The sequence below is a fragment of the Bidens hawaiensis genome, unplaced genomic scaffold, assembly GCF_021521415.1.
Source record: "Bidens hawaiensis isolate Kalapana, Puna unplaced genomic scaffold, B.hawaiensis_p1.1 tig00028273_1, whole genome shotgun sequence".
NCBI classification, from domain to species: domain Eukaryota; kingdom Viridiplantae; phylum Streptophyta; class Magnoliopsida; order Asterales; family Asteraceae; genus Bidens; species Bidens hawaiensis.
The window spans coordinates 35042-179220 of NW_027494609.1; the positions used below are offsets into that span (position 1 = coordinate 35042).

At 35.2% G+C, this 144179-nt stretch overlaps 9 protein-coding genes, 3 non-coding genes and 1 pseudogene across 13 annotated transcripts; 6 read left to right on the plus strand and 7 right to left on the minus strand.

The window, feature by feature from the left end:
* The first annotated feature begins 11327 nt into the window (after positions 1-11327).
* On the plus strand, positions 11328-12155 carry LOC143576706 (autophagy-related protein 8C-like). Its single transcript, XM_077060741.1, has 4 exons — positions 11328-11444; positions 11526-11578; positions 11671-11789; positions 11880-12155. The coding sequence occupies exons 1-4, from the start codon at positions 11328-11330 to the stop codon at positions 11972-11974; spliced, it is 384 nt and encodes a 127-aa protein (XP_076916856.1). The 3' UTR covers positions 11975-12155.
* A 1636-nt stretch (positions 12156-13791) lies between these two features.
* On the plus strand, positions 13792-16090 carry LOC143576716 (GDSL esterase/lipase At5g55050-like). Its single transcript, XM_077060749.1, has 5 exons — positions 13792-14400; positions 14793-14920; positions 15116-15352; positions 15432-15681; positions 15850-16090. Exons 1-5 carry the CDS (start codon positions 14109-14111, stop codon positions 16068-16070), a joined length of 1128 nt encoding a protein of 375 aa, XP_076916864.1. The 5' UTR covers positions 13792-14108; the 3' UTR covers positions 16071-16090.
* Positions 14993-15065, minus strand: TRNAF-GAA (transfer RNA phenylalanine (anticodon GAA)). Its single transcript has one exon. It is a non-coding gene; the product is annotated as a tRNA-Phe (tRNA).
* Positions 16091-21270: 5180 nt separating the features above from the next.
* On the minus strand, positions 21271-21343 carry TRNAF-GAA (transfer RNA phenylalanine (anticodon GAA)). The gene has a single exon. It is a non-coding gene; the product is annotated as a tRNA-Phe (tRNA).
* A 23056-nt stretch (positions 21344-44399) lies between these two features.
* LOC143576707 (protein FAR1-RELATED SEQUENCE 5-like) lies at positions 44400-46872 on the minus strand. Its single transcript, XM_077060742.1, has 6 exons — positions 46511-46872; positions 45971-46229; positions 45487-45694; positions 45333-45408; positions 45131-45224; positions 44400-44999 (listed from the first exon to the last, which is right to left on the minus strand). The coding sequence occupies exons 1-6, from the start codon at positions 46870-46872 to the stop codon at positions 44400-44402; spliced, it is 1599 nt and encodes a 532-aa protein (XP_076916857.1).
* Positions 46873-49836: 2964 nt separating this feature from the next.
* Positions 49837-51144, minus strand: LOC143576708 (mitogen-activated protein kinase kinase kinase 18 pseudogene; annotated as a pseudogene).
* Positions 51145-60095: 8951 nt separating this feature from the next.
* LOC143576717 (WRKY transcription factor 6-like) lies at positions 60096-63487 on the minus strand. The gene is made up of 6 exons (XM_077060750.1): positions 63182-63487; positions 62964-63044; positions 62661-62810; positions 62372-62569; positions 61537-61650; positions 60096-60718 (listed from the first exon to the last, which is right to left on the minus strand). Exons 1-6 carry the CDS (start codon positions 63371-63373, stop codon positions 60146-60148), a joined length of 1308 nt encoding a protein of 435 aa, XP_076916865.1. The 5' UTR covers positions 63374-63487; the 3' UTR covers positions 60096-60145.
* Positions 63488-72784: 9297 nt separating this feature from the next.
* On the minus strand, positions 72785-81165 carry LOC143576709 (uncharacterized). The gene is made up of 3 exons (XM_077060743.1): positions 81127-81165; positions 74191-74511; positions 72785-73339 (listed from the first exon to the last, which is right to left on the minus strand). The coding sequence occupies exons 1-3, from the start codon at positions 81163-81165 to the stop codon at positions 72833-72835; spliced, it is 867 nt and encodes a 288-aa protein (XP_076916858.1). The 3' UTR covers positions 72785-72832.
* Positions 81166-82274: 1109 nt separating this feature from the next.
* On the plus strand, positions 82275-84827 carry LOC143576711 (uncharacterized). Its single transcript, XM_077060745.1, has 2 exons — positions 82275-82381; positions 82489-84827. The coding sequence occupies exon 2, from the start codon at positions 83220-83222 to the stop codon at positions 84825-84827; it is 1608 nt and encodes a 535-aa protein (XP_076916860.1). The 5' UTR covers positions 82275-82381; positions 82489-83219.
* LOC143576710 (uncharacterized) lies at positions 82494-83030 on the plus strand. Its single transcript, XM_077060744.1, has one exon. The coding sequence runs from the start codon at positions 82494-82496 to the stop codon at positions 83028-83030; it is 537 nt and encodes a 178-aa protein (XP_076916859.1).
* Positions 84828-85428: 601 nt separating the features above from the next.
* Positions 85429-91571, minus strand: LOC143576701 (uncharacterized). 2 transcript variants are annotated; one of them, XM_077060736.1, is made up of 24 exons: positions 91522-91571; positions 91288-91422; positions 90113-90310; positions 89991-90021; positions 89714-89898; positions 89483-89642; positions 89287-89383; positions 89018-89187; positions 88762-88928; positions 88497-88679; positions 88331-88420; positions 88147-88227; positions 87871-88014; positions 87694-87776; positions 87447-87588; positions 87234-87317; positions 86980-87141; positions 86803-86890; positions 86614-86694; positions 86451-86517; positions 86262-86361; positions 85849-85965; positions 85718-85774; positions 85429-85622 (listed from the first exon to the last, which is right to left on the minus strand). In XM_077060736.1, the coding sequence occupies exons 2-24, from the start codon at positions 91396-91398 to the stop codon at positions 85485-85487; spliced, it is 2736 nt and encodes a 911-aa protein (XP_076916851.1). In that variant the 5' UTR covers positions 91399-91422; positions 91522-91571; the 3' UTR covers positions 85429-85484. The 2 variants fall into 2 exon arrangements, with proteins under 2 accessions (XP_076916851.1, XP_076916852.1); XM_077060737.1 differs by lacking the exon at positions 91522-91571 and having other exon boundaries at positions 89714-89895; positions 91288-91499.
* Positions 91572-97860: 6289 nt separating this feature from the next.
* LOC143576712 (zinc finger CCCH domain-containing protein 37-like) lies at positions 97861-105033 on the plus strand. Its single transcript, XM_077060746.1, has 12 exons — positions 97861-98122; positions 100428-100660; positions 101798-101857; positions 101958-102035; positions 102138-102197; positions 102280-102477; positions 103106-103143; positions 103240-103286; positions 103443-103525; positions 103727-103780; positions 104469-104612; positions 104724-105033. The coding sequence occupies exons 1-12, from the start codon at positions 97948-97950 to the stop codon at positions 104880-104882; spliced, it is 1329 nt and encodes a 442-aa protein (XP_076916861.1). The 5' UTR covers positions 97861-97947; the 3' UTR covers positions 104883-105033.
* A 3023-nt stretch (positions 105034-108056) lies between these two features.
* On the plus strand, positions 108057-108266 carry LOC143576718 (small nucleolar RNA U3). Its single transcript, XR_013142990.1, has one exon. It is a non-coding gene; the product is annotated as a small nucleolar RNA U3 (small nucleolar RNA).
* Positions 108267-144179: the final 35913 nt, after the last annotated feature.

The window sequence follows — 144179 nt, forward strand, 5'->3', positions numbered from 1 at the left end:
AGTTGTGTTTAACTATTTACCTTACCTTGTGTATTCTAAACTGATGTGCTTAAAACAGTCAATTAAATATTAACTAAATTAACAAGTAATAAAAACTAGATTTAAGACTCAACTACACAAAACACCGGCAAGTGAACCGGTCAATTGTACTAAAGCTATGTAAGTCCGGAATATCGAACCCACATGACTCTATAAATTACGTTAATTAACTAATTAGACTCGACTTACGACACGACTATTTATTATTAATGTTTAAAGGGGGTTTTTAAACTAAGAAAGCAAATAAACAAGTAAACGAGAGACAAGCAATTAAACACAAAATCGAAACCAATCAGAGAAGGAATCTACCTAGGTAAGAATCGCATGTATCAACAATCATCAAGCAATGGACAAATAACATGATTATGGCAACTGATTTCTAAACATATTCATCTAACAATACCCTAAGGACCCTTGACTGAATCAAGTGAAATCCAAAAGAACAATTATTAGATTATTAAGCAATCAGTATTATTGATTTCCGCAAAGTCATCAATTAGGGTTAATTAATAGTATCTATAGCAAGCAATCTTACGAAACACTAAACCTTAGATAACTTGATAAACTAACATGACATCATGAACATGGATCAACACAATAAGCAAGAATATTGTCACTACTATCCTAGCATGCAATTGACCAAGACACATGAACAACTCCTCACCTAACAGCTATTGGAATTTAGCAAAACATTTAAAACCTTAACCAACTATCAACAAGCTTCTATGATCTAATGGGCCCATTTAATCACAATAATCAAAACACCAAGTAATGATTTAAACATAAACCCTAAATCTAAAGAACACAATCGAAAGATAAAAGATCTATGTGAAGCTATAATTAACAATCAATCAAGATAATAAACATTCATATGCATCATGAAAGCAAAATCAAGTCTTTTACTATTAAATCAACAAACCATAATCAAAACATAAGTCCAAAGCAAGAATAAAGTCTCAAACATGTTCATCAAACCTAGATAGACATGAAGTCTAGCCTAGAATCATTATTAAAAACAATCCTAAACAAGTCTTAAAAACAAAGAGGAAAGACATCAAGAATAATGAACAAGGAACGAAAGTTAGAGCGATAAAACCCTTAGCGATTGATCCTCGAACACCCGGATGAAAGCTCTCTCGATCCTCCTTGGTTCCTAGCTTCAAATCACCTTAAAACCCTTAGAAAAACTCTTGAAATCGGCTGCCAAAAAGCTTAGGATCGGCTAGGGAATGAAGATGTTTATATAAGCGAGAATGGGCTTGGGCTTGCAACTTTTGGCTGACCAGAAGGCCTAGGCATCCTGGGCATTTGCCTAGGCGCGGCGCGGCGCCCTTTTTAGGGAATTTTCGTTTTTTTCTTTTTATTTATTATTTAATCATGTTAGATCCCTTTCTTGAACTCCAAGTAACTTTTAGAACCTTCTAGACCTTCTTTTCTTTCAAATCACCATCTACATGAAAACAAATCGAAACGCTAAGTGGAACAATCATGTAATCATTAACGAGCAAAACGTACTTAAACTTCGCATGAAAAGATAGAAAGAATTAAGTAAAACATGCAAGACACCAAAAGAGTTAAAACACGATAAATATATAAAACTTGACTCAAAACCTAAATTAATAAAAGATAAACAAAACTCGAACTTAAACGAACTTAAAACATTACGGAAACACAGCTTTACACGGGATTCGAGATGTATAAATAGACGTATATCATAAACATTTACTGATGTTAACTCAATTGTATCTTGAATTTAGTCCATCGACAACTTTCAAGATATCCATTCTTGAATCATGTAATCCTTTACTTCATAATTTTGACAGTTTCCTTCCGTTTATCAATTGTACATTTGGACTTTCAAAGTTCGAATGTTCCTATATCTTGGGTTAACTCATTCTTTTTATTTCATCTCTTTATAGATGATGATTAAATAACAAATTTTCTTGTATTTCGAGAACTTTCGAAATTTTAACTATCTTTTTTCCCAATGTACAGACAGTATATGTATGCTAATATTTTTCTTTTTATTACATTAGGGATTTTTAAATACCCTTTTTCCATTACAAAATTTCTCGTTTAAACACGAATTTACAAACAGTTACAAAAGTTGACTATCTATTTCTTATTCTTTCATTTGCATTCATACTTAGTTATCAGATGATCATTGTTCTTTCTCCTTTCATTTGTTGCTGTTGCTGATCTTTTGATTGTTTATTGCGTTTTTGAACATTTGCTTTTAAAATGTCATTTTTCTCCACATCTGAAGCATTCAATTTTTTTCTTTCTACAGTCTTCTTCAAAATGACCGATTATGTTACAAAAAGTACATGTGATTATTACTTTGTTCTTGTTTTGTTTTTGACATTTTCCATAATGTCGTTTACCACAGTTTTCACAAATTGGTCTGCTGTATTCAAATGGTTTCTCATGGTTGATCTTCTTCATTTGTTTGATTGTTGCTTTTTCTTTCTTTCTATTCTTCTTTTTAACCTCCCTTTGTCTTTCCATTTTGTTGATCAAATACCTGGCCAATTCTATAGCCGAGGAGGTAGTTTGTGGCATATGGGTTCTTACTATATCTCCTATCTCTTTGGGTAATCTTGATATGTATTGAATAACTTTGTCATATTCTGAGTTGTCTAGAAGCGAAGTTGATTGGTAATCTCCAAGGAACTTAGTGTTGTACTCTATGAGATTTGTTATATCCATCTTAGTTTGAATAAGACTGGCTTCTGATATGGGGCAAAACTGCTGTAATAGGAGTTCTTTGAATGTTTCCCATTTCATTTAATACAAGGTTTCTCTGCCCTTTCTTACGATTAGAGTGTTCCACCATTTAAAAGCTTCACCTTTGAATTTCATAGATGCGTACTGAATCTTTTGAATCTCAGTACATTGACTAATGATGACGATGGACTCGATCTCTTCAATCCATCATAAAGTTGGTATAACACCTTGGTTCCCATAAAATTCTTTTGGTTCAAAGGTTTTGAAATCCTCAAAACTACAACCTTGAGTTACTATAGGTTTCCTGAGCTTATTGTTGAATCGACTATCAGTCTTGCGATTTTGAATGCTTTTATCATGATGTGAAGGTTTTTGATAAGGATGGTTTCTAACGACCTTATTTGAATGTTTAAATTTATGTATCTCTTCTTTTATCGCATCAGAGAGAGGAGTTAATGTGTCTTGAATTATCTCTCGTATTGTGACTAAATATTGTTCATGGGTCTCACGATCAGGTTCTGTCACGTTCTTGTCGTTTCTTTGATTGGAGATTTCATCATTATTTGCTTGGCTGTTTAAGTTCGACATTCTGTAAATAGGATTGCATCAGTATGAAAGAAATTTATATACCGATGATATACTACATGGAACGTGAATCTTAATGCTATAAGTACTAGGAATCTTTTAATTATGAAATGTCTTATAAATTTGTCGTCTTTTTAGAGGAATTCATTTCTAAATTTCCTCTGACCTTTACTAACTTTTCCTTGAGGTTTATCTGTCTCGTGCTATGCACAATTCATATGTGTTCCTTTTGATTAAGGAAATTGTATTTTACCATAGCAAATTTCCGAATCTTGATGATGATTGATAAGGTTCTATTGAGGTATAATTACTTTGTCCTATTTTGTATGCTCTTGAAATGACTAGTACATACCTTGTGTACAGACAACCCATGAGAATTTCTAATTCTCCTCCTCGGTTTATTTACGTCTCTTAAATATTCCCTTAGCATTGACTTGAGGTCACTTAGCCTTGGGATTCTGTCCACATGGACTTTTCCTTATGCTGACATTCTCTTTCTTCCAGACCTTGCTAGGAGAGTTATTTTAAGAATTTCATGCTCTTGTTGTATTGCTATACTGATTATATCTATTAAGATTGTCTACTTTTTCCAATGAATGATTGATTTCTTGACCTTGTTTTTCCTTCTTGATGCTTTTGCTTATCTCCTTTTCTTTTGTCTTTCCTTGTTTTCCAATTTTTTTCTTAAGCATTGCTTTTGCTAATTTGGTGACATTGATTTCGTAATGATGAGACTTATTTTCAATGTCATACATTCCTTCTAAGGAAATTCTGAATCATATTCAAGCGTTTTTCCTTGAGTGTGAGTGATGTAAGGATTTTAAATATATTGTTTGTTCTTGATAATTGTCTCCATTACTCTTTTTCCCTTTTTACGATATTGGTTTTGATTTACTTGATCCTGCTCCTTGCATATTCTGATTTGCACTTTATCAGAACTAATGGAGTCTTAGTATTGAGTGAGTCTAAATTTCCTTCCATTGTAGTTTGATATGGGTCTTCGTCACTAGACGCATGATTTGGAAGTATAGATGTTCCAATGTATCCCTTTCCTTTACTGAATCGAGGTCGACTGATCTACGTGAGGTTTGAAAGTAGGAATACTGCCTATCTTATCCGTAATATTCGTGATTGATATTTAGATATTTTTCAGTCAAATATCTAATTTATTGTGACTGTTGGTTATGTAATAAGATTGATATTCCTATAGGTTGCCAGAAAGATACTTCGCTTAACCTTCATATGACAGATTAGAAATTTATTGATTGTTCTTGACTAATAATGTTTGTAGAATAACTGATACTACTAGCCATGTCTGATGGCCTAGATTGAAATGATTGAATATCTAATTACTTGGCATATATGCCCAAAGTAGTTTGTGTTAGAAATTTGAACAGATTATGTTTTCAATCTTTGCTTATCCCTACTTATTCACCAAGTAGTTACAGCTTAGGTACTAATATATTAATACCTAATTCGTTGTAACTGATGGCTCTATAACATGATTATATTTATCTATGATCAAAGCCTAGGTATAATTTATGCCTAATTCGCTAAGATCGATGGCTCTGATACCAACCTGTCACACCCCGGCTTAGGGCCTAGGCGTATGACCAACAGTTGGTACCTGTTTTGTAAATACATCAGAGTTGCGGTTTTTATTTTAGCGGAAGACTTTGGTTTGAATATAATATTAATTTATTTGAAAACTTCTCGGATAATAAATACCCGAGTGTTTGATTTATAAATCGTATTTTGAATCTTATTTGTAATATTTTAATGATTTAAAATTGAGCCATCATTACCTTGCGAGCATCTAACTCCATGAATGTCTTGCTACCTGTGCTAATTTGTATTTCCTGAAATGTGGGGAAAAATACGTCAGCTATATGCTGGTGAACACGTATGACTCTATAAAATATTTTGACTAACAATTACAATACAATGATAGTTTTCTTTACACTCAGCAGATGCATGGAAACATCTGGGATTTTGTACCACTCCCCCACACACACACAATTGTTCCCCCGAGCTATATGTGTATAGCCCCTTCAAGGAGAACTTCGTTATGACCGTTAGCCCGCGGCTTCCTGGCCATTGATTGATGGACTGAACAGTTATGTTTAGATCCAGACACATGTGTACTCGGTCTGAGTTGCTTTTATTGTCTATATTGTATTATAACATTTTAGAGAACATTTAATCTCATGCAAACATTGATTGACTCGTTAAACAAAGACCCATTTATCTTACTGAGTATAAAATATGTTTTGACTGATTGAAAAGGTTAACGTATTCACCTGTGATTGTCTGTTCTGAATGATTGGTGATCTCGTTTGAAAACTTGACTGTGATTGATTGATTGACCTAAAAATAGGTTCATATAAATATCCAGATCGTTACTTGATCTGGCTACAGACCCTTAGTCTGGTTTTGATAGCTTTTAAACCTTGATTAATCATTTGTTTGAATAAAATATTGAGACATATAGTCTTTTATTTATTTACCAAATTATATGCTGAGTTTCTTCTTCATGAAGAAACATCTATAATCTATTTCTTCTTCAAGAAGAAACATTCATTGACTGCTAGTATTGAATGTAAAATCTTATGTTTATTAATCATAAAGAAACAATGTTTTTATTATATTCCTTGTGTATGAAATGCTGTGTTTCTTAATCGTTAAGAAACATTACTATAATCCTTTGTATATTAAAAGCTTATGATCAAGGTTTGGGCTATACCCTCGACTATGGTCTAAGCCATATAATATAACAATATATTGACTTAGGCAGAACCCCTACCTTATACCCATATTCGGAGTTTAATTACTAAGATTGATTGAGTAGCACTCTTACTTCTTATCGCATACTAGAGCTTGGCACGAACTTCAAGGTTGGCACGCAAAACGAGGCGACATATGGTGTTCGTCGTGTCGTGCACGTACTTCGAGATAGATTGTAGGGTTATTCTTGTGTGGAACGCACTACGAGGTATCGTTGGTGTATGGCACGGATTACGAGGTAACGATTGTCGGGTCGGCACGGAAACCGAGGTAGTGAAAGAGTAAATCTAGAGAGAGAAAGTTTTGGTGTGAGAATGAAGGGGCCGTGAGCCCCCCTTTTATAGGCTGAATTGGACCCCATCGCGGTACGCGATGGGTCCTCTTCCTTGGCCGTCGCGTACCGCGACGCCGCCATTTCTGCATGAACGCCACGTGGCATGCCACGTGTTCTTCCCTGCTTCCACGTGTCACCAGAGTGTGACACGTGTCCCTGAGTCATCACGAACCATCGCGGTACGCGATGGCCGTGTTCTTGGACTTATCGCGTAGCGCGATGGGTCACTATATACCGTTTTTCATTTTCAGCCCCTTGTCTTTGATAGCTTGTCATTTCTAGGTCTAAATCTTGTTATCCAAAAATACTAAGGCGGCTCTTGGCGATGCGAGCGTGCAATTTTTCTGTCGTCGATCATTTGAACGTCTGACTGACTTCTCGGGCTTTCTGGTGGTGAACTTTGTGGTGACGATTTTTGTGACGAACTAGCTTCGGTCTTCAACGGGGACAAATTCAGATTATCCAACGGTGGTCCTTGCGAACGAAGATGTGGCGTAAACCTGAAAAACGCAAAAGACCAAGCGAAGTGCAAAGTGCGCCATCAAAGCGCCACATTGCGCCCATCGCCCAAGCCCGTGCGCGTCGGGTGCTTCGCACCCTCCGCTAGGACCACTGGTTGCATGCTATGCATATAAGAATATTACTATGGAAAATCTCTTCCTTATAAAGAACTTCCATTTCTTTACCACTTTCCATGTGGGATGGGTTTTAACTTTCTTATTTATACCCATGTGGAATGCTTCCACTTTCTTGTACCTTTCAATGTGGGATGGAATTTCCTCATTCCATATCCTTACATAAGATAACTTTATTTATGGAATATTTTCATTTCCTTATAGAATGATCTTTGTTTTCTTTAGCTAAATTTTCCCAACACTTATTTTAGGGAATAATTTTGATCCTCTAACTTTACTTAGTTGTCAAATTTGGATCGAAATTTTAAGGATGTTACATAATAGCATGTAGCCATCTAACGTGTGTATTGCCATATAACCTATGTAATATTATCAACATGAAACACATAAGCCAACATCATGAACAAACATTCATGTTGCCATACGGAAAAAATAAATTGACCCTTTTATGTATATGATTTCCGCCTTAACAATACAAATCACCAAATTTTTGTCTATGTTATTCATATCCAATAAATAATAATAAATTTAGACCTTTTAATTTATTAGCATCATGTGAAACAAATGTCTCCACACCATGTTCATATGCAAACAATAATGCAATAGAATAAGCGCACTGACGTTAAGATGCTTTAGTTAAAAGAACCACAAAACCTATGCACAACAATCCCTATTAACATATATGAAATTATGAATCCTTTATTTTTAATTCCCACAGTTTGTCAAGTACAAGTCAAACAATGAAACAAATACATATTAACTTTTGAATGCATAAAGATAGAAATAACAGAATTCTAAACATGCAAATTCGACTTTTAGCTCAAAAAATGCACATGACTTTTCATTACTACAGCTACATTCTATGATCATTTGCAGTTAAGGTTGTAAACATGCAACTCTAATATCACTAATCATTAAATTGTAAAATTGGTATATCACAAAAGTTAATCCATACGTCCAATTCTTTTACTTAACTTTTTTCTAAAAACAAAATTCAAAAGAACATCTAAACACATTAAACAATCTGCAGCAAAAAACACATCACATAACCTATAACGGGAGGATTTGTACCAAAACACAAAATCAATCTTTATAACTAAACAAATGTATCAATCTGAACCGGTAAAACCTACGTTTATAACTAAACAAAATAAATCTACATGCCAAAAACAATTCTACTAAACAACATTTGAGGGCACTGACATCTACAATGAAGAAAGAAAACTACATAGAAAGTCAGCCTAGAAAGCAATTAGAGTTCTAATTTGTAACACCCCGGCTAAAGTGGAAACGCCTGAATGTGACGTACAGATTGCTCAAAACACATGTGACACTATTTAATGACAATAATACCATTAATTGATTTAACAACAAGTACACAAGTTTGAAAGTAAGAGAAATACCAAGGACAATACAAGAACAATTAACAACTTGTCCATTTATTAATATAACCTAAGTTTCTAATGTCTTCTCCGTTTCATCCTCTAATAATTGTACATGTAACATATATATAAAATAAAGTCAAATAAATGAATAGTTGGTGAGTTCACACAAGTTTTTATATACGTACATAAAAATCATACAATTCCATGAACAAGTGTAAATGAGCAAGTAAGGTCCTTTCCAACTGTGATTGTGCACCAGCGTACTCAGATAAGCGCAAGTAAGGTCCTTTTCCAGTTGGGATTGTGCACCAACGTACTCGGATAATGAGGCCCTTTTCCACTCATAACAACAAATGTATTGAGCGCAAAGGGGGGCGTATGATCATACTATATTGAAGTAATCCATGTGCAAGTAGTTTTGAGCAAGTAACAAGTAAACACATAAGTCCATGTAACGAATTGTAGTTTGTAAATAACAAATAAATGAAATTGTAATTTGGATAGGATATATATGTTATCCCCAAAAGGAGTAAAAGAGTAAAAAGAGGGTGTGAGAAACTCACCTTGATGTTGAAGACAAACTTGAAATAAAACCGAAAGTACGTAAATGAAAGTGTGACTAGGGACAATGGGTTTGTAGCAGGCCAAACAATATTGAAGGCAGCATCGGGCAAGGTTGCTAAACACGAGAGAGCTTGTTTGGAGAATCAACACGTGTTTATCCCCTTTGCCTTTGACACATTTGGTTTCTTAGCTCCGGATGCCGTGGACCTTTTGAATAGGGTTCAGAAAGTTGTGCATAGTAACGTATCGGCCCATAAGAATCGAAACTTTGTTTTTAGTAGGATTGGGTTTGCTATCCAAAAGGGGGTTGCGGCGCAGCTTGTTGCCCGCTTACCTGCCACTTCATTGTAAATCGTTTGGATGTTTCTATGAAATGACTATAATTTAAAAAAAAATAAGTTAGACTAACCACTTAGTCAAATAGTTCTATGTTGACCCATTAAGTCAAAATTCAATTTACCACAATCAATCTATTACAAATTACAATTATTTTCACTAACCAATATGTTGATCATCCTTAACAAGTTTTAAATCATCAAAACTGATTTTTCCAACCAACCAAAACTTGTGATTAAATTACCAAATAATTCACACATAGTCTTTCAAGTATTATGTATAACATATATTTTTCTTATAATTTTCCAATTCACACAAATATACAAAATATTCACACTCTACAACAACCTAATTTCAGTCTCTATTTTAACACAGCATTACACAAATATTTGCCAAAAATTATATATTTGTCCAATTGATGCAAGACCAAATGGATTATATTCCTACTTCAATGTATAACATTTTATAAGTAGAATAACACCCATATCTATTTTCAATCTCAAGTTATACAATTTACAACACAGCTCAGAAAATTTCTCTTTCAATCAGGATTGCAACCCGATTTTATAAATTAATAAAAACTAGTAAAAAAAAGTCCAAAAATTATGATTATTGACTTTTTGAAACTAGATTCAAAGTACTTAATCATAGTATCACAAATCAATTATAAACACCAACTTATCATCAAGTTATACAATCTACAATATAAAACACGGAATCTGTCAGCAAGAAGATTCAAACCAAAAGTCACAAAAATCATGATTCTTATATCCTTATGATCTTTAATCATCAAGGAACCATTTTCTATAACCAAATCTCATGTATTTCATTATTTTATTGATTTATAAAATAATATTTATGTACAAAAGGTTTTCATATTTTCTGTTATGACAAGACACACAATTTCTTTTAAAACCATGAACTTGATCATCTTTTTATTTCTTATGACTACATGTGTTTGGATACTCAATCCCACAATCCCAAATCAAAGAAACATAAACAAAATATATATTAACCATGCTTACTTACTTGCTTGATCAATGCTATATCACTATTTGTTTCAAGAATCACCCAACTTGATTATGATATTTTGAGAGTGTTTTAGAAAAATAAATTGTATGTGTGTGTGATGTGATATGGACGGCCAAAAGGAAGAAAAAGAAAAGTTATAACCTTAATTGTTATTTACTCATCATTAACACAATCATTAAGACATAATTAATTTTATTAAACTTTGGGTTATGTCAGTTTTTATTACATGTGACATGTTACATTCTATTATAAACATTTCCTGGTTATATGTTGTGTACTAGTCTTTTTGTTACTTATCATGTAATATATCATAGGTTATGTTATTTTAATTATTCACTTCTTATACAACATATAAGTGTAAAACAACCAATCATGTAGCATGTAACACAATTTCACCCACCACATATAATACATGTAACATATTATGTGTGACAAATTTATTATAACCTATCATATATTATAACATGTGTGACAAGTTTATTATTCTAGTTATCAATAACTAGTTACTCTCACTTAGGTCATCAACGACACCACTGACTCAATGTATGCATACATCACACTATATGCATGGGAGTTCATTAACTTAGTTAACAGAACTAACTGGGTTTACTGACACAGTATACATGATTTAACTGAAAATGCCGAGGGTCACAACGGGGATTAGAAATGTTGAATGTATATTTTGTTATGGAGTTGGATATTATAATATGTTTTTATACATATATTTATAAATAAAAACCAAAAATTTAAAACGGGTCGGATTTTCGGGTTTGAAAAGTAACGAATGTTACATAATTGAAGTCGAAGCATCTGGTGTCCAGTGGCGCACAACCAACGCCACGGCGGCACAAATCGCAGCACTACCAATCACCACCACTCGGAAGAGAAGAGATTAGCATGTAATTGATGCGTGCTCAAAGCAAGTTGAAGATCGATGAGACCCAAACAATGGAAGTCGTAAATCCTATTGATGAGATAGCTGAGGCTGCTCGGATCAGGGAAAAATATCCTGACAGAATCCCGGTATTGAATGTTTTCGGTTATGGGATAAACTACATTATCTTTTAGCTTTGTGTTTGTTGTTTATGTTTTGCTTTTTTACAGGTTATTGTTGAGAAGGCTGAAAGAAGCGACGTTCCCGACATAGACAAAAAGAAGTTAGTTAAATATTTTTCTTCGTGTTCATTTTTAATATTATGAGTTCGGTTATTTTTGTTGAATTTTGAATTTTGCTGTGTGATGGATGCAGATATCTGGTACCTGCTGATCTGACTGTCGGACAGTTTGTTTATGTGGTGAGGAAGAGGATTAAACTGAGTGCCGAGAAAGCTATCTTTAACTTTGTGAAGAACATTCTGCCACCTACTGGTATTTATATATTTCAGACCGGTTTAATATTAAAGTTTGCATTTTGTTGTTTGAATTTGTATTTATGTGTTGTTGTTGGTTATTATGCAGCTGCCATGATGTCTGCTATTTATGAAGAAAACAAAGACGAGGATGGTTTCCTGTACATGACTTACAGTGGGGAGAACACGTTTGGAGCATGTTGAGGTTTAATAGTTGACGTAAATATGGTTATTGAAGAAGATATGAACATGTACATTCTTTTGGCTATGGTGTTCGCTTATTAAGGTCCAAACCGCTATCTGCTTTTATGTTTTGCCTTAGACTTTACAGTTTACTAGTTACTGTTGGAACTGATATGAATGGATGCTATTTGTTTCGTGTCGAGACCTGTGTTCATGTGTTTTATTGTGGTGTTGTGATCATGGCCTGATGGTGATGGATGGATGAAACATCATGTTTTGTCGAATTCGTCTTTTAAGGTGGTGTTTGGATGCATGATTGAAACTAGTTGTCACATTGCATGATCGAATTCGTCTTTTGATCATCTAATAACTAGTTAGATGAAAGCGTGGCCAATTTTTTTTATATACTTGGTATCACATAAATTTTGTAAACACAAATATCGTTTGAAAGCGTTTTTTTTAAACTAAGATTTAAGAAGTAATTAACATTAACACGAAATTGATGTGATTCTGTCTTTGTTTTGGAATTGTGAGCCGTGGGCGTGTAAAAACAAAACAGAGGATTATTATAGTTATAGGGGGTTAAACTAGAGGTGGGAAAAACCCCGGTTTTGGACCCGACCTAGTGTATTTGACATGGAACCAGTGCCGGAAAACCTGGTCAAATACCCAAATACCCGAAAACGGTTCCTAGAATCCTACCCCACTGTTTCTTGACTCTTGTTGACCGTACCCGAAACTTGTTCCTATCCGGTTTCTGTCCTGAAAATACCCAATCTGCCCAGCTCTACGTTAAATATTGATCTTGTTCTGCTTCTTCCCATCTCTTTCTGTAACGTCTGATATCCCATCCCCTTTTCTTCTAGATTTTTCAATTGTAATTTTTCAGTTATTCAATAGAATCATAGCTACTTATTTCTTAATTTGAGTATGACTAGTTGGGTTATTTTGAGTACACAACATCCCACCTCTTAAGTCTTAACTACCGTCGAATGTGTGAAGATCACTTTTAACATATGGGAATTAACTGCTCGCTTTACCCTTAAAGGTAGAGTAAATACCGATAATTCAATGACATGTTGAATGTTGCATGAAAATATTCACATGTACACAAAGTTTTGTTGAGGTGCAAACTAAGAACATTACCAAAGTTTTTAACAGTTTTGGTGAGGTTTTAGAGAAACAACTAACCATATTCTCAGGTTTAAGACTGGATGAAGCACCACTAGTTCGATTCAGCCTCACGACATCAGAAACAACCCCACCCCCCACCCAACACACATGACGGATTGTTGCGGGGGGGGGGGGGGGGTTAGCCAAAGCCGGACCTATAGTTGGGGCGAGCCGGACAACCAGCCAAGGCACGTAATTTTTGGGGCCAATTTTTTTTTTTATATTTGTATAATTTTTTTTATAAAATATGTATGGATCTTAATTATCTTAACTATACTGGGCCCATTACTTTTTTTATCCATAATCCATTTAAGGTATTGGGCCCAAGCTAAATTTAAATAAATTAATTAATTAAATTAAAAAACAAAAACATACAGCATTACGGTCGATTGGATTCCACGCCCAATCCTTCTTTGGTGAACATTAACGATTGACAAGAGGCGAGCGGACCAAACCATTGCCGTTGACCACTACCTCACCGCCGTTGACCACCAACAGGGCCGCCCTCGTGGGCACCGACTACAAAGTCTTCTATAAAGTGTGAGCCATTAGCTATTACAGTATTGGATTTTACTAATAAATTTTTGTTATGTTTATTGTTATAACGTTAACGTGGTTTAAAAGAATAGCTTTTATACTTCATTACTCGTTAGGGCTTACGTGCCTTTTTATGTTGACTTGACCGATGTATTTCGATTTTCGAAGACGGCCCTGGGTTTAACCAGTGTTCATCGTTTAAAAATAATAATAAAAGAAGTATAGATTAGCCGCCACTTTCTGCATTTAGTATGTTCTGTTACAATACATATAAATCTCTTTGCTACTTTCAAAAAAAATATACAAATATTATAACTTTTTTGCCAAATTAAGCAAACGGTTGCCACACTTAAACTTGCGATCACGTATTGAAGATTTGAATATCTCAATTATCCACACCCGTGGCCAGCTATTATTTACACCTTTATAAATCCCATCACTTTCCATGAACACACACACACACATGCACGTACACAACATGGCCATCACTTCTCACATCACCCGTGTTGGCGCAACGATGGCGTTGTTGGTGGTGTTGGTTTTGGTGTTTATTTGTAAAGCTCAAGCGGCTGCACCAGCGGTTTACATATTGGGTGATTCGTTGGTGGACGTTGGAAACAATAATTACCTACCACTTTCACTCTTGAAGGCTAATTTCCCTCACAACGGCGTTGACTTGCCGACTGGAAAGCCAACTGGAAGCTTCTCTAATGGACAGAATGCTGCTGACTTTCTTGGTATTATTATTATTATTAGAATAAACTGTGTTTTCGTTTATATGTGGCTTGTTCAAATTCGTCATTACAGTCCAAAAGTTTAAAATATGCTATTTTCGTTCATAAGGTTCATTTTCATTTCAATTTTCGTCATTTTCCTTTATTTTGGACCGAAATAGCAGATTTTAACAAACCATAGTGACGAAAATCGCAATGAAAACGAACCCTTATGGACGAAAATTGCAACCTAAATGAATTATTAAAGACGAAAATAGCTGATTTTAAACTTTTGGTCTAAAATAACAAATTTGACCAAAACAACGGGGAAGGAAACCACAGTTGTCACTTATTATTATTTTAAACGACAAAATTACAATACTATTATTATTATTATTATTATTATTATTTTGCAGCGAAAAAGATTGGATTACCATCACCGCCACCGTATTTATCGTTGACTGGTGGTGCAACACCCATCACCGGAATGAGCTTTGCATCCGGAGGCGCTGGCATACTTGAAGAAACCGGTGGATTCCTTGTTGTAAGAACCCATCAAACCAAGACTAAAAACTTACTATACTTTCTAAAAATGTAAAAGAAAAAAAACATTGAATGAGGTGAACGTGGATCGAACACGTGACCTTCAGATCTTCAGTCTGACGCTCTCCCAACTGAGCTATCCCCGCTTATTGGTTATCATGTTATTAAATTTGCTTTTAGATGTATATGAATGCAGAAACAAGCACTTTCTTTAGGAAAACAAGTGGAATACTTCACCAAGGTCCATGACAAATTGGTCACTCAACTAGGACCATCCGGTGCAGAGGCTCACCTATCAAAATCCATATTCCTAATCGTATTCGGAAGCAACGACTGGTTTGCATATTATAATGTCGGTTCAGTTGACGTTAAACAATACAGTCCGCAACAATATGTTGATCGTATGGTGTCCACCTTCAAAGGGTTTCTCAAGGTAACACTTTTGGTCACTAACAAACAATTTGATAACCAATTTGAATGTATTAAATGAATGAGTTTTGTAACCATTCTAGACGTCGTATGGATTGGGTGCACGAAAATTGGTGGTGAGCGGAGTTGGGGCGATTGGTTGTTGCCCGATTAAGAGAAAGGAAAACCGAACGGGTGAATGTAGCGTTGAAATAAATTATTGGTCAACTAAGTATAATGACGGTTTAAAGATTATGCTAGAAGGATTGAAGTCGGAATCATTGGGCATGAACTATGCTTACTTTGATACTTATGGTGCTATGGTCGACCTCTTCCAAAATCACGAGGCTCATGGTATATTATAAATTTATTAAAAGACATTTATTTGTACATTCTTCAATAAAGCATAAAACCAGTGACGGAACTAGAATCTTTCAACGTGGATTCCTCTAGTTATGTCATGCAAAAAGATAAAAGTACTAAAAGTTATGATATATAATTATATGCACTTTTTTTATTTAGGATATTCAGAGATAAATAAAGCTTGTTGCGGTATTGGAAGCCTAAAAGCTGACGGGCCATGCACTCCACTAGCGACCTATTGTTCGAACAGAACAAACCATGTTTTTTGGGATCTTTACCATCCAACGGAAACAGTTGCTAGCTTATTCGCAGGCTATTTATATAGTGGATCGCAACAGTTCATGGTTCCCATGAATGTGGAGCAACTTCTTGCTCTTTGAATCAAGATCGGACCATAGAAGAAAACAAATCATCAGAATTAAATCGCTCGTTATTTCTTTAGGTTTTATGATAAAATGTATGTGAGAAATTAGAAAATACCAACAAACTATGTCACATTTTCTCAATACAAATAACTTTTCATGTCGTTTGCAATAGTCATTAAAAAGTAAAAATTTTGAAAAACCACAATGGTGTTCAGTTCAAGGTTTAACCGGACCGCTTGTGGATATGGTTCGGACGAGATTATAAGACCACCGGAAAATACATGGACAACAAGTCCTTAGCTTATTACATCATCATCATTTTATTAAGTAACTTGTCTAAGTTTATTTGATGAAAAATTAAACTTTACAATGACTTATTAACTAAAAGAAGGGTTCAAAAGGATTAGCAATAATCATTACCATTGTTTATCTCCACCACATACCGGTTGTTGTCGGCACCTCTGTCACCGCCATCATCACAATCACCTTAGTCACCGCAAATAGTAACTATAATAAAAGCATAGAGTGTGAGTTATTGATACTTTTTAGCTATTTTGGTCAACATCCTTTTTAGCTCGAACCAAACTGATATATATAGGTATGTTTGGTTGGAAGTAATGGAATGAAGAGGGAATAGAATGAGAGAAGAAATGGAATGAACAGGGGAATAAAATGGATCATTACCATTCCTTTGTCTTTTTTGGTTAACTTATAAGAATGAAATGAATAATTACTTTATGTTGTTTGGTATTCAAAAAAAATTGTAGGAGTTAATGAAATAGAAATAATAAATATTTTTCTATCCCAAAATATATATTATTTTACTAAAAAAATAAAACAAAATGGTAAAACAGGTCCTTTATGTTTGCACGCTTTTTCATTAGACGTCATTTGGCAAACTTAATGACACAAGCCGTATTTCATGTTTCAAATTATGTTCACATTACGTCCTTTGGTACTAACCCAGTTAAATGTTTCGTTAAATATGGTCACATGAGGGCATGATTATTTTATTTAAGAACTGTTTGTGTAATTAGACTAAAGATTTGGCCTTTTAAAAAAATACCCATCTCTCTCTCTCCCTCTCTCATCCCACCAATCTTTACCACCACCACCCCTACCCAACAGATCAACCCACTCTCCTCACTAAAACCATGTTTGCCACAAATTAATAGGAGACGATGGTGTTGTTTGTGACGACAGCGGTGGGGTAGTCGGTAATTGGAGAAGGATAGAGCATTAAAGTCGATCTCTGACCATTACTCTCACCTGGAACTCTCAGATCCGAAACCCCTTTTTGTTATCATATCTGAAACAGGTTGATATGTGGAGAGACAGACGGTGATGGTGGTGGTAGCTGCCGGAGGGTGGAGGTTGGGGCAGGGGAATATAGTATTGGTTACAAATGTTGTGATTAACAGAGGTTGTAGGTGGGAGTTGGGTTATTTAGCATTGGTCTTAGGGGGTGGTGGTGGTGGTGGTGGTGGGCACAAAGTGATGGTGTTTTGCCTCTCTGAACTCTTCACACAAGAAGATTGTTTAGAGAGAAAGAGATGAGATGGTTTTTTTAATTTAGAAATTTAACTTATATCATTTTTTTATATTAAATAAGGGGAAATGAATTAGGGATTAGAAAAGACACTATTGCCCTCAAATGAGGTTAATTTGATCATATTTAACAAGAAAAATTAACAAGGTTACTGTCAAAGAACGTAACGTGATAGAGTTTTTAAGTATAAAGGATGTTTTCTGCCATTTGTTTTTTTAAAGGACGTCTAATGAAAAAACATGCAAACATAAAGGACCTGTTTTGTCATTTTGTCAAAAAAAATAAAATAAATAAACTGAAATGGCGACGGTGGTGGTAGCTCCGGCGACGAAAATGGCGATGGTGGCGGTTAGGCGGGGTGGTTGTGGTGGTGGGGGGTCGGGGTGGGGGTAGTGACGGCGATGGTAGGGTGGCAGTGATTGTGGTGGTCAGGTAGCAACAGTTGTGGTGGCGTTTATGGTCAGGTGGTGGTGTAGCGCTGGTGGTAAGATGGTTGTGACATTCGTCAAATTTGAGTTTCGATTTATATTTCGTTTGTAAACTTTCATATTGTAAAAACCGACACAACACCCTTTGTTCTTTATTTATTTATTATATAATATTATAATATACCTCGACCGTAAATAAACCAATGTTGTCGTAATGTAGTGTCGTTAAGAAAAACTTATGATGGTCCAAACTTATTTTCGTAAAGTGTTATAAGCATTAGAAGCCTTCAAACTCGTTTCAAACAACCATTAGAACTTGAGGGGCCTGTTGTGTAAATACGTATTATATAAACCTAACTAAAAACAAACCCTAACATTAACTTAAACATTCCCAGCCATCTTCTTCTCCTAGCCGCTTTCCGGCCGCCGCCTTTCGGCGAGCCCAACTCCGGCCACCACCATCTTGCACCACCATCACCACTAAACCACCACCATCGCAGCCCACACCACCACTTCCATCACCTCCACCTTCTTCTCTATAAAACGCAGCCGCCGCCGCCACAGCCGACGCCACCCCTGCCGGCCAACACCACCAACGAACACCTTCACCCAGCCGCCACCCAGCCGCCACCCACTTTTCCGGCGAACCTCCATTTCCGGCAAGTCCCGTAACTCCGACGCACGCCCAGCCACCACTTTCCACCTCCCTTTGGTCCATAACTCCGCCAACACCCTCTCCTTCCCTCCCTCACGTTTCCGGCAGCCCTTTACCCCTTTCTCCCCGGTTTTCATTTTTCTGGCGACCGGAATTCCGGCCGCCGTGGCTGCTGTCACTCCCTCTCTATCTCTCACTCAGTCTCTCTCTAGCTCTCTTCTCTCCCTCTGTTTGGTTTCCATCTTCGGCAGTTTTTCGACTCGGGAATATGTGATAGGTAAATAAATTTCGGTTTTGGTATTATTAGTTTCATATATTGATTTCCGGGTTTAAGTAGTTAATAATTGGTTTTTGTATCGGTTATAGTTTTGAAGCGAGATTGATGGGTATGGAGTTGGTTTGTTTTGGGTAAAAGATAAACGAGCGGGAAATGAATACATTATGTTCTTATGGGTTTAATTATTTTGGTTCGGTTGGTTTGTACATAACTTGTTGAACGAGAGGTCTCGGGTTCGTGTCTCAACCTAGACCGGTTTCGATATAATATTTTTAGACTTAACAAATTGTTACCATTAGTATTAATATCAATATATAAAATTTATTATTAGTATTATTACGTATAACTTACTAATATATTTATTTATCATTATTATTATCAAATAGATAATTATTAGTATTATCATTATTATTATTAACAAGATTATTAATATTTTTTTTATTACTATTATCTTTTAACAAAATGATTATTATTATCACTATTATTATAAATATTAAAGTTATTAATATTATTAAAGATCATATTATTATCTATTGAAATCATATTTTTATCATTTATTTATTAACAATAATATTATTATATTTATTTTGTGAACTCGTTTAGAAATCGAACCGACATCGAGTATAGTATCATTATTTACTATCAATATCATTACTTATTATTATTACTATGTTTATCAACAACACCTTAAAATTAATACCAAGATTTTATTCTTTAACTATCATTATTAGTATTGTTATAAACTTTATTATCAATTCCTTCTTTTTATAAAAAGCGAACCCTTGATTTAAAACCCGTCTTGTTTATATTTAATATTGGTTTGGTTGTTTAAAAGCCCAAATAAAATAATATCATTTTCATATTAATTATCATTTAAGTATGAGTCCCTAATTATTAACAAATTAACCGACAATCCGATTTACTATCGAACCGTCCTATTTATATATTTTACTTTACGGTGTCAAGTTCATTAATATATATTACATTATTTATTCTAGCTAAGGTGTTTATCATTCAAGTTGGATCTTTCGTTTACGTTCAGCTTCATTTACTTGTCTATTTAATTCTCGGTTCATCAGTCGAGGTGAGTACTTTCATACCCCTTTTTCCATCTTTCGTTTTGGGGTGACATTTCATACTTATCAAACTAAATGCTTTAATTACTTGCATCTTAAACCCACAAACGTGATTGTATACCTTATTTGAATAATCGCTCGATTTGGTGTTCTATACTTATTTGACTATGTGTTTACAGCTTTTGGATAGTGAAACTATAAATCCTATACCATTTGGCAATGGCGAGGTGTCGTTAACGTATGCTATTAACGATAACTATAAATCCTAGACTACTCGGCATCCCCTTGTAGTTAGGTGGTGCTAATGTAAGCTTATTAGCAACTGTCATAAAATTCTAGACTAATTGCCAATAGCTAGGTGTCGCTAACTTGTTAGCGATAACTATTTATTCCAGTTTATAGCTCTTATTTATTGTTTTGTATACAAGTTTTGTGGATTTTCATACTATACACTTATATGTTCAAACTTATGAATTGCTCACCAACCTTTGTGTTGACAAACTTTATTTTATGAAATGTTACAGGTTTGACTTTTGTTGACTCGAGTGCTTGACGGAAAACGTTACCAAGACCTTTAGGATATTAGCAAAACGAACAATATAATTATTACTTGTATTCAGTTTGTTTGTGTAGACGAGAAGTGTTGTTTATCGATTTGTTGAAATAAAATGAGTTAAATGAATATTGTCACTTCAAATAGTGTCTTGTGTATTTGTCCAATCACGTTGCACCCCGGCATGTTCCGTCTTTGGTCGGGGTGTGACAGTGGTGGTGGCGATGGTGACAATGACGGTAAGGTGGTGGTGGTGGCAATAGTAGTGGTGGTGGTTGTTGTTAGGTGGTGGACTGGTGGTGGTGTTAAGAAAGTAGGGTGAAGGAGGATTGGAATAAAAAGGGGGGGGGAATGAATTGTTTTGATGGAATGAGATTCCATGTGTAATGGATGATTCAATTCCATTAAGTAACCAAACGTAACTTTCTTCATTCCCACGTAATAAATTATTCCATTCCCCATATCATTTCTGCATACCAAACGCTACCATAATATTTTTATAAAACCATTTATTTTAATCAGAACTCATTTTATCTAAAAAAAAATATTTATTAGAATCTGGGACTGTCATCCTTTCAGTTTCAAGGCTCAGTTAAAGACTTGAAGTTATTTTTAAATACTGAATGATTAAAATAAATTTATATTAGTAAAATGTTTAAAAAAATTAAAAGGTCATATGCGATAAACGTGGATCGAACAAGTGACCTTCAGATCTTCAGTCTGACGCTCTCCCAACTGAGCTATCCTGGCTGTCTGACTTAATTTGTTATTAGTATTTTGATAATCAAATCCAATACAAACCTTTTACATTTCCCTCCAAATCGTAGTTTAATGACCAACCAGAAAATCACGGATGTGAAAAATCAGATTCTGTTTTTCAATATCATTCTATATCTATATTTAGAAGCTAGAAATATGTTTTACTAAATTTGAAATCCATTTATACATAAACGTATCTCAACTGAAAATCCTCATTGCTTGATTCCGAATACAATTCCCGGACGGAAATCGCCGATATCCGGGAAGAGTTCTCCTCCGATTTTAACCCGCAAAGGAGGTAATTATCAAACTCATTTCTTCATGTTTCCACCATATTTTCAGAAACCAAGGACTTAATCAATATGGGTTTTACAATAAACCCGTGCGCCTACCGTGTGTTACGTGGCGCCATGCACGTAGAGCCATACCCATTCTCCTGAGAGACCCATAATTGTTAAAAAACATAATATATATTTTATATATTATATTGATTTAAAACATAAGGTTATAAGCACCATGATGCACGAAATCGGTATTTAAACAAGCATAACCTACGTCGTGCACGTAACTGGTGCCAAAAAGCAGAAGCAAAGCTTAAAAGTTAAAAGTACCGTAATTTTTTTTAAATAAAAAATCATTTTTATAACCAACCCGAACAAAAAAAACCTTTTTTGAATCGATCCGTACCGACCCGAACCCACCTGACCCGACCCTTTGCCAGTCCTAGTTTTAGTAATATATCATCATCATCATTGTTATTAGTTTTTATTTCTCTTATGTTTTTACCTTTTGTTGTTTATATATTATATTGGGCAGGTAAAGTTAGATTTAAAAGATTTAGAGAAAAGGGAGTCCAATAAGCTAACAAAAGTGTGATAATAATAATAATAATAATAATAATAATAATAATAATAATAATAATAATAATCAAAATATACAAATATGGCGTTTCCAATATTTGCTGGAAATCTATACCTATCAATCAGGACTCCTAATTCTAAGGTAAATTTTCACAATCTCTTATTGGCAACCAAAATTGTAGTTTCATGTTTACAGAAAACATCATTTACGTTTGTCTCGGATTTCGTTTTATTCTTATGTTTAAACAACACTATGGTTATCCTTTATATTTCCTTTTTTGTTTTACTTTTAATTATTTATGTCTAACTTTGTTAGTTTTTTAAGTTAAGTCATGGCGTGTGCAATACATGTGAGGGCAAATTAGTAATAAGATATGTCAGGTGATAGATAATGAGACTACAGTCGTATAGTAGGTATAAATATTTTTTTACTTTTTTTTACGTTTAATAAGAACATGCACGCTTTCTTAAAAAGTTTGTAAAGTACTACTTTGTCCTCGCATGTATTGCACATGCAATGATTTAACTTAAAAAACTAACTGAGTTAGTCATAAAGGATGAAACGAGAAACAAAAAGGAAAACGTAAAGAATGGTCAGAGAGATTATTATACATTAAAAATGAAATCAAGCTAAGACAAATGTAAAGGATGTTTTACGTAATCCCATCTTATTTGATTAACAGGTTCATGTATTTCAGGATAAGAACATCAATTCGCAAGGTCCGGATGATATAAACAATGATATCATACCATCAGCATCAGTGCTAAAGCAGTTAGCCATAGGTGTTGAGTAAGTTAAAAGCAATGAGACCATATTTGAATGTAAATAAATAAACTTGTTTAAAAGAAAATAAATACTTAAGTTTTGTTATTATTAACAACTGCAGGACCACAAAAATTGTGAAGTCAATGAAGGATTTGATGATATTAGCTAGAGATTATGCACCAGCGAAAGATAAATCCGGTTTGAGTTTATCTGCCGTGAAGTCTTTCGTAGTTGGTGAAAAAGAAGATAAGTTCGCTGCAGATTTTGGTCGTTACAAAAAAGTAATGTCCTTTATGCATTCGCTCACGGATCCAGGTAACGGTTATCTTAATCCGATATAAGTTAACCCGAGTTTGATCCATAAGGTGATCTTTGATATTTCACTTCCATTGTAATATTTGCAAGATATTCGCAGGACATATTTCAAAGAGGAAAACAAAATCTCGTTTGGATAAAACGACAGCCGTTACTAAGTATTTCAAAGAACTTCATGGTGCACCTCCAGACAGCTTTGTTCCCGAGCTTGCTGAAGCGATGGGAAGCATAAAAACTTTGAAGAAAATGGCGTTGTTTTGGTGTACGGTTGTTATGGAAGTAAGTTAATTACTTTGGTTAATCGTGTACTTAAGAATTAAGAATATATTAAAGAGCAGCTAAATTTGTATACTTTTTAAAATAAAAGTCAAACCAAAATGTTCCTTATAGATAGTTAACTAACAAAAGTACGTTAAATCGTTAATCGGTTAAATGTACGTTTATATACTAAGCATATGTTTCTTGTTTTATGCGCAGTTGAGAAATATATGGAGTGAAGGAAAACATATTCCTGGAATCCCAACAGATGAAATACCAAATTTAAACACCTGTCTGTTACATCAACAGTTACAGGTTATCAACTGTTGTGTTTCTAGGAAACGACGCCGTGCTATTGCCACTGCATCATTAGATTCTGTTCTGAAACAAGTCGATGATAATGCTGGCGTGTCACGTCCTTCTAAGGATATTCTTCCAGAAAGCCCTGTTATGTATGCTCGAGATAACGCTGGGAAGTTCGCGCTTCGGTTAGGAGCTGATAAACGACTTCAAAACACAACGTTGTTGGATACCGGTGAGCCTGTGTACACCCCAGTGATGCAGGTTTGATAATATTCATAATTTATATCAAATTGTCTTGTGGGTTTTTTTTTTTTTTGTGTGTGTGTGTGTGTGTGTGTGTGTGTGTGTTGTTAAGTTATTTTTTATGTTTTGGTTTGTAGGAATGGCCTTTGCTCATAGAAGATGTTATTAAAGAAACCGAAGAATTTGTATTACGTACAGGGAGGTTGATTTTTTTTTTTTTTTTGAATATTTGTTTTTAATACATGGTTTATGATTTTGTTACAAAGATTGAATTTTTTTTTTGGTCAGTGTTGGTGCAGGGTGTTCTCAGCTTCTATCTGATATGCAGGCTTTCAAGGTAAACCTTAAAGAAAAAAATGGTACTTTTTATTCTTTAATTTTATATTTTAAATTTTTTTTGTTGTAAATTTTTAGGCAGCAAATCCAGGGTGCATATTAGAAGATTTTGTAAGTGGCATTCACCTCCTGATTGGACGGAAACTAATGATGACGGTAAAGATGTTACGGTTGGTGATAATTCGCCTTCTAGAGGACACCTGAGTACACGTATGCAGAAGGAAGGTAAATTTTTTTACTACGATTTTTTTCAGAAAATAACGTTGATTGCTGACGTGGAATTGACGAATTTCATGATTTTAGGTAATTTATGGCTAGAACTATGGAAAACCGCAAAACCGATACCTGCTGTTAGACAGTCTCCATTATACTATGAGGATTTATCTGTGTAAGTTGCATTGTTTCATTTACAATGATTTAAAAATAAAAATAAATAAATAAATAAATTTATTGTATTTTTTTGTAGTGAAGGGATTTTGAATGGATTGGAGAATATCTCGCCTTCTAGTTTGTTTGAGCAGTTGTTTCTTTCACTTGTAAGCACTGTCATTATGTATATGAAAATTTTATACAAAAGATAATTCTTGATATATCTAAAGTTTAATGGCGTGGCACGATAATTATTTCAGCTAAGTTCAGGATGCGCAATTGTTGAGACGAGAGTCGGGTGACGAATTTCTGTACAAGATGTTCAAAGAGTGCAAAGACTATATTGTCCTTGTTTGTCAAAGCAAAAGTTGGGTCGAGAAAGCCAACGATATATGCCAGGTAGTTTTATATAATATAACAAAATTATATAAAAAATATATATTAACAATTTTTTGGTGGTAGGTGTATGAGACAATGGTGGTGATGGCATTGAACCCGAATAAGGTTATGAGGATCATGAACGCACCGTCTACTGATCAGACTCCTGCAAAGGAGGAACCGAGTAACTTTTGGAAAACATCATCAAAGAACCAAAAAGATAATGCAAGTCCACAGTCCCCAACAATGTTTTCAAAGAAGCCGCCAAAACCGATCCTTTGCTGAGAAACAAGTCGGTTTTACTGAAAACGGATGTATATATGTTTGTAAATTGTAATGAGCTTGGCTAGACACCATGTATGCAGATATTTATTTCTTACTATTATTAAGTGTAAAGTTTATGAAATTGATCATGCAAGATTTGTATTGTTTTGAAGTTTCGTTACTCTTAATGATGCACGAGTGAGTGAAAACGATAAGTTGAAAGCTTTTGGCAGTAAGGTTTCGCGGTAAGATATATCACTGATGCAACAAAGAGATAGGATAACTATGCATTTTGATGCATAGGTTTATATGTGGCCAATAACATTATAACGACACATCGAACCATTTCAAGTTTAATGAACCGTTCTAATGCTTCTTAACGCACAAGTTCATCGACCGTATGTTAAAAGGCGCTACGACAGTGCACGTTTGTTGCACATTTATAATATTTTCATCGAATAACGTAAAACAATCCCCATAACACGGGGATAAAAATCTAGTTTATAATATTTTCTTAATGCACAAGTTCATAATGGTGTGTCTAAAAACATGAAACCATAAGTATATTATTAACTTTCTTACAATAAATAAAACTAAAATTCAAAAAAGTTTATAAATATTATTAGAAACGAATAATGTAAAACAATTCCCGTAACACGGGGATAAAAATCTAGTTTATAATTTTTTCTTAATGCACAAGTTCATAATGGTAGAGGTGCACAAATCGGGTTTTTTCTAATGCCCGGGTTCGGGAATGGAACCGGTTTCGGGTATGATCGGGTATTGAAAAATCGGGTATTGAGATAAATCGGGTAGGGTATTGAGGAGAAAAACTCAACCCTGTGTACCCGGGTAGGGTATAATCGGGTTCGGGTATTGGAACCGGGTACGACCAGGTATTAATACCCGGTTTTGAATTTGTAGTTTTTTATAGATTTTTTAATTTGTTTAAAATTTAAATTTGCTTTGTAATGAATTAAATTATATTACAAAAACCATAAATCCACTTAATTACAAATTATTTACTTAGTAATATGCATTTTACAAAAACTTAAACAGAAAAGTTGTGAAGTAAACATAAAAATACACTATAAAAACTCATGTATTATTTCGGGTATTAGAAAATTGGTATCGGGTATAACCGGGTATCGGGTATAGGGTATGACCGAGTCCAGGTATTTACGGGTAAGTTCCGGGTACGGGTATTGACCTCAAAATGCAAACCCTATCCATATCCTACTAGTAGGGTCGGTTCCGGTTTCGGGTATAGAATACCCGGGTATAAAAAAACCGGTTCCGGGTATTTTCTTTGGGTCAGGTTCCGGGTACGGGTTTTTTTTTCACCTCTACATAATGGTGAGTCTAAAAACATGGTCTGGCAAAGTGGGCCACTGACTGGGCTATAACTGTTAGTGGGCCTTCTTTATTTTTAACATCTTGGGTCTAAAACAAGTAGGATCTACTGAATTATTTGAACTAACAAGGTAAAACGACACTTCCCATCAATGTAAGCTACAACTAGTATATGATATTGATATGTTTTGAAAAAATGCATAACCATATAAGGCTATAAGCGTATAGAGTTTAATTTAATTTATAACGTTATCATGAGTCTCGAGCATCTAAAATGTTAACGAACCAAAGTCCATTTAACGTCCTACTGAGGGGATCCAACGGCCCAAACACTCTCTAATGACCCTTATGTTGCTTCGGCTACATAAGTTTTCTTTTGAGACTTGGTGCCACCTTACCCATATGTCTTCCGCCAAACCATTTTGTTGTGACTAGCATCTGACGTGCAAATAAAGATCTGGGAATATGTAACTAGAACCCGAAGGTGTTTCGTGATCAAGGATCGAACACACTATTTTTCACTACAATTTAGGTCTTTTGAACACTGTTACAATTTACAAAACCTTTATCCAGTGTATTGGGAGTCTATACACTTAGTTTGGAATTAAATATGAGTGTGATTGTAACTAAGCAAACTAACTCATTTGGATGTTAACCCATCTCAGTGTCGGCCATGATACTAGTCATTGATCTTTATTATATGGAGTTGACTTAACAACAACAAATGAATGGTTATTGAACCTTTAAAAGGTTGCAAGTTGTAACCACCCCACTATACACCAAAAATACTTCAAAATAAACTATTTTTTTGGACGGATGACTTCTACTTTCTAATTACTAGTACTTATTATTATTCTAGAGTCTTGACTTTTGGCTCTTTAGGGTTCAAATTTGAACTATATATATATATATATATATATATATATATATATATATATATATATGCCCTTTCATAAAAAACCAAGAGGCAATAATTCAAAAACATTGACCTTTTCACCTTTAGCCTTTTTCCTTCTTTGATGGGGATCTTTTTGCAAGAATGAATGGTTGGTGTTATTATTATAATTATTAACATTTTCACATATATATTATAAAAGATTAACATAATTATCTATTAGTAAATAAAATTTCAGTTTTAGCACATTAAAGTTTATGAATATATATTATAATTTAGGTGTATTGTTTTTTATTAATCTCAACTATCATCTTTTGGTCGTTGCCGGTGCTAACTAACGAAATAGTTGTTGTCGGTCTCATCTTTTAACTTATTTGTTCCAAATAACAGTATCCTAACACCGTTAATTGCAGATCGCCGGAAAAACGTTTTTGGCCGGAAAACCCACATTTTTTTAATGGAAAACTCAACATTTTCGTCCCAAACATCTTTGTTACATTGGAGCGGACCTTTAGGACATTTTTCTAGTAAAACCCCCAATAATTGATGTCGTCGGAATCGGTTGGTGGTTCTCAAGTGGTGGTGGTTGGTTGGTGGTGAGTCAATTTAGGGTGTTCAGGTTGAGTTTTCCGACATAAAATGTGACTTTTTCGGCTAATCGCGTTTTTACAGCAACCTACAACTAACAGCGTTAGAATTTTGTTAGTCGCGGACTGTTGAAAAAATACATTAAAAGATGGAACCGTTAACAGCCAATTCATTAGTTGAGACCTATAACAACCAGATTTGATAGTTTTGATTAGGGTTGTCAATCTTGACCCAAACTCTTTTAAATGAGTCAATTTAAGTTGTTTTAAAAGTTAAATGAATTGGTTTGGGTAAAATGTTTTAACTAAATGAGTCATTTGAAATTTCACCCTTCTATTTTCGGGTCAAAATGGGTCGACAAGTTGGAAGAAATTGGTCGATGTGGGTTAGTGTCCTAAGGAAATGTGACAGATTTCGGATCGGAACGGGTTTCGGCACGAAACGGGTTTCAGATTGGAACGGGTTCGGTTCAGGTTTCAAGCCAACACGAGTTTTTACCCGTGACGTGTTGGGTTTTGGTTTATTTTGTTTCTTTCTGGTCGATTCCGGACTCGTTTTTGTTCGTTTTTCAGTTTTGTTTTTGTTCGGTTTGAATTCTTTTAGTTTCGTTTTAATTGATTTTTTCGATTTCGATTGATGTGGTCCGGTTTTGGCTTTTTGTTTCTTTATTTCATTTCTGCCGATTTTTTCGGTTTCGGTTCGATTCTAGGTTTTTTTTAATTGAACGAGGACAATGTAGGAAACATTTTAGTGTTTTTACTTTTTTTGTTTATGATTATATTTTGAGTTATAATTTTTTTATTATTATTTTTGAATATTTTTTTAGGGTTTTTAATCTTACTAGAAAACCCCTAAAAAAATCAAAAAATATAATAAAAAAATCATATCTTATAATATAAATAAAAAATGAAAAATCTAAAAAAACTAAAATGTTTCCGCCATTATTCTTGCTAACGAAAAAAAAAGTCAAAACCTGGTTCGACTCTAACCTATTTTGACCCAAATCAAAACAAACTTTTTTTTAATTGACCCGTTTTGACCTATGACTCATTTCAACCCATGACTCGTTCGACCCAACCCAACTCAACCCATTTGTCACCTCTAGTTTTGGTTAATAAAATCAATATACCTATAATTTATTTTTTTTATAGAATGCACCACAAACTTAAGTCACTATACGTATCTTCTCCAATTGACACAAAAAGTGTTTATTTTTTATTCCTTTTTTGTTTGTTCTTAGATTGGGGGCGGTGGTGGGTGTTTAAATTTGTGGCTGTCCTTAGATCACATAAATAAAATAATATTGATACATATCATGTGACATGTATTAGAAATCCATGTGGCATGTATATGCATTAACACTTTTTATGGTTTAGAATTGAATTTGCTAGCCCTATGAATACAGAGTGACAAATATATCTGTTGTATTGCTTGCCCATTCCTGTGGTATTTTGACATATCAAGTATTCATATCTTTTTTTCTATCTTTGAATCCAAAATTACACCAAAAATTACTTTTTTTTTCTCTCTTTTATTCAATTAAATAATGTACATTTATCATTACATTTTCCATTTCTTTTACTCACAATCACATTCAAAAAATATTAAAAAAAAAATTAGACTTACTATAGAAACCTTTCAAATATACAGAAAAAATCACAACAATTTTTCTCTCATTTACTTATAACACTATAAACCACTCTCTATTTTATAAAACGTCACTCTCATAGTCACATAATTTGATGAATGAATTAAGAATGCCTTTAAAGGGATTAGATAACGTTACAAAGTAGAGATTTTATTGTTAGATGACTATTTGTATTTGAAAACATATCAAGTAGTTATAACGTTAAAGTCAACCATGAAACAAGCATGATATATATTTGATGTGCTTTAAGATGTTGAAATCATTGATGTTTAAACAAGGTGGTGCAAAATTTGAAAACTAGTTGACTTAGGTGCTGTTTGTTTTTCCTCAGAAGCACTTCTCCACCTTTTTTGTCTGCACTGAGAAGAGGGCGCGCAGACGTTGGGCTCTGCAGTGTGTTTGTTTTTTCGAAGACGTTTCATTAAAAAACGTCTGCACGCCCTCTTCTCCCAGAAGTGTTGGTATTGCTATTTCTCACCTCTTCTAACCCAATTTCTTTCCATCATTCTTCTTATTCCATCAGAACTCCCAAACCCTAATCCCCTCCTCTCTCCACTGCCGCCCAACTCCCCCACCGAACCCTGTCGCTCTACTGCCGCCCTACTCCCCCACCGCTGCAACCCCGTCGCTCCACTGCTTCAGCGCCGCCTCCCCACCGCTGCAACCCTGCCGCCGCCTTTCTACCTCCTCTGGTGCATTCCGACTGTATTCATACAGTAAGGACCAAATAGAAACATATAATAATAATAATAATAATAATAATAATAATAATAATAATAATAATAATAATTGTTTCTTCCAGTGCTGAATTGGAAGAAGTCAACGTCATCTTCTTCTTCGTTGACTTACCGGAACACAGTACCTGATGGAGATTGAATGCTTATTAATTGATTTATAGTTTATGTATTGATTTGTTATTCTTTTGATTCAGATTGAAGTTGTTTAATAATGTTGTTGATCAATTAATATGTATGTTTCACTCATGCCATTGCTAATTTGCTAACAAAAGAGAAATTATTATTATCAGCTTATTTTAGCAGTTTGCAGATGTTAAAAAACAAACAATCTTCTTGTTACAGACTGCAGAGTTTTGGTCCACCTCTTCTGCTACAGATGTTGGCAGATGTGGTTTCGCAGTCTTCTGACATTTTACCTCTGAAAAACAAACAACACCTTAAACAATGTCAATCCTTTCTTTAATCCAACCATCAATCAAATCAGCTTTTCCTTCAACCCTTTTACCCCATGACAATAACACAAGGCAAAATATCTACTCCTACTAGCTTTGATTCTTTCACTATTTATATTATTATTATTTCATTAGAAAACATCATATAGATCGTTCAAAAAGCCAAAAAGAATATACAACATAAAAGGATAAAAGATGAGCATTGGAATAACTGTATGTGTGTCTTTATTCGTTTGGCAACAACCGTCTAATGTGACTTGTTTATGTGTTATAAGATAATACGTACACTAGCCAATAATGTAATTATAAACCGTTGAAATCAGTTAAACTGTCTAAACTGAAGCAAGTTGAATTCTTTGTTCGGTTTGATTTATTGAGTTACATAATATCTCTCTTCTAGAATATAACCTCCCTACCAAACACAGAGCGCAAAACACTAATGTCCAAAATCCAGATAGATAGCATATTACAATGTTTGGTAGATGCTTTTAAATTGCCATAAACTGCAAAAAGTTTGCTGACTAAACCCAAGTGGGCATATCTATATTATCTTTCCTGATCATAAAAAGTTTTCCCAAGACCAAATGGCAATGAAAGACATGTTGACTTTAGATTTCAAAATTGAACTACATGCCATGAGGAAGAACTCAAGCAAATAATTGTCCACTTCCCTCCCTTTCTACCAAATTCTGTCACCCTCTTTTGGGTTCGTTACCGAAGGCGACTGATCTTTACGCCAACCTTAGCATTTGTTTTCAACGGGCCCAATGTTAAAATCCGAGAAACGATATTAAGTGGTAATACTATTTGAAGACATGGTTTATGACATCTATGTTGCATACTTGACTTTTAATGTTTATGTGTTACAAAGTGACCTTTGAAGACTTATAAAATGAGTTTACTCAAAATGTCAACTGAAATGAAGCATTGTATTTGATTACTTGATGTACTTTAAGAGGTTGAAGTCATTGGTGTTCACACAAAGAGATTCAGATGTACAAAGTGGTTGCTTGTACAAAGTTAACAATTTCTTTAAAAATCCATCAAAGTCAACGTTCACTTTACACTTGGACAACAAAAAATACCCACTCTCATGTTTTTTATGGTTCCATTAATTTTCATCTTGCGCCATATAAAAATAATAAAATGATACATATATAGACTTTAGGGTCAAGTTATTCTACTAAGGGTAACAAAAATGAGAAATGTGAGAAGCCATAAATAATTGACATGTGTCAAGTGGGGACAAAGGAAAAAGGGTATAAAGGTAATTGTACATATTTTCTTTTCCCACATGCAAGACACATGTTAATACCCCCATAATTTTAGAACGTTTATAATTTTTTCGTATAATATTTTTTTAAAAAAAAAATTCACCATAATAACAAGCGTTTTTTTATCTTTAATATGAGTGTGCATTTTTTTTATATAGAATTTAAAACAAAAATCACGTCATTGTGTCTTTTCGCACACCATTGTATCTTTTCGCTTATCATTGTGTCTTTTCGCACACCATTGTGTCTTTTCGCTTATAATTGTGTATTTTTTCGTCATTGTGTCTTTTCGCACACCATTGTGTCTTTTCACACACCATTGTGTCTTTTTGCACACCATTGTGTCTTTTCGCTTATCATTGTCTTTTTTTTGTCATTGTGTCTTTTCGCACATCATTGTGTCTTTTCGCTTATCATTGTGTTTTTTTCGTCATTGTGTCTTTTCGCACACCATTGTGTCTTTTCGCTTATAGTTGTGTCTTTTTTCGTCATTGTGTCTTTTCGCTTATCATTGTATCTTTTTTCGTCATTGTGTCTTTTCGCATAGCATTGTGTCTTTTCGCTTATCATTGTGTCTTTTTTCGTCATTGTGTCTTTTCGCACGCCATTGTTTATCACTGTGTCTTTTTTCGTCATTGTTTCTTTTCGCACACCATTGTGTCTTTTTTCGTCATTGTCTTTTTTCGCCATTGTGTCTTTTCGCACACCATTGTGTCTTTTTTCGCATACCATTGTGTTTTTTCGCTTATTATTGTGTCTTTTTTCGTCATTGTGTTTTTTCGTCATTGTGTCTTTCAACTCATCATTATGTTTTTTAAATACTAATAACACTATTGTGTAATAATAATATGTAAAAATAATGATAAAATAACAACAAATTATCTAATACATAAAACACAATGATTAATACATGTTACACAATAACTTGAAACGTAAAACACAATGGTAAATACGTATAACACAACGACCTAAAACGTAAGACACAATGGTGAATACGTATAACACAATGGCCTAAACGCAAGACACAATAGAAACAACATATTACACAATGACACAATAAACAACAAAAAAAAACACAATTAAAAAACCCATTAATTTTTTTTTAATTTTTATATAACAATATGATACTCATATTAAAGATAAAAAAACGCTTATTATTATGGTGATTTTTTTTTAAAAAAATTAATGTCGTATGAAAAAGTTATGGACATTTTAAAATAATGGGGGAATTGACATGTGCCTTTCATGTGGAGAGAGAAAATCAACAAATGTGAGTTATTACCTTCATGCCCTTTCCATCAATTTTTATTTATTAAATTAATCACAGCCATTCAAATCTAAGATCAATGGATTTGATTGTTTCTCACCCTTCTCATTTTTGTTGTCCTTTGTATTTTAACTTTACCCATAGACTTTAATATATATATATATATATATATATAAGGGGTGGTTAATGTACACTAATATACTATCATACAAGACGTACGAGAGGATCTGGAGCGTACAATAGAACGCGGTGGCAAAGTTGTAATTAAAAGGAAATTGACAACATACCGGTTATCAAAAGGGCAATTATGTCCAGATAATATTTCAATTTAACCTCCCACTACGCGAATCAGTTCTCCAGTTTCCCCCAAATTAGTTATCAAACACCCCCAATTTTTTCGTCAATACGTTTTTGAAGTAAACGGAGTACCTCGAAAAACCATGGAGTTGAATGCGAGCTCGGTCGGAAATCCTAATTCAATGAAGCTTGTTGTTAAGAATAACGAACGAAGGTCCAAAGCGAACAACGACATACATCAAAACGTACAAAAATCAGGTAATACATTTCTAAATTGTTACCCTAGAACGTATATTGAATTAGTTGTGAATTTGTTTGTTGTTTTGATTTGTAACAATAAACAAATTAGCATAAGCTGTTACTAAATTTTTTTGACTTTGAAACTGAACGTGTTTAATGTTCAATTTTGTTTAGTAAAAAAAAGAGGGTGGTTAATGTGAATTATCAGCAGAACGTGTTAGAACGTTTAAAAAATGCTAGGTGTTTTAAGCTTAGAATAATAGAGGTTGAAATCATGAGAACGTGTTAAGCTGTTACTAATTAGGTGTGAATTGTGTTTGTTGTTTTGATTTGTAACAACAAACAAATTAGCATAAGATGTTACTAAGATCTTTTTGATTAGAAACACTGATCATATTTTTTTGTAATGAAGATGTTGAAAAGAAAAAAAGAAATGCAGAACCAAGTGATGAAAATGAGCATGAACGTGCAAATAAGAAAGTTAAAACAAAACAAGCCGAAGAAAGAAATTCCGACTCCGACTTTGAAACACCAATCAAATCATTGAAATTCAAACACAGAAAGGTGGAACACAAGCAACATGATAAAAAGAAAAAAAAAGGAAAATCAGAAGCCGAGTTTCACATTTCTGATTCAGACTTTGAAACACCAAAGAAAAAAGCCAAAAAGCCAAACCTTCAACCAACACGTTGTAGAAAACCTTTTCAAGAATTTGTAGATAAAAAGCTTTGGATGAGGTGTGCACCAGGTAATATTCATGAAGCAGTTAAAGTGATGAATGAAAAAGAAAAAAAATGGATTGAAGAAATAGGATTTGGGGCACTGTTAACAATGAAGATTACCTCAATACCTGGTCGATTGGCATATTGGTTGGTTATGAACTATGATCCTGATCTGAATGAATTAAATATGGCAAAACAATATTGTTAAGATAACACCACAATTAGTTCATGAGGCTTTTGGGATACCAATTGTTGAAGAATCAGTGGTAGAAAAAAACAGACCAAGATTAGGCTCAAGCATTTGTGCAGACATGTTTTTAAAACAATTTGACCATTCAAGGATAAGTATTCAAAAAGTCTTGGATAGAATGAAAAAACATAATGGAAAAAATGATGAGTTTAAATTGAATTTCCTTGTGTTGTTCAACACATGCATTGGGTTGATAACAAAATCAACAACAGTCAATTTAATGTTCGTCGGATCGATTGATGACTTTTCAAAAATCTCAAATATGAATTGGTGTAGCTACATGATTCATAATTTGAAGAGATCAAAAAATGAATGGAAAGGTATAAAAGAAAATGGAAAACAAGAACAATTCAATGGTCCAACAACATTGCTTGCAGTGATTTACACACATGAGTATCAGAAACGTCATGGAGCGTTTGAGAAGCCAATCAGAACACCAGCAATTAGTTACATTACCACAGCAACTCTTGTGAGCATGGATAGCTACGTGTATAATAACGGTCCATTAACTGATACCGAGGAGAACAACGAAGACTCAAGTAAGTAACTATAGCTTTCTAATTTTAAAAATATGACTACTAATGATATAATAATTTAATCTTTGAAAATACCTAAACAGTGAATCATGGTCCTTCAAATATTGAACCAACTGAAAAGGGTAAGGTATCTTGCAATGAAAAAGTGAGTGAACATAGAACAAGCCATGCTCAATTAGTGCAAAAAAATGTGACTGGAGTGGATAATGCTATGATAAACACTGCTGCTGCAAACGAGAATGAAATAGTTGAAATTGATCATGGTAAGTAACTATAACTTTATAATGTTAAAAATATTACTACTGATGCTATATTAATTTTATCATTGAAAAAACCAAAAACAGTGAACGATATTCCATCAAATATTGAACCAACTGAAAAGGGTAAGGTTCTGATGATCACTGGAGCTTGCAATGAAAAAGAAATAATATATGATCAAGTAAGTGAACGTGCAACAAGCAGTGTTCAAAAAGGTGGGAAAATGTGACTGAAGAGGATAATGGTATGTTGAACACTAGCGATGGCAAGGATAATGAAAAAGAAGAAAATGAAAATGCCAAAGAAAAAGAACAAAATGAAAAAAATTATGAAGATTATTTCTAGATGCCTATAGGAACAGCAACTCAAGAAATAATAGACTACTACAATACCCAACCTGAGTTGTCTGGATTGTCTGCATATATGCCAAAAGAACGTTTCACCAAAGACGAAGAGGTAACAGTTCTAAACATACAAAAACATATTTTTGTAAAAAAATTAACAAAAATATTTATTGCAGAATTGGAATAAAGAAATGGACAACAAGTTAGAGGAATTTGATAAAATTGTCTCTGAAATCAATGAGTTGGTAAAGAGAGGTAAAGAAAAACATGGAACAAACATATGGTTATTTGATAGGTGTTATGCTTGGGAAGCTAAATTCTATCAAAAAGGTTGTTCTAAAGAAACACCATTTGGATCTCAATCTGAAGGAGGAAGTCTAAATGAATTAGGTAAACACCCTTTTTTAATTTAATTGTATAATACAATACCTAACCAACACCCCTGTATAAAATTATAGTTGAAGCAGTTGATCTTTCAATAAATCAAAATAAAGCTGGTTTGGAGTCATGGTATGCTAACAAGGAAGACAGTGAAGGTAAAACTAGAACGTTCTAATACATTCTAATACGTTTTAATACGTTTTAGACCTTTACATTTTAATTGTTTTTATTTATTATGTAGAAAATGATGTTCAGAATCAAGATGTGAGCCTTAACCGTGAGAAAGATGTTGAGAATCAAGTTGAAGTAACCGATGACTAAGGGGGATTTCAAGGTAAAAAATACTATCCCCTTTATACGTTCTTATACTTTTTTATACATATATTTTCTTATACGTTCTGATGGTATTTTAAATGACACAGATGTTCAGAATGTTATCCAAGACAATCCAAAAACCTTAGGCAATGAGGTAGGAAAAGATGTTCATAATCAAGTTGAAGTAACAAATGAGTAAGGGGGAATTCAAGGTAAAAAATACTATCTCCTTTATACGTTCTTATACTTTTTTATACATATACTTTCTTATACGTTTTGATGATATACATGTAAAAAAAACCTATATACGTTCTTATACGTTCTAATGGTATTTTAAATGACACAGATGTTCAAAATGTTATCCAAAACAATCCAATTATGAGCCTTGACCATGAGAAAGATGTTCAGAATCAAGGCAATGTAACAAAAGAAAAAGATGATGGTAATAAAATTTCTTTATATGTTCTTATAAGTTCTACATCTCTACAATTTAATTTTTTTTATTTATTAGGTATTGTAAATGACAAAAATGAAAATGATGTTGAGAATCAAGTTGAAGTACCCAAGGGGTATGGAGTGATTCAAGGTAAAAGATACCATCTCGTGTATACGTTCTGATGATATACATTTTAAAAAAAAACTTATATACGTTCTTATACGTTCTGATGGTATTTTAAATGACACAGATGTTCATAATGTTATCCAAAACAATCCAATTATGAGTTTTGACCATGAGAAAGATGTTCAGAATCAAGGCAATGTAACAAAAGAAAAAGATGATGGTATGTAACATCCTAAAATTTATAATGTTAAATAAAGAAAGTTACGTTTAGTGATTTCGCGTTATTAATTAATTAATGTCGAGTAAAGAACGGATCATGGACTTAGATTAATTAAGATGGGTTAAATGAGAATGGGCCTTAGGTCCATAGGCTTTAAGGGATATAAATATCCCCTAAACCAACCTAAAACCCTAAACCCTCATTTCATTTCCATCATAATCTCTACACACTCAAAAACACACACATACACTACACCATATTCGGCCGAGAGAGAGAGAGAGAGATATCCGAGACCAAGAATCAAGCCGACCATTATTAGATCTTCAATATACGAGATAACCAAGCAAACCGCGACCACACCGAACGTATAAAAGGTATGTTCTTGACCTTTAAAGTTTACGTAGTATTGAACGTTTTTACCTTAAAGGTCCAAGCTTTATAGTATATACGGGATATATATACGAACGAAAACGGTTAGGGAACGTAGGGGGTGATGTCGAACCATAACAATGGTATTAAAATCGCCAAAATGCTTGATAAAAACCAAACCCGTAACTGACCTGAACAACTTCGCCTGCAAAAGCTTAACTTCGCCTTCAAAGCATAACTTCGCCTTCAAAGCTTAACTTCGCCTACGGCCAAGTTCGCCTAACTGGTAACTTTGCCTAAGGCCAAGTTCGCCTAATTGATAACTTCGCCTAAGGCCAAGTTCGCCTAATTGATAACTCCACCTAAGGCCAAGTTCGCCTAATTGATAACTTCGCCTAAGGCCAAGTTCGCCTAATTGATAACTTCGCCTAAGGCCAAGTTCGCCAAATTGATAACTTTGCCTACGGCCAAGTTCGCCTAACTGATAACTTCGCCTAAGGCCAAGTTCGCCTAACTGATAACTTCGCCTAAAGCTAAGTTCGCTTAAGGTTTAACTTCGCCTAAAGTTAAGTTCGCTTAGAAAATAAATTAAAAACCTAATGGAAAATGTGTTAAGACAGTTAATGTAAATAAAATTTTTCCAAGCTGACCTGGCAGCTCGACCCCAGCCAGGGGCTCTGCCCCTTGGACCCTGCTAGGGGCTGCCGCCCCTAGACCCCGCTGCCAGGGGCGCTGCCCGCGGACCCCCGTTCGTTGTGGGTAGTAGTTAAGACTAGAAAGATGATATGAGTAGTGATAGTTAATTGATACGTATACTTGTTATACAGTCAGCCGTGCACAACTGAATAAAGGGATTACGGTTAACGGTGAACGTAACCGTGTTCGGGTGAGTTTCTAGCCCCAATTATGTGTTATGTTTTCGGGGCTGTGTGCATACTCGATATGTTTGTTAATACGCTTATCCTAAGAGATAAGTGTATGCCTTATGTGAATGATGTGATATGTATGAATGATGGCTTGACAGTACGTGAACGATCTTCGGATATTGCACGTACTGTCAGGTTGTAACGCTAAGTATAAGGTAAGTATGATATGTATGCTTATGTGTATGAATGTGATAAAGTTAATAAAAGAAGGAAATGATGGTTGTATGGTTACGAAGAGGGTACCGGGCCCTAATAATACTCGAGGTATGATGTATGGTTGTATGGTAACGAAGAGGGAATCGAACCCTACTAATATTCGAGAACTAGGGAACCGAACCCTACTAATATTCGAGGAAAGAGGGTACCGAGCCCTAATAATACTCGAGGAAAGAGGGTACCAAGCCCTAATAATACTCGAGGAAGGAGGGTACCGAGCCCTAATAATACTCGAGGAAGGAGGGTACCGAGCCCTAATAATACTCGAGGAATGTAGGGCGTAATGCTCTTTATAACGTAAGATATGAAAGTAAGTTAATACAAAAGAAAGTATGAAAGTATGAAAATATGAATGAAAGAATATAAGTTTATGTGTATTGTATAGTGTATGATTAACTAGAACTCACTCAGCGTAGCTGACTTTTAGTATACACGCAGGTGAGTAGGATGAGGCAGCTCGCTTGAGGAGACACGTGGCACTGAATAAGAGGCTGGCATCGGAAGACTCAAGACGTTTAAGTTTAATGTTTCGTTTATTTTGAAAGACAAAATGATGTTTTAAGACAAGACGTGTTTTGTTATGAAATGTTTTATGAAAGCTTTTATATTCCGCGAATGTTTTAGTTAACTCTGATATTTAGAACTGCGTTTATGAGTAAATCCAACACGAAAGTAGGGCTACCGGTAACGGGGCCTTACATGGTAATAAAATTTCTTTATATGTTCTTATACGTTCTACATCTCTATAATTTTTTTATTTATTTATTAGGTATTGTAAATGACAAAAATGAAAATGATGTTGAGAATCAAGTTGAAGTACCCAAGGGGCATGGAGTGATTCAAGGTAAAAGATAGCATCTCGTGTTTACGTTCTTATACGTTCTGATGATATACATTTAAAAAAAACCTATATACGTTCTTATACGTTCTGCATTTAAAAAATTCAATTGCAGAAAAAAATCCATTGGCTGATGTAGCTGACAAAGGATGTGAGGATTTTGAAATTGCTGAAAGACAAACGAAAGAACCCATTCGAGGTAATTAATTAAAAAACCTGTTCTTTTAAATATTATTTAAAAAATATACTAACAAAAAATGGTATGTGGTTACAGAAGTGGAAGAATTGAATGCAGAAATTTGTGACAAAGAAAATGTCAACAACTCTACTCAAGAAAATGCTGAAAGACAAACGGAAGAACCCATTCGAGGTAATTAATTAAAAAACCTGTTCTTTTAAAATATTATTTAAAAAATATACTAACAAAAAATGGTATGTAGTTACAGAAGTGGAAGAATTGAATGCAAAAATTGGTGACAAAGAAAACGTCAACAACTCTACTCAAGGTATTGAAAAGTTTTATATATACAATCACAAAAACATACACAAACAAAAAAGTATGTTATAACTTAGTCGTATTATAGGGCTAGTTGATGTTAATATTGAAGAAAATTATGAATACGATAGTGAAGCTTTGGATACAGTGATAATGCAAACTCCGTTTCTCAATCAATCAACAGAATTTAGAACCCTGAATCTAAATCAAAAAAATTGGCCCTTGTTGCTACATCTCCTACACCAGCTGCAAGTTGTCATAAAATAGATAAACTACAGCGAGAAGAAAGAGAAAAAAGACTAGCATCAGCCTTGAAATCACCATATCTGAACCGGGAAATTGGAATGACTGAAAAAATAACAATAGATGAACAGATTGTTTCAAGATTTGTTATTGGTGATCTTTCTGAAAAACATAAATTTGAAGTGATTTACAAATCAGAATACGTCACTGCATTCACATTTGTGTTTGAATGCTTTTGTCCGGATATATACATCTTGGCTGGTGCTATGGACATTTACACAGAGTTGTTGAACCATGAAGAGAAGAAGAGAGATGAAAAAATATCCCCGTTAAGATTTTTTGCTACATCAACGCTTATAGTAAGTATTACACCTTTATTTGTACGTTAAGAAAAATGTATACACATATTAATTATATCAAATTTTATTTTTTATACATGAAGCCGACTGATTACTATTTGAAGGGAGCTAACGTCAGCGAATATAAAATACTGTAAGTTTTCGCAGACAACCTTGACAAGATAATGGCTTTGCATAAATTCAAGTCACTCGAACCAGTTACACTGTTTGTTGTGCCTGTATTTTATAAATACCATTTCTATTTGGTTGTTTTCAATTTGAGAACAGGAACAAATTGAGCTGATTGACAACATGGCTAATGGCGATATATCAAAAACTACTCGCTTTAATTCAGCTCAGGAAAAAGCAGATGCCACAAAAAAATCTTTGGAAGAAAGATATAAGGGTGTCCCAGAAAAACTGGTAAAACATTTAAACATTCTGTAAAACTACTTTAAATAATATATAAAAAAAAATTAATAGGTTGATTGCCAACAGAGGGATATTTTTTGCATGTACTTATCGAGAAATAAGCACCCAATTGCGCCGAGGTTGGAGATAGCAGATATAAAGAGGCTCCAGATGGATTGGAGAACAAAAAACAACGTACTCGATTGTGGTGTCTTCGCAATAAGACACATGGAAACATACAAAGGGAAGTATCCGTGGACATGCGGATTTTTCAAAGAGTGTCCAAGACAAAAACGACAACTAAACGATTTGAGGATAAAATACTTGGCAAAGGTGTTACTATCTGATATCAACAAAGCCAAAACAGATTTAATTAGACTGGCGAAGAAATATGATACATTACCTGACAAAAAACTGTTCAGTAACAAAGATTTAGCTGCTAAAATTGATGAGAGACAAGAAAATTAGAAACTGATTTTTAGTTTGTATGGAAATGAACTTTATTTTGCTAATATGTTCTGGATAGATTTTGTTTTTACGTTCAAGTTAACAAACCTTTGTATGGAAATATGATGGAGTTTAATTAGATTTTGCTTATACGTTCCAGATAACAAAAGAGTTATTCTATATTGCTTATACGTTCTGGATATAGTTAGTTTGTTCGTTTAAGTTAACAGACCTTTGTATGGAAATATGATGGAATTTAATTAGATTTTGCTTATACGTTCCACATAACAAAAGAGTTATTCAATATTGCTAATACGTTCTAGATAGATTTTGTTTGTTCGTTCAAGGTAAAGAATCTTATACGTTCTAGTGAACATATCTTATTTTTACTTAATTGTTTATAAGATAACAAAGAGTTATTCTATATTGATAAGACGTTCTAGATATATTTAGTTTGTACGTTCAAGTTAACAGAATTAATAAAACAAATAGTTATTCTATATAAGCTAATACGTTGAAGTTAGATTTTGTTTGTACGTTCAATGTAACAGACCTTATACGTTCTATGGAAAATATGATGGAGTTTAATTACATTTAACTTATACGTTCTAGTTAACATATCTTAATTTTGCTTAATTCTTTATAACATAACATAAAGTTATTCATAAAACATACCAAAATAAAACATAAAACACATAGAAAAGGTTATCAAAACCACATAATACATAAAAAAAATACAAAATAAAAACATGCAACAATTATTAGGTAACCAGAACACACTGCCTAAAATCCATTGATTACATGATAGATTTAAGAAACTCTGTCTTCAACTCAATAGAGCAGTTCAGAAGTTTTATCGCCTTACACAACTCTTTCAACTCATCTACTTCATTTTTACCTGTGTCAATCAAAAATAAAGCACACAAATAGTTAATAGTACTACCAGGCATGTTTGCTAGAAAATTTGCTATTTCATCCCTCATATCCATGTTGACACCAACGGTGATGATAAACTGATGTTGTAAAGCAGCCCGATTCTTTGTATCCTCAAGGATTTGAGCTTGAATCTGTTTCATCAACAGATCCTTAGCTGATGAAGAAGACGATGAAGATGAGGAACCCATATCTTGTTGTACTGAGTTTTGTGTGGTGAGATGAAAGATGTGGTTGTAATTAAATAGATAAAATAAAGATAGATGAAGACAAAAAATAACTACAGTGACAATAAATTATTGAGAAAAAGTGAAACGTTTGTTATTTAAGAATTTAAAATATCTGACACCTATGAAACTATAAAGACAATTACACGTTCCAATACATAACCACTTCATTTAATTAAATATATGACAAAAACGTTATCATACTTTCTATACCAAAAGCATAAAAAAGATTGGCTCAATAATAACACTACTGAAGTGACAACTGCATGTAATTAAAAAATTATCATAAGATTTTAGTTTAATTATGAACTATGTTAAATCTCCAACCAATTAAAACACAAAGAAAAAACAAATTACACATTTCATTAATACGTTCAACTACTCACTTTGAAAAAATTGGCAATGCAATCATGCCTACTAATATGTTATGATGCCTAGATATAATTATACTTAGTTCAATAAATTAAGTAAAAATTGTAATAACTTCATTCAACAACCAAAAAATCAAAAAAGTCTATAAAAAAGAGAACAAACGCATCGCACAAACACACAACAAAAATTTGAAAAAAGAAAATGGATTCTGAAAATGTTACTCTTAAAAGCATTTTTCGATCAAGAATCAACTTGGAGCTTGAAAAAGACGACAATCGGCTACGAGTAGTCGAAGATACAAAGAGGTGTGTGACAGATGAAGCAACAAAAACCGATGCTCTTCACAAAGAAGTTCTGAAGCAACCGGATAACACATTCAAGACACAGGCGATAACCTACCTGGAAAAGCAAGCTTCATATTATGGTCAGCTTCAAGATGTGCTGAAGAGAACAGCTCACAAGGTGACGGTGAATAAAAGAGCAAAGCGTGAAGGGGCCGAAGAGATCCTCGACAACAACTAGGGTTTCCTGGTGACTGCTGGTGTGGTGGTGTGATGTGGTGATGATGTGGTGTGGTGATGGTGTGGTAGAATAAAATAAGTTTGTGAATAGGTTCGATATGATCCTCTTTTGTAACCTCCTTTTTCAACCGGATTTAATATAAAAATCTATTTAGTATCAGTTTATTTACACGTTCTTATACGTTCCAGTAGCACAAACTTGCACGTTCCATGAAAATATGAAACATAAAAAGTATAAAAACAGAAAAAATATAAACAAAACAATAACGCTAAAAACTATTATTCTTGTAGTTCAGGACAAGTTCGACTGTTATGACCCTGTTTATGACAAACTTTGCATTCCCTATATTTTTTCCCAGGCCGACTTATAGCAATCTCTTTCTGAGATTTAATCCGTTTATGTGACCCGCAACCCTTATTCTTAATACCACTAGGCACACGGACAGTCACCTCTGATGGTTGATCATACCCTAGAATAGCAGCAAACCTATCCTTTTTTGATAAATGAGTTCTTTTGTATCTTGTCTCATCGGCTTGTTTGATCATAATGTTCATTTGATCCCTGACTTTAGTAAATTCATCAACATCAGTTGCATAGCTATTTATGAGATACTCACCAGCCAATGTTATTTCCCTTGAGATCTCTTTGAGATTTAAATTTTTGTCATTACCAAAAGTTGAAATTGGAGCAGTTCTAGGATTAACACCAGCATCTCTCTTCCAACGATCAACCATGTATTTCTTTGGAAATCTTGTAACTCTAAACAAATTTAAAATATAAAGGCTGTGACGACACAATAACCCGTAATGTTCAAATATTTTGCATCCGCATGAAATAGTTGAATCAATTCCTTCCTCACCTTCCTTCTTAAACAAAACCTGACACACAAAAATATATTAAAATACTTTAAAACATTCTGTCAAAAAATCAAATAAACTTTATAAAATGTTTTAATACGTTCTAAAACGTTCAGGCGGAAAAAAAAATAGAATCTTTAACTAATTCATACCTCCAAACTGCCTGGAACGTATGCATTAAAGTCAAATACTGAAAACCTCACAAAATCTTCTTCTACAGTTGATTTCAAACATGCTACATCGCTCCTAATATGATACATTTCATCTTGGAAATCATTAAAAATAGCCTTTGTATATATCAGTTATGCTTCCTTCTCAAAAGGGTTTTCGCTAACTGGATCTGAATGTGTGTACCTTGTATCATGATCATTTTTCCTACCATTGTGCCTTTGTATCTCCATACAATGATCAAAATGACTAAAGAACTCAACTAGTGATAACTGTGAGTTAGAAACTTGATAAAAAAAATGATTTTCACTTTCTGATCTCGATGTAGTTCTCATAAGACCAGACAACGGCTCATCCATGTAATAAGCAGGAATCCAATCATATCTCATTTCAAACATGTCACACAACCATTTATTTGTTTCAAGATCATATTCTTTCATTATAAGTTCCCATTGCATTTCGAATTCGGATTGAGAAATTGCATCCGTCCAAACAATGTCACATATTTTACGTTTAAATTCTTCATTGTTACAAAGGGTGGCACCAACCTGATGTAACAAAAAATATGTTTTTATACGTTAAAAAATACACACATAAAACACACTGATGCATGCTAGTTTGTTATACACGTTCACAAACGTTCTAACACTAATACAAAATATGACCTAAATATACTAAAACAGTAATATGTTTATACGTCCTAAGACGTTCTAACACATTTAAAAAATATGCAGCTATCAAACAATGATGAATACTAATATGTTTAGACATTCTAATACGTTCTGAAACATATGCATAGTACATTGAATACATTAAAAAGTTACCTTATCAGCAAGTTTTTTCATAATGTGCCACATACATAACCGATGTCTCGAGTTTGGTAAAACTAATGAGATTGCTTGCTTCATTACTGGATCTTGATCAGTAACAACCACCTTTGGGGCAATACCAAAAGAATCAAGAAAAACTTTCAAAAGCCATGAATAAGATTCAATAGATTCAGATGATAATAACGCAGCACCAACTGTAACATTACGACAGTGATTATCAATGGCAGTAAATTGTGCAAAAACCATATTGTACCTGTAAAAAACAAAATTATTAGAAAAAACAAATTAAAAGAAAATATGTAAAAAAATTAAAAATTAAAAAACAAATGTATTAAATTGACATACTTGTTGGTCTTAAATGTTGCATCAAATGATATAATATCTCCAAAAGCCAAATAATTTTTCTTTGAAATTTCATCCGCCCAAAATAAACGATCCAATTCACCATTAGAATTAACAGTATACTCAAACGAATAACCATCACAACAGTTTTTCTTCCCACTTTATCTTTGTACAACCATTTCCGCATCATACTCCCCAATATAACAAGTTAATCTCTGTTTGAAATTCTTACAATCGTCTTTTGTAGCCCCAACTTCCTCAAATCCTCCATACTTTGTCCTCATAATATTAAACGCCTTAACATGGCCCAAATTCAATGTTGACAACTCATATATAATATCTTGTTGTACATGAGTCAACTTCCTATTTGATCCAACAAAATGCATATCTTTTGCATCCACCAGTTCATGATTATGTCCTTCGACAAAATCATTTATTTCAAACCTCAAACCGTCATCAGATTTTAGAAAAATTTGAGCTCGACAACCACACCGAATTGCTGGTCTCTTCCTTCTTTTATAATACGGTCTATTGGAACCATATTTTTCAGCCATAGAATCATAACTGTTTGCAGGTTTATGACCTTCTTTGGAACAAGTAAAATATTTAGACTTTAATAAACCGTCATTCATATATGAACCTCTTTTACGAATACAAAAACCAGCTTTCTTTGCATATTCACAATAGAAATCATATACATGATCAACAGATTAAAAAATCATTCCTTTTACAGGTTTACAAGATGCATTAACTTGCAGTATAACAACATCTGATGAAGGATCTGATAAACTAAAAGCAATTTAAGTCAAAAAAATTCGCCTAAAAACAACTAATTACAGTTTAGAAAATAAACAGTAAATAAATATAATTTAAAATATAATCAAACATCAAAAATAAATTAAAACGTTCTAATATGTTATAATATGTTCTAACCGAATCACAATTACTAACCAATTATACGTTCTAACACGTTCAATTTTCTTTCGATTATAATTAATGCAAAGTTGTTCTTCCACATGAATCCTCAATTAACTTTATGATTCTCGTTGCTTATTTTCTTTAACGATACTAACTAGTTAAATTTGAAGTCCAATTATCCACGATTTGCTAGTCCAATTTTCTTTAATGATCCTCAATTAACATGAATCCTCAAATTTGAAGTCCAATTATACGTTCTAACACGTTCTAAATAGAAAATCGACAATTCTATCCACAATTTTGCTATTAAAACACATAATTTGAAGTCTAACTGAATCACAATTAGTTCACAAAACTATTAAACACACTATCGATCATAAAAATTCAACAGAAAAAAAACCTAAAAATCGAAAAATTAATTTATCCGTCAATTAAACCTACAGTATACAGCTAAATAAATAACAATTGATTATAATTAAACCTACAATTACTTACTTTGATGATCGTAATACATGACGCTAAAAATCAACGAACACCGTCAATGCTAATCGAACAACAACTCGCTAATTGTTAAGCAGTTTTTGGATACAACGATAAAATTCAATAAAACAAGGTATATGCAAAAACCGTTTATTATACAGGCGCGATTATCTTTTAAAAGTAATGTAAAAAGACAAAAACACCCTTCTGTTAACTTATGCGATCAAATTAATGAAATTGGAAATCAACGATAGGAAGCCTCGCGTACGTAATGTACGATAGCCAATTTTTGTATTGGATCTTTTATATATATATATATATATATATATATATATATATATATATATATATATATATATATATATATAGATAGATCAAATGAGAACTTTATGTTCGTGTAACAAGCGTGAGAACCACTACCAATCAATCATTTTTTTTCCTCGTATGTATTAGATGTCAATAATCGTTATTAAAAATATAGGTCAACTTATTACATATGTCTAATCAACGAGCAAAAAATATATGTAACAAGTGATTAAGTGAATAAAACCGGCTAAAAAAAAGCTCCGGATACACAAATTGATAATAAAAGGCCATATGAGTATGTGCTCTATGCAAAATAGTTCTTTTTATCATGTACAAAGTACCTTTAGTATTTATGTTTTGCACATAACCTTTAGCACTGACTCACGAGTTTACACAGTACGTAGTTTGCTACTATGTTCTATATTCAAATGGATCGTTGCAGAATCTCGAATTATAGCTAGAAATGCATCTTCAAATACTCTTAAAAATATGTGATTTCTTGAAGATGAATTTTCTTCTAGGTTATAGCCTCTCTAGTCTCTACCAAACACAACACACCAAACACAAGAGTCCAAATCCAGAAGGATGTAGCATATTGCAAGATTATGTACTTGTTGGCAAAACTAGAATAAAAGGTCAAAATAGATACTTTTAAAATGCAAAACCAAACCTCAAGTTGGCTGCAAGCATGTATATTTATCATTTGTGACAATAAAAAATTGAAGAAGTCTTTGGAACTCAAAAAGTGAACTAAATGCCAAGAGGAAGAACTCAAACCATTGACCTCTTTGTTCTCTTTTTTTAACCTGATTCTACTTTTAACTTTCGGTTTATTATAAAAAGCGACTAATCTTATGCTCGATTCTTCCTTCTTCATATTAAATAAGTTTGTAAGCAGGCCGTATAACGTCACAATGTAACCCCATTTGTTGTTAGACATCAATTTGTAAAATGATGTTTTACAACTTGCTAACTTATAAAATAAAAAAAAAAGAAAAAAAGTCAACCATGAAACAAGCATGACATGTGATATACTTTAGGATGTTGACAACTTGACATCAATGATGTTCAAACAAAGAGGTGCTAAAACAGTATAAAATGCAAATTGGTGGACTTAAATAATGTCAATTCTTTCTTTAATCCAACCATCCTCAAATCAACTTTTCTTTCAACCTTTTTACCACTTGCACAAGGCAAAATATCTACTCCTACTAGCTTTGATTCCATCACTATTTATTTATATTATTATCATTTTTATTTAACAACTAATAAAACCATAAAGAACATTCAAAAAGCCAAAAGAATATACAATTTATAATGATAAAAAGATGATCATTGGAATAATTGTTTGTGCGTCTTTATTCGTTTGGCAACAACCGTCTAATGTGACTTGTTTATGCATTTTTGAATTTTCTTTCGTCTTTTCATTTGGTATATTCACATAAATAATAGTAAACCGATTAAAACCAATTGAACCGTTTAAACTTAAAAAATAAATTAGATGCTTTGGCTCGTTTGAAATTTGAACTATTTGTTTTGAAACTTGGAATCAGCCATGTAAACCCAACGTTTAACTATTTAATATTCATATAAGTTTTTTCATCTTTATAATATGTATCTACGTGTATGTATCAAAATCACGAAACATATTATTATACCGTAATTTTAAATGTTTCAAAGCATAAAAGTGGTTTAAATAGTTAAAACAAGTAAATTTAGTAAGTCCGTCTGACCCACCAAACCCGACAGTATGTCTTAAGCTTTTCTTTTAAATCGTAGCTACAGGTTCAACCATATACTTTAGCCAAACCCGCTTAACCGAATTGTGAACAAATCGCAAAGTTTAGATTTGAATCAACAAGCAAACAACTTTTATTATTAATGTTCTTGAAATCAAGAAACCTTGAATTAACAACACTTGCATCACTAGTTTCATGTACATTAGATTCTATTACACTTCTAACCAAGAAATAAAACTCTTCTTCTAAATATAATTCCAAATTCGATTCCGAGTCCAACCGAGTTGACTCACTGATTTCATCTTCCATGTCCTCAAAAATAATATTTAAATTTTCTTCCACTTGATCACCTCTCACTGTGATCCAATCTTCTTCCACAGCCCAATTTGGCAAGCAAGAGTTCAATGGAGTTGCTTCCACCAATTGCTTTATCCGGTTCATTGGAGACTCACCCATGGACTCAGACCGAGTTGATGACTCGGTTACCTCAAAAGTATCCCAAAACCCTTGATCAAGTACACTACTAGGAGACCATTTTGGGTAATTTTCAATAGTTTTCGCGTGTAAACCCGAATTAACAAAAGGGTGTTGGAGAAGCTCTTTCACATTCCATCTTTCTTCATAATTTCTTTGCAAACATTTTCTCAAAAAATCCTTAGCTTCCTCGGATAAATAATCCGGAAACAACGGTACGTCCCCCGAATACCCAATTCGGTACAAAGCTGACACCGGGTTGTTTAACCCCTGCCAGGGATGACAACCCGTTGCCATCTCAATTACCGCACACCCAAGAGCCCACACGTCAGCAGCAAAACCCTGCACTTCCCCTCGTGCAACCTCGGGCGCCATAAAAACAGGGGTGCCTGAGGTTGCAGAGGAAGTGACCTGGGTTGTGCTAATTGAGCTAATATCAACCAGTTTAGCACAACCCAGGTCACCGATCTTGACACGCTCTTCACACACCAAAATATTCGAGCATTTAATATCGCAATGCACGATATTATTGGAGTGAAGGTAATCCAACCCGAGTAGGATCTGGTGAGTGTAGGATCGGATCAAAGACTCGTCAAGAGACCCGCCTTGTGTCTTGATGACATCGGATATAGTCCCACCGGGTGCATACTCCATGATCATATTATACATTGGAATATTATTATTATTATTGTTGTCAGCATAATTAATATCGTACCCTATGTATTTGATCACATAAGGGGATATTAATTTAGAGAGAAGATATTGCTCTTTTTGTAAGAATGATGACGTGGAGAGTTCGGTGGACTTGACGGCGAAGATGTCTCCGGTGACGGTGGTGGCGAGGGAGACGGTGGCGGTGGAGCCACGGCCGATGATGGGGCCTTTTGTGTAGTAGTGTTCCATTAATAATAATAATTAATAATAATAAGAAGAAGAAGGTATAGAGTGTATGGAGAATTTTGTATATGGTGTGGTGGTAATATATAAAGGGAGAAATGAGATGTTGTGATTGGGACACGTGGCGAGAGGAGATGGGTTGCCGACGACGGGCGGCGTATGTTTATGTATGCTTTGGGTTGAAAAAAAAGGCAGCCACATGAAAACATGTGAGCACGTGGAGTGAATGCGACATCTGCGTACCTTAGTTTTCACTGTCGCATGTACGTATGTATGTAACTTGACAAGTCATATTGATATTATTTACATTGCGGCGCCGGCTGGTTTGGTTGTATGGCCGGTCGAAATAGTATTTACCCTGGTGACACTGTTTCTTTTCTTTTTTACCCAAGTTAAGGTGTGAGGTTTTACTCTACGAAATTATTTAAGGCATCTATAGTACTGGGGTGTTTTCGAAGGTTTTTAGGCGTAACTGGTAAGGACGAGCGATAACCGAACCGTTAACCAACGAAATTGAATCTAATTTTAACCGAAAAATGATTCTCGGTTATTTATATATACCCTCGGTTAACCAATATTGACTGAATCGAATCATTCATAAATTCATATTTTTACAAGCTTTAATACCTCAGTTGTTAGAAATAACCCAATTATATGGTCATCATGATCATTTAATTAATGTTAGTTAAGATGACGTAACTATAAGGCTATGTGTAATGGATGGGCTACAAAATATGGCGTTTTGTGCCATATGGCGCCCAGTAAGCAAATGGTAGATTCTTGTTATAGGAGTGTAATGGTGTTGTAGCTCCCATATACATATATATGTATTTCATACACACACAACAATAAAATAGTAATACTTTATCAAATCTCGTAGGTGACAAATAACAACCCCCCCCCCCAATTTTATCGCCCCGGGGGCGGTGTTCCTCTCCAAAATCGCCCTTGTCGACCCCCTTTTAATCGTCCATTACGGATAGCCTAAGCCCCTGTACAATTACTTGATGGAAGTAATTGTAATAAGTTAAACGGGCTTTATGATTTCCCTTTAGATGCCTTTTAATGGAGGGAATACAAAGACTTCCATAACCGATCATCATTATTGATTATTATCATGGATCGTTAGTAATATAAAACTCAAAAGTACACCATTTAGAATTCTCTACCACTTCCCCATCAATCAAAGGCATCAGGACTCCTATGATTTCATTATCATCATCTTCATCAAGGATTACATTCCTACAAGCAAGTTTTATTATATTTTAATGTTTAATTAAGTTATCGATTGAATAATATGACTAGGGTACCATGTTCTTGACCCATGTTTAAAGATATATAATCAACATTATTTCATGTTTAGTGTCACAATTTCATGTATTTATACATTCTTTTCATTTAAATATGCATCTATTTTATGTATTTCTAAGTAAAAGCTTTAGCCCAAGTTTGATTTGGTTATTTATTGAAAAAACGAACCGAAATAAACCAAACCTTGCATACCTCTAGACGCAAGTTATTAAAAAAAATATTGTTAGTTTTTTCTTAATAATTTACCAAACATCTATTATTTTACTTTTTTATTCGGTATTCTTTATACCATGGATTTCAATTTTCAATAACCTGTTTTTTAACCACACACGAAGAACCCGTTTTATGACCCACAATCCAAAATTAAAATAGAACAAACTAATACATTCACAAAGAAAATAGGTATTATTATATTTAACTACACAACTTAAACGGAATTGAATCAAAACTGTAGTGTTCATACTTGTGAATTGGATCTTTTAGCAATTGACAGTTTTAATCCAATTCTAGAATATGGCATTTGGAACAAGATGACAGAGCATAGCATTGAGAACACTTTTAGAATCTTACTTTGGGACGAATAAAAAATGCACCTCTAGAAAAATAAAGTGAAGACTTATTGTGTGAAGCTTCCTAAAAAGCACTTGAACACGCGGAAGAATAAACACTAATTCAGTTTATGCATATATTCTTGACACGCACACTCTATCGGAGTATCTGGTGCATAACAAATGCAATCTCATCAACCGAGTTCCAAAATCTAGGTCTTGGAAACCTTGTCATAGCTAATGTCAATTACTAAGTTGTCGATTACAAAGATGCCACACGAAGATGAAACATAAAGAAAAAAAAAAGTGGGCTTCAATATTTTGAGACAATGAAACGGAAATCAATACTCTAATATCAATTCCAAAATTCAGATGAGGGAAATGAAAGAAACAAGCTAGATGTTGTACCTTTTTAATATAAACTCTAAATTTATATGACTATAGTGATTTCATATAAATTTAACTAAAAAACCTATTATTTATTATCTTACATGTTCACCATAGGACCATAGATTGTCCATGAAATTTTAGTTTATTATTATTATTATTATTATTATTATTATAACTATTGTACCATTTTAAAATGAAATTATAAATTTATTTTATGTTCCCTTTACAATTTCAAGTAATATTGCACCTTCCAATATCTTGAAAGGATGGGAAACACACCTCTTAAACAAAATTTTGACTTTTATATATGGTCAACCAGCTTATCTTTTATTATAATTCAACAGACTTTGACTTTTGCATCTTGTGAAAGGCTCTAATTCCACTTTAATATTATATTAAAATCCAACCCAGCCAAGAAAATAAAGGAAAAGAAAGGAGCACATGAGATAAAAATGTTTAAATTGTACCTTTAAAATTTCAGTAACTTTTGATCAATAGTTGGTTTATTTTTGCTTCTCTTTGTTCATAGAGAATGATATAAACATAAACATACACAAGTAAGTTTATTTTTAACAAAAGTACAAACAAGTTATATTTTGTGTTTGTATTTAATGTTTTAATTAAAATTTATTTTCTTAAAAAAGATTTTTTATCGACTATTAACTATTCCTAAATCCATCTAGCCTGTCTATCGTGGTGTTTGAACCTTCGATCTCCAAAGAGAGAAAACACATATCGTCAAATACCATTAGGTCAAATGTTTTTATTTGTTTAATTATGTTAAAATTAAGTTTTTATTTGCATTTAAAAATTGTTGACTTGATATTATACCAAAAATATTTTACTTGTGGAATATGGTTCCTGGTTTATTTTGAGGCCAGATCTTCCATGTGATAAAAGGGCAAGAGCAATAAATGCCAATGAACGGCTCCCAAATGCCTCATGATTTCATTTCACACTACATGTTCCTTGAAAATTATGCTCCATGTGACATTGAAGTTTAAGAATATAATAATAAAAAAAACATTATAAAATTAAACTAAAAAGGATGGGTGTTCACATACCACTTTAGACGGTTTTAAACAATAAACCTACTTGAACCGTTACGTACGGTTTCAAAGAAACGATGCAACACATCACTAGTTTTTCTCTCACAATACTATAAAAAGTGTAAAATTAAATTAAACAAGGACGGTATCCGACCCTTTGTTTTAAACATTTAACAGTTTGACCTTGTTTAATTCTTATTAGAATCATTAGTTTCGTTAATAAAGCCATTAACTATCTGGTCCAATGACATGACGGGATGGTTGATCTGCAGTTTGTTTTTTAAGAGATAAAATGTCTACAATCTGCGTATCACATCCGCAGACCTTAGTAGAAGAATATGTGGGTCAAAGGTCTGCAGTATGTAATTAGAAGGTTGTTGGTTTTTTAATTTTGCATACTATTAAAATAAACCGAAATACAATTGTCTAGTTTAGCCGTTTAGGGTTAATGATTCAATTTCCTCAACAAAAATCAAACCCAAGTCTTTTCAATATGAGTTCTCAAATGTTATATACGTTGATTTCAACTTTCAAATACACGCAAACCAGATAACTAATCGCACAACTGAGGTGAACAGAGAAAGTTTAAATTACATTGATTCATCCATTCTAAACTATGTAATATGCCCCTTTTTTAACCCATAGAAAATGCTTTGCCTTCATCTAGTCGCATGTTCTTATTGTAGAATGTATATGTAGGTTTGCCGTTGAAAAATTTATAATTTCCGCATTTCTTGATAGCCACAAAAAAACGTATTGTTATAGTAAGTGTAGCTTTCAACTCCCTCCCGTGTCAACATGAAATTGTCATGTCATTGGAGACCTAGGATGTCTAGTAACGAATGGTATTCAATTCTTAAGAGTTTGCACCATGATCTTATGCTGTACCATATGGTTTTTACGAACTCGCACGTTAGTATAAGCTCTGTTGATTCCGGCCATACCCCATAAAGAGGACACTTAATTGATGGTACCACTTCTGAATAATGATTGATGATTGAAATTTATTCGAAAGCGCTCTCCAAACAAAAAAAATATAATATATTGATACCATTTTGACCAACAAATAATGGATTGTCTTGGAGCGATGTTTTACATTCAGTCTCATACTTGAGAGACTTTATAGTGAATTTACGTGTCCCAACAATATCTATCTGTCTTCATTGTCTGAAAGTGTTAACCACCCAAACTACTCAATGCATTCTTATGGTTATATTATTTCTACAATTCGGTTGGTTTCCTGATCTCTCCTCAAGCTCTAACACCATACTACATGATCGTCTTCCTTTTTGCATCTATCATTTTACCGGATTCAAGCCTAAACATTCATAAAAATCCTCAAAATTTGTATGTGTATAAATATTGATTGACCTGTGTATTTTCTTATTAGTTTATGAGATTTATATGTTATTACAACAACCATCATGATACTCAGTAGCATACTTTAAATCAAAGCTATTGGTAGGGTCTAGAAGGGTGAAATGTTGCCAAATCGTACCTCTATCCCAAAGATAGGGAGATTGCTTCCAATGATACTCCTGGCTAGAAAACTTTATCGGATAATTAAAAAAAAAGAAAAAATAATTAAAAAATAAAAGAATTATGTGGTTCTAGCTATAAAATAAATAAATAGAAAAACGTTTTGAATAAATAAAATATTGTAATAATAACTAACAGAAATATAGAGTAATATAGAAAACTATAATATCGATCAAACATCTTCCAATGTCAAACGAGATGGATGAACATAATAAAATAGGTAAAACGATGCAAAAAGTACATCTAAAGTATATAGTTAAAACTTAGTCTCTAAGAGAAAGTTAAAGTAAAACATTTCCTTCTATTAAGGGTCATTAACAATAATCATACTTCTTTAAGAAATCATATCATCAATCATATCCTCAAAAAAATGTAAATATAACAAATCATGACTAATCCTTTCATCTTTAGTTAATTTAGGCCATCCTCTAAACCTCTGCACTTCTATTTAGTTAATTCTTAAGTTTTTGTTTGTAAGCATTTAATCAAAAAAAATATTAAAATGTCACATTGAATTTAAGAAAAAAAAATGAAATGACAAAGTAAAAAAGAGTTGGCGGCAGAGAAGCCACTCGAACACTTGATAAAGGAAAGGCTCTAAATCAATCGTATAACAACCAAATTCCAAAAGTGCACAAAAATGAAGTTGGTGGGCGAGATTTTTGTTCTACATTTTCTCTTTTGTGGCATTTAAAAAAAAATAAAGAACAAGTAGCCAGGTTTATTAAATAAAATTCTGATAATATATAAATCTTACAATCCTTTGGTCCTTAAAGACGTTATCATCTTATGAATTCTATCGACTACCACATTAATCGATTACTACACCTAAAGCAACCAACCATCTTGTTGGACGATAAATACCATCGTATATGTTTTATTCATAGTTCGATTTATTTTCACGAATATCTCATATTTGGTTGTCGTTATGTAACTACATGTCATGTAATTATTTAACACTTGCCCTACCCCCTACCCCACACACTAGACTCTCCCTTGCCCTCGTCTGATTCCCAGCCAACAAGACTCCCGACCCCCTCCCCCCACCCCGATGCTACTTTCACTACCACCAATTGGCATTGCAAAAGTGATGATAACTTGCCATCCCATGACCACTCGCTCCCGCCATGGTATAACAAAACATTGCGTGCCTATTAACCTTCACACGACCACTGGCAACCCATTTCTTCACTCCCCAAATCCCACTTGTATACCTTTAATGATCCAAATTAGAAAACGTTAATCACTGGCCAATATAGAGCACTGGTAAATAGCAATACGTGGCATCTTGTTCTTCGACCAACTAACTCCCACATCATTCGCTGCATTTGGAAATTTCGTCACGGAATGTAGGCTATGCGTGTCATGTGTAGAAATCTTTTCTACACATATCTACACATGTGCAGATAAACATTTAAAACAGAAAAATAAAATATGAACAAATTAGTTATATAATTTTTTATGTATATTACATAGTCATTTGTATGTAAGAAGTAAAAGTTTTTTAAAAAGAACTAACCATCGATGTAAAAATTAAACAATTGCGATTTGCTCCGAAGAAATAAAAATTTAGAAAATACGAACTATCCATTGAAATATTTAACGATTTTTTATACACATAATTTATACATGTATAGGTTTTGTAAATATTTAATTCTTTTTAAATCTTCACGGACTTTCTTTATGGGCCTTTTATATTTATTCAGCCCAGTTGAGCTCAACATGGATACTGACTCTTAGCCCACCATCTCTTTTTGGAGGTAACCGTCCACATTTTTATCGAGCAATAACCAAAATTCTCATTTTGTTTCAATCTTAAAGTTGAAAAGGTTGATAACAATAACAAATAGTGTGTAAAACCCATCGTTGTGGCAACACAACATGTATTCAGTAGGCATTGATAGGTTAATTTGTTACTTTATTGAAACTAAATCAAAAGGTTTAATTTGTAAACGCTCAAAAATTTGTTGGTAGCTTATGCTAGAAAAAGAAACATCTTTAAACAAGTATGGTACTGACATTAAGACAAATTAGTAAATGACACTAAACCAACAAAAATAAATTAGCAAACGTCAAGAATAATATCGGCACCGATGTAGCTTATAACAGAAAAAGGAATGGTAAACTCTCAAAATGGTATTAACATTCGTATAACTTATGGTAAATAAAATTAACGTAATTTTTTTAAAACAATTTACGGTACCAACCCTAAACACAAAAGGTATATTAGTAAACGTTCAAAAGAGTATCGGCACTCGTAGGTTTTGTCACAAAAAATAACAAATTAAAAAAAAATTATATATTATCCGATGACATGGCATTACCATTGGTTGTCAATGGCCCAATAGCATCATACTATCATTGCTCAGACACTACATATTAATATAATAGCACGTAAGACCAAGTGTAGTGGGCAGTAATATGGGCGACAAAATGAGATTTTGGGGCGAGAACACCGCTCCTTAGGCTACAAATGGGGCGATAGAGGGGAGGGGGGAGAACTATTTGTTGTCTGTTTGTGCGTGTGTGTGTATTATTATGTGTGTGTGTGTGATATATGTATATATGTGTGTGTGTGTATGGGGCTACAACACCATTACACCACTAAAACAAAAACTCATCATCTGCTGACTGAGCGTCACATGACGCCCTATTTTGTAGTCCCTCCACTACAGATAGCCTAATATTGTTGGTGACCATAATGGCATAATCCATATATTTCACACCATAAACACACTGACATTGAATAAATTGTTTTGACTCGTTTTGAAATAGTTATAAAGAACAAAATCCACCCTAAATACATCACACTATTAAACTAAACAAAATAGTTAAACAAAACTTTAACTGTAATTCCTAATAATACTTAAAACAATTAATACTCTCTATCTCTACGTACTAGATAAACATTTATCTTATTTAATCCCATTCTAGATAAACACCAACACACTTTTATTTTACTTTCGATACACCTCTTATAGTTTTGGGTTGCCCATGCTAAGCCCTTTTCAAGGGGTAAATAAAATCAACATTACATCCATCATTCTCACCCTTATTAATCTCCATGTTTACCTTGTAGATATCCTTGATTCCAAGTAATACTCGTCTTTGATCTAACAACCCATTCACGAACCCCGACTTCCCGCATCAACCAATAGGAATCATCACTTGTTGTCGGCATTGGGTCACGTATCAGAACAAGTTTCTTGTAGTGGAATGTCTGTAGCAATGCAAGAAGAAGAGGCCTCGGGACACTATGGGGGTGTTTGTTTTTTCTGAGAAGTTCTTCATGGTCTCTTTTGTCTACGTCGCACAGACCACGCATACATTTAGGTTCGCAGATTGTTTGTATTTCAGAAGACAGTTCATAAAAAAAGGTATGCGCGCCCTCTTATTCGCGCAGACATAGACCATCCACCTTTCACCTCTTCTGACCTCTTCCTATCTTTTATTTCATTCTAACTTCTCAAACCTAAAAACACAACTACCCTTCTTCAACCCTAACCTCGTCCCCTGCCCCTCCAGCTTTGATTCCCCCGGGCACCACATAGCTCGCCACTGCCACTGCCACCGCCGCACACATATGACGGCCACCGCTACGCCTCCCCCGCACAGGTCCGCCTAACAACAAGGTATTTTTTTGTATGGAATTTAGATTTATGTATTTTTTATTGTTGTTGGATAATTTTATTTTTGGTATAAAGCTAAATATTGAAAGTTTTAGCAGTGTTAAAAAACAAACAGTCTTCTTTTTGCAGACTGCAGAGATTTGATTCACCTCTTCTGCTACAGATGTCTGCAGATGTGGTTTGCAGACTGCAGACATTTTAGCTCTTAAAAAACAAACAACACCTGTATATTTCAGTCAGTATACCGTATACGTGTATGATGTATTATATATCAATACATACATGTAGCCAAAATAATATGGAAGAACTTGTGTTATATGTTGAAAAATCCCATATTTCTTCATTTCTATATTATAATATACAAAACTTGACAGTCTTAACTCTTAATATATATACATGGTAATATAGTCCAGAACTAAGGTTCAACATTCAACAGTGGATACAAGTTTCCGTATATACCTTTATAAACAACATGTATATATATCTCTCTTTTTCTCTTTACACAGTCATGCAAAGTTTGTGCTAGCTTGCTATATATATATATATTTTAACATCTCTTGAAACTATCATCATTTTTATCATCACTAATATCACCAGTACCATTGTTCTGGTTGTCATTGCCAATAATCGAGCCGATCGCTGCCACTAAAGCCGCCATAAAGTGTGGATTCGACGTGACAGCCGCAGTAGCCGCATTCATCATCTCCTGGTTGGAGCTCTGGACATCACAAAACTTTGTTGCATTGCTTTGTTGACCAGCCAAATGTCCTAAAGCCAGTGATCTGTTTGTAAGGTTATTATTATTTATATTATTATTATTATTATGCATGTTTGTTGAAAATGGGAAGTTAAAGGGTCTAGGATTGGTGAGGTCTAAGGTGACAGTTGGAAACGGTGCGGTGGCGGATAATGTTGTGGTTAGATGTGGAGGGTATGGAGAAAGCATGGCTGTGAAGTGGTGGTTGAGGTGATCTGAGCTTGATTTGGGACCGGAGAGTAGCATGGAGGCGGCGGCAGAGGTAGTGGAGGCCATTGCCATGGCGGCTTGTGGTAGCGGATGGTTGTGGGTACCTTCATATGTTGTTATTAGAACTGTTCGATCTTCTGCGCATCTTTGTACCTATAGAAGATTTTTGGTTAGAAGAAATAATATTGATACATAAGTACATAAGTAACAAATGTGTCATATGTTATGTAATTTATTACATGATCACATGCATGGAATGTATGCTAGTGCATTCTTTTAAGTTATTTGTTTGGCATTTTTCTAACTTTAAAATGTATGTATAAAGAAGTTGATTACGTTATACAGTATATCATGCATGTTTTATTGTTATATGGACACAAATTGTAAATATGATAAGTTTCTCGTGTACACCCGTAATTAAGTGTAACAAAGGCAAAATTGTTAAAAGTGAAAAAAGATGTATAAATTTACATTAATACTCTGAAAAGAAAATAACTTAGAATTACTATATATATTTGTTATAGCAGACATTTGACTTTTGTGTTGCATTTTCCCCTCTATATATATTTTCTTGTCTTTGGTTTAAACTTTAATTGTATTTGATCGAGCCGGATAGGCGGATATGATTTGAATTAATTGGATTAAAATATGTATGAATTTATAAGTAGAATTAGATTAGTCGTTAGAAAAAATAAATTCAAAATCGGATTATGATAAAACACGTATAACGAATACGATTTCACTTGTAGTTTATTTTTTAGTAACTATATTTTCAATCGTGAATCCCTCGGTATATTCAATCCATGATCTATCGGTAAGCTTTTATCGACAATTGTTTTACTCGTGCATTTTTACTGATGGATTAACAACAGCCACGTACAACCTTCATTGAGGGACCAACGAGGATTAGGTATATGTGTCGCTAAAGGTCCTTTGATATATTTGTAGTGTAAAGAAGAAAGTGAACATACTTGTTTGCGGACCGGACAACCTACAGCCATTGTGCATCGATAATAAGCCCGAGGACATGGATTCCCTTTTGCCATTTTTTGCCCGTATTTCCGCCATTGACAACCATCTGAAATCTGTAATATCAACTGCTATTAGGGTTTCTTCTATGTGTTTCTCTATATACCACTCTTGTCAAGTTTAAACCACACTTTTAATTAATAAAATAAACACAAGTAACTTATGATTTATAAAGTGAAAAGTTATTACAAACATATAAATTTTAGCTTTATATATATCGCATGTGCATCGAACTCCAAAGTCTAAATTATTAATGAGTAGTAATAACGAATTAAATTGAACAAACTTTTATTTTAATTTTTTTTTAAAATAAGGCATTGGTTTACATGAGGACCACTCAAGTCCACGACTCTTAAAAGTTTGACAATTTGTTTCTGCTGGTCAAACTTAATTGGAGACTTATATGGCCAACTTGCAAATTAATTTCAACGATCGATCTTACTTTCCTTTTAAGTTTTATTTAATTTTGATTTTAAATAGGAAAAAAGAACGTAATTTATCTTGAACAGAGTAGCTGAAAAACTCTTTTTCAGTCATGTAAAATTCTCTTATTCTGTATGTTTAGTATCTTGCTAGTTAGTGTTTTCTAATATATTACCGTCGTTTAAAAAAATATTAGATAAACAAATATTGTTCACAACACATTAATTAGTTTTTGAAAAAGGGTATATTTCATTATGGTATACTATAGGGTCTCAAAAGAATTTGTATATATCTACTATCTAGTAAGTTTTTTATATGTAATATATATGCATGAAGAATGAGTCTAGTACTAACCATGGATGCTTCGGACTGAGCTCGAACAGCCACACGAGCCCTTCTCATCGATGCTACAATGGCTCCTCGATCACTGTCTTTCGGTGAATCAAACTTAGCATCTATGTTATCCGGGCTATGAACTCTTGAATCAGTCTTGAGTTCCAATGGAACCAATAACCTTTGTTTTGTGTCTTCTTGGGCGCCATCATTAATCAACTATTTTTAAAATAAATAAATCCATTTTGTTTTAATTAATTGAGAAATAAGTATATATATTCATCAAATTATATACATCTATATTGATCACCTTAATATGGTTTGCAGTTTCATGAGGAATGATGTTTTCTTCAATATGCCTTCTTAAATATATGTACTTTTCCTTAACTTGAGTAACCATTGATCGTAAACCTTCGTTTTCTCGCTTCATGTTCTCCACTTCGGCTTGTAAAATCGCGAGCTTCGACAAAAGAATGGAGGGTGAATGAGTTTACTAGCTATTGTATTATATTTATCGAAAATTATTTATCGAAAATTAAAGAATTTAGATTTGTTATCTTTTTTTCAATAATAATTTAGTGTTCATTTATCGAAATTCACTATATATACATACCTTGTTAACAGATTGGCTATTTGTATGCAAAGATCCACCATTACTACTTGTTCTTTTTGTCGTAGTAAGATCCGAACCAACCTGTATAAATACATAAAAACATGCACACTGATTAATGCGTGTATAACTAACTCATCATCCTTATATGACGGTCGGCTGCAATCTAAACAAAAACCAATGAAAATCAAAATGAAGAAACAAGATCTTATTCATGTTACATTTAAGTTAAGTTGAAGCTCTTCATGGACCCTAATATCTTGTTGTTGTTCTTCTTTGACATGATGAACAACAGTCAATGGATTATTATTATTATTATTACTTGAGAAGAAATCCATCTCATGGTGAGTGAGTGGAATTAACTTGTGACCATCTAATGAATTAAGAACCATGTTCTCACATCTAGCTTCCATTATCAAAGAGAGAGATGTATAATATTAATGAGGAAGAACTGGATGGAATAGAAGTTTTAAAAGTCTACGGTTGGAGCGGAGATTAAGAAGAAGAAAGTGTGACCAAATGGGAAATGAAGTGAGGTTTGGAATATATATATATATATATGTATATGTATATGTATGTATACATTATAATAAAAGGTGTCAAGTGAGGTAAGATGGTGCGTCAAGGTACATGTGTCCTAGGAACAACCTTAACCCTAAACAAAACCATGAATTTTTTATATTTTATGTACTAATTAAACTTCAAATTTCACTTGTGTTTTGAAAAATTACTCATATTGACATATTTCATGTCATATTCATTAACTAATCTTTAAAAATTTGTGATAGGTTAATAAAAAAAAGAACATTTTGGATTTTTACATATAAAAAATAAGTTACCCAACCTAGGTTATCTCCTTCTTCATTCCTCTCCACTCCTGTTTATTAAAAAGTCAACTTTTCACATTTTTAAATTATAATCTTTCTGATTTCTAAAATGAATGTTAAAAAATTTATTTAGTTAATGCATGTAGTAATACTACGTTTTGTCCTTATTAGTTAAAATTACATTTTAAATACTTTTTTAATTACAAGAAAACCCCCAACCCTTTCTTCGTCCCTTTCTCAACACATTACCACAAGAAAAAGTCCTCAATCATGGTCGGAATGATTTTTCTATATTTTGTGATGGTTAAATTTCTCACAAGCAAACGTAAACTTTTCGAGTTGGGTCAGGTCAAATTTCTCACAACCGGACATTAAAACTTTTTTGTTTTAACAGCCCTAAAATTCAAGTTTTACAAAAAACATATCATAAATTCTAAGTTCATATTCACAAAACTCAAACTTAATTAACAAAACTAAACTATGAAAATGTAGGTTTAATTTGTAGCCTTCGAATGTTTTTTAACAAAGAGCCATTAAGACCCAAATATTAATACAAGCAAACTTGCCTTGAAATTGAATGAGGTTGAGCCTTGTATTAAGTGTGGTATTTAGAGGGAAGGGGGAAGTTAGCATCAATATCTTCGTGTGTACGTATGTGTAGTAACTTGACACATTTGAAGGTTTATTCTAATTTCTAAGGTGACCTCAAATATCTATAATTTGTAGCGAGTTCATGCCAAAATAATAAAAATAATGCATTTATTATGCCATTCGATAACTAAAACATTATTAAAAAGCAACAAAAGTAAAACATATAATGTTATAAATTCTCTAATTTATAATTAAGTTTTATATAAATTGTGTGTTAAAAATTATATTTGTGTCTTTTATATATCAATATCTGTAACATAAATAAGTAAATAATAAAAATTAACAAGCTTGAGCTTTTAATGAGCTGAGCTCGAGCCCTATTTTAATCCCTACCGATAAAACAGAGGTTTTTCAACTCGGCATAGGTGACAGTATACTCGACTAGACAATCCTAAGTAAAAACAGGTATCATCAATATTAAGTCAAAATGCATAGCTTGGATAAATAATCTAGCGATGGGTTACTGATAATAATTACCACACATTATCTGATTATCATATGTTGAGTTTGTGGAAGCTCGGGCCTCGGTTCGAGTTGCCGCACATGTCCAGCAAATTCGAGGAAACCAATTAAGACAAGTGAAAGATATTTCCAGTTTTCCACAAATGAAAATGTATCTTCATTTTGGGGAGAGTAGAAGAGTCTATGTTAACATTGAGAGTGCATACTATTCATATGGTATTTTAGAAATTTTCCTTTTAAGGAAAGTTCCTTATATTGATCTTTCAACCCTAAATCAATAGATTTAATTTAAGTTAAAAAAAAATAAAAGTACAAAACACTAGAAGGTGCATGTTAACCACTTGGGCTAGCTAAAGTGGCCAGCCAAATGATGGGTAAGAGTTTGATGTCGGTTGGCCTCTCAAGTTCGAATCTTGATGGCGACACGAGTTTTCTATTAGAGTGTCACTTTCCAGAGAGTTTGCTCTTGTGGGCGGACAACTCCTGTCAAGTGGCAGGGGCCTCGAAATTTTCTCGTGGAATGCCTAGCCAAACTCGGATGCCAAGCGTGGGCCCGGTTAAGACAACATAGTCTTGGCCCGAGTAGGGTGGTTGGGGCTCTCTCCGATATCTGTGGCTGAATATTCAACCACTATGAAAGTCACCGTTCGAAAAAAGAAGGTGCATGTTGACCGTTTGTATCATAACTATAAGGATCTTGAACATAAGTATTTACACATATATATGTGTAGAATTTTTATTGTCAAGGCTAAAGTGCTATTATTAATTTATTTTAACTTCTTGTGGACCGGTTCCACATATGATGCACGCCTGTCTTAGACCGGAAGTTTATGTGTAATTGACCGGTTACCGGCTTACACGTCAGATATGGAAATTGCAAAGAGTCAACGAGTTTGACTAGCAGCTCGTCATGGCCCCACACCAGACACAACACATTTGACGTCTTTGGTTGGTTTTCCGGATTGCATTTAAGTATTTTAACTTTTCTAGATAAGAGGCATACACGTTTTGGAGTTACCTTGTGTATAATAATTTAATAGACAAAGGAAATATGTTGTCTAGATTGTTAGGAATCCGTAGTGATAGAGCAAAAATGTCAAAAGCACCCCGTTACATCTTATCTATGTACGTAAGTCAAGTACCGGATCGATAATACACCAACTAAACGAATAAATCTCGTTTACATTAATCAGAAAATATAACTCAAAAAACTGATAAAATCTCTCTCAAACCCTAACTCGGTTACACCAACTTCACATCATCTAATGTTTAACCAGAACTCGGTTTATATAGACTAACCTAACTTACTAGTCAAGACATTACCAAATATAATACGAATATTGGATTTTAATAATCTCTATTAGATGGTATTGGCCGATAATAATCCATATTCATTTTATCGCCACTGGCGGTCCCAAATTCAAAAAAGTTGGCCCTCAATGGTCCCCGTTAAATATGACTTAACGGCATTATAGTTTTTTATGAATTTCCAACCAATGTTTTAGGGCTTTTGATCGTTAGGAGGATACGAGTCGATTGGTGTAAAACTTAGTTCGAAACGGTGCTTCAAAATGACGAAACAATGCTTCAATTCAGGTGTTTGAACTTACAAATAACCAAAATCAAGTCGTTTGGATCATTGTTTGGAGCTAAGTTTTATATCATTCGACTCGTATCTTTATTCCGATTAATAGCACTAAAAAGTTAGTTTGAAATAAAAAAGTATAACGTCGTTAAGTCCTTTTTAACGGGGGACCATTGGGGGCCAACTTTTTTGAATTTGGGACCGCCAGTGACGATAAAATGAATAGGGATTATTATCGGCCAATACAATTCAATATGGATTATTAAAATCCAATATTCCAATATAATATAACATTAATTCTTGGGTTGGCCTTACACTCGGGCCAAATAACAATTGAGCCAACAATAAGGGGGTTTTTCCAATATGGTGTGTAATGGTTTCACTCATCAATTTTAATATTTACATTTTAAAAATCAAATAAATTATAGAAAAAGAAATCGAAATGGATCATCTGGTTGGCTGAGTTAAAACCGAGGTGCCCACGTGTTTTAGTGGAAACGCTGCTACCCATTTTCTTCGAAAATACCCCAGCGTACATGTAATGGTGCTTGGGTGTGGGCGGTGTGAGGTGGACAAGGGGCCCACCCCACTACAGACGCCCTAATAAAATTAATAACACATGTAAAGGGGTAAGACTTAACCTTGGATAACTTAATTTGATATTTATCTAGTTTGATTTAAACAAAATTTGGTTTCATTTGTTTTAATTTTTAATTAAAAAATATCTTGACTTGTAAAAAAATAAAAGGGGTTGGATTTAAGGTAACTGGTTGTTAAGTCATAGTTACATAATTTATGTTGTTTAGACAATTATAAGTGACCATATATTGTGACAAAAATGCATTATTTAAACTTTAAATCTAAAAGTGGTATTAACTCTTATATAAACAAGAGCAAAGCACATACGAGAAAGGTACATCTAAAAGATGAATTGGCCTTAATTCATTTCTAAATTTCCTACAAATAAGAACATCTTATTTCACAATCAAAATGAAATAAATATCCAAAATCTGAGAGAACTTACAAAATACCAGAATTGCCTTTTAACTACTTGGACCCGAGACCGAAATCGTTGATGTACTCGTAGCAAAAATACGACCTTTGATGTGATAAAACTTGGATGTAGTTTCTTGCATCGCTCTTACAAAATGTTATTTTCTTGTTATTGAATGTTGTAAAGTCCTTTTCTTGGACGATCAAGAAGGCATAATATCCGGTCAAACAAGTTAAGTAAGATGATTTTATAAACTTAATAATCTTGGGATGATTGAGATTAGAAAGAAAATTGCAACTACTTATTCAATGCAGTTTTATAAAACAATTAGATAATCTTGAAGATCATGTCCACATAATCATTCCTATTGGTTAACAATGTATTAACGGATATAATGAGTTTTTTTTTAAATTAGTTCTTATAATTACCAAAAAAAATATAAATATAATAAAAAAATTTAATAAGCATGAACAGTCTTATTAAGCAACAAAAGACTCACTAAAAGTCCAACGGGTTCACATGAACGTGTTGATTTTAAATTTTTTATATAGGAACACTATAAAAAAAAGATTTCGTAGGGAGCCCATAAGAATTTTAAGGGTGAACCTATAAAAAAGATTTCAAGATTTATGTAGCGATAAATCCCTTAAATCTTCTACCTTGTTTAGGTCTTGAGTTTTAGTCTTGTTAAACCTGTTTTTTGAAATTATCATTTTATTAAGAAAAATTGATTTTCATTGGTCCCAACTATTGTCTTTTGGTCATTGCCAGTCCCAACTAACGAATTGGTCACTGATGGTCCCAACTTTTAATGTGTTTGTTCCTAACGGCCCGCGGCTAACAGAATCCTAACGCGGTTAGTTTCAGGTCACCGGAAAAACGTTTTTGGCCAGGAAAATCAATTCTTTTTGCCGGAAAATACCACCTGAACAACGCCACCACCACCAATTGACTCACCGCCAACCAACTACCATCACCTAAGCACCATCAACTGATTCTGACGATGGTTCTAGGGTTCCGGCAACCTCAATAACTGGGGCTTTTAGAAAAAAATGTTCATAAAGGTACGATACAAAGTTACCATGATGTTTGAAACAAAACTGTTGAGTTTTTGGAAAAAAAAATGTGTGTTTTCCGGCCAAAAACGTTTTTCCGGAGACTTGAAACTAACGATGTTAGAATTCTGTTAGTCGCGGACCGTTAGGAACAAATACGCTAAAAGTTGGGACCGTCAGCAGCCATTTTGATAGTTGGGACCGGCAGTGACCAAAAGACGATAGTTAGGACCAATAAAAACCAATTTTCATTTTATTAATAAATCATCATTGTTAGTAGTTAGGGTTTTTAGTAACCATATCTTTTTATTATGATATTGTATTTTATAATGTTTACCGACCTAACCCAACCAGCCCGAAAACTTTAACATATGGTCGGTGTGCAATCTGACCAACGAAAAATTATGAACCCATAAAATAATTAGGCCCGACACTATTAATAACAATCCCAAACACCCTCTAATACAATGGTGGACCTATGAAATCTTAAGTGAAGAGACTGATCAGGAATAATTTCAGTTTCTGAGACACTAGTTTCCTTTACTTTTTATTAGTATTTTTATTTATTTATTTATCACAACCCCTCTTTAAGATTAAACTTTTATGAACCGTTTGTACCTGACTCATTTTTCACCCGACCTGTATTCAACGACTCGCATACTAATAATATGGTTTATACACCACCCAAATGTGATGGGAATCTTAGTTAGGTTCTTGAGCAATTTTGAGTTACAAGCACCACAACATATTTGGCTTGACCAACTAATCTTTATTTTAATGCAATCAACATAATCCGAAAGGGCAAAAAAGATTAAAAAGAAAGAGAGTTGACCCTTGACTGAGATTCTGCTATATATAACACGATTCTTACACGAAGTTAAGTGGCACCAAAGTGTGTTTATTTTAATGTGGTTAGGTCTCTATGCTTTGAAGATGATGTACCACAAAACCAATAATGGGGTATTAAGACTTTGACTTATTCCAATGTCCAAACACCCTAAAACTCACTCTAATTACTATTTTCTTATTAATTAAACCGATCAATAACCGAGCTTAAGCTACCTGTTTGAGATGCTAGACGGACACGCTAATATGTGTTTGCAACAAAACGTCGAAGAGTTGTATAATGACTAAAACATAATTATGCGTTAGCGCTAATCATATGCTTAGCATATGACTGTTAACATATCCAACTTCAACTATAAGAAATTAAGAACATGCTAAACTTTGACCTAGTCTTTAAAACTAGTAGTTCTAGTCTTCTAGATGGAGAATCATATTTCTAACATTATGTGTGATTCAAACTCTAGTGATGTGAACAAAATGTTACGATATATATATATATATATACAGAGGCGGCCCCTTCGGCCGAGGCACGTAATTTTTGGGGGCCCAAACCTTTTTATGTATATATATATATATATTTATCGGTAAATGATTCTGAGTCAAACGACACCGTTAATTGATCGATTGGGTCATTCATTTTAGTGTCTAAAACTCGCCGGAAAAAGAGGTTTGCATGCCGCCGGAATGTTAGAGGACCGGAGAGTTGGAGACGACAAAGGCACGTGAGTTAGAAATTGTTTTAGTTCAAGTTTTGGGGATATGGCATAAATGCCCCCTGACTTATTACAATATTAATTAAACAAAAAAAAATATTAACCTTGAAGTTTTACAATTTAATTAACTCATTCACCTGGTTTACGAAAAAATAACAAAATAGATGTACAAACAGTATTTACATATGAATCCATACTAAAATGGATGACATTTGAAACCGGTTGACGTGTAATTAATGTGTCTTTATAAATTAAGAGATGATGTTGATTCATATATAGTTTTTTTTACTAACACATTACTAGTTTGAAAATATTAAAGCGTGATGAAGTTTCATATTCCACCATTTGAGATGGCGAAGTACATATTTTCCATCATTAACGCATTTATACACCTAGTATCCATAAGTTTTTTCCTAAACCTACTAATCCAAAAACGAAATTCAAGGTAACATCAAGTTTTAAGGAATGATAAAAATATCCTCTACTCTTTATTTCATAATTACATTTATTAGTTACATGCTAACCACATTTAGTTTTGTTTTAATTATACTCCACACTTAATAACTTCTATTTCAACAACATGTCATTTCTATAATCTTTTAAACAATTTAAAAAACTTAAGTTTTTATTAAACTAACTATCTTAATTCGCATAAATTATGTATTAACAAAATGTGTAAGTATTAAATTTTAGGGGTTTCAAAACCAATGTATTATATTACTACTATATTTTTGCTATGTTTATTGTTATAACATTAACCGTCCTATATAAAAATTAGCTTATGCATTTCGTTATTCATCAAGGCCTACGGCCTTTTTATTTCGGCTCGGCCGAGGTATATAAATTCTCGGAGACGCCCTTGTATGTGTGTATATATATATATATATATTATTCTCGAATCAGGTATATTTCTCATTAAACTCAAAACGATTACAATAAACTGATAAAGTGGCAGGCAAATGGACAACAAATTGCGTGCGCAACTCTCTTTTGAATAGCAAAGTCAATTCTACTAAAAACGAAGCTTTATATATTGAGACACGTTTAATGAAAAATCAAATTTAAATAGACAATAGCTGAAGCTACATAATACACTGCCAATTTGTTATGTGATGTTGAAAATATGTAATGGGAAAGAGAGAGTGGTTAAGCGGTTACATAAGTGGCACATAAAGCAATAGGTATAAGTGGTTATGTGATTCTCGTAGTTTTTAAGAGGAAAACTCATTATGTATTGAACGGTCCACATGTTCAATACAAAAGGTAGAAATCCATGAGAATTGAAAAACGCATTCACATAGTGTCGACTAGAATACTAGATATAGTAAGATACATGCATACCTATATAAAACTTCATTTAATTGCGTAACAGGCTCATATATCATAGTTTAAGTAATATGTCTAATACATGTCTCATTCATTTATTTATGCCTGTGAACGTTCATTTACTTTCTACCCTTATGTTCGTGAATACTCGTTCATTTATGTACATTTATATAATCATTTAGTTCTATAGACTCATTAATTCCAATCTATTTATGAAACTAAAATATAAAAAATTACAATATAGTCCAACTTTATTAATTTCTTTACCGATAAATTAATGTAACATTGACCTTCATATGTTGTTTGCTGAGTTATGCCCGTATATCAATGTTCTTCGTTTACTTTTATGAACCATTCGTAGAAACTATTAACAAACGAACAAAAACATACATTTTCTTAACGAGCGAACACAAACAAGAAAAACTCGTTCCTTCAATTTTTCATGTTCCATCAATTGTTCGATTTAAAAAGGTTAAACGAATTAACACGAACATGCTCCATTCGTGTACATTCAGTTCGTTTACAAGCCTAGTTAAATGACAACACGAAGGTAAGTATGTTTCACTGAATAGTTAATATGAAGGAACATGTTGAATGTATCATTATTTAAGAATTCTTGCAACTTGTAGGTCTTAAAAGGGTCCAAGAGAAGACAAGTTCTGTAATTCATATGTCAACATGGAGTAGTTTAAGTGGGACTTTCTTATCCAAATCAACTCCTTGACTCTTAAAACAAAATATCGTTTTCTTTCACTTATCCAAGTGGGTCAAGCATCGAGAAAGTTGAAGTAGCCGACCAGTTCAAAGGAGTTTATAACGACGGTCCTGTTATCCTTTAGGACGTTCTGTCAGCTTTCACCATCGCCTGGTTGCCATATTGTCAAGCCATCGTCGTTTTCAACTTGACAAAAAGACTTAGCATACACTGTATTACAGCTTGGTTTGGCATGGGTTTTTTTTTTTATATAAAATCCAACTTGCTTGGGATAAAGACAATTTGCTGCTACTGTTGACGCGATAGAGAAAAATAAATTGGTAAAAGAAAACAAAAACGAATGCCTACACCTGTAGCAGCTTTTGTTGATACAATCACAGCTAAAAGAAATGCATACACACAGTTTGACTCGGTCAAAAATCCAACCCTACCCAACCTCAAGTCGGTTAAAAGTATGAAAGTATATCTAGCAAAACACAACTACACAAGGTTCAGGCCAAAAACGAGTTTGGGTCAAAACGGGCCATACTGAGTTTTATAATCTGTAACTAATTTCAAGAACTACATGTGTACCAAAATTAGCAGAAAACAAAAGGTTTTCAAAGGAATAATTATAAACGTTGTACAAGGCATGGTTGCTTAGGATACAAAACAATTTGTAAATAATTTCAAAGCAACTAACAGCCAAAGTTTACGACTTACATTGTTGACATCAGCATTGCTCTGATTTTGGCCCTGAGATCATCAGAAACCTCGGTTGTCGTGGATGGTTGAGTCAGCGGTCTCGGATCTTGAAAAGAACTTGATGCATCAACCGAAGGTTCTCTAGTAGCTCCATTAACGAAAGATACTCCTTTTGACGGACCCGTTATCTCCCCTTCTTCAAGCTCTTCTCTTTCCGAGTTTGGTCCCTTAACATTCTTATCAGCCTTATTTTGGTCTCTCGAATCCTCTTCTGAAGACACATCATGCTTCTCTTTATGCCTAGAGGAGTGGCTTTTCCTATGCTTATGCCTATGAGAAGATTTGTGAGACCCATGTTTTCGTTTTCTTCTAGAATGTTTATCGTCACTGTCATCTTCATCATGTGAAGAATGGTGAGATCGGTGTTTCTTTCTAGAATATTCATGTTCACTATCTTCATCTTCATATCCGTGTTTCTTTCTAGAACGTTCATGTTCACTTTCTTGTTCATCTTCATACGATCGGTGTTAAGAAAATGATTTTGAACCAAGCACACAGTGATAGCAGTCATAGCACAATCATATTAATCAGCTTCTTGTGTTAAGAAAAAATATGTACAATAAATTATTTAGTCAACTTTTTAAATATACATATAAGCTTTTGTTACAACTCCACTCTTAATCATAATTTCTTTGGAAACAGATACCGCGAGGTAAATTAACTTAAGCTAGGAAACGCTAAAATCATGCACAAACCAGCTAAACCTTTCAGCTTAAGGCTAACAGAGAAGAATGTGATTAGACATTAACAAGCGTATTATAAACAACAAGTATTTGTGCCCGCGCGATGAGCGCCGCATATGCGTATTTTGTTAACCATAGACTATTTACAAAAGGTACTAAAATATATGTAAACCCACAAAAATAATTGACATCAAATACACAATAAACTCAAATTGAAACGTTGTTAATTAGAATGGCGAAAACGGTAAACGGCGTCATTTTACCAAGAACAAAAAAAGTAAACCATGAAACGGGTCGCATAACTGTACGTTTGTGCTTTGATCACTTGTACATTCCATTAACAACTCGGTTTTGAACAAAACCGATATCGATAAATAGATAAAATAAGTACGCCGCAACAGAATACTCGGAATTTTGTAAAGCATCGTATCTTAAAGGTTATAAGACACAAACAAAATATTAAATCCACATGACGTTAACATGATTGATCAATAAAAATAATAATAAAGTCAAAAACTGAGTCTAAATGGTAGAGGGGGTCTATTTGTAACTTAGAAAAAGTCATGCTTAAAGCACTTGGACCAAACGCTTTAAACACTTGTAAGACATTAATAGTGTTTTTAATTCACAATCAAAGTTTGTAAATTAATATATATTATATGACAGTTAAGAATAAGTACCTCTTGGGTTCTCTGGAGAACTTTCAGATAGTATGGATGGAATATATTAGATGGGATTAAAAACGGGAATCTTCCATGACCACGGTCTTGTTCCATGAGTACAGTCTCAAACTGTCTCCCATTCTTGATGATGAATTCAACTATCTTTTCAACCAACCGTTTCATTTCAGATGGTGGGTCCACAAGCATAAGCTCAGTTTTGGGAATTGGAGGTAGAGAAGAAGCCCGTGACTTATCTGGTACAGAAGATAGTGAGCCCAAAAACTCTTCCTTCTTTCAATGCATTTGACAAAGAATTCTTTTTTATAACAGGCTCATCTTTGTCAGATGGCAACACGGTTTTCACTGCTGCAAGAGGAATGGTAGCATCTGCATTCACAATGTTCCCAGTGAAGAAACACTAAGTTACCTCGGGCAGATTACGGATAATCTTGGGGTTAAATAGATGTTTCCTCCGAGGGGTTAGACCCGGCAAAGATGGTTCTTCTGATAACCTGCAAAACAGACACCGTGAGCTCGTCACTGAGAAGGGGGGGTACCTCCTTGTGACCACCCTCCGGCATGAGAATCAGACTAGATTGCTTTTGAATATAAGTGTATATTAAGAGATTGCTAGAGCAGATATCAGGTATAATATGTAAGATACGAGATGAGATTAGATGATCATACCATTTGGGGTATTTATAGCCGAAGGTAGGTTTCCAAGAGGGTATAGCCGGCTGAATAGTATTCCTGTTCTACCAACTGTGGCCTACGCACGTGCCATGCTGGTAGTTGGTGGGTAGGCAGCGGCTGACAGTGACCAGGCCTGCTGTGTACTATTCCTTTTCCACCAACTGCCGGCTATGCACGTGGTATGACAGGAGTTGGTGAGTAGGCAGCGGCTAATAGTGACATACAGTACAAGAGCATGCTGCTCGCCATACTGTTGTCAATGAGCTGTCGTATCTCTGGTCAGATCTTTTGCCCATACCTCGTCAGGTACAGTACAAAAGATCCTCCAGTATCGTACGGACTGGCTTATTTGGGCGGGAGTATTCCCCCTCCCGCCTTTGTGCGGGATTGTTCCCGGCTTTGCTCATTCCTTCAGGTGACAACTGAATTATTGAGAGCTAAGTGCCTTGTGCGAGTAGCCTTGCTGCGCGGGTGGCCTTCCCTGATGGATTGTATCCGCAGCTGCGGGAACAGGCGGAGTACTTCACCATTGGGAGGCATTTCCTGCGGGAGCAGCTTGCGTACTGCGCGTAAGGACATCACGTCTCTGAGCATGGTGGGTCCTGCGGATCCAGTTGGTTTCTGCGCAGACGTCTCTCTTCAAGGTGAGTCCTACGGGTCCAACTGGGCTCTGCTGGGACCTACCTCTTCAAGTCCCCCCAGTCCAATGTTCTTCTCATGAATGTTTAATAAAGTAAGGTGAACTTTTGGACTTAACCAAAGGGTTTTGAAAAGGGTTTAGTTTTAAGGTTTTCCATGGGGATTCTTCCCGCGGAAGTCCTTATGTCACTTGCAGAAATTCCCGACTTTCCTGCTTGATCTTTGGGTATGATGCGGGTAGGTCTGTAACCTCCTCGCAAGTCAGGAGTGTTGAATCCCACTTGTGTGGATTCTCCATGAGGTTTTGGTAGTTTTGAACATAGTGATCAATTATGTTAAAACCACCAATTCCATCTTGAAGCTTCAAACAATGTAGTTCTCGACATTCCCGCTATGCGGGGATGTTATTCCCGTTTCCGCAAGCATTGCCCAGAAGATCCTTCTTGGTTTCAATTCCCTGCGGAGCGCTAAGTATGTGAAGGGTTTTGCCTTAACACTGTACCCGCACTCGTCTTACGGTTACTTTACTTCCAAGGTATTCCTGGCGTCAATTCCCTGCGGGTGCTAAGTATGTGAAGGGTTTTGCCTTGACACTGTACCCGCACCCGTCTTATAGTTACTTGGTCGCCAAGGTATTCCTGGCGTCAATTCCCTGCGGGTGCTAAGTATGTGAAGGGTTTTGCCTTGACACTGTACCCGCACCCGTCTTATAGTTACTTGGTCGCCAAGGTATTCCTGGCGTCAATTCCCTGCGGGTGCTAAGTATGTGAAGGGTTTTGCCTTAACACTGTACCCGCACCTGTCTTACAGTTACTTGGTTACCAAGGTAAGGGGTATTTTCCCGCTTTTGAATCTTTTTGAAATTTTGAAATTCGAAGAGTTGGTGAAAGGATAAGAACAGTCCAAACTATTGAAACGTCGTCCGACGGCTTCTTCTGACTGTGTCAGGACGTGCAGGAAGTTATGGCGACGTGACAGTATATGGTCATTCCAAGCGCTTTTTCAGGCGCGTGTGCGCGAATTTTCGGGCGCGTGGCCGCGAAATTACTGGCACGCGTCCTTTCAACAGCGTTTGCCAGCTTGCTTTTTGCCACGTGTCATAGTTTCATTGCATCTGCGATTTCTCTCTCTTCCGCATTAAATTCATCGCATTAATTGCGATTAGTATATGAAGGGGGAGAGGGTCTTTTGTAATCCACACTTTCACTTTTCTCTTCATCTTCAAAACGATTTCCGGCGAATACTAACCTTTTCAGTCGAGCATTCTCTTGAAATCGTTCTCTTTTTCATACCTGCAAGATGTCTTCTGCTCACGATCTTGAGGCTACAGCCCAGGAGGCTGGGGTGTACGCCGAGCACCCGTCATCCACGTCCGACAAGGATGACAAGAGTACTGCTGGCGAGTGCCAGTGTGCTCTGCCTGTCGATCTATATCAGTACATCGTCAGGAAGTTCATGCTCGAGTCTCTCGAGCCTGAGTTTCCTGAACCTCATCAGACGGTGTATGATGCCCCCAGAGGCAAGATCGGGGTATATGCCGCATTCTTTGTCTATAAGAATCTTAGGTTCCCTTTGACAAAGTTTGTGTACCGTGTCCTAGAGAGGCACGGTGTACACCTGACCGAGGTGCACCCGATGGCGATCGCGAAGATTCGCCACTTCGAGTGGGTGTGCCGGATTCTGGGCGTTGAGCCCTTCGTCGACCGCCTGATGACCTTCTACTCTTGGAGGTGCATCCAGGGGTGGTATACTCTGATAACCCGGATCAAGGGTTTGAAGATTTGCGCAACCGAGCGCAGTCTTCGTTCATGGAAGCGGGAGTTCTTTTTTATCTCCGCTCGCGCCATCCTCCTTGCCATGAAGTTCAAGAATGGGCAAGCACTCCCCAGCCTTCACGCCTCCAACTACCAGGAGGCGGAATGGTTCTCAAAGATATCCCGAGTCCAACTCCGGTTTACCGCTTTGCGGAGTCCGGGATGGTGATGCTCGGGATGAGCCGGGTGTGGAAGGATGCGGAGGCGCAAAAGATCCCGATCATCCTCGAATACGGTTTGAACTCTGTTCCTTACGGTATGCTCTGTTTACTTTGTTTATATAGGTTTGTCTTCTAACTGTTTTTCTTTTATTTCAGAGGGGAACGACTTGCAGTCGCTCCTGTATCCGCTGGAGGCTGATAGTCCCGCCCGGATGGGTACTCGTGCTCTAGATGAGAACGAGTTGCCCATCCTTGAACAGACGGCGGATCGGTTCATGGAGGTCTACCCGCCAGGCCACGAGATCCTGAGCGCCAGGCGGCCAGGTAAGGCATTATTCAACCCTCGACCCCTCAATGCTGAAACCTCTGCTGGAATTCCTCTAATCTTGTGTTCTGATGAGGAATCCGCAGATGGTCCCCCGTTGGTGCGGAAGAAGAAGGCTGCCGGCGGGAAGGGGAAGGCGAAGGTGGCCTCCACTGCCGATCCGGTGCCTCGGTCTGATTCAGAGACCGAGAGCGAGGAGGTGGTGGGGAACCCCGGTGGTGATAAGACCACCGCTCCGGAGGCTACGACGACTGTCACCTCCGGAGAGCCCAGGACGACAACGGTGAGCGGCGTGAAGAGGCCGGCTCCATCGGGTTTATCCCCGCCTGTCCGCACTTTTAGGCTCAAGAAAACCCGTAAGTACAAACTTTATTTTTAACTTCATAGCTTTCCATCATTAATACTTATCTTCTTTGTGCAGGCGTGGATGCTACCGCATTCCAGGGTGGAGCGGGGAGGAGTACCTCCGGACCCATGACGGTAGGCTTGGTCAGCCTACCTGTGGCGACGACTCAGGCGGCTGCGCCTGTTTCAGTTGGTTCAGTTGCTCACCCAGTTGAGCCAACTGTTCCAACTGTGATGACATCACCGCCGGCTGTCAGTGCCATATTTACCGCATCTTTCACTGAGCCGGCGGTTACTTTTTCTGCGGACTCCGCAGCGGCGACCACGGTTGTGAGTTCACCTACGGTGAGTTCACCTCCGTTGGTTTCTACTACCGCGGCGGCCTTCACCATGCCTCATCCGTCATCGGCAACGACGGCCGATCCTTCAGGTATGCATGGGGCTTCTCGCCAACCTCTGCCTCCTTCCCATCTACCTGACCTCTTGGACGGATTTCCCTTGGGTTCAGGTGATGGGTTTGGCGGCTATCGGCCTGTTGTTGACCCTACAGGTGCGTAGGGTTCTTTTGGCCTCTTTTTTTTTTATATCATCTTTTCCTAACTGCTTTTTGTTTTTTGCAGTGTCGGATTCCAATGAAGTGTATGTTCCACGATGGAACATCCGCCGAGGAACAACCCTTCGCACACCTGTGGAGTGCGTGGAGTGGGCTCGTCACGCAGCTCCCAGTGGTGCGTTGGGGGAAGCCATGGCTAGCTACCAGGAGGGTAGGCTAACCAATGAGCTTCGGGTTCTCCTGGCCCGGATGCAGCCGCGCGTCGAGCTGCTTTGTCGTGAAAATGACAAGTTAAAAGCAGCTCGCATTCAAGAAGTAGCTCAGGCGCGGGCTGTCCGGGAGGAGAATAGGAGGCTCTCCGCCGCTGCTGCGGAGAAGGAGAAGGCGTTCAAGGCCCTTGAAGTTGAAGTTCAGGCCCGTCTCGAGGCCCGTTCCAAGGCTGCCCAAGCTGTTAACGAACAGCTTCGGCTGGCTAAGGAAACTGCTCGGAACGCAACTGAAAGGGCCACCAAGGCTGAAGCTGTTGCTGAGCCTCTACGCCTCGAGAATGAGGAACTTAAAGCTAAACTAGAGGCGCTCCAACAGGCTCATGATGCCTTGGCGATGGAAGACGCGAAGAAGCTCCAAGAGATCCTGGACCAGAGAGGGGTGCTTGACCAGACTGAGCGGAAGCTAAAGGGCGTTGAAGAGGCTGCGGCTAAAGAAGTGTTGCTTGCCAACCTCAACAAAAGTGAAGCCGAACGCGCCCGTAACCAAGCTCAAGCCGCCCTCCAAGAAGCTCTGGTTGCCAAGGAATGGCTTCTTCGAGAAGCGTTGTCTCAGGTAAGCTTAACTTCATAATGTCTTTACGCTTTTCTTTGTAAATAGAAAAGGTTTTGATACTTGTATTTTTTCTTTTTGTAGGTTGTGCATCGGGTCTTCACGGAGACGTCTTATGACGATGCTATGAGCGCAGCCCTCAACGCTTCTCATGAGGATGGGGAAAAGGCCGGCTTCCTGCTTGGTCTAGGGTTTGTTGAGAAAGGCATCCCGCCTTCCAACTTCCCTTTGTATGATGTGAATACTGAAGCTGTTTATGACCAAGCAGTGAATCAGTATGCCGCCTTCCCGCATCCGGTGGTGGAGAAGGTAAACGAAGTTGCCGCTGCTGATGATGGGCTAGCTATCCTTAAAGCTTTCCTTGAACCGCCACACTCTGCTGATGGTGCGGGTCCAAGTGGTAGTGGTCCTGAGGCTTGATCTTTAAGATCCCTTTCCACCATTAGAGTAGATTTTTATTTTTGTATAGCTTCTTTTGTATGCGGGTATGTACCTAGCAATCTTTGTAATGATTGAATTTCGATGGAATAAAGACTATTTGCCAATCCCTTGCCTTGTTTATTTCACGCATATTCTGATTTAACTTAGCAATTTTCTTAGTACTTAGATAATTTAACTTTTCAACGTGGTAGATAATAAGTTAAAGTTTTGCGTCCTCTTTCATGATTGTGCGGATAAAACCGTCACTTGCACTTAGTAGGATGGCTAAACTTTACGTATATCTGACCTGCGTGGAAGTTTTCCTCATCTTTTCCTTTGAAATTTTCTAAGTGTTTAGAATAAGTTAATCTTTGGACGTGGTAGATAATAGGTTGAAGTTTTGCTTCCTCGTTCGTGATTGTGCGGGTAAGACCGTCACTTACACTTAGTAGGATGGCTAAACATCCAAAAATGGCATGGAACCATCCTAGACTATCCTTAAACAAAAGCCTAAAACATGTCTAAAACAACAAAAAAACGTATTCTACGCTATGCACCTTGTTTATCTCGGGCCCTTGCTTACTAACCCGAATGTGTTTATAGCATTCCTTCGGTCATAATCACTAAACCGAATGTGTTTAAACAAAGTTTAGTATGTTTAATTTAGTTTTTAACCAAAAAATATGGGTATATAAAGGTGTTTAGGTTTGGAATTCTAGTGAAAGTTAGTAGTTATAAATAAAAAATTAACAATGTGTTTAATATTAATTAGGGAATTCTTTTTTGTTAAAAAGTTATGTGAGTTTACTTATTACTTATTTCGAATAAAAGAAAAAGAAGTATAAGAGTCAAAATCATACAATACATCACTCACACGACCACACATAAATATAAGGCATCACCACACGACCGCACATAAACATAAGGCATGAAAAGTTGAATTTTTAAATATTAATCTTTACAATGAATATTGCTAGAAAGTTGAGTCAAGAGTTAAATTTGGCATATATTTATATACTTATAATTTCAAGAATTGGTGACCTTATTTATGCATCACCACTTACATCTTATTATGTATAATATCTTATTATGTATAATACATGTTTATCACTACTTTTATTTTTTTCCTTATACCATCAACTGACCATTTCTCAACAAATACCCAATGTCCATTTCCACTTCATAAGATCATCATGTTCTCATCAAATACCCAATTTTCATTTCCACTTCATAAGATCATTTGTGTAAATATATTTGTCTTTAAAAAAGAAATTATATAATTGCCATTGCATTCCGTCGTTAACTAAAAGTTAAAAATAGGAGATCTGGGTTTAAGTTCCACATATGACAAATAAATATGGGGGTTTCCTCTCGATGGCGGATTGGAGATAATTGGATTGGTCATTGGCCAATTGGTTATCCAAATGGATGTTAAACAAAAATAAAAATCTGAAACACCACAGCATAAAAGCTGCCTTTTCAATAATGGATCAACGACCAATTTCGTGACAACGTGTGGACATCGTTAATTTCTTCTGTTACAGTTTCATAACCCCGCCACAACATGGGTGGTCAATATACTAGTTAATTCTAAATGATAATTTTTACCCTTTTTTCGAACGAATAAGAGGAGTTATGAGATAATGATTATAAAAAAAATGTAATATTGTCTTCAAATGGGTTAACATAAAATGTAAAGAGTTTGTGGCATTAATCCCAAATCTTCAAATTCAGTAAGAATAACTTATGATAAATGTTAAGTAGAGGTTACTCTAAAGAAAATATAGTAAGATAATAAATAAAAAAATTAATATAGTAAATTATCAAGGCCGAACTATAATATCCGGAAAAGGTTTACCAGAACCTCCGAGTTTCAAAATATTTAGCAGAACAGTATATACAAAAACTAGAGTGAACCCTTTAATAAAATACATTTAAAATTGAACAAGTGTTGTAGTGCTTAGGGTGCAAATGAGCTTTATCCGAACCCCATCTCGACTCGTTTAACTAACACAATATCGATCTCGGCTTGTTTACTATCTAGTAATTAACTTTTATACATTTATAAATTACAAATTGTGTGTGTAGATATAATATCATAAAAATAACAGACTAGTTTAGGCTCACAAACAAACTTGAACTCGATAAATAAAGCTTGTACTTGTTTAAGCTCTGTTCAATAAAGTTTTTTCATGAGACGATCTCGAGTAATTCACGTGTCCTTAAAACATTACTTTTACTTGTTTAATAATTAGGGTTTGTTTTTGAAAGTTACAAACATCAAAACTGTAACAATACAGCCGCCCCATCGAACCATCGTCCGCTCCGGCCACCGCCGCGGCGCCGCCAGTCCTCACCACCGCCAGCCGACCACCGTTCACTTTACCAGGTTTCACTCATTGTATCACTTAATTAATTACTGTTTTACCTTTTAAATTATTAAGTTGTTAACTTGAACTAAATGTTAATTTGTTAAAACTTGAAAATAATTTATAGGTATAATGAATATTAAGAGATATTTTCAAAGCGAACCATCAAACGTTGGATCATCATTATCGTCAAGTAGTAAACCGTCGAAAATAGATTTGGATGACCTTCCCCGGGACCCTTCCGAACGGAAACCGATTTCATCTTACCACCCAACTCAAAAGGATGGAATTAGACTCGCGTATCTACTTAGAGGTCCGTGTCAGCCAACCGAGCATGATTTTCCACAAACAAATTATAGCGGTAAGTTAAGACGTTTTAATCCTGATTGGTATGCCGGTGAATTTGGAAACTGGTTGGAATATAGTGTCGAGGCTGATAAAGCGTATTGCTTGTATTGTTACTTGTTTAAGGAGAGTGGACAAAGTGAAGCGTTTGTGAGTGAAGGGGTACAGTGTTGGCAGAAGGCTCGGGAGAAGTTTGGTGGTCATGTTGGTAAATGTAATAGTTTTCATAACAAAGCGCGTGAAAAAGGGGAAGATTTAGTTAAGCAAGCTCGATATATAGATGTGGTTGTTGATGAAGGAACTGATATACCGAAAAGACAATGAGGAGTCCGATTAAATGCTTCGATTAGACTTGCTAAAGCGTTGTTGAATGGTGCGATAGATTTTTTTGGTGATGATGAGTCTGAAACGTCTCTCTATAGAGGACATTTTATAGAGTTTTTAGAATTGTTTGGAGAATTAAATGAAGAAATTAGTGAGGTTGTATTAAGTAGTGATCCCGGGAATAACCAAATGACGGCTCTACCATTCCAAAAGGAAATTTGTAATTGTTTTGCGGAAGAAGTATTAAAGAAGATATTTGAAGAGCTTGGCGATGATGTCTTTTCCATTTTAATTGATAAATCGAGAGATATTTCTGAAAAGGAACAAGTGGCCGTGGTTTTGAGGTATGTTGATAAATTAGGATTTGTGAAGGAACGGTTTATTGGTCTTGTGGAAGTTATGGAAACAAGCGCGTTATCTCTTGAATATGCAATTGATGAATTATTTGCTTGCCACAATTTGAGTTTTGGTAGGGTTAGAGGTCAAGTATATGGCAGGGCAAGCAGCATGTTCGACGAGTTTAATGATTTGAAAGCTTTGATTTTGAAAGAACATTCTTCAGCATATTATGTTCGTTGTTTTGCTCACCAACTTCAACTTGTCGTTGTGGCCCTTGCAACCAAACATCATGAAATTTATAAATTTTTTAAAGAAGTATCAGATTTAGTAAATGTTGTTGGTGCATCTTGCCAACAAATAGATTCAATAATAGAATGTCAAAGAGAAAGATTGGGGTTGAATCCGCAGCTGGAAGTTGAAACCGAAAGTGAAACGAATCAAAAACTGTCACTTGCAAGAGCCGGATATACACAGAGTTCTCACGAAAAAACAATTCTTCGTTTGCTTGCTTTATATCCTACTGTTATTGACGTGCTTGAATATATAGAAACTTCAAGAGAGATTAGTGCGGACAAAAGTCAAGCAATCGGTCTTCATATATACATGAAAACTTTTAGTTTTGTATTTTATTTACATTTGATGAAGCACATCTTGTGTGTTACTTCTGCATTGTGTGAAGCACTTCAAAGAAAAGATCAAGATATTATGAATGCAATTGAGCTAGTTAAATCGACTAAAGAAGACTTAAAAAGTTATCGTCTTGAAGGTTTTGACTTGCTTTTGAAAGATGTGACATCATTTTGTGACAAATATGATATTGAAGTGGTTGATATGAAAGCCGAGTATGTTGACCCGATGTGTCGAAGAAGGAAAACCGGCATCACCAACCGTGACCATTATGTGGTTAATAATTTCAACACGGTTCTCGATATGCAAATCAAAGAGCTTGAAAACCGCTTTAATGAGGTAACCACTAACTTGCTTACGTATATGAGTTCTTTGAGCCCGTCTTGTAGTTTTAGTGCCTTTAATAAACTAAACTTGTTAAAGTTGGCCGAGATGTATCCGTATGATTTCAATTTTGATGAAATAGACAAGCTTATGTATGAACTCGGCCATTACATTACTGATTTGAAAGAAGATGAGCGATTTGCCAACTTGAACGGGGTAACTGATCTTGCCAAAATGATGGTGGAAACAAGAAAACACATTGATTATCCATTGGTCTATCGTTTAATAAAGTTATCATTAGTTTTACCGGTTGCAACGTCAAGTGTTGAAAGATGTTTTTCTTCAATGAACGATGTGAAGGCGGATCTATGTAATTACAGGACGAGTGATGGATACAAGAACGATTCTTGCATTTGTTACATAGAAAGAGAGTTATTCCAACAAGTTTCGGTCGAAGATGCGATGCAACGATTTCAAATGATGGAAAGTAGTAGGGAACAGCTATAGGTAGTTGTGGTCTCAACTCGTAATCGACAATTTGCAATTATATTATGTGAATTTTAATTTCTAGTGACGATGTCTTTTTATTATTTTATCGTATTCTTATTATGTGATGAAAATGGAGCATCTAAATGTTAATCGTTTATGTGATATAGTTAAATTTGATCTGACGGTCTAATTTTGATTTATGAGTTGTCAAGTTTCTTTAGTATTTGGTGTATCTGGATTGAAAATGTTACACAGGTCATTAGGTCAATCAATTTTTGGGAGTATAATGTGATCAGAAAGTGGAGTATGAATCACAACAGTGAATATTATTGTGTTGAATCACTTAGTATTCATGTTGTAACAAAACTTAAATTGTGATAAATTGTATCGTGTTGAAATCGTATTTAAAAGGGGAAAACGGAAGACAAAAACTGATGTAGGTGAAGCTCGAGCTATATATATAACCCATCTAGACCAAGCCAAGCTCAAGTTTAAAAACTTGAATTTATAATTAAAAGAATCTATAAGAATTTAACGAGCTTAAATTTATAATGATTATAATTTGTGTAAAAAAGTACATCTATATAGTAAATATCTTGTTTCACAAATCCTAACATAAAAACTTCACAACAAAAATACTACAAATAAAATGGTCCATTTTGTGTTTGATCTCAATCATTCTCCCCCAACAGATATTGGAGACTGTTTATGCACAAAATCAGTAGTTGACTGCAAATATTTGTCATCACCTCCAAGACACGATACAGCTGTTTCCATCAACTTAGAGCATACAGACGATATCTCAAGATTCACCTGAACAAACAGAAAATCAAAGTTGAATTAATAGTTGTTAAATTGTTCGTTATTTTATTTGTACCAAATGATAAAATTTTTTATAAAAAACTTACTTTCAAAAACGAGGCGATGCAGTTGCAAGCTTCAAGTGCCAGTTTTCCTCGTGTAACCTGAGCAGGATTATTAGTATCACGATAAACATGTTAAAAATTCGGTAAATGCGTGCTAATTTTTACTTGATCACCTGTGAAGATTCTTGTGCAATAGTATCAACCATGTTTTGAAGAATAACCCTAGATAACGACCCAAGTTCTTGAGAATATGTTGCATCACCAAGAAATAAACGATCATTGGCAATAACCTGAAAATAAATAATCAACCCTCATCTCATTTCAGAAATTTCTTAAAAAGTTAAAAGGAAACTGGTCAAATGGATTGAACGGGTCAAATGAGTTGAAAATCACCTAAAATGTAATTCTAAAGTATTAAAACTCTCAAAATCGTTTTATTCAAAAAGTTACATTATTATTAGATTTATATAATTTTGGTCACATTTGACTCGCAAGCTCATAAAAACTTAAAATTTTGAAATTATCTTGTTTTGACACGTTACGGTACATTGAATTCTAAAAGATGTAAACAGGATTTCAGAATTACCTCTTCGTGAATTGCATGATATGGGAGCTCATTTTGAGCAAATGTAGCAGATAATGAAAGAAGAGAACATAACACCCTTATCCTTAGTTTTGGTGTAACCCTACAAAATTGTCATAAATCATGAAACAAGTATAAATATATATATCTGTTTCCATTATCAATTTAAGATTTGAAAGATGGAATCCTAACCATGATTGTGAATCAAGCAATGATAATATGCTCTTTGGGATATACATAGCTCCTTGTTCCGAATTACCTTTAACAAGAAAACTAAACATAAGTTAACTAAAAAAGATTCAAATTGTTTATTATTTTATAAAGTTGAAACACAATGATAACTGTATGTAATAACCTGGAACCATGAGCATGAAGCTGCACAGCTTTCTAGTTAATGAAACAATACTATCAGCATCTTCATTGGATTTCTTCAAACCTACAGGCCCAAGAGATATAAGACGATGCATCTTTTCAATAAAGTAATATGAGTCAAATACGATTACAAAAACAAAACTAAAACACTAATGTATCTGGCATAACTGACCATCTACAAAATAAACATTTTGTAAGCAGCAGACTGCAGAATCTAGAAGTCCATCTGAATGAGAAATCAAGCCTCCAAACAAACAAATCTGAAGATTAAAATGAATTATAATAATAATATTAATAGAAATGCTCGTGATCGGTTGTTGTTAACAGGTCAAATATTGCAAATGCTTACCTCTGCGGTTTCAAGATATAAGATTAACTGCCTGGAATAAGATGGGATAGATGGTATTGTAACTTCATTAAAAGTGATGCAAGATTTTATAAAATTGAGATTATCCTTTTTCTCTTTCAAAGCTCTGGTAGCTAAAAGATTGCTTGAATGAACAAGAATCTCCTGCAAATTGAGTCAAATAGTCAGCAATTAAAGTTAATGCATTTGTTAATTTAAAAAAATTGACATAGCAACTACAAATAAACACTGTATACCTTCAGATCATTCATGCTACTGAAAGCTCCACGACACTCAACCAAGAAAGTCAAATGGCGATCCAAATCCATACCATGGTCAACCTAACAATAATGGACAGTCAACATTACAAACTATACACATTGAATGTTTTGATGAAGCAAATATCATGGAATAAAAATAAACTTATAAACATACATAATAAGCCTTAATTAGACCAGAAGGCAAATTACCTTATCAACAAAACGAGCAACCAAACGCTCTGCTTGTTGATTATCATCCTGTCTCATGTTTGAAAAGTCTGCATTATCATGCAGAGACTGAGCAACATCAAAAAGCAGTTTTACAGTGGTCAGATCATCAATGCGATCCTTTCTGCTCAATTATAAATGCCAAAAGAACCAAATAAATTAACAGTTTTTCCAATATTTCCCGAGCTACAACTTGTAATTGTTTTCATATTGTAACAGAAAACAGTACCTTGTGGCATTAGTGAGGATGTGCATACATACAACGCTTCTTGAACTCCCATGCATGACATCTAATATGTCAACAAAATAATCCTGTAGTAAGAAAAAATAACTATTATCAGATTAATAGTTATTTGAACATTTTGAAATTTGAACATATTATGTTTCTGTTTCTTGTTTAGCTTACCAGATCAAAAACATATTTCATGTCATCAAAATGTGTGACCAGCTTAACAATGATTGATTGCAGGCTAGCCATTTCATCTTCAGTAACCACTTCATTGCACGATCTTTCATATATTTCACTTAGAATAGAACTTAGAGATTGATCCTGAAAAATTTAGACAAAGTGCATAAGTTTGTGGGCAAACAATACAACATCAACTGCAGAAACTAACTGAAAACATATAACCTGACTTTAGTGCCAAATAACTCTAATTAAATCATAGTTCATAAAATGTACCATCTTATAATAAAGAATAATATCCATATAGGCATCCAAGATCTTCAAGTACTCATCAAGAATCTTCCTTTTGTTAGCAGCCTGAAATGAAACTTTAGAATTAAGTGGAAGAGTTCATTTCATTTGATGACTAAAAATATTATTAGATATAGCAAACCGACATTCCTTGACGTTTCAAAAGTACCTGAATTACTTCATCGATTACTGCATCAACCATGTTCAGTTGATCTATTCCCTCACAAAGCTTCAATCCAAGCATCTTGTAATTTAAACACTGCACAGATAACAGCTTTAACAGCTTGATAATGCATAAAGTAAATTTAATAAAAGTAATTTCTTCTACAAAATACCTGGTCAAACGAAAAATCACTACTGCAGTCAACAAGGTGAAGAATTTCTAAAGCATTAGAACAAACTACTTCAATTGGAAGCTCCTTGAGTAAATAATGCAGGATTATTGATATCAAAGGAGCTTTCCCATTTAACTTTAATGGGCTTTTCCCTAATTCAAGTCTCACAATCATATCAGCAACCTGTGAATATCAGTAATACTGTTTATTAAACAGTTAAATTGAAAGCAATGAATATATAGTCATAAAGTCAGCATTATCTAACCTTGTTTGGATCCTTAAAAATGCATCTCATAGTATACGCAATTGTTGGTTCCATCAAGCTAATAAGCAACTTGTGATCTCCCAAAAAGTTCCCATACTTGGTTACTTTTGTAGATACAATTTGCTTCAGTATAATTTTTTGATCACTTATGCAAGTTACTAGATGCCCTACATAATAGTCAAAAACACGTTAAATTATATGTATAGACCAATAAATATTTATATGCTTCACGTTAAAACATCAAAAAAACATATACCTGTATCGCGTTGGGGAAGTTTTTGGGCGCGATGAATCAAAAAGAAGCGACAGTAAGCTGATGCCAATGGATCTGCAATTCCTCTTATCATCATAACCAGACGCATGAGGTCATTCGTGACATCATCACGCAGGAACCGCCAGCATGGCAATATAGCAAGCTCAAGATAGCTAAAGAAAAATGACAAATTAGCAATTTCACTAAGTTTAATTGTTACGCATATATAATATTATAATGTACCGAATGAAAGATAAGAATAAGGGATTCACATGCGTGGAAGAAGCTCGTGAATGGAAGCAATTTTTCTGAACCAGTTATTGCATGTCTCTTTGGCTTCAATGCATATATTATTTGCTTTAAAGTCATCTGCGAATTGTCATGTATATCTTTGTTAAATTCAATAACATCATACACATTGGTGGTGAAATAATTTCATAATTCTGTGACTGCAGAGGAAATAAAAACCTGATAAAGTGCAAATCTTGGTCCCGTCATCTACAAACTCAGCTTTCTCCCTAATTCGCTCCCATACCATATCACCTAACATGTCCATTATATCAGTAGCTAGAACAAATAAAGTTGGATAAAATTGTGCCACACATGTGTCCATCAGAAGCCTAGCAACCTGCAGGGTGACAAACTTTTAATTTGTACATTACAAAATCATATTAAATAAAGGTAACACAGAGGAAAAACCTTAATTGACAACTTTAAAGATGTTACACGATCACCAGAACGCCAAGAATGCGTGATCTCATCTTTAAGTTCATGCAGTTGTTTGATATACTCCTGCTGACTTACAGCCTTGAACCCTTTTTCAGACAACTTTTCAGAATCATTCAGTTCATCTGATTGTGAATTTGCTGGTAGTTCTCCGACTGCTATTAAAAAAAAATAAAGAAAATTCATTTTTAAATTAATCAACAGGTAGAAAGATAGAAGCAGAAATATGAAAATTATTAACAAACCATACCCTTCTTGCCTCTTATAGTTTTGCTTGACAACTGTAATCAGAAAAGATCCAGGTTAAGCGCTACTTATAGGGCATCGTATGTTTTATTTATACAATATTGTTTAAATTTTAAAGAGGCTTACAGCAGAAACTGTAATCATTTTAGGCACATGAAATCTCTGCATTAATAACTTATTAAAAGAAGACCATTCCTTTGTTGATAGATGAGAGGTTGTTTGACTAGCAGGATGTTTTTCGGCAACAACTGTATCTGCAACAGTTTCAGGTATTTCTGTTGATAGACCCCTTAACGGGTCAAAGAATTCGACGCTCACATTATCCTGTCATGCCATATGATTAAACTTAGCCCTGTGAAACATCAATATAATACTTATTGTAATAATCTAAGTCAATTATTATCTATTTTTAAATAATCTTCATTTAAAGTGCCTTTCAGTATAGATCATAGACAATGTGATCATAATATTCAATTTAAAAAAAAAACAATAAAATCAATAACCTAGAAATTAACACCAAACTTATTAGGTTTTGATCAATAACCGTTGATGATTCATGAGAACTAACGCCTGGATAATCTGAAGAGTCGTGATACACTTTCAGATTGAATTAATTTGGTGCTTCGTCCAAAATATTAAATTGAATATAACTTAGAAGTGACAAGAATTTCATATATGTTCTATGTGAATTTTTAGAACCACTAAGTTCAACCATTATGACATATGTGAAGTATAAGGGTTAAAAAACTGCATTTGGCAGTTTCCATTTCAAAAATGCAGGGCCGGCTCAATCACTTTGGTGGCCTAAACCGATGTTTAAAAACAAGACCTTGTAAAAAAATTTATCTTGCTTTCACTCCAAAAAAAATAATAAATCAAGATGTTTTCATCATTTTTTGCAGATAGATAAGCAATGCAATTCCTCACACCTTCACAGACCTATTTCAATTTAAACACAGCTCAAATCACACTCATTAAGTTAAATCCCATATTACACATGTATAATTATTAATTTTGTTATGGAAATTCGAGGCCTAAAATCCTAGTTTCATTTCGCTGTCCCTAGAGACGGTCCTAATAAAATGCACCCTATATAGACCACGTATTTGCTCGACCTCATTGCTTAGTGTTTTCGGCCGTAAGATCATGATAAACTCAAACAAGGTTACACTCCGCACCTCCTGACCTGTTTGATGAATATTATGATACGCATTGGTCAACAGGTCAATTCAATTACACTAAAATATATAACAATAACAACATAACCTAACAATCGGTTAACGAAGGAACGATCACTAAACCTGCGTGTTTGATGAAACTGAAGGCGGACATAGAGGATGTGAAGATACTGAAACTCGAGTGAGTGAATAGGCTTCTTCTGCAGCTCTGTAATCACGCGGTTTAAACTCCATTACCGATGCGATCGATCATAAACCCTAAGTGAACGTATGAGTTCACGTTAATCAGCAACAAGTTTAGCTGTCAATTGAAGGCGATTAAACCGATGTAAACACAATGGAGTTATGATGATTTACCTGAATGAATCAGATGCATGAACACTTGGATTCTAGGGTTCAATTGAGCTACTGATTACTCATGTGTGTGATGATATTGACTTTCAACTGAATCTACTGTGGTTGGGTTTTATCGTTAGATTATAACCGAAACTCAAACCGAAACTGAACCGTGAGTTTTGATTTTCAAACGAGTTAGTCGGTTAATGGTTCGACTGGGGTTTTGGTTATTTTCAATTCGGTTATTTTGAACGGTTGCGACCAAACCCCGTCATCCAAAAAAACCTTATTTTTTACTTGAATGAGCCCAAAAGTATCTGAATTGATTGTCATAGTGTTTCTAAAGTACCCGAATTGATTGCCCTGATGTTTCTAAAGTGCTCGAATGCACTTTTCAACACACACCAATCATTCATTTTAGGCTTTCATTTCGGGTTCCCATACATGATTTCTTTAAATACAATGGGCTTGCGGCGTAATTAGAGAAGTGCCCGATGAAAATAAAGAGTTTTCGGTTGCGTCATGTACACATTTAGTAGCATGTAGTGTTTGTTGCAAACTGGGTTGAATATTATAAGTGCAAGCTTATGCCTCTTTATATGTTTTCTATATAAGTAATGTATGTTTTATAATTTTCTAAAGACAAACAACCTTACAAATTAAAAAGAAAAAAATTGATTCAAGCTCTCTCTTAGATCACATGAGAAAAAAGTCCGGGTATTTATGGTGAGAAATAGATTTAGCAAATCAATCTCTTGATTGTGAACATGATAATATAGCCAACTCTTTGAAACTTTATCTTATCAGATCGTTAAAAATTTATGTTAAGTATGGTCACATTGATGCAATGATTTGTTTCTCGATCCTTATATTTGGTTTGTTTGGTGTATTATATCGATCCTTATATATGCTAGTCTCATTCAAGCTTTGATCGTTAAAAAACACATTAATTATGAATGAATTTAGATACTTTCAAATTTGGAAAATGGCATTATGCATTAACCTTACGATATTATATTTTAATTCTAAATGTAATTTATTTTAATAAAAGTTAACGAAAACTATGTTATTGTTAACTACATATGTCTTTTAGATAAAAAAAGATAATCATATGTACATTGCAATGAGTTGTTAAATGCAATCATTTGTGACGCTTATGATGATAGTATTATTTCACAATAACCGTTCTTATAAAAGTAAATAAAAAATAAATACATCCTCCACCAAGTCTTGTCTCATGTAAGAGTGGCTTGCCACGAATAGATATGCACAAATCGGGGTTTTCTAATACTCGAGTTAGGGTATAGACCGGTTTCGGGTATGATCGGGCATTGGAAAATCGGGTATTGAGAGAAATCGGGTAGGGTATTGAGGAGAAAAACTCAACCCTATGTCTCGGGTAGGGTATGATCAGATTCGGGTATTGGAACCGGGTATTTGTCCGGGTACGACCGGGTATTAATACCCGGTTTTGAATTTGTAGTTTTTTTATACATTTTTTATTTGTTTAAAATTTAAATTTGCCTATTAATGTATAAAAATAATTAAACTATATTACAAAAACCATAAATCCACTTAATTACAAATTATTTACTTAGTAATATGCATTTTACAAAAACTTAAACATAAAAGCTGTGAATTAAATTTAAAAATATACTATAAAAACTCATGTATTATTTCGGGTATTAGAAAATTGGTATCGGGTATAACCAGGTATAGGGTATGACCGGGTCCGGGAATATACGGGTATAAATTGGGTACGGTTTCGGGTACGGATATTGACCTCAAAATGCATACCCTATCTATACCCTACGGGTAGGGTAGGGTCGGTTCCGGTTTCAGGTATAGAATACCCGGGTATAAAAAAAACCGGTTTCGAATACAGTTTTTTTCTGCACCTCTAGCCACGAGCATTTCTTCCTCTCCCTAATCCATCATTAATTGTTCAATACCTTATTCTTTATATCAAAACCGCTCGATATGTTTTAAAATAAAAGGATATAACTTTTATAGTTTCACTTTTTTTAAAGTCTCAGTAGGTGAACTGTTAGCCATACTAATTTACAATCAACTTGCTTTAATCAAACAATTGTTGAAGTAACTTCTCTAATACAAATTTACAGCTAGTTATTGATAGCCACTCAAGACTAACTTTCAATCTTAGGTACTCATGATCTAAGCAGTTAATGCGGAAAAATATCAGATATCGGTCAAGGACCGATATATGAGATATCGGTAATTTTAATATCATGTAAAATCTAACCTATATAATAAACGAAAGCAATATGGGTCCCTTCCACAATCACCTAAATTATTATTTTCCGGCCCATCATTTATTTAAGGTTTATTATTAATAATTATTATAAAATAAAATACATATCACCAATAGTTCTTATTAGGGTTCATGTACAATAAACCTATCCTACAATTCCATTCGATCGGTTCATCGCAGAGAATGGTTTCGTTCGTATTCATCAATGACGATAAACAATTCCAATCTCTATTCATCCAATCATGATTTCTCGGTTTATACGGCACGTTCTATCTCTATTAACCCTAAAAATTGATTTCAAAAAGGTGTTATGTATAAACATTAATATATCAATTCAGATAGGATATTTTGATTATGAAAGCTAGATATATCATTGAATTAATTCGCGCTTTACATTTTTTTGTAAATTTTAGGTATCTATTTTTTATTGATGGCATTATGAACCCTAATTATCATTAGAATGTTTTTAATTTTGGGGGTTTGATGACATTATGTTTATTGTTTTTGGGTATGTTAGATTTAGCTTCTTTTGACAAGTTTATTTGAAAACTGGATGATTTAGCTTATGTTTTAAAAAATGATACATTATTTAATAAATTAGATTTTGAATAAGTTGTGCTATAAAAGTATTTATTCACATATGTACTAAATAAAAATATGCCACTTTGTATAATCATGTGATTGTAAGATATGACATATGTGTTTGCTCTAAAAAAGGTTTGTCATGATCTGCACAGTTGCTCGATGAATTGCCACGATGAGATTGTTAGTCATACTTTCAGATAACTTCCCGATAAGTATGTTGTTACACATGATTTTTAGTTTTTGCTTACTAACATAATCATTTTTCTGTAATTTGGGTTCTAATATAAGGTCATTAAAAACTTAATGTATACTCCATATGAAAGATTTTTATTCCTAATATTAAAAGCATATAACCTTTGCTGCCATTTATCTGTGTATTTCTAAATATGTTTTAAAACTGCAAATTTTTCATGATTAAACTATTGATTTTTTTTAAGGAATGAGTACTTTCTGTTCTTTTTATGATATATAAGGTTTTGTAGAAATACACATCAGAAAACTTTCAATGCTTGGCTGCTCCACTACGGATGCCTTAACACAAGTTTGGATTAGAGGCCGCTCTGGGCTGGGTTTTTCAGTTATCAATTAATTTTAGGGAATGAGTACCTAAATATATCTATAACTTTGTTATGTAACTTTTAAAATATTGCCATGATAAAATATAATGCTTTATATTTCTATTTATATTACAGGTGATTGAACACGTTTATACAGTCTGCATCAGATTCTAAGAGGCACGCTTCTTTTGATAAAGTAAATATCAACTTACAAGTTCACAGAGTAACAATACCAATGGTAAGATTCTATACATTTCTCATAATATTTTACATAATACACAAATTTATGAGATTTATATCCTTTACTATTTTTATTAGGTTCCTAATTCAGCTCTTATGATTTGTAGTTATTTACAATAAGGACAATGCACCAACTACCGCAACACATGTGGGGACTTTCGTGGTAAACTTTCTGTTTCATGAAATCACTCTTTTATAATGTCAACAGTCTCATTGTTTTCTAATGCTATATTATATCAAGTCAAGTTTCATTTTTGCATCTTTTGAATGCATATTATATCAAGTCAACTTTGACTATTTTCGAGTCAAAATTGGTGTTGGATCGTATTGGAATATTGGGAAAGTCAAAATTGAAAGTATAACATTAAGGGTATATTGGTCAACTATATTCAAGCGCGTTTCTCATTATCTTCAAAGTTTATACTAAAAGAGGTAATTGGATGTGCGGTTAAACAAATAATAGGGTGTTTGATAAAATTGTATTGTGATAAATGATTATCCGTCATTCATGGCAGCTTCGTTTTCAACACGGCCCATGTCGACAAGCGAGCCTGTTGTTTCAGTTAGCTCTTCATGCCAATCTATGTGAGCTTGATTTAAAGGTATACTCACCACTTTTAACTCTTTAATGTTGTTTGTTTTTACATATACGATATATGCGTCATTATGAAAAAGGGTTATGCATGATATGTAGAAGGCGATATTTGACATTATTTATATTAAAGTTAAAGATTCTTATTATATATGATGATTTGCAGGTGCTAGATGCATATTGGTTCATGCCTAATGAAAAGAGAAATCAACTCGGGTATCAAGTGCATATTATGATCTCTGATTTAAGTTTTAACATATCATGTTTTTATACTTATTATATTTAATTATTTTCACCCTTCCTTTTTTATCTTTTTGTTTCAACAGATTGCCTAATGTTGCTAAGAAAAGTCACTAAAGAAAAAGAAACTTAAATGATGTATCTAAGAATCATATGAAAACATAAAGAAGCGAGACTGGATTGATCAACATGTATGATACTTCTTTGGAAATAATCTGTGTGGAAGATATATTTGCAAAACAGAGAAGGTAGCCTAAAGGAACGGAGTGGTAACGGGAGACATCAATACCCATACGAGTCTCAAAATGCCATTTTAGAAACTTTTAGAGATTTATGATAACTTTGTCATGTAATATTTTTCCTGTAATTTGTAATTTATTTGACTTTATAATACATCTTTAGATTAATTCGTTAGAATCAAATTATTATTTTTTCAGCCCGTGTATTACACGGGTTACTAACCTAGTTCATATATATAACAATCTAACACTGATAATTCAGTATAGTCTCATACCATTAATAATTAACCTTTTGCAAATTGCATAACACTAACAATCTTAGCAAGTAATAAATGATTAAGACTTAAAGCACTAACATTGAACACTAAAAGTTGATAATTAAAACTTAAAACACTAATATTGTGAATATCAGTGATATATCGATCAAATATTAGTCCAATATCGGTCAATATCGTCAATATTATCGGTACCAATATTCTGAACCGATATTTTGATTTATATATCGTCAAGGACCGATAATTATCGGCGATATCGACTGCATAGCTCAAGACTTCAAGAGTTATATTTCAGTTAATTATCATCTTCGATTAGGCTGGTTTGTCACTAGACACACCCAATTTAAGTTCATTATTACATTACTTCACTAACTATCATGAGATATGAGATGCAATGGAATATTGTTGGTAGCTCTTAGTACATAACAATAATATGATTCACTAACGTAATAATACTACATTTATTATATAAAAAACTCATTAATTTCAATTCCAAACTCAAATAAATAAGTATTTTATACAATAAAATTCGAAAAAAGCTCAGTTTTTGTGTTTTATTTATGCTTTGAATATGAGCATCCACATTCTACCATTCTTTTTTGTGAGTGAGGTTTTTATAATGTAGAGAGTGTTTTATGGTGGTGTGAGTACATGAGAGAGAAACTGCAATGATTTTTTCATATATTTGAAAAGCTAATAATCGCCCCATATAATTATATAATGATTTTTATTGTAATTTTGGATTTAATTACGAGAAGGGATGAGAAATTGGGATGCAAACAAGCCGAGCTATTCTAGAACTACTCGAGATAGACTCATGAAAAAGCTCGATCGAGCCGAGCTCAAATGAGCTCGAATTCTGGCCTAAAGTAAGCTCGTTTAATAAACGACCTAAGCCCGAGTTTCACTTATTGAGCTTGAGTTGATTCGTGAGCTTGAACAAGTATGTCATTTGTATAATTTTTATTATATATATATAATTGTTTTTTTTGAACCGTTTTCTATATATATATATATATATATATATATTTATAATTATAATAATTGATAAATTAACAAAATAACTAAATAATATATATCATGTTATATATTATTCTAATTGAAAAAAATATAAAATAAAAAAAACATATATAGAATTTACAAGCCGAGCTTGAAAAGTTATTCACAAGCCGAGCTCGAGCTTTGTGTAAGCTAAATGAGCTGAGCTCGAGCCTGATCAAGATCGGGTTCGGCTTAGTTCGGCTCGTTTGCACCGACATTGAGAATGCCCTGAAAGTTCCAAACATATGTAAACAAAGTAAAACAAGAGGGACCATATATTAACAACACATTCCACTATCCACCACCACTACTTAACTATATAACCAACCAATATTATTAATATTGTTATTATTATCATATCTATCAATCTAGGGTTTGTTTCTTCATCCTTGAATCATCATCTTCAATGTCGAATCACCTCTACGGATCCTACGGGTACGGATCTGGTAAGTACGACTCGTCGTCTAGGTATTCCAACTCACCGTCCGGCTATAAATCCAGAGGCTCCACAACGTGGCCTGGACCTCCTGGTGTTGATGCAGATAATGACTACGGCGCTTATAAGCGTTCGTCTTCTGAAGGTATGCACTTTATAATTTTTTAATATATATATATATATATACACATTGTATATATCGTGTTATATGTATGATTGTACTTAGGGTTAGGGTTTGTTGTGTTTAACTGTTTACTTGTGTGTAACTTGTATGAAATCACTACTGTTGCTTCTAGTTTCAAAAATTATATCTTTTGTGTAAGGTATGAAGATATTAGTTATGCATTGTTTGTGTGTAAGTTATGGAAAATTGTTATTGTTGGTTTAGGTTTTGGTTGGAGGATGATAAATTGGTAGATGTGAGATGCGGTGTTATAGAACTCACTAGGTGCTAGTTGTGCGATGGGATACAGATTAGCGAGTGATAGGGATTAGTCGGATTGGAATTTTATGTGTAGTTTTTCAAATTATACACACACACACAAAATTTTATATATAATTTTTCTTTTTTCAAAATAAGTATACTTTATCAAATACTTCAAAGATTTTGACTGAAATTTGACTTTTTTTTGTTTTTGCCAATTATGACCATTTTTACCTAAATATATAATTTTTAAAAGTAAGTATATTTTTTCAAAATAAATATAAATTTTGAAATACTTATAAACGGTTTTGACGAAATTTGATTGAAATTTGGCCAATTTTGACTGGTTTTTACTGGCACCAGTTTTAGGGGCCGATTAGGTGAAATCGAATTGGTAGCCCTTCGATTTTCGATTCTATCGGCGCCTAATTACGACTTTTACAACAGTGGTAAGATGAGAGGTTTTTTGTTATATACTGTGACCTTTTAGTGGCTAACATGATATTATGTTCTCTCTTTTGAGTGTGTCATAATGGCGTATAGATCTATAAGTGTATTTTTTTTAATTTACTCTTTTTACTCTTATATGGTTCATGTGGGATAAGTGAAAGTGTGGGTGAATTTATTTTACGTATTACGATTTTTGAATATTTCTACAATTATAAACTCATAGATAGATAGATAATTATATTAACTTATGGTCATGTATATGGAGCAGAGCTCAGATGAGAGGTAGGTTTAGGATTAATAATCATATTAGTTTGTGCAGTTGTGCTATCATAGGGGTTTAGAGTGATTTTAAAAAAATCAAATTAGTAGCATACAGTTTTATAAAGTTACCATTGTATTCTCAATTTTTTTCGAATTCTGGATCAAGTGCATGTGCATCCTTACAATGGTTGGTCGAATTTGTTAAACGTTTTATCTACTTATATTTTCTCATTCAAACTTAAACATCTGTCTTTATATGTAATCATGTATGAATGTATGTATATATACTCGTCATTGTTTTCATTGAAAGACATTTGGATATTGTTTTTAGAAGATGTTCAACATGTATTTCAGGTTAAATCGTATAGTGAAAACATAATATGCTTATACGCATTCACGTGGAAATGTTTATGTTTTTTATTTTTTTTCTGTTTTTGTGTAGTTTGTTAATCTTTTATGTTTCCTAGTTGAAATGAAAGGGAAAGAAAGTGCCAAAGTTGTTTGTTTTACAACTATGCTCTTATTATCTGAATTTGATTAGTTTTATTGTGGGTAGTCTGGTCATTAAAACAATTTGAAGGACTTTTTTTTCTTTTTATTTGAATACCAGTTTGGGGGGAATGTTTGGAGAGATCACCTGTATGTTACATCCGGATCCTTTCTTTCTCTTTAAGACACAAAGCTTTTTATACATTCTTTTCATTTCTTCTAAGTAATTTTCTTGCTTTCCTAAAAATTTATAAGTACACACCCTTTATATGTGTGTGTGTGTATATATATATATATGCACACACAATTATTACAAAAGTTCAAAAGTGTCTAGAAAGAAACCGACACACATATTTTGTGTGTGTGACTGTGTGTATAGTGTGTCATTTGCGTGTGTAAGGTTACTTTTATTGAAACGATTATTTTCTACAACTCTAATTGTTTTTAAAGGTGAAGTCTAAATTATGATCAGTTTCTATGTAGTTAGTGAAAGAGCTAAACTATTGTACTCTTGAAAAGGTTGCAGTGAAATTGATTCTTACACAAGCATCTCTATTTATTAAATTAACAAACTACTAAGTATGAGTTTTGTTTTTTCTCTTATAGTTGACTTAATACTGCTCTAATTTCTATTTAATCTTACTACTTTGATTTACTTATTTTGTTAAAACTACTTTGCAGTGACATGACATGACATGTTGATTCTTTTGATAATATAATTCATATGTTATAATTATATGTTAATCTTTATGTATATGAAGATTTAATTTATTAATAGCATATATACTTACTTTTAATAACTTTTTTTATATACTATCTATCGTAGCATTATATCATCAGTCGTTTCTCGGGTCCCATAATACAATTGGGCAAGGTGAAGCTTGGTATTCTGACCACAAGCGCCCTAGATTTCAGAGCAGTTTGCCTGTTTACCCGCAGAGGCCTGGAGAGAAGGACTGTGCTCATTATATGCTTACAAGAACTTGTAAGTTTGGAGATACCTGCAAGTTTGACCATCCTTTGTGGGTCCCTGAGGGTGGAATACCTGATTGGAAAGAGGTGACTCTTTATTTTTGTTTTCTAGCTATATTTTATCACTATATTTACAAATACTATTTTCCAGTTACAACTTATTTCTATATTGGTTCAGCTCTTATATACACACGCACATCCATACATATGTCTATATATAGTTATATATGTATATGTATATGTATATCTAGTTACATCTGATTATTACAGAGTACAAACATTAATACTTCTTTTACAACTTACTTTTTTAGTCAACTACTTTATGCTCTCATACTTAAGCCTGTTTCATTGTGTTCTATCTTATACTTGTGCACATAATTTCTAGTATTTTTACTGGAAAACTTAGGGTTTTATATATAGAAAGAAGTTTATCAAGATGATGTATTTATCAGGTTTATTCTATTTTGTTCTTTGATTTTATGTCAACCTTCTGTTTCTCAAGCTTGCTTATTAAGGAGAGATATAGGGTTCTATTTGAAAAATATTTATTTTCAAACTTAAGATTACTATTTTTGCTGTTGATGTTATTTTCATAATATCAGTGAAGAAAGGGCAATCTGGACAATTTACCTTTTGATATTATTACTTTTATTGTCGTTATTATTGAATCTTATAATACCAGTATATTAGTTTTAGCAATAGTATATTTCATAATTGTTAGTATATATTTTGACTATGTGCATGTTATTGTCTCCGCATAGAGCATATAGGATATTCTCTTATTGTTACTCTCATCCGTTGATTATAAACTTATCTTATTCACACTACTAGTCTACTAAGATTTGCAATCTTTTCATATTCATTTTTTATATCATAGCAGAATATATCTCTCACATTCACTGTAGTTTTTTTAACATCGATTGTGTGTGCCCTTTTCATTTCTTATCATCCTCATGCACTTAGTAAGTGCTTACTTGGCATGTAAGGGGCTGATTAGCTATGTAAACAACCACCTGTTTTTGACTTTAACTTTACAGTTTTGACATGCTGTATTTGTTTAGAGTACGTATTGTTAATTGAAAGACAGCCGTTTACTTGTATTTGGCACTGCTTTGTTTATATTCTCAAATTCTCATGCTCATATCAATATGCCATGTGGTATATTTATGGTTTTTATATTTTTCTCATTAGTGTGAATGTATGATATACATCTTTTAATGGCAGGTTCAAATTGGTCCTCCAACTGAAGAGCTTCCAGAGAGACCCGAAGCGTCAGATTGCCCGGTATGCTGAACTAAAACCTACTTTTTAAATTGACTTACAAACATAATTTAATAATTAACTGTGAAATGTGAAAGAATGCCTTAGTTGTTATTTAATGCAGTTTTTCTTAAAGACTGCAACATGCAAGTTCGGTTCCAAGTGCAGATTCAACCATCCAAAAGATAAAGTTGCTTCTATGGTAAGCTTAACTGTCTTATGATTTTATGGATATCAATTTGATTTGCTTTTTAGTCAAATAAATAACTGGTTTGTTGATACATTCATACATATACATTTACAGCCTGCTTCAGAAAACGAGGGTTTAGAATTGCCAGAAAGACCATCTGAGCCCCAATGTGTGGTATGAATGCTGCACATTCACTAATATAAATCTTTTTATTTCTATCTGCAATTAACGTGTTTAAAATGTTTCATGTAACCAGTTTTACATGAAGACTGGAAAATGTAAATTTGGTTTAACTTGCAAATTTCATCACCCAAAAGACATCCACATACCAAATGCTGAAGTGGCAAATGGTAATGGTGGACAGACGGAAACAGTCACGGGTGGAGTGACAACTTCAATGCTCCCGTATACCCCTTCTTTGGTGCAAAACTCTAAAGGCCTTCCAATTAGACTGGTAATACATTTGCGTAGTTTTATTGTTTTAACCAAATGAGCATGAATAAGGCATGTTCGTGTTCATTTGTTTAATTGTAACTATAACTGAACAATGGCCAAGCACAAACAATTAAACGAACGGGTTTTCTTGTTTGTGTATGTCCGTTAAGAAATTGACTGTGTTCATGTTTGTTTATGTTCGTTCGTTAATAGTATGAACGGACGGTTTGCAAATGTAAACAAACAAACAGACAAACATAGTTGAGCATAGATGAACAGAAATAATTGAGCAACACCAATTAGAAGTAAATGTAAACATCTGTTGGGCCTAAAAGATAAAAATCTGACTAAAATGTAACACATGAGATTTTTTTTTCATTTAATTAGACTGAATTCTAATTTGCTTAAAAGTGTAAGTGAATACACAAATAAGTGGACTTAAACAAACATAAACTAACGAACATAAATGAGCGAATGAGACATGTGTTCGTGTTTGTTCGGTTAACTAAATGAACAAAACGTTTTTTTTCATGTTCTTTCATTTATTAAATAAGTGAACTTCTCGGCTAACAGTTCGCGAACGTTTGGTTAGTTTACATGGCTAATCGGTTTGTCTTGTCATCGTTATTTATCTATTGCTGAAACAGGGAGAAGCGGATTGTCCGTTTTACCTGAAAACTGGCAGGTTTGTAACATTGAGTTTGCTCATTTAAGTTACTTATGAAATAAACAATAATGATAAACTTACTTTCTGTAATTTTCTTGCCTTTTTATGGTTCAGTTGCAAGTATGGTGCCACATGTCGCTATAATCATCCAGAGAGATATGGTAGGTCTTGAGGATAATAATAATAATAATTATTATTGTTATTATTATTGTTGTTATTGTTATTATTATTATTATTATTATTATGCTTTTGTTCTTGTTGATCAGTTTACTGACTCTTACTATGAATTTTTTTTTTCCACGTAATGTTTCATGCAGCAGGGGATCCAATTGGTGCTTTTACTCCTGGCGTTCTGGTCAACCCTGCTTCTGCTGTTCTGCAAACTGCTGGTCAAACAATGGTAAAGTAAATATTTTTCTAAGTGTATATTAGATTGAACAGTTTAATCTATTTTGTGCTTTTCAAACATGGTTTTTGTGTTGGGTGAAGGGAGATCTTTGAGGTCTAATTATTGTTGTATCATTAGTACTTCTATTTTTGTTATGTACTTTTGTTGATTTTTTTGTTCACTGATTGATGGTTTGTATTTTGCTTGTTGCAGCTTGGTTTGCCCTCGGCTATTTACCCTCAGCGACCTGGTCAGACGGAATGTGACGTGCGTATTTATTTGATTATATGTTTTTATTTCATATATCTATATACACATATATTATTAATTTTTTTCAATCTCAAAAAAGTAAAATATAAAAAACTGGTTGAAATGCAATGTTTATTCATATTTTTTCAATATTTAAAAAAAAATATAAATTTTTTTTTTTTGTTATAGAACCTACACATGTGCAAATCATGTGTAGACATAACATAGACATTTGTAGGTAAGAAGTAAGCGCTTTTTAAAATATGAACCATTGGGAGAAAAAGTTAAATGATCTAGGCTGTTTAGTATTTTGTTATGAACATCTCCTTGCATATTCATATACATGCACCCACAATCTGTTTTTCAGTATTGGGGTATATATTGGACTGATTATTTAATGGCAAAAGAAGTTTACTATATGCCTCTCTTTTAACACCGAGGACTTTTTAACCTACTTTTTCACATGTGCTGTTTGCCAACAATATCTGTTTTGGTCATATGTCTATATATAGTTTTTAAATAATCATAATTCTTACGCTCAACAAAGGATTATTTCAATTTTACACAGCCGAAACACATTCAAAAAGTGAATTATTTTTTAAATTGAGCCCTTTGTCTCTTATATTTTATTGTTTTCATTTATATATATATATATATATATGTTTCTAAATATGCTATTTTTTTTGTATTCTACTTGGTGTTATAGTACTATATGAAAAATGGGGAGTGCCTGTTTGGTGAGAGATGCAGATTTCATCACCCCCTTGACAGGACAGCGCATGCCTTGTTAGCGAAAGACGGTCAACTATCAAATGTCAAACTCACTCTTGCTGGTCTTCCAAGGAGAGAGGTACGCATGTTATAAAAAAATAACCATCTTATAGTTGCCCAAATCAACAAAGAACACGCCACATATTTAAGGTTTTTGTGATGCACTTTGTTAACTTCTTGATTTGGACAGGGTGCTGTAAACTGTCCATACTACATGAAGACGGGGGCTTGCAAGTATGGCGCCACATGCAAGTTTGACCACCCGCCACCTGCGGAGGTGATGGCGGCTGCCACCACATCAAAAGATACATCTGAAGAAGTCGAAGAAGGTGAGAAGGTGGATGAATAGTAGCTCTGATTTGGTGAAGTTTCTGGAAAAAATCCGATCTTTCAATGTTCTTGGTTGTTTTAAGTTGTCGTGTCTGTCATATGGTCAACGTAATACTTTGTTGTTACTGTATTTGTCTACACTTTGTATTTTCGTCGTTTGATACATTACTAGAAACTTTTTAGATTCTATTTTTATAAAACTGGCCTGCGTGATGGTTAGAAGATCGGAAAAGGCCTCTTGATTCGAAACCAGTGCCCATCAACTGGTTCGTCTCTAGTTCCCTAAAGATACCTTAATTGTCTAATTATGTGATGAGTGACTTTAGAATCAATAACTTAGGATGCGTGAAGACTAGATGATGAACACAGGCTAGATGTAGTACTTTTTATTGGTTCAAGTTGGCATGCTGACTCTTAGTACTTTTTATTGGTTCGAGTTGGCTTGCTGACTCAGAGCAGTCGACTGGTAGGTTGATAACTTTTGGAGTGCTACAAATCATCATCATTATCATTGTACTTAGTAAATCCCATCAATAATAAAACTATGGTAGGGTCTGAGGAGAGTAAGATGCAGATAATCTTAGTGCCTTACCTATACTCATAGGGATAGAGAGGTTGCTTCCGGTGAGACTCTTTTAAGCCTTGGACATAAGGCACATAGCACTCAACCATAGGGATATCGACCGATTAGTGTATGTACCCTTGTCTTTCGTCTATCAACGCTACCACATGATGTTTAATTAAACTTCCATCACTTTTAACACTATTTTAACGTTAAAATTAGTGCAATTCACTTTAGCCCACCCAAGGGTTCACACATGTATACATTATATATGCGCACCACAAGCAGCGCGTCCGAACACATAAAACAAAGTTGAGTGGTATCTTAGGAGATCCCTCATTGTATGCTAGACCCGCCTATGGTTATGTGATTTTGCTTTGATATCCATGAGACTTGTGGTAATGAATTGTATAATATGTTATATTTTGTTATGTAAATCAATTTGTATGAGTGATGTTATGTGGATATGTTGATATTAATTTGTGATTGTATGTGATCAAGTTGGTATAAGTAAGTCCATATGAGTATGTTTTCCAAAATAAGAAAATAGGAAATACGTTTTTATTATATTACTCTCTCGATACATAAGCTAATCTTATGAAAACAAAATTTTTTTTATATCGAATTTAAAATGCCATGCTATTATTACTTAATATTCATATTTCATATGGCGAAGACATAGTCTTCTTTTTTCTCTCAAATAAATAAAAAGCCTCATTGGCGCCAAGTGTGAGGGAATGCTAGACGTTTGGTAATTTCTCCTCCGACCAAGATAAAAGATCCCATTGAGGCGGCGGATCCCATGCATATTGTATGTACATCTGGTTGCACAAATTGCATAGTATCATAAAGAGCCACTCCCGGTATTACCCATCCGCTAGGAGAGTTTATAAATAAATACAGCTCTTGGGTATCATCCTCGATACTGAGATATATCATAAGACCAATAAGTTGATTTGAGATCTCGCTATTAACCTCTTGACCTAAAACAAGTAATCTTTCTCGATAAAGTCGGTTGATTAGGGTCAAATTGTATCCCTTAAGAACCGTACATGCGCCTTTTAACGCATACGGTTCAAAAAAAAAAATAAATCAATGTGTATATTCCAATACTTTTTCTTTTTTCATAGAAATTTCCTTCTAACTTACAATAAAATTTTTTTTTTCACTAAATATGAGTTTGTCTTCCTTTCCCTATAACGAACATAATTTCATATAGATGATTCAATCACGTAAGGATTTTGATAGAGTTATGATAAAACATATTTCATAAACTAAAGTTTTGAAATCTGAAAACTTTATTATAACGTCGATTGTATTATTGACTGTTATGATAATCAGTTTGGAAACTTGTAAAAGATAATCAGATTTCAAGTCTAACATCGATTGTATTATTAATTGTTATGGTTAACTTAATTAGAAATAACCCCTATTTATAATCCTTTACTCCTTAGCCCATACAATTCCTTGTTAGATCGAACTAAGAGAAAAGCTAACTCAAAAAACACATATGTTTGTAAGAAAGACAATTACCCCCCCCCCCCCCCCCCCCCCCCCGGTTACTTACACAAGATTTCTCCAACGGTATGTACTATGTATAGGGGTTAAGTTGGCGCCTATAACAACTATATAAATATTATGTGAATAATATAAAATTGTTGTTTGACACAGATATCAGATTTAGTTTTAAAGTTAAAAAAAAATAGAGTCGCTAAATTTAGTTGACATGTTAGCACGTGTCTCGGGTGATTCTAGCATGAGACATCGTCACATCGTTGTGTTATCTGACAAAGCAAGTTTAGACATCCCATGATAACGAAGAGCGTCAAATTTTCTTTTAAGCTTAAACAAATTGTGTAGTGTTTTAATTCTAGAACATATTAACTAGGGGTGTTAATCAGGTCAACCTAATCAGATTTCGGGTTAATAAGGTTGGGAATTATTATTATTATTTAAAACAAAAAACCCGCAACACGATCCTATTAAGGTTCAGGTTAATCAGGTTTATGGTTTGTCAGGTTACTCTAAATTAGCAGTTTGTGTTTATAAAATTTATTATAAATAAATTCTCCACCAAGCAAGCTTGCTTCGGATTGATGGCATTAACAATATGTCGGTTAAACACGATCATGTTGTCACGTAACTTCCGTCTATAAACAATTAAACGTATTGAACCACTGAAATTGCTGTTGCTTTAGGTGATCAATATTGAACGATGAAGATTGAAGAAATACATGGACCACTAACAAGAATACATTTAAATGTATATGAAGGTACCAAACAGTTGCGATTTCAATACTCTCATAAATTCTTGTAACGAACATAAGTATGTAACAACAATCAGTTGAAACAACCACCCTAAGACTCGATTATATCGAGCTAATATATAGTGTCAAGCTTGAGTTTGACTCAATTATAAAACTCGATTAGAGCCTTGTGAGCCATTATTTTCTATCAATTTGAATAAATTACCAATATCTAAAATAAATAATCAGTATAATAACATTATAATAACAGTTAATATTAACTGAACCAATACTTCACTTGGCATGTGTTTTGTTGAACCATCCCACATCGGTACAAGATGACAACGAACAGCTGTTTATAAAGACTACGAAGAGTGTCAAAAGCATGACCTTACTTGAACAGGATTTGTTCTATAGGCTCGTACCTCTCTATTCTATCAAAGATAGAATAATATGTCCGGTTTGATGACTCACAACCGTGTGACTAGAGCTCTGATTAACAGAGCTTCATGGTCCCAACCATGCTCATTAGAGGATTGTTGCTGCTTGCCCATTTGATGGGTCTTGGCATGGTCACACGGTTGACTGAGAGACAATTTAATCTTTTTTTTCCTTGTTTATATCAAGCTCTAGTCATTACTTATGATTTTAAAAAACTCAATACTATTTAAATTAAAAATAGACTTCGGGCAATTTCATCTGTTTGATCGATTTTTCTGTAAGATGAACCTTTTGACTTTCCATTTGGGATTCGACACAACCCAAATCAATCCATTCACACGTAATTGAGTTATAACTATTTGATTTCAAAGGAAACCAAAAAGCACTGCATATACTAACTAATGAACATTAATGCAAATTTTGTTGTACTGCTTCATGACAAACCATGAAACTTGAGAAACTTAGTACTACAAATAACATGTAAAAATAAGCCATGTCTTTGTTTTTCATATAAAGTTGTTTCCCGAAGTAGTTCCAACTTTGGCTGACGAATGCCGTTTTGGACTTGGTTGAAACGCCACCGGCGCCGTTGACACCAATCCGACCCGTTTTGAAAATTTTATATAATTCGGATCATTATTTATTATTAATTTATATTTTAATTTATGATAATGTTAATTTTATGACTTTTATCCCAAGTTCCATTTCGCATGCTTATGTATTCATTTCATTTTTATTCAAACATATTCAAGACAAATTAAATTCCTTAAATGTTTTGTTTGAAATTATAATTATGGTCATAATCATAATTTATTAATATTCCTATGTTACAACTTGTTAATTATGAGTAATTCATCATATTCATGGCTATTCAATCCCATTTAATTACTTAGACCAATTGATTATATTGAAACACCTTCTTGAGGAATTTACCTATAAATAGTGATATATTCTTTTGCATTCATCTTTGTCCCAACATAATTCATAAGATATTGGTGTTATTCTCTCAAATTGCATCTTTTTGCTAGTTTGATTTTCAAAAGTCAATTGTCGATGTTCAAGACATTTTCTTATTATTTTCTTGGCCTTTCCTCAGGTATGTTAAAATTAGTTTCTATGAGATACCATACGATGCCATGTATAATTTGACAATGATGTTAGTTCGTAAAAAACGACCCGACTCGCTTATGTTGTAGTTTCGGTCAAGTTTGGAGTTTTGCTTTCTTTTAATATGCATAACATATTTATTTCATCTTTATAACTCTAAAACCATAAAATTAACATGTTGGAAGCAAATTTGATATTTTGTCAAATTTGCGCCCGACCAAAAACCGAACCGCTCGTTTAAATTATTTTAGGCCGTTTCATTTTCTTGGAACGAGTCAAACCGGTTTAAAATGACTAACAACTACAGTAACTAAGACTTTTAAAAATAACTAAAAACGAGTAACTTATACCTATTTCTATCGGAAATCTACACTAATTATAGTGAAAAATATATTTTTTCTTTCAAGCATTCCAAACTCCGAACTCCAAACTTTGAACCAAATCGATGACTTTTACTCATTCTTTTTTTATTTTTTCTTGAACATTATTTTGATCTTAAATTTATTTTCTAGGATCCCTAATTGAACTAAACTTGTCCGATTCAACTCAGTTATTTACTTAGTTCGTCTTTCGCTCGCTTAATGTTATCAAGTGAGTTTCTCACACCAATTTTTAACGATTTTACACATTTTGGGGGTAAGATATATATCCTATCAAATCAACTGCTTATTTATTCATATTATTCAAACTACAATTCATATCATGGACTTGTGTGTTACTTATTACTTGATCATGATTACTTGCATGGATTTCTTCGATAAGTATGATCATACGCCCCCTTTGCACTTTGGACCGTGTTTTGAGTGGAAAAGGGACCCCGATCTGAGTACGTTGGTTGGTACGGACGGGAAATGACCTTCATTTATTCTTTACACTCAGGACCTTGATTCGAGTATAAAGAACCTTTATTTGCGCTATTATTTCACAAGTTTCATGGAATTGTATGGTTATTATGTATTTATATCAAACTTGTGTGAGCTCACCAACTATCCGTTTAGTTGACTTTATTTTATATATATGCTACATGTACAATTCATTAGAGGATGAGACTTGGAGAATACACTAGAACTTAGGTTATAATAATAAATGGACAAGTTGTATAATTGTTCTTATAAATTCCTTATATTTCTTATTACAAACCTGTATACTTGATGTTTAAATTAATTAATGATAATATTGTCACTTAATAGTGTTATATGTGTTTTGAGAAATCCGTACGTCACACTTGGGCGTTTCCGCTCAAGCCGGGGTGTTACATCAGGCTGCTTAAACGGTGATCGGTCGTTGGGGTTGGATTGAGATGATGGTTTCATGCCTTAGTAGCTCGTGGACTTTGCAGCTTAGAGGCCAAACAGCTCAATGAATGACAATTACACTTTGGAGAGGGAGATCTCTTTGTGAGTAGTATTTGGGAGAGTGTTATTCCAGTGAGAGAGTGTTATTCTGGTGAGAGAGTGGGAGAGTTGGAATGAAGAGAGAGTAAAGAGAAATGGGGTGAATGTGGAATGAATATAAATTTGGCTGGAATGTTCCTTTTATAGGCAGTCAGAAAGCTTCACTGAGGGAAGCTTGAGCTTCTTAAGGGGAAAATGTCAGCTCACCTTTCAACTTATGTAGATGTGCAACTGGTGTTCTGCCCTTTTCTGCTGTCACTTTTGCTTTATGGCAGGTACCGGCTTTTCAGTAATGACTTTTCCTGCTATTTCACTGTAGCCAGAGCTTCCCGATAAACTTAGGAATCTTGCTCTCCAAGTTTCGAGCTAACCTGTCCGGCAGCTTATGCCAGCTGCTTCTATATTCCTAAGCTTCCCCAGCTTGTAAGCTTCAACTTGTGGGTGTGTAGAGGTACCCGCGTCATCACCCCCAGTCAAAAGTTTTCGGATTGTAATAATGAATGCTTTTGACTTTAACTCTTTTTTTTCTTCATGATGTTCCCCGCGTGTAATGTTTTTGGGCTCAGCGGCATGCCTCTTCATAAACCAATGCATATATCCATTTTGCTGTTTTGGGCTTGTTTATTTAAGGTCAAGAGCTGAAAAATTTTTCTAACGTATGGTCTAAAAGCTGGGAGCTTGTGGCCCGTAGCTTTCGCTATTGAAGCTTAGGGTTGGAAGCTGGGAGCTCCCGTATCGACCTATCGTGTACTATATTCATAATGATGGGGAGATGGCAGTTTAATAACCATCGATGTGACTAAATTTACAGTTACTACCAAGGGTTATGATAGACTTAGAGCAACATCTGTCAACTAGTTTTCGTTTTGACCCTTTGGTACTTTATGATTTCTTCAAAACCTCTTTTATTTTTGTGAAAACCATAAAGTGTGGTTACAACTTCTTCTTTTCGCTGCCTTTTTCTGCAGAACCCATTAATTATTTGCTTGTTTTCTGACGATATCTTCCCTTTTATAAGGTAAGACCTTCCCTTTTGTTTCTTTTGTTTTACAAAAGGGTTCAAAAATATGCCTTATATAATAGTTTCTTTGATAATCAAATCTTTGTTATTTGTTTTGAAAATTCTTTCTTGAATTAATGTTGACATACATCATCACGTTAGCCTAGGTCAATTGGTACCTTTTGATGTCGCTAGGATTATGTATTTCGAAATCGTGTGTCGGTCACTTGGCTATGAACCTTCATTATGTAACGATGATTTTTTCAATTAGTGGAACATAGCGACTGTTCATTATTGAAAAAACTCGTTGAGAATGGTCTAACTTCTAGTATTATTAGTTTCACTTTTACTTGGAAAGCACAAGTTCTTTTTTATTTCCGATTCATTCTTCCCTTTTCCTCTTGTTTGGAGGGATCATGAAGCTGCACTCAACGAGGTATAACCTGACGCTGAGGAGCTTCATTTTGTTTTTCTTAAACGGCTTCTTGGATTTTTCGTTCACCTTCGCACGTTAGTTAGTCCAGCCTTGTAATTTGTGATGAAGATGTTGCCATTATTGGTTTCGCTCCTTACCTTAAAATGAAATTTTTGAAGGGTGCATCTAGCTTGCCACAGAAGGTTATGCCTAGGCTGAAAAAATTGTTGAGAAACCTGCTAGTAAGGAGCATGTTCTTACGGAGGTTAATAGAGGTAATTATGTGAAGGTTGAGAAGTAGTAGAATGTGAAGTTTGTTTATTCTAAAAAGCCAATGGACAAGGGGAAGCTGAAGGAAGTTATTAGTGAAGGTGAAACTATTGGTGATATGTCGAGTGTGAGTAGTGTTACTTGTGTACCCAAGCGGAATATTCAAAATGATGACACATTCAAGAAAACATCCACTGTTAGGATATTTTTTTGTTACATTGTTTGCCTCTGGACAAAAAGGAGGTTTGTGAATATTTGAGTGATGATGAAATGACGAGGAAGATATTGTTTGGTTTTGTCCGTCTTACTGCTCTTGTTCCTAAAGATTTGGGGCGTTAGAGTGTTGCTCCAAGAAAATTAAGAGCTTGCTGGCTGATATGAGAAACTGGAAGCTACTTTGGATGAAGCAAAGAAAAATAATGGTACCTTATATGCTCATGTAGAGAGATTTACGTTGAAAAGCATAAGCTGAAAGTTATGGCTAAGGATTTACATGAGTAGAAGCGTATGGTTAGTCAATATAGGGCGATATTAGTTGAGAAGTAGAAGCTCAATAATGAGAAGGTTGTTTATGAGGTTGATGTTTCTAACCCTCAGGAGCGTATTTATGAGCTGCTTGTTAATTGGCGTTGGCTATTTGAACACGAGTCCCCTCACATTGTGACTTACCTCTTGCACAATAGTGAGTTCAATGCTTCCCTTGGTGATATTTGATGTGCTAGAAACAGTCAATTAAAGATTAACTAAACTAAACAAGTAATAAAAACTAGACTTAAGACTCAACTACACAAAACACCGGCAAGTGAACCGGTCAATTGTACTAAAGCTAAGTAAGTCTGGAATATCGAACCCACATGACTCTATAAATTACGTTAATTAGCTAATTAGACTCGACTTACGACACGACTATTTATTATTAATGTTTTAAGGGGGTTTTTAAACTAATATTTGTAACACCACGTCCCGAACCCTCTCAATTTTGGTCTAAATATACTAACTTAGAAAGTACAAGGACCAGAATTGTAAATTCTGAAAATCTTCTCCCGTCGCGGTACGCGACGGGGTACCAAACAAACCCATCGCGTAGCGCGATGGGGTTGCTGAGTCAGTGGACACGTGTTGAACACCGTGCCGACACGTGGCGCAATATGACAGGCCATGTGTCAACACCGCATAAGGCGGTGTAATTTTGCGGCGTCGCGGTACGCGCCCAGTCTCAAAGAACTGGGCGCGGTACGTGACTGGGTCCAGGATGGGCTATAAAAGGGGGGTGACGGGCATGAGCTTATTTCATCCCAAACACACCTTTCTTTACACACATATAGCCTTGGAAAACGTGCCCCGTTGCCGTAACAAGCCGACGTGCCATTTTCTCATAATACGTGCAAGAAACGAAGTTGGAATTAAGCTAGCAATCACATAAGCGAGTAGATCAAGTCCTGCCTTATCGTGTTATCAATCCAAGCATCCGAATTAAGGTAGGAGTTGTGTTTAAGTTATTTAAATTATAGCTTAGACTATCAATCGAGGCTATGGCCTTTAACTTTGATCGTATTTTACAAACATTCATTCACAATCATGTTTTCATAAACGTTACTTCATGATGAAGTAATGTTAAACGAAAGATATATTTTGACGGGCATGTAGTAACTGGAAGGGGGATATCATTAGTAGTAAGTTTCTTGCCTAAGGAAAAGTAATTCGCATAAATCCCAATCAACCGAGGGACCTGTTTACTTACCTGGAGAAACTTACCAACGTGATAGAACCTATTAGGCCAAAGCATGCTATATCAAACGTCACATAAAACTAAGTGTTTCATTCACATTCAAAGATAAATGATTTCAAGATTAAGCTTACAATCATAGCTTAACATCATTCAAAACATTCATACGAACCTATTTATGTATAGGTTAATATCATTCACAGTCGATCAATCAATTAGTCAAGGTTTACAACACCGACGGTACAGGTGAATACGTCAACCTTTTTAATCAGTCAAAACATATTTATACTCAATGAGACGAACGGGTGTTTGTCTTAACGAGTCAATCAATGTCTACATGAGATAATGAAATCTCTAAAACATTATAATACAAAGTAGAGAATAATATCAACTCAGACCGAATACGCATGTGTCTGGATCCAAACATAACTGTTAAAGCTCAATCAATCAATCAAAGGCAATGAAGCCACGAGCTTAAACGGTCATGACCAGTTCTCAGTTTAGGGCCGTCTGGCTCGGGGAATACCGTTGTGTGTGTAGGGCAGTGGTACATATACCGGAAGTAGAAATGCTTCCGCTGAGATTGTCAAGAAAACTACATTTGTATTATATTGTCATTCAAAATGTTTTATTGAGTCATACGTGTTCACCAGCATATAGCTGACGTATTTTTCCAACCCATTGCAGGTAATTAAGCATAAGTAGCAATAGCAAAGATTGGAGTCTTATGAAGTTAGTATCGCGTACAAGATGGATCCGTTTTGATAAACTAAATCCTTGTAATATGAAACTTATCTTTTGTAAACTAATACTCGGGTATTTAATTCCCGAGTAAATTTTCAATGAAAATTAATATTATATTCAAACCTAAAGTCTTCCGCTAAAATTAACCCATAAACTCTGATATATTTACAAAACAGGTACAAACTCGTGGTCACACGCCTAGGCCCTAAGTCGGGGTGTGACAATATTAAACTAAGAAATTAAATAAATGAGTAAACTAGAAATAAGCAATAAAACACAAGATCGAAACCAATCAGAGAAGGAATCTACCTAGGTAAGAATCCAATGCATCAACAATAATCAAGCAATGGACAAATAACATGATTATGAAAACTGATTTCTAAACATATTCATCTAACAATACCCTAAGGACCCTTGACTGAATCAAACGAAATCCCAAAGAACAATTATTAGATTATTAAGCAATCAGTATTATTGATTTTCGCAAAGTCATCAATTAGAGTTAATTAATAGTATCTAAAGCAAGCAATCTTACGAAACAAAAAACCCTAGATAACTTGATAAGCTAACATGACATCATGAACATGGATCAACACAATAAGCAAGAATATTGTCACTACTATCCTAGCATGCAATTGACCAAGACACATGAACAACTCCTCACCTCACAGCTATTGGAATTTAGCAGAACATTCAAAACCCTAACCAACTATCGACTAGCTTCTATGATCTAATGGGCCCATTCAATCACAATAATCAAAAAACCAAGTAATGATTAAATATAAACCCTAAATCTAAAGAACACAATCAAGAGATATTAAGATCTATGTGAAGTATACTTAACAATCAATCAAGGTAATAAACATTCATATGCATCATGAAAGCAAAATCAAGTCTTTTACTATTAAAATAACGAAACCATAATCAAAACATTAGTCCAAAGCAAGAATCAAGTCAACACATGTTCATCAAACCTAGGTAGACATGAAGTCTAGCCTAGAATCATTATTGAAAACAATCCTAAACAAGTATTAAAAACAAAGAGGAAAGACATGATAAATAATGAACAATGAACAAAAATTAGAGCGATAAAACCCTTTGCGATTGATCCTTGAACACCCGGATGAAAGATTGATGATCTTCCTTGATTCCTAGCCTTAAAACCTTCACAAACCCTTGGAAAATCGGCTCCAATAATGTCTAGATCGGCTGGGTTTTGCAAGAGATGTTTATATAACGAAAATCGGGCTTGGGCTTGCAATTTTTGGTTGACCAGAAGGCCTAGGCGCCCTGCGAAGGCATATTGCCTTTTGCCTTAGCGCGGCGCGGCGTGCTCTTATGCATGGCCAACGAATTTTGTTGTTATTTCATGTTAAATCTTGCATAAACTTGATAAATATCTCCCTTGATCTCCAAGTAATGATAAGAAGCTTCTAGACCTTCTTTCCCTTAACTAACAAGCCATCAACTATATGAAAACGTAACAAGACATTAGTGATTTAAACCATATAATCATTTACGAACAAACACGAACATAAACTTCTCATAAAATGATAGAAAGAATTAAAGCTTAACATGCAAGACACCAAAAGATATAAAACACGTAAACATATAATAAACTTGACTCAAAACTTAAATTAAAGAATGATAAACGAAACACGAATCAAACCGAACTCAAAACATTAAAGAAACACAACTTTACACGGGATACGAGATGTATAAATAGACGTATATCAATATTTATAACAAAGGTATTGTTCACAACCACCTCTATGGTCTAATGCTTGCTGTTAAAGTTAGCATAGCTGGCCAGGCTCTATATAGACTTCCCTCCTACAAGCATAATGTTGTTAAAAGCTTTGTGAATGTTGTAAAGGACGTGGAGTTAATGTCCTTCCTTTAATTGATGTTATATCTTGATGTTATGATCAACCTTTGTCTACTCTTTAGAGCATCGAGCTGGTGGATCTTAAAAAAAGATTTTGCATCAATAGTTCGCATGTATTGTTAGCAGCAAGTTTGGGGAAGCTATGTTTGAAAGAGCTGACGGGAACGAAGAAGGTGGTTTGGAGGATATTTCAAAATGTTGAATTTATCGGGGAGCCTTGTTGTGGTGCTTTGGCTATGGTTGCTCCATTTGTCCAACCTTCTAATGTTGGTGGTGAGGGCGTCAATGTTACCTCCTTCCTTTTAGGAGAAGTTGATGTTACTTTTCCTGTAAGTGCAGAGACTGCTTCTCGAGACCTGGATATTATGATACCGACATGCTCTATGAGTATTTTCATGGGAAGGTTGCTGGAGCTTATGGTGGGGATGAATCCACATGTGTAGCTCCTAGTTTGTTTACTATTGTTTATAGGCATGAATAATTTATGTTTTGTTTGAATGGATTATCATCCCATATGATACTTTGAATTTTTTTTTATCAAGCTTGTAGTTGTTTTATATGTTTGTGTTTGTTTGTTATTTTGCAATGTCTTTGAAACTTTGCTAAGGAGTGGTGTTGCAGACACCCTTCATTAGCTTACTAACTAAGCACCAATGTAAGGCATCTCCCATCCGCTGTTAGTTCACAATATTTTCTTAACTTGTTTGTGGTATATTGTTACATAAGTCCTGTAGGTTCCCAGCCGGATCTACACGGAATATCTCGTTCTACTTAGGTGCGGAATCCCTACGTAAGACGATACGAGCGTAGAATCGATATACGTTAAACACAAGCAAACACACGTTACAATAAACAAAGAACACGTTGTATTGCAACTAATAACACGTGATATATCAATCACCGATTACACGAACTGAACTACTCTCTTCAAACAAGCCGTAACCTAAACCTATATATCATACGACAACTTCGCCTAACATGTTTAGGCGAAGTTGTCACTAACTTCGCTTGTTCCACAAGTTCGCCTATATCAGGCGAACTTGTGAGACAAGTTCGCTTAAACCTTAATACAAATCCAAATAACACGATTACAGACACTAGATACTGAACTACTGACATCATGTACCAACAGACTCCCCCTTGGCAGTAGCTTCATATCTCTATCTTCAAACACGTGTCTCGTAATCCCAAAAATCTTGTATCATCCATCTTCAAGCATGAACGCCTTCTCGTACACAAACTGAAACTACTCTTTGATATTTCTTTGCTTCTTCTTTCCAAGCAGGAATGTAAAATATCTTTTTTTCGTTCAGCACCTGCAGATCAGCTTGAGACAAATTCACTAAATGCATAGGATCATATACTCTCATCAGCTCTTGTTCATCTTCATCCTCCATTACTGCTTCAGCTGTTTCACTATCAACGTACCACCATTTCAGATCTTTGAGCACATCCTTGGGCATTTGTTTCATCGGCACTTCTTTTAGACACCGGATCGGCTTATACTTCATAATCATCCAAGGCTTGCCATCTGCTCTCATTCCTCTGTCTTTGTCTTCAACGAGCTTTCCTCTCTGTGGTTTCAACAGCTCGAACCTTTTCTCCTTTATGCTTTCCTTCCAGACTATCTTCCCAATGATCCTAGCCATATTATCATCACTCCTGTTGATCAACCTCATCCTGGCTAAGTCCTTCACTTCACATTCAGGCAACGTATTCAACAATCTCAACAACCTCTTGAAATACTGAACCCCATCATACCTTTTAATCACAAAAAGCCTCAACTGCTCATCATATAACCAGCATATAATCCCCTTTTTCGATTCAGTATAACCCCTGATGTTGTAACTTTTCTTGAACATAGTAGGGACCGCCGGTTTCTTAGTCTTTACGAACCAATGAGCGTAGCCTTCTTTCCATCTTGGCTGCTCCTCCCATTCTGTCTCATCACATCCCGTATCTTGACCCAAATCTGACTTTTCAACTTCTGGAATTTCATGTTCAACGTTGTCCTCCACAACCTCTCCTTCTTCAACTTCATCGTCAATCACGATCTCAGCCCCTATCTTCTCAATATCTTCCAATGGTAACACATCATCATCATCATCTAACACCTCCTCAGCACCTAAAACCACCACATCATCACCCCATGAACCGCCAGCTGCACTCGTTGACTCTCCCTGAGATGTGGAAGTCCCAAGAGCTTGTTCAGTTCTTGGCAACTCTCCACCTGCACCTTTCGATGCATTGGGATCATCGTCTCGATCGTTACGTTTTTTTGTCCTCAGCTCGTCACCCTTACAGCTCATCTCCCCCTGAGATGCCAAGAACTGTTTCAAGGCATCAATTATTTTACCATGCTCAATCAGGAGGGACGACTGAATTTGATTCTCCACAACGAGGCGCTGAATAGCATGAGTCTGGATAAGATTTACTCTTGACTGTTCTGCCACGACCCTTTCAAGCGCTGCTATTCTTTCCGAATCGGATAAGGTTGCATCGAAATCAAACCTCATATATGATATGTCTTGAGCGTACGGAGGAGGGATTCCCAATGTAACTGGCACCTCAGAAACAGGTGGAAACGTAACCGCAGGTGGTATCGTAACCGACAACCCTGCAGTGGCAACAACTGTCGACTCAATAAACCTTGCTACGACCTCCGATGAAGTAAGAGTTGGAGGTGGCAAGGACACAATCTCCGGAGCCGAGAGCAGGAATGTAGTGGGTGGTATGCCAAACGAAGATGAGGTAGTCACCACGGGAACATCCGTGGCGCTTGGCCCTGTAACTGGCAATGGTGTAGGGACTATAGTCATACCAGACAGTGCGGGTGGAGTGAAACGAACCACCCTTGAGCTCTCACCAGCTCCCGAACCTGCACCTGCCCTTTCCCTTCTCGATCTACGGACCAACTGATGTAAATCTTCCTCAAAGTCCGAATCACTGTCATCGGTGTCTCTCTTCCTCTTCCCGTGAATTCTTTCTTGAGTAATAAGAATCTTTCTAGCTTCAGCCACATCATCATCTGAGGAATCAGAATCAGCCTCCGTCGTAGCTGCCACCGATACATCCACACTAGAAACCCGGGCAACCGAGACTTGCACCTCTTCCTCTGGATCAACACGTTCCATATCGAAGAAACCTTGACCGCCAAAAGCAGCTTCAAGGTCTACATTTTCCTCCGGTGCCACAACAGGAGCAGCAGGTAGAGCTTGTTGTACCTCAGGTGGTGGTTGAGGTGCTCCAGCCTGTTGTGGTGCCGGATCCCGAAACTCGTCCCCACGAGCTGGAACATACTCTGGGTTGATCAAGTACCCAAATAATGGAGAATGTCGAGGACGGAGCTCAGGCATCTACAATGAGCGAAGATTCTCTTGCTTACACTCTCCACATATCTAATCGGGCGGCGCTGAGGTAACGTGGGAGCAACATGATTCAAGATCATTTGAAGGAATCTTGGATACATCAGAAATCTCTCACGCGCCACCGCTCGTCTTTGACGGTCTATCTCGTAGAACACCATCTGACTAAAGCTATAACGCTTATTGTAAGTCAGTGCTGTCAATGCCGACTACATGGTCGCACCCATTCCATCCGTACCGGCCTTTCTCCCTGACATACACACGATCATCACGTGCATAAGAAAGCGCCATTGGTCTAACAAGAATCCCTTTCGTCTTTGAGTATCCCCCAATGGACCAGAATAGCCCATTCTCAGAAAAGCACCATCTCTGAATGGAGCCACGAAATCTGTAGGATCGTCTCTCGTTTCATCCCCAAACTGCAAAGCCACCCTGATCTGTTCAGACGAGAACTGCACTATCTAACCGTTGCACGCATAACCGGGGGCACGACTCGACAATCATATTCCACTGTCTGCCAGAAATCTTCTATGTTTGGCAAAGAGATAGACAGTGTTGTAGTAATAGCGTGGAAGATACGCGAGCGAATAAGAAACGTGATGATCTCGCGGAAATCATCAACACCGCTCGCATCCGGGTCTAAAGTTATGTACATGTTATGCCCCGGAAAAAACTGCCGATTGTTATCTCCTCCTTCGTCACCACCTGCACCACCTGCTCCAGCTACAGCTGCCATTTCTGCAACAAAAACAGTCTAAGTTAGAAAATCGTCAAGTCAAATCACAAGTTCGCCTGTTACCATGAGCGAAGTTATGATTTATTCTGTATAGGCGAAGTTAGGGGTGGGGCGAAGTTGGTAATAACTTCGCCTTAACTTTAACTTCGCCTGATAAATGTTAATTAAAAAAAAGTTAAAAGGGCCAGGCGAAGTTAATGATAACTTCGCCTAACCACAATTTCGCCTCATATACTGTTAAATAATTAAATATCAGGCGAAGTTAAACCTTAGGCGAAGTTAAGGATAACTTCGCCTAAACTGTAACTTCGCCTGAATCTGAAGCGGCAACAGTATAGACGGCCAAACGAGGTGAAATTTGGTAATTTTATGATTGTGGACTCTTAAACACATGATTTTGAGGAGATCACGATGATCAAGTTGCTTACGACCACGTTAAAACAAGTACGAAAAGTGGGTGTTGAGGGTTTGAATGAACGGGGTCACAAAACGGACCAAAACAACCTCTGATTAACGCAATTAACATAGATTATCATCTAAAAAAACCGTACACACCTTTAACACTGTTGGAATTTGAGGAAAAATAACAAGTTACGATTCGAGAGATAACTTCGCTTAGGGTTAACTGAGAATAAGTTCGCCGGGTTTGAAGAATAATGAAAAATGTTTGACCAAAGTCTTCTTTATATACTGTTTAACTTATACAGACGAAGTTAGGGTTAACTTCGCTTACCCCTTAACTTCGCCTGTTTAAACAACTTCGCTTAATATGGAAATTTACATATCAGTCCCTTACAAATTGAACATATTGCCAATAACTTAAAAAAAACTTTCTTTAAGAAGTAAACTGATACGATCAAAGACCAAGTAACCAGGAGTTAGCCTATAAAACAACATAAATAGGATAAAGTTTAGAAATAAAGTTCACGGGATCAAATTTCAGTCTCGATAGGGACTACCAAGTTTTAGAAAAGATCCAAACAGGAATCATACTAATTAAGTGACTGTCACTGAGATCCATGTTCAGCTGTATTATGACATAAAGAGACAGGTTGTAAGCAGGTAAATAACTTAGTATGGTTTTCATCGCTTCTGTGATACGGGTTAGGTTCAATTAAGCTCAAAATATAAATGGGCAACTCATCAGAGAATGTGATGTCTCCTATCTATTCTCAAAGCGTATTTGGCTTTCCCCAAGTCACCCCGAGTTGACCTCGACCCGTAGTGTTTGATTAAATAGTAAGTACTATTCGATCTTTAGACTCTTCTTCCCGTTCTCTTTCTTGCCTCATGATTGATAAGTATTACATTATAAGCTTTAGAAGGCTTAAATAATTTTTTTTTAAATAATAAGATTTACACAGCTTCAAGTAAACTACTGCAAGTCCCGAATCTGGATCACTGAAGTTTCTTGACAAACCATCTTCTCGGGAATCAGAACACTCACGGGCTCGTGTATGACTGGGTAATCGCTTTTCTGCCTATCATTCGGAAAGATATATATGGAGACATGCACAACTCTTAAGGAGTTTCCACGTAAAATCGAGGAGATTTAGTTAGTATCACTTCTACTTCTACGCACCATAAAAAGCTACCATGACATACAATGACTGTTCTAAAGTCTTTTAGGCCTAATAACTTCACTAGTTAAGCACACAGAATCAGTTTGGCCATCACTTTCCAAGGTTGGATCAATTTTCTTTTAAACATTGTATAGATACTTCTTATGAAGCAGTAGACTTGAAAAATTATTTCATCTCCCATTTTAAAAATATTTTTAACTTCTATTGCCCCGATCAAGTCGAAGTCTTCAGGTAAACGGCTATCCTGAAGATCCAATGGATCAGCTGGACCGACCACATACGAGTATGTGTCCTTCTAACTAAGTATGAACGACTAATTTTCAGCGAAAGAATAAAACACATCATAAACCGCCCCGGTCACTTTCAGTCATCTGGTTAATGGCTATCCTCATACTCTACAAGTAGAAATGAGGACCAAACATATCCGAAGATATGTCCTTCAAACTGAAGCAACCGACATAATTCTAAGCGATAGTGACGTTTTTTTTTAACAAAGTAAAAAAAACGAAAAGCACGGTTACTCGGGATTGATCATCCCATTTAGCTCAACAAGGTTTTGAAAACGAGTTTCGTCAAACGCTTTAGTTAACAAATCAGCGAAATTATCTAACGAATCAACCTTTTCGAGCACTATCAATTTCTTCTCAGCACAATCCCGTATAAAATGATGACGGATGTCAATGTGTTTAGTTTTGCTATGCTTTACGGGATTGTTAGTTACTGAGATAGCAGCAGTGTTATCTATGCAAATAGAAGTATGAGTGAAATTCAGACCGTAATCGCGCAATTGCTGTTGTATCCAAAGAACCTGGGAGCAGCAGTTCGATGCTGCCATGTATTCTGCTTCACAGGTAGAAATGGCGACTGAGGTCTGCTTCTTGCACTGCCATGACACTAATCTGCCTCCAAGAAACTGACATCCACCTGTTGTTGACTTTCGATTCTGATTGCATCCTCCATAGTCAGAATCTGTGTAGGCGACTAACTCCAAGTCTCCTCTTTTCGTGTACCACAACCCTAGCTTAGGCTTGCCTTTGAGATACCGCAATATCCTCTTCACACCCTTCATGTGAGATTCCTTTGGGTTTGCCTGAAAACGAGCACAAAGACAAACTGCAAACATAATATCAGGTCTAGATGCAGTTAAATACATTAAAGAACCGATTATTGCCCGATATTGGGTGGGGTCCACGTCTGCATCACTGTCTGTATCAGCACCCAATTTATGGTTGACGCAAACTGGAGTATCAAATGGAGTGCTGTCCTCCATCTTGAAGCGTTTGAGAACGTCTTGGACATATTTAGTCTGATGAATGAACATCCCATCTTTCTTCTGATCAACCTGCAATCCTAAAAAGAAAGTTAGTTCACTCATAGCACTCATTTTAAACCTCTTTTTCATGACGGTTTCAAACTCCAGACACATGGCGACTTTTGATGCAGCAAAGATGATGTCGTCCACGTAGACTTGAACCAGAAGAAAGTCCCTTCCTTTTCTCTTAACGAACAGTGTGCTATCGATCTTTCCCCTTTCAAATTCATTCTCAAGCAAGTAATCGGATAGAGTTGTGTACCAGGCACGAGGGGCCTGATGTAGCCCATATAGCGCTTTACTTAGCTTGTACACGTGATCAGGAAAGTCTGGGTCAGGAAAACCCGGAGGTTGCTCAACGTACACAACCTCATCGACTTTACCGTTAAGAAACGCACTTTTCACGTCGAACTGGAACACCTTCATCTCCTTGTGTGCAGCAAATGCCAAAAACAATCGAATCGCTTCCAATCTCGCCACAGGAGCAAACACTTCATTGTAGTCGATCCCCTCTTGCTGATTAAAACCTTTTACTACCAGCCTTGCCTTGTTCCTTATGATTATTCCTTTCTCATCTCTCTTACATTTGAAAACCCATTTGGTGCCAATCACATGCACATTCTTCGGTTTTGCAACCAAATTCCATACCTTCATCTTCTTGAACTGGGCTAACTCTTCTTGCATGGCTTCGAACCACGAGCTGTCCTTGAGAGCCATTTGATAGTTCTTTGGTTCAATCTGGCTGATGAAGCAGGTGTACAAGCATTCGTTAATGATGCCTGTATCTTTAATGCTTGTGAAAAAACAAGTGTGCTCATTCAAGCTTCGTCTTGTTTGTACACCGTCGGACAAATCACCTATCACGTTCTCCAAAGGGTGATTTTTGTGAACATTCGTAGTCGGAACCGAATTGACTTGCAGATTGTCTTCCAGGTTCGAAGATAGCTCATCAATAGGTGAATGTTGTTGAGAGTGAAAAGGATTGAAGAATTCCTCTTCTGTAGAGGTAGCAGGGGTATCGACAGCATGTGACGAGGAAGGTTGACATTCATCGTACTGCGGTCGTTGCACAAAATTTTCTTCCTCATCATAAAGCATCTTCGTAGCTATTCTCTCATCAACTTCTGCACAATCCAAGTAAGGCAAATTAAAAGATTTAAAAAGCCTATCATAGTCGAAAGCCCCAGTGGGTCCCGTGCTTGGTTTTGGTGATTTGTAACTTGTGATGTCAGTGTTACACACCACCTCAACCTTGCTGGTCGATAGATTAAAGACTCGTCTGTTGGGTGTCCCAACAACATATCCGACTAAAATACCTTCGTCGGCTATCTCACCAAATTTTGAGTTCGTCTTTAATATCGAACACGGGGACCCGAATGGTTCGAGACCACTCAAGTTAGGCTTTCTACCATGCATAAGTTCATAACATGTTTTATTCAATCTTTTAACAGTTAAAACTCTATTAAGGATATAACAGGCTGTTGCAACAGCTTCAGCCCAGAACACCACAGGAAGTTTAGAATCAGCTAGCATGGTTCTGGCTCCTTCAATTAGCGTTCTGTTCTTCCTTTCAGCCACCCCATTTTGTTGCGGAGTATACGGAGCGCTGTACTGGTGGTCTATCCCTTTCTGTAAGCAGAATATCTCCATCTGATAGTTTTTGAACTCTGTCCCATTGTCAGTCCTGATGTATTTAACCTTTTTCCCCATAATATTCTCAACCTTGGTAATCAAATTCATTACCAACTGAACCGTTTCATCCTTTGTCTTCAAGAAATATACCCAAGAATATCAAGAGAAATCATCAGTTATCACCAAGCAGTATGATGTTCCACCTAGGCTTTTTACATTCACGGGACCGAAGAGGTCCATGTGAAGTAGGTCTAGGGTACTGACTATTGAATTAACCTTCTTGGTGTGATGAGACTTCTTGTGTTGCTTTCCCTTTTTGCACGATAAGCATTGGTCTTCAAAGTTGAAATTTTTTAAGGGAACACCAAGCACCAGCCCATTCTTGACAATGTAGTTCATTTTTCGAATATGAATATGCCCCATTCTTCGATGCCATAACTCGGACTCCGATTCAGTTGCTTTTGACAGAAGACATGATTCTTCTGTTGCCATCTCAGTCGACCTCATGTCCATAACATATGTATTCTTTTCCCTTGGAGCCTTCATCACTATCCATGCCTCTGGTATCTTGAAACCAGGATACAGTACGATCGCTTCATTTTTTGTAAAGTGCACAGTGTAATCTTTGTCACAGATCTGAGACACACTCAGCAGATAATGCTTCAGCTCTTCAATGAAATTCACCTTTTCTAACTTCATTTTACCATTAGTCACCGTTCCAATTCCAGTAATTCTTCCACCGCTCTCTCCAGCAAAACTTACTCTACCTCCCTGAACAGGTTTCCATTCGTGTAACAAATTCTTGTTACCCGTCATGTGCCGGGAACAGCCGCTATCCACAACCCATAGATTGTTTGCAGCCCTGTTCAACTGTTCCTGCACGATTAAAGCAAAGGATTAAAATCTGGGGACCCAAGACCTATTGTTCTTGGGTCGATTAAATCTGTTAAAAGGCATCCCGTGCTTTGGCTGTCCTAAGTTAGTATTAGAATGATTTCTGTAAGTCCTAAAAGGATACCTTCTAGTAGATTGACTATAAGGCCATCCAAACCTTCGTGAATTAAATGAATTATAACTAATGATTTGGTTGTTAATAGGGAAAAACTGAGATCGACTTCTTTGAAAACCTGGATTAGTCCAATATCTGAACTTTGATGAGTTTTCATTCTTACCATTATAGTAATTACTGTTAGTTCTATTCTCAGTTTTCGAAGGCCTCATACCTTTGAATCTCTGATTCAGAGGGCAATCAGCAATCAGGTGTCCTATTTGATTGCATCTGAAACAGCTCCTGTGTTCAACTTTCGTCTCAACAGTTGTTTTAGATGTTGAGGTTGCATTACTGCCCGTTTGTCTAACATATGGTGGGACATACGGGTTTAGTGGATAATTCTTTTCAGTTGGTTTATGTTCCTCTCCACGTTTTAGTAACACTGCCTCTTCTTTTGTCTCACTAGACTCGGATGTCTTGTCCGAATTTGATGAGACAGAACTAGGAACAGAAATCTTAACATTCGAAACATGCTTACTCGTTTCGCTTTTACTAACTTCTGGATCTTTAATCGTAACTTTAACAGGAACTGTCTGACCAATTTCAACATCAACAGATTTCTGATTACTAGGATCATAAGTATAGTTATGATTATAAGGTGGTGGAACTTCAGAATATCCAATTCCTCCCCTTTTAACTGGGGAACGTTGATCACTTACGAGGTGATCAAGTATTGCGAAGGAATTTCTAAATTGCTCAAGTTTTCTGTTTAGTTCCACCACTTTCACCTGGTAATCAGCTATCTGTTTATCCCTTTCAGCAATTAGTTTGGTTTTCTCTTTTAACACTTCATAGCTAAGATCAATTACTTGTATTTTTTCAGCTAGACTGGCTTTAAGACTTCTGATATCTTTCTCACTAGCTTTTATTTTTACCGTGTAATATTTTTCTCTAGTTTTAGTGTAATAATGATCTTCTTTTAATGTTCTAAATTGAGCATCCAAACTAACAAACTGATCAGTTATTGTTTTCAATTGTTCAGACAGATTTTCACATTTCATACAAGGGAGTTTAGAACTTACCTCAGAGAGCTGATCTGTCACCTCTGCCATATAAGCTTGATCTTCTCTTGTCTCTCTGTTTTTTTCTTCAGTTTCGATGTTAACCAAGTTGGCCTGTTCGAACACTTCCTCAACTTGCAGATTCCAATTGTATTCCCCGTTCTGTCTGGATATCATCGCCTTATTTTCATTACTTCCCCCATTCGGTTGTGTTGGCCTGTTGTGACCACGTTCTACTCGTTCACTTGTGCATTCTTTAGCAAAGTGGCCATTCTGTTGACAGTTATAACACCGAACCTTTGACTTATCAAAACCTGGTCTTTCACCAACGAATTTTCTACCAGTCTTCTTCATAAACCTTTTAACTCTTCTTACTATCATTGCCATCTGCCACTGCAGATCCATCTCCTCCAGATCATCAGCATCGATCTGATCATAGTCTTCGTCTAAAGTTGCAGGATCAACGATTTTACCTTTAATGTAATTTTCGTAAGAAGCAATGAAAGATGCATAGAGAGCAAACTGCTGTTCAGCAGATTTAACACTCATGGGCATCTGAAAGTAGTTGTTGTTCAGAACACTTGAAGAAAAACTACCCTTTGTTGTTTGAGGTTTAGAAGTGTTTGTTCCACCAGCTACGAAACACACATCACCATCCATGTTGAGAGTTACATGACCATCATGAGATGAGTTAGAGCTCGTGTCTCCCTTTGAGTAGTAAGCAGATGATTCTGACTTCGAACTTGAACTTGAATTAACTTTCGCACCATACATTCCCGGATCCTGAACCTGATCAGTTGGTGTCTCTTTTCGAACCATGTTAAGTTCAAAAGTTCGTTGTTTATTGACTGCTGTTTCCAAGTCAATGTTGGCAAACTCTTTATCTTCTCTCATCAAGACAGTGTACATTTCCCATTTTGGTGGGAGAGCATCAAGAAGTTTTTCTACGATCTCCTTTTCTTTGTAAACAATGGAATAATTGCTGAGTTCGGTCATCAGGTGATAATATCTTGTGATGATATCATCAAGTGATTCATTCTTCAAATACTTGAACACCGAGAATTGGGTTTTGAGTAGCTTAATCTTGGATGCACGTATCCCCACATTACCTTCATATCGGTTTTCAAGCGCTTCCCATAGCTCTCTGGCGGTTTTATATTTTCTGAAGGTGTGAAGAATTTCTTGTGGAAGAGCCATTGTTATCGCAGCATGAGCTTTGCTTTCAGCCTCATACATCTTCTTTTCTTCCTCTTCCATCTTATTGTATTTCTTAATTTGTTCACGACCCTCATACAAAGCCGTTGGTGGAATGTATCCATCTTGAATGCACACCCACATCTTAGCATCTTGATATTTAACATACTGCTCAAACCGATCTTTCCAAGCCACGAAATCGGTTCCCTTAAGCATTTTCGGTGCCTTAGTAGCTGAACCTGCTTCCACCTCCATTTTTACCAGTTCCGCAATATTTATGGAAGTCATCTTTTATAGAAGTACGAAACGAAAACACAAAGAAACCCGAAAAAATTTTTTAATTAATTTTTTTTTGAACAGTACCAGTAGGCGAAGTTAAACTTAACTTCGCTTAAGTCCTAACTTCGCTTGATCTTTCAACTTGGCTTTCTTCTCAACTTCGCCAGATTAGGCGAAGTTGTGGATAACTTCGCTTAAGTTAAGCGAACTTGTGAGGTAGGCGAAGTTGTTAATAACTTCGCTTAACCTTATATCTTCGCCTAAACCCTACAAACAGTGACGGCAACTTCGCCTGATGAACACAATGTTTTTGCAGGTTTGATTTTGGCGTTTTGCGAGGTATGCGAAGGTGTAATGGGTTGTTTTTGATGGTGGGAGGTGAGTAGGACACAAAAACTCGGTATATTAACGTAAACTCGTCCCGCGAATAGTCGAACGGAACGATTTCTACACCCGTGTGATAAACCCGAACCACACAATCACGAGCAAACGCTCTGATACCAATTGTAGGTTCCCAGCCGGATCTACACGGAATATCTCGTTCTACGTAGGTGCAGAATCCCTACGTAAGACGATACGAGCGTAGAATCGATATACGTTAAACACAAGCAAACACACGTTACAATAAACAAAGAACACGTTGTATTGCAACTAATAACACGTGATATATCAATCACCGATTACACGAACTGAACTACTCTCTTCAAACAAGCCGTAACCTAAACCTATATATCATACGACAACTTCGCCTAACATGTTTAGGCGAAGTTGTCACTAACTTCGCTTGTTCCACAAGTTCGCCTATATCAGGCGAACTTGTGAGACAAGTTTGCTTAAACCTTAATACAAATCCAAATAACACGATTACAGACACTAGATACTGAACTACTGACATCATGTACCAACAAGTCCTTAGCTTTCCGTGCTTATCAATTTTGTAAGCTTCTAGATTCTTGTACTTATGGAGCAAGTTAATGCGAGATGCTCAATCTCGTTACATGGAGTGTACTCCATGGAGTCATATTTTTTTAGGAACTCACCCTGTATACAGGAAGATATAGTGTCTTGTTACATGTTGAGAGATATGGCCTAGGAGCTCAACCCTGTACATGGTGCTACGCCGGACCTCATGGAGCCTGGTTTGGAGGGGCTCACCCTTAGATAGGATAATAAACAAGTTTTTTTTTACTCAAAATGAGATTTTCATTCATCTATTTGATTATGACCAAACATAACAACTACATTGATTGATTGTATAACGTGTGATGTGTGAAAAACGTATATAATATTAAAAACCAAGTTTTACCGAATTCACCTAAAAAAACCACACACAATCGGCAAGTGTACTGGTCGCAATGTAGTTAGAAAGTAAGAAAAGATATCGAACCTAGGACACTATGGGTAAACTCTAACTATTAAACCTAAAAGATTACTAACCTGGATTTTCCTTTTGATTTTTAATAATACTTAACCAATTAAAAATTAAATAAAAATAAAACTTTATATATATTGGGTTTAAAACAAATATGAGAAACGACTACCTAGGTAATGGAATCCTACTAGTTAAAATTAATAGTTAACGAACTTAACTTGGTTGAAAAAAAAACAATATCTTAAAAATATGACACTAAAGACCACTAAAGTACGCTAGATCGCCTCCGGGCCTCACCGACGACACCCTAGAACTCTAATGACATGTGAAGCTCAATTGTTAAAGGTTTGGATCACCTCCCGGTCTCACCTTACCTAATAATATTATGGTACCCCAAAACCCAAATCACCTTTCGGTCTCTTCGAATACAATATAAATTAATATAAAGGGGGTATTATTAATTAATTTGAACACAACTTGTATCACAATAATCTAAGGGACCTAGGATAACTCACTCACGTGCAATTATTATCCAAACCCACAAAAGACAAAGATGACACAACACTAAATTGCGTCCCGGCCTCTCTAGTGATAGAACAATAAAATCTAATAAGCTCTTAATAATTATTCCTACGATTATTTCGACTATATATCGCAAATAAGTTGAAAACACAAAGTAGACAACCTAATCATGTGTCTAACAATCACCAAAAACTATTAAACACAAGTGGAATAATTATTAAAATAATAAACTAGATTTAATTACACAACCATATCATGAACAAATTAATTAAAAACTTTACCATAATACTAATTCAACCAATGTCAAATAATTATTCGTTAAACCATCAATATAACATAGTATTCAACCAAAACCCATGTAGTGTAAAGTATTTAGCTACTCATATAAATGTATGAAACAAAAAGAAAACATATATGATTATTCACGGAAAAGTAAACAAAAATTGACCTTGCTTCCTCTTGTCTTCGTCTGATTTCTCTTTTTTTTCTTTCTTCTATTTTGACTTCAATAGTGTGCACTGTAGCAGCACCCAAAAATTTTTTATATTCTTCTGCTCGACCCTCTCTCTCTGTTATATTCTATTCTTCTTTTGACTTGTGTCAATCAAACACAGTAGTCCACCCAGTTATTACTTCATGTGACCTTGTGTACTGTTGGCTACCGTTTCTCTCTAGAGAAGCAATAATATCTTGTAGGTTTTTTTCTTTTTATATATATACAAAAATCCCTAAACTTGCAAAATACTCCACTGACATATTTCTTTTACTTGTATGGGCCCTACAATAATATATTCAACAATTAATATTAATGGGGTTCCAATCTTCTTAAAAACAAAATTGTGAATAATAAGAATCAACTAATATTTAGATATTAAGTAGTCACCAACTTTGACTCTTTTATTTGAAGTTCATATATATAATTAATAAGTGAACTTTTAATCAATTGAATATAATTAAGTTTAGATAACACATGTTAACTCGTTAATCAAAACTTTATGCACACTCTATTTTAGCTCGTTGTCTCTTATAACCTTTAAAATGCATATATGAACTATTTGGCAAATTATTTTATAAACAAATCACAAAAATTACTCAAAGTGCAGGAAATATTAATATAAAAATATGTATAATAAAACCATATCAACGTGGATTTACTTATGTTGTAAGTTTTGTCTATGAAGTTCCTCCTTTTCATGTTTGGCATAGACAAGATGAAACGAGAAAAGAGGAAGCTTACTTTCTAACTGAGTATATATTTTCATATAAGAATGCCAACTTCTTATGTTAGAAGGTTGTCTTCTTTAATAGGACGTGGACTTCTTATGTTCGAAGGTCAATTTATTTGTTAGAAGGTGAACTTCTTATGTTAGAAGGTCAGCTTCTTTGTTAGAAGGTGAACTTCTCATGTTAGAAGGTCAACTTCTTCGTTGGTAACAATGGATTCTATTATAGTTGCCTTTTTGCGAGTGATTCTTAGCTTCTACATTTCTAGTAGAAGCTTCAACATATTCAAGTTTAGTAAGCTTGATGAACAAATGAGTTATCGACCCTCGTAGAAGGTGAAAACACTTTGTAACGTTTTTAAACAATGTTAAGTGTGAGAGTTTGTTTATTGATGCTTGGTAATAAGCTCTGACACTTATACGAGGTTGTTTTTATCCATTTCTACTATTATATAGTATGTGGTGATCTTAAATCAATCGTACTTAAGGGTTGATTAAATAAAGAAAGTGATAAAGAGAAGCTTTCTTAAGATTAATGAAGCTCTTGGTGTTCATTGTAAACTAGGTGGTTCGGAGGTATAACTTGTTCAATGCCATGGTTCATCAACGTTGGATTTTATTTGAGGAGAGTCAATGAGTAAGAATTCAAATGTTGAAGTCACTTACCTCCTAGATGCTGGAGTTTTAGGACCTCGAACGTTGATGCTTGAAGACTCCTAAATCAGTCTTTAGCGGAGTGCTTCGGTGTTGTGAATAATCTCTTAATCCATGCATTTTGATGTTACGGAAAGCCATGTTTTATTCCTTCCAGCTGCTTCCAAGCTTCTTGTGGACTACTTCTATGTTTCCACAAGCTGATTTTGCAGATCGTCCTAAGCTTCTGCCAACCTACTTTATCCGGTGGCGGTTGTAAAGAAGATTTGAGAAAGGATCCGCCCAACTCTAATTTTTTATAGAGTTATGATATTGCGGTGGTTTGTAGCTTAATTGATTACCAGAAGCTATTTATTATGATCCTTTATGTTCACATTAGTGCTTTAGGAATTTTCTTGTGGATGCGAGTTGGAACACTTCTTTAGTTAATTAGTTTTTTGCGTTGCTCTAAAGATAACTAAAAGCTTTTTTGCTTATTTTGGTAAACTATTATTCTTGGATCGTCTACGAGGTGTGGTGATGTTTTAGCAAATCGTTGTTTTAGACGATGCTTATGTAGAAAGCCCTTTTTTATAGTATTTACTAGTGAATTTGATCTTTCTTTACTTTTTTCTTTCTATAGTGGAGATAGTCGCACGTAATGCAAGTTGCTTGTTAACCTTGACCTTGTAGGTTTTGCTTTATAGAGGATGATATTAAAGATGGACAATGTCATATGTTGACACATGCATGATAATCTAAATGTGACATATTGGAATGGACTTTCATTGGTTGTGAAGATGCATTCTTTTGCTAATTTATTCACTCGTTTCGTGATTGAAAGAAACAAAGTTTATTTTGGAGAGAAACATATGCCTTATTCTGGTTGTGATTTTATTCGATGATTCTTTTCTTCCCATGATAATGTTGCATATGTAACAAGATACTTGTGACCATTTTAGCTTCCAAGCAGGAGATTTGATATGTATAGCGCTTCTACGCTTCTTGACTCGTTGACTTCTTAAAAAAGTGAGATCTTAGGTATTCGTATCGTCAGCCCCCAATGTATAAGCAGTTATGCCGTAGTTACGGGTGCTTGTGACTTAGTATCTTTTTCTTTGCTTTTTGAAATTTCTAATATGTTTCTTTCATAAAATATCCCATGATGAACCTTATATACAAGAACATGAAGCTATCAAGCTTCGCATATGTGAATCTCTTTGGAGGCATCCATATGCATGGTTGGCATGTAGTAAGCTTTATTTAAGCTTCTTATGGCTGCATATTATTTTGATGAAATGCTTGGTTGCGTTATTGTTTCAATTGTGAGTGTTTTAACAAGTTAAGGCTGAGGAGTTATCCGATTTTATAGCTCGAGTGATATTCAGCTTAACAATACACTGTAAGTTGCTATTATGATTCTTCAAGCTACATCGGTGTTCTAGAAATTTGTTTATAAGCCTTTGAGTTTATAAGCCTTGAAAGCTCTGAGGCTCAGATCAACAAGCTAGAAGCGTGAGGATCTGGTCTTTGAGGTTTATAAATATATTCGGGTATGATTTACATTGTTACCATACTAGTTCCCTTAGTAGAACCTGTGGGGATAAACAATTTTAACATAGTGTAACTTGACTTTATGATGGCTACCGCATGGAAGTATGATGAGGCTAAGGGATAACTGGCCATGCAGGTGTTATCTTGGCTCTTCGGTATCTCCCTTAATGTTTCCTCCTCAAGCTTCTTTGGTTAACCGAACCTTGTAGGTTTTGGTTAAACTTGAGCTTTTGCCGATGATTCTATGGGAGATAAGTCCCATTATATGTTTGATATAGATAGTATCTCCTAGATGTAATATTCTAGCAAGGAACTTTGTTGGTTCATTCTAAAAATATGGGTCACCTAAGCTTCTCTAGCTGAGTTTTAGATAACACTTTCTCCGCTGAAGGTGATTTCATGTGAAAGTGAATGGATTAAAGGCTATGCTCTATATACTTTTGTTTTTGTCGAAATCTTAGCATGCTACTTTTCTGATTAAATAGACTGCTCTTTCATTTTGTCAAAAATTTTAATGTATCTTTGAGCTGCTTTGTTGCTTTTAGGAAGAAGCTGCTACATATTTTCCTGATTCTATGCTTTTTCGGGAGATAAACCATATTTGTTTCCTCGCTCTCATGAGTCTATTGAATAAGATAAAAGGCATAAGCTTTTGATCCTTTGTGACTTTTAGTAAAGGTTAAAGCTTCTTTTATGTGAAAATTTTCTAAGAAGCCTTTAAATATGTTCTTTGTATATCTCATGCTTATTTTTTTAGTTTAGCTATTAAGGCAAAGTCAAGAAGACGCTCGAAGGTGTCTTGATTTTAGCTAAGGACCCAAATTCGTATCATGTCGGAAAAACAAGATGGCGAGCTAGGTTTGTATAAATAGCTTTCTTGGATCTTGCTGGTTTACATTAGGCGAAGTCTCTTATGGAGCTGACCCTTCATTAAGCATGTGTTATCTTGCTTGAACCTAAAGCTACCATGTACATGCCCTAGATGCTCTTTAGAGACTTTATGAAGGTATCTTGGAGGTTTAGTAGCTTCCCTGCCTCTTAGTTGTGTGAGTTGCAACAACTATTTGATGATATGCTAGGTAATAGACTTATATTTATCATATATTTCTTTCCTTGTATGTAGGATATTAGGTGAGATATTTGTCTTGTAAAACAAGCTTTGTATTATGTATTTATAGGAACGTAAAGGAGAAAGGAGGCAAGCAACCATCTACCAAAAAATATTTTATTCTATCATGGTATCAATAGCCTAGTAAAACCCTAGCCGCCTACCTTTCGTTGGCTATTCTACCTCCGATCCTCACCTTCCGCTTTCATCTTCTCCTTCAATCTCGTTCTCCTCTCACCATGGACAACAAACTCCACCCCGCGGTCACCGTAACAAACATCAAGAACTTCATAACCATCACCTTGGAGATGGAATCTGCACAATACACGACTTGGTCAGAATTATTTATCATTCACTATAAAGCTTATATGGTTCATGATTATCTTACCTCCTCCAAACCACCGTCTCGAACTTCTTCCGGAAAAGAAACAACAGATCCGAAAACATCACCTCCACCCGCTACGGATTCATTGGAACAACTAGACTCTATAGTCCTCCAATGGATATATGGCACTATCTCTCAAAACCTCCTTTGAACCATCTTGAGGGCAATCCATCTCAAAAACAAATTCGCCACTACCCGTCTTGACAACTTCCCGAACATGAATGCTTATTGTCAAGAACTAAGAACTCTTGCCAATCAACTTGACAACGTTGACTCCCAGGTTGAAGACGATGACCTCATCATTCAACTAATCATCGGCCTCAATGAACGATATGAAGGAATCGGTACGTTTTTACAGAACATGGAATCCCTACCATCGTTCTACGCGGCCCGTTCTAGACTCCTACGTGAAGAAACTCGGAAATCTCTTCAAGTCACCGCCGCTATCACAGCCGGTTCGGCCTTACACACTGCTGCTAATAAATAATGAATTTGATCATAATTTGGGCCTTTAGTATAACAAACCATAAAAAAAATAAAGGAACAAAAGAAGGAAAAAGTAAGGAAATGAAAGAAGGAAAATTCCATCCCATATTGGTGAAGGAAAGAAAAGGAGAGGATCTCACCATAGTATAAATAGGTTTGTAAACTCTTGTCCCACATCGCTAGATTAACAAACTAGTGAGCTCTTTATAAGAAATGAAATTTCTATGTTAATGTTCTTATAAGGCATATCACACCCAGTGGTCCTAGCGGAGGGTGTGAAGCACCCGAACGCGCCCGGGCACGGGCACGAGCGAAGTGCGATGGGCGCAATGTGGGGCTTTGATTGCGCACTTTACACTTCGCCGCGAGCCGCTTAAGGGCCGCCTTAGTATTTTTTTGGGAATTAAAAAAAAAAATCCTTCCATCGCGTACCGCGACGTGGACACGTGGAGTGCCACGTAGCAGGCCTAGGGCTGACTCATCATAGCTACAAGCTACTTCGCGATACGCGATGGCTTTCTATTTATGGCCATCGCGTAGCGCGATGGGGTTCAAAACCTGCTATAAATAGGAAGTGAATGGGACGTTCATTTTCCGCACAAAATTCTCTACTTTCTCTCTGATTTCACACACATATACTTTTATATATTAAGATAACGGTATAATACCCGAGTATCGTAACGACATCCGATCGAAAGAGATATACACGAATCCGAAAGCTCTGCCTGTTAAGGTATGACATTGTGCCATCGTGTAAAGTTTCTACTCTCGTGATTATCGTTATGATTGTTGGTTTTATACTAATCTAGTGATACTACATTGTGTTTATCCTTGGTGCTTAATACCAGGAGGTTTTCTTTAATTGTAAACCTGCAAGGTGAGACATTCGAGTTTTTGTACCACTCACATTTGTGTGAGACAACTATTTTTCTGACACTGTCATGATGATTTCAAAACCTATTAAACTCATGGCAGATGGTCTAAACGGTTTCAAATATATTTTTAAAGTGTTTTAATTACATTACAGTGATTAAGTCTCTGTAGACTTACGGGATGGTTACTACTGGTATTGTGGGGTTTTGTATACAAGGCTTGCCTACTGGGCTATTACACGTTACTTATTGGACAAGTGTTAGCCAATAAGTAATATGACCACCGTCATAGACACGGTCGAGTGACAAGTACCTTTCGGTAATTTGTAAGCAGGCATGTGTAAAAACATCTTAATGTTGTAACTGTAATATGTGTCATTTACAAATGAATGTACTCACCAATATTTCTTGCTGATCAAATATTTTAAACATGTTTCAGGTGACTTGTTAGAGACAAAGGAATGATGCCTGTGGGCTTCCAGCTTAAATAAGTGGCTTGTCACCAGAATAAAGAAACGTGTTTTGTAAATATGGGTTTAACCCTATAAAACTTATGTTTGTATCAAAAGGGATTAAGTTTCCGTTTTATCATAATAATAATCATGGTGTTTTTATAACTCTGATCATTTTCCCTAACTACGGTTCTGATGAAATTTTCCGCTGCAAAATAGCTTAATAAACACAGATACCACCAATCAATGTTCACGGCTCCCCTTCCGGGGTATAGGGGTCGGGGGCTGTGACACTTACACTGATCAACGGGCTGATTCTTTAGACCGGGGACGCGGTCGTGGTGGCCGCTACCATGGTGGTCGTGGTCGAGGATGACATGCCTATGGCAGGGGTCGGGGAACTTCACAAAATTATTATGTACCATTTGGAAACTCATATGGCACACCTCCTGGTGGTCCACATGGGAATTCGGTTTGGTCACAACACCAACCATGGGCCACACAACAAATTCAATAACTGTTTTACCCAAACCAATGGCCTAACCCACCTTGCCCTTACCCCACAACATCCAGACCCAACTCATCAGATAATGGACCTGGTTTTCTTGGACCACGACCCAATCAGACCCATATGGCAGCGTACACCCCGAAAAATATTGAACAAGCCATGTATACCATGTCACTTAACCCACCGGATCAGTAGCTCATGGATACCGGAGCAACATCTCATATGACCAATAATTTAGGTAATTTTCAGTCTTTTTTTAATAATGGCATCTTAAATAATATCATAGTCAGAAATGATACAACCGTTCCGGTAACCGGACAAGGCAATCAACACCTACCCCCACCCTACCCTCCCCTTAAATTAAACAATGTCCTCCTTGCCCCTAAACTAATACAATATATTATTTCGATTCGCAAACTCACCATTGATAATTGGAGTTCTATTGAATTTGACCCTTTTGGCTTTCTTGTGAAGGATTTCAAGACCCGGATCCTAATCCTTCGATGCAACAGCAGCGGTGATCTTTATCCATTACTTCTATCGGAGTCTACACACTACACATCACCGTCAACTTTTGTTGCTCTCTCTCATCAACTATGCATCATCGGCTCGGGCATCCCGGACCGTCTTTATTGCATTCCTCAAAACAATCACATGTCATTTTCTTTAATAAGTTGAATATGACAATTTGTCAATCATGTATTCTTGGAAAGAGTATTAAACTACCATTTATGTCTTCCTATTCTTGTGTTACTTCACCATTTGATATTATTCAGAGCGATCTTTGGACATTACCGGTTATTAGCACCGGCGGTCATCGTTACTATATATTATTTCTTGATGACCTTACTAATTTTTTATGGACTTTTCCTTTAACCAAAAAGTCTAATGTCTTCGCTATATTTAATACATTTTCAAAACAAATTGAAACTCAATTCGAGAGAAAAATTAAAACGTTTCAATGTGACAATGGAACCAAATATATAAATTCTTCGTAAATAATTTTGCGATCTCAATGGAATGATATTTGGCTTATCATGTCCTCATACCTCATCTCAAAATGGGAAATCCAAACGAAAAATACGATCTATTAATAACGTTATACGGACTCTTCTAGCTCATGCCTCTCTCCCTTCTACTTATTGGCACCATGCCCTTGACATGGCCGCCTACCTCCTTAGTATTCTTTCTAGAAAATTAACAAAATATAAAACACCCACCGAACTTCTCTATAATAGACATCCTGCTTATAACCACCTATGATTCTTAGGTTCGCTATGTTACCCGCCACACCCGTCTGCCCTAACCCATAAACTTGCTCATCGCTCATCTCCTTTCATCTTTCTTGGCTACCCACAAAACTGTCGTGGGTACAAGTGCGTAAACTTACATACCAACCAAATCATTATTTCCCAACATGTCGTATTTGACGAAACACTATTTCTTAATGCTCAAAAATATTCCATCTCCCCACCTTCCGCCCCACCCTCTTATGACTTTCTCTCAACCCCGCCTCACCCTCACATATGTACACAACTCAACACGTCACCTACTCCTCAAACCAATCTGCCTTTGGCAGACCCCACCTCACCATCCACTACGAAACATGGCCCAATTAATACATCTCCCAGCCCAACCACTCCACCTCTTGGCCCAATTACAACACCCACCACTCAAGCCCAACTATCCACCTCTCCTGCCCAACATATATCCCCACCCATTCACATGGTCACCGAATCTCCTATGCTCTCTGCATCTTCCCACCAAACAAACATATCACCTACAACATCCCCACAACTCTCTACTGCCCAACCTGTCGAACCACCCTCTACCCGAACCATGCGCACTAGAGCTATGGATGGGATTCTAAAGCCCAAGAAAATATTTAATTATCAGCCAAATCCATAATTTCAATACCCAAAAATCCTGCTCATGCCTTGCCCACCACGGAATGGCACACTGCCATGACCAACGAGTTTAATTCCTTTATTAAGAATAAGACTTGGGAATTGGTCCCACGCCATCCTCAAATGAATGTGATTCGTAGTATGGCTATTTAAACATAAGTTTCTTTCGGATGGCACACTTGAGTGTTATAAGTCTCGATTGGTTTGTGATGGTCGAACACAATAGGTTGGCATTGATTGTGGGGAGACTTTTAGTCCTGTGATTAAACCGGCGACAATACGAACCGTTTTATCGATTGCTTTATCTCGGTCATGGCCCGTTCATCAGTTAGACGTTGCAAATGCAATTTTACACAGAAAATTGAATGAAACGGTCTATATGTATCAACCTATGTTTTTTCGTAACCATGCCTACCCGAATCATGTATGTCATCTCAAGAAGTCTTTGTATGGTTTAAAACAGGCACACTGGCTAGGTACCAACAATTTACGAATTATGTTATGACTTTGGGTTTTCGCCAGAGTGGGTGTGACAATTCCTTGTTTATAGTACATTCCAGGAATGACTCGACTTATCTCTTATTGTATGTGGATGACATCCTTCCGACCTGTTCATCCGGAAACCTTCGATAGAGGTTATTAGCCAACTTGGATTATGAGTTTTCCATGAAGGATCTCGGCCATCTTAGTTTCTTCCTTGGGATATCGGTCACTCGTACAGGTGATACAATGTTTCTTTCGCAAAGTACTTATGCTCGTGAAATCATCCAACGGGCCGGGATGTAAACATGTAAAACCGTTGCTACCCTGGTTGACACTAATGGTAACTAAGTTCCATTTCGGGCACACTTTTTATGATCCGAGGCTCTATCGAAGCATGGACGGAGCACTACAATATCTTACATTTACTCGTCCTGACATTTGCTATGCGGTACAACAAATTTGCGTGCATATGCATGCACCCACAACAACACATTGGGATGCTCTAAAGCATATCATTCGATACATTCATGCATCTTGGTATCACTCTTGGTAAATCGATAAACCCCTTACTTCTGGCATACATAGACGCTGACGGAGCTGGATGCCCGGATACCCGATGCACAATCTCAGGTTACTGCATGTACAACAGTTCGAATCTTATTTCATTGTCTTCTAAACGCCAACCCACAGTTTCTCGATCGAGTGTCGAGGCATAATATAGGGGTGTTGCGAATGTTGTTGCTGAAGTTTGTTGGCTTCGGAACCTGCTGTTGGAACTTCATTGGCCATTATCCCGTGCAACATTGGTCTATTGTGATAATGTTAGTGCTATTTACCTCTCGAGTAATCCTATACAATAATAACGAAAATCATATCGAGCTCGATATACACTTCGTCCGTGAACATGTATAGTGGAGTCAAGTACGTATACTTCACGTTCCATCTTCATATCATATTGCAGACATTTTCACTAAAGGTCTCCCACGTGCATTATTTGAATATTTTTGATCTAGTCTCAGCATTCGTTCACCTCCGGCTTCGTCTGCAGGGGTGTAATAGACTTATATTTATCATATATTTCTTTCCTTGTATGTAGTATATTAGGTGAGATATTTCTCTTGTAAAACAAGCTTTGTATTGTGTATCTATAGGAGTCGTAAATGAGAAATGAGGCAAGTAGCCATTTACCCAAAAGTATTATATTTTATCACTTGCTCACATCTACTATTCGGTTGTGTGCTTCTAAGCTTCTAAGGTCATAATAATTGCTCGAGTGTGTACTTGGGAGCTTCCGAGGTCATGATAGGTGTGGATGTGCGAAGCCATTTTTATCTGAGATTCTAATATCACCATGTGCGAGGGCCTATGAAGCCTATTTCCTTATGAGCTTTCTAGGTTACCTGTGAAGCTATTTTTCTTCTAAGCTTCTAAAGTTACACGTGAAGCTGATTTTGTTTTGAGCTTCCAAGGTTATCTGTGAAGCTGATTTTTTTCTAAGCTTCCAAGGTAACATGCGAAGCTGATTTTGTTTTAAGCTTCCAAGGTTTTCAGTCAAGCTGATTTCCTTGCTAATGATCAGTTTTCCTTATCAGCAAAAAGGTGGCTTGTCTCGGTAACACTTTGAGGCTGAGGGGGAGGTTGCTACATTCTTTTTCTAGTAGGCGAGCATGATCTTCATTCCTTTAAAGCATATTATTTATAAACCTTCTTAGCTTAAGAAGGTTTGTTTTCCCTTTTCATCCTTGTGTGTATTTTAAGGGGAATTATGACATTTGCCCTAGGCGATACACTTGTTCCTTTAAAGGACTATGGTGTATGTAAAGAGTTTTAGTCTTGTAAGGATGATTCAAAATAGGATCCGTCCATCCTTAGAAAATGCTAATTTGGTCTATATAGTAACGTATGACTGAGCTACCAAGCTCCTAGTGTATGTTCCTTCCATGGTTTAGCAGGAAGCTTCGTAGCTTCTGACACATCGTATGAAGCTTTTGACCTGAGCTTGTTTGATGTAAGCTACTTTTATAGTTACTAGTCTAAGCCGTTATTGTAGCTTATAATCCTTTATTTATATCTTTTGCCATGAGCTGTTTGTGTAGCTTCTGTCATGTGACATGTTTAGCATTGCTTTTGACCTTTAAATGTTTGTAGATAAGTGTAGCTCAGCTTGCATGACGCAAATGTTTCTTAGGTGCCTGATGAATCTTCTTGCTCACATGCTTCATGTCTATTTTGAGCAACCTTCTTGTATGCTTTTAACTAGTGTAGGTCTAACATTTACCTTAATTGTGTAAGGGTTAGAGTATACTATTAGGACAAAGCTCTCCTCTCCAAAGTATTTTTTTTCTAAGATTAAGTATTTTGTCAACATATGTTGACTTTTTTTGACCGTTACACTCTTTGGTTATTGTAGCCGAATTTGATGAGCTAGAAGCTGGGAAGCTGGTGAGCGTAATTTCCGAGTTCTTTGCTTCTCTTGTGAAGGTGTTTTTGGAAATCGCTTATCAAGATTTTTTGTATGTCGTTATCAAGACACGTTTCTTAGTTTCTTAGCTTGTTGACTATTTGATTATGCAAAAAGATGGTGTCTCTCCTGTTTATAAGGTTCAAGCTTCTGAGCTGCAAGCTTACTTGTATAGCTATTAAAGATGCAGTTGTTAGGTGACAACTAAGGTGAACAGTAACCTTTACAACTAAGGTGAACAGTAACCCATGTACTTATTCTGACTTGACATGCTACTTTTTGTGACAACACATGTGTAGGTTAGGTCTAGTCATACCATATATCTTATTCAAATCCCTTTATATGAAAAAAAAATATGATATTTTAGCTGTTACTTTTCTTGGTAAAATAGAAATTTGTTCTCATTAATTCTCTGAAATAAGTTTTGACAAAACAAAACTTATTTCCCACATAAAGTTAGATGACATAAACTAATAATAGAGGAATTTTTTTTTATTCTAGTACAGTTGAGTAATAACATCATATTTAATAAAACTAATGTTACTAAAATAAGATAAGCTAATATATTGATACTTGCTACCAAGAATGTTTTATTTTATATCAAACCGAAAATGTAAACCTAAAAAAGTTGTGGTTGTTCAAGTATACAGAAAAAAAACTTTTCGGGACAATTTGATATTGAAAATAATGTCGTAGTGTAAGAAGCTAGGAGCCTTTTGTAGAAGAGACCTTAAGAAAGACGACCTCCCCAACCATATAGAGAAGAACTTAGGAACATTTGGAGCTGAACTACAAAGGATTTTTATCTTCTAAGTAGCGCTAGCCCCACGGTGGGCGCCACTTGTTGCTACAATGGGTATAGCGACAATGAAGGTATGGTCGTGTGATGGTATAGACGCTTCCAGGGCCACTTTCCACCTTCAGGGCCACTCTCCAGCTTCCTCCTTGTACCTACAACACGAAAGAACTCGTTAGAAGGGGACCAAAGACATGGATCTCTAGACCACCCTCTGACACTCAACATTAGCAATTTATCCCATGAAAATATTAATAGTAAATATATATATGGATAGTAGAGATAGAGAATGCAAGAGAAGATAGTGGTTGAGATCCGACGGTTAGAGAGCAGCTGAGGCATTCTCATGTTGCTTAACCGGTGATTGGTTGTTGGGGTCGGATTGAGATGATGGTGTCATGCCTCAACAGCTCGTGGACTTGGCAGCTTAGAGGCCGAGCGACTCAGTGAATGGCAATTACTATTGGGAGTGGGAGATCTCTTAGGTGAGTAGTATTTGGGAGAGTGTTATTCTGGTGAGAGAATATTATTCCGGCGAGAGAATGTTATTCCGGTGAGAGAGTGTTATTCTGGTGAGAGAGTGGGAGAGTTGGAATGAAGAGAGAGTA

Excerpts from the sequence above, each read along its gene's own strand:
- LOC143576706 (XM_077060741.1), top strand. The coding sequence starts at position 11,328 with ATGCGTGCTCAAAGCAAGTTGAAGATCGATGAGACCCAAACAATGGAA. Across the intron at positions 11,445-11,525 it reads AATATCCTGACAGAATCCCG|GTTATTGTTGAGAAGGCTGA; the intron begins GTATTGAATGTT and ends GCTTTTTTACAG. Across the intron at positions 11,579-11,670 it reads CCCGACATAGACAAAAAGAA|ATATCTGGTACCTGCTGATC; the intron begins GTTAGTTAAATA and ends TGATGGATGCAG.
- LOC143576716 (XM_077060749.1), top strand. The coding sequence starts at position 14,109 with ATGAACACACACACACACATGCACGTACACAACATGGCCATCACTTCT. Across the intron at positions 14,921-15,115 it reads AAACCGGTGGATTCCTTGTT|AAACAAGCACTTTCTTTAGG; the intron begins GTAAGAACCCAT and ends ATATGAATGCAG. Across the intron at positions 15,353-15,431 it reads CCTTCAAAGGGTTTCTCAAG|ACGTCGTATGGATTGGGTGC; the intron begins GTAACACTTTTG and ends TAACCATTCTAG.
- LOC143576707 (XM_077060742.1), bottom strand. The coding sequence starts at position 46,872 with ATGGCTGAAAAATATGGTTCCAATAGACCGTATTATAAAAGAAGGAAG. Across the intron at positions 46,230-46,510 it reads TTAACTTGTTATATTGGGGA|GTACAATATGGTTTTTGCAC; the intron begins GTATGATGCGGA and ends TGTTTTTTACAG. Across the intron at positions 45,695-45,970 it reads TGAAAAAACTTGCTGATAAG|GTTGGTGCCACCCTTTGTAA; the intron begins GTAACTTTTTAA and ends TTGTTACATCAG.
- LOC143576717 (XM_077060750.1), bottom strand. The coding sequence starts at position 63,373 with ATGGAAGCTAGATGTGAGAACATGGTTCTTAATTCATTAGATGGTCAC. Across the intron at positions 63,045-63,181 it reads AGCTTCAACTTAACTTAAAT|GTTGGTTCGGATCTTACTAC; the intron begins GTAACATGAATA and ends GTATTTATACAG. Across the intron at positions 62,811-62,963 it reads ATAGCCAATCTGTTAACAAG|CTCGCGATTTTACAAGCCGA; the intron begins GTATGTATATAT and ends CTTTTGTCGAAG.
- LOC143576709 (XM_077060743.1), bottom strand. The coding sequence starts at position 81,165 with ATGGACATTGGGTATTTGTTGAGAAATGGTCAGTTGATG. Across the intron at positions 74,512-81,126 it reads TGAGAAATGGTCAGTTGATG|GAAGAGTTTTTGGGCTCACT; the intron begins GTATAAGGAAAA and ends CATTGAAAGAAG. Across the intron at positions 73,340-74,190 it reads TTAATTTACAAACTTTGATT|TCGTATGAAGATGAACAAGA; the intron begins GTGAATTAAAAA and ends TCTTAACACCGA.
- LOC143576710 (XM_077060744.1), top strand. The coding sequence starts at position 82,494 with ATGAATATTAAGAGATATTTTCAAAGCGAACCATCAAACGTTGGATCA.
- LOC143576711 (XM_077060745.1), top strand. The coding sequence starts at position 83,220 with ATGACGGCTCTACCATTCCAAAAGGAAATTTGTAATTGTTTTGCGGAA.
- LOC143576701 (XM_077060736.1), bottom strand. The coding sequence starts at position 91,398 with ATGGAGTTTAAACCGCGTGATTACAGAGCTGCAGAAGAAGCCTATTCA. Across the intron at positions 87,142-87,233 it reads GTAGCATGAATGATCTGAAG|GAGATTCTTGTTCATTCAAG; the intron begins GTATACAGTGTT and ends CTCAATTTGCAG. Across the intron at positions 85,623-85,717 it reads GCATCGCCTCGTTTTTGAAA|GTGAATCTTGAGATATCGTC; the intron begins GTAAGTTTTTTA and ends CTGTTTGTTCAG.
- LOC143576712 (XM_077060746.1), top strand. The coding sequence starts at position 97,948 with ATGTCGAATCACCTCTACGGATCCTACGGGTACGGATCTGGTAAGTAC. Across the intron at positions 102,036-102,137 it reads AAGATAAAGTTGCTTCTATG|CCTGCTTCAGAAAACGAGGG; the intron begins GTAAGCTTAACT and ends ATACATTTACAG. Across the intron at positions 102,198-102,279 it reads CATCTGAGCCCCAATGTGTG|TTTTACATGAAGACTGGAAA; the intron begins GTATGAATGCTG and ends TCATGTAACCAG.